This window comes from Melitaea cinxia, chromosome 2, assembly GCF_905220565.1.
Source record: "Melitaea cinxia chromosome 2, ilMelCinx1.1, whole genome shotgun sequence".
Taxonomy (NCBI): domain Eukaryota; kingdom Metazoa; phylum Arthropoda; class Insecta; order Lepidoptera; family Nymphalidae; genus Melitaea; species Melitaea cinxia.
In genome coordinates, this window is record NC_059395.1 from 5259991 (window position 1) to 5404169 (window position 144179).

The following is a 144179-nucleotide window of genomic DNA, read 5'->3' on the forward strand; positions in this document are numbered from 1 at the left end:
AACAAACTGTACCTTCCATTCCTTGAAGTGTTTGATCCATATATCTCTGCCAAACATTTGGTGCAATTTTCACTCCGAACATTAGTCTTTTCACCTTGTATGTACCCTTGCATGTACTTATAGCTTGCATTTCTGCTGTCTCTTCATTAGTCTTCATATGCAAATAAGCTTGATTAATATCCAGTGTGCAAAAATATTTTCCTCCACTTAACTTTGAAAATATTTCTTCAACACGAGGTATAGGGTAGTTGTCATTTTCCAGATTTTTATTTAATGTAGCGCGATAGTCAGCACATAAGCGCATTTTTCCATTTTGCTTCAAGACAGGAACAATTGGTGTTCCCCACTGTGAGTATGTAACTTTCTCTAATATTCCTTCCTTTTCTAATCTGTCTATTTCTGCTTCCACTTGATCCTTCAAAGCGAATGGTACTGGACGTGGTTTTAAAAAGACTGGAACTGCACCTTCTTTCAATTTAAATACTGCTTGATAATCTTTAATTTCTCCTATTTCTTCAGAAAATAGTTCTTTGTATTCTTGTATAATTTTTTTCAATTTCTCAGTAAACTCTTTTTCTGTAATATCATTTTCTTCTTTTTGTAGTGAATTTATGTCAAATTGTAAGTTTAATTTCCTAATCCATTCTCTTCCCAATACAGGATCCACTTTTCTATCAATAACAAAAATTCTTCCTATGACTTCTGTATTTTTATATTTGATGTTTACATTACAGGTTCCCCGTGGGTAAAGTATTTCTCCTGTGTAAGTTTTTAATTTAATTGGTGTATTTTCTAATTTAAGATTACTGAAATTTTCTTTATAATATTCTACAGAGCATGTAGTGACTGCTGCACCTGTATCTAGTTCTAGTGTATGTAATTTCCCGTTCAGTTGTAATGTAATATTAAATTTATCATTTTGTATGTGATTTTTGTAAAATATTTTATGTATTTCATAAATTTCATTAGTATCTTCTATGTACTGTTCATTTACTAGCTCTAGTTGTTTTTGTTCTCTTAAGCAAACTGATTGTATGTGTCCTTTTGTTTTGCATTTCTTACAAAATAATTTATCTTTTAATCTACACTGAGTCGCTGAATGGTTTTCTTTTCCACAACGATAACACTTTATTTTCTTTCCTTTTTTAATATTTGTATTGTATGTATGACTTTTATATGTATTTATATTTTGTTTGGATGTATTAAAATTCTTAGTTTTCTTTGATATTTTGTTTATATTTGGTTGAATATCCGTACACATTTCTTTTGTTTCTACTTTGGAAGTCTCAATCGCCATTGCAATCCTAATTAAATCATCAAATTTTGTAGAAGAAGATTCTTGTAATAATCTTTCTTTAATTTCAGAGTTACGTAGCCCTCGTATGAACTGTACTCGCAGATGAGTTTCAAAAGTACTATTTTTACAATTATTACATATAAAGTTACATTTTCCGCCTATTTCTTTTAATCCAGCTACGTAGTTAGCAATGCTTTCACACTCATGCTGTTGCCGTAGACAGAATTTGTGTTGTTGAGCAACTTCACCAGGTTCTGGGGCAATATGATTCCTTAGTAGTTCTACAAGGTCATCATAGCTTTTTGATTCTAGACACTCTGGCGCTGTGATGTTTTTCAGTACTTGGTAGTATTTAGGGCCAATACAATTGAGAAAAATTTGCACTTTAATTGTAGCACTTGTGACACCTTTCAAGGAAATATAATTTTGAAGTCTTTGTAAATAAGTCGAAAATGATTCATTGTTTTCATCATAAGGTTGTAATGTGATACCACTAACCGTTTTATCACTGGTTTGTAAGGCTTGTTGTAATTGTACTTGCTGTAATTGCATTCCTCGCATCGTTTCTATCATTTGGGACAAAACTTGCCCTAGTTGTTGTTCCATTTCGGCGTATTATGTACGTACGTATGTAAGAGGAAAAGGAATGTGTGAAGCGGGTTATCATCACAGGATTTGGAACCCTTGGAACAAGGAAAAGTGGGTGTATAGGAGCACGTGGTAATGTCCGCTGCCCGCGAGGTTACTTATATTCACTTTTTTTTTGTAATTATTAATCTTCGTCATCAATTTGTTATCCCATCCTCATCGCCAATTTGTTATGTATCTAGTATGTAAATAATAATGTAGAAATAATTTACTAATATTTTATTATAATTTGTAAGTAACAGGAATTGACACAATAAGAACAGAATCAACCGACATATTAATAATTATTATTTGACATATTAGCAAGTAGTAATTTCCGCTACCTTCTCGGAAAGTCGTACCGAGCATTGTTGTCTACTAACAGGTAGGAACAACCACTTAACCAGGGTCTGTGGAGTGTAGTTCAGGAGGTTCATAATACAAATTTTAATAACAAAATTAATTACTTTTACAGATCAAACGACTGCAAGATCAGTTAAGTAATGACAAAATATTTTTAAGCGGGATGGGTTTTTTCTCATTGGATCGACAAAAACTATTACAGGTGATTTGAAAGAAAATCATTACTTGGCAAGTGTGCATACGCATAAAGAGGAGATATTACGTTGCACTCGTATATTCGTCGCTATATGTCAATTATAATGAAATAACTTTTTCGGATTTTTCGCTGCTTGTTAAGTTTCTTAGATGCCCGACGTTTCAGATACTTTACAGCAACCATGGTCACGGGAGGAGCGATAAAATTCGAAAACGTTGTTTCATTATAATGAATGTAATTCGCTTAAATATTAGAAAGCTATATGCCAATCTTAAATATTATATTAAAATAACTATAATTTTTATACATTGCCCGCATATAAACATACTTAGCAAATATTATGATCACAATAACAATACAGTAGCATAATATTATTAATTACAATAGTACACTTATTAGTATAAATCTGAAATACCATAACAAAATATTCTTTTTATTTTCAGGTCGCTGCTATGATTGTAAAATACGAGTTAATTTTATTGCAATACGATTCATAACGTTCCCTACACTTCCTCGTCCTCTGCCTAAAGGTTGTTTAGAAGGGATCGCTGTATCGGCGATAAGGCCGCCTTTTGCAACTTGGTGATGATTTGTGCAACTGATGCAATTCAAGTGTTGCAAATTATAAATAATAGAGTCACTATTTAATATTGATATTCTAAAGTGTAAAATATCTTAGTAAATGCATATATGTGTGTTGAAGATAAATAGCAATAAAACTTTTTTTTGGTAACGTGTTTTGTTTCAAACGTAAAAAATGAGTTTACGAATATCGAAAGATTGTAAAGAATATTTCACTCTTTAAATTGACTAATTATTATTCAAATAATATTAACGAATTTCTACCTAATAATTCCATTTAACAAGCAATTGTTCTACTTTTTTATATATAATTTAATAATATAGTTTAAGATAAATTTCTACAAATATTCATATTGTCACGATTTCGAGCAATAATTGAGTTTGACAATACTAGAATTCTTAGATTTAGAATTTAGACAATAAATTCAGATTTTGGTATCACTAGAACATACTAACGCTCTTAAGGTAGCGATGTCTAGGTTTGTTTATTTAAATTATTCAAATTATATCACATTTTAGACTATTAATATTTGAATAAAACTTTTCATAGGCTTTTCGAGTAATACAAATTATACACCCACTCGTGAAGTGATCAATTCAAGCACAGCAAGAAAAAAAAAGCTCAAAATCCAGTGTCGAGCGACCAAGGAAGTACCACTCTCTCTTATTCTTACAAAATATCATAGCGACATAATTCTAGTCTCAGATAGTGTCGTGTTCCTATAATGACTGGTGTACCTACTGTATCCAAAATATTAATTTTTGCTACCTATTGCCAATTAAATAACCTTTAAAAACCAACGATTATCCAAAATTATCTCAGTTGTATTTTTTATACGTAGCAGAAGATCCTGCCTTTGACAAACACAATCTTCTACTTGTTATTTTAGCATACCCAAAAAAATTGTAAATCAATTGTAATTTCCGTAGATCATTACTTCTCAATATAAAAATATCTTTATATGAATCAGTGTATTATATGTATACACAAGTTTTATAAAATCCCAAAAATAATTAGTTAATTTTAAAAGCACAATTATGTGTTATTTACATACATAAATATAACATGTTCAATAAATAAAATTCTTTATTTTATATTTAAACAGGACAATCCTCTCTAGAGGTGCTGGGATGGTGCACACCTAACTGCTAGGCAAGCCTCAATAAATTTTGATAAATTTAAGTTTTTAAACTAGCATAGTTTTTAAAAAATATTTTAACTAAAATTTAATTTTAAATTTATATTAAATATAATGATAATGATTTAAAATAATAGTATTTATTCATAAACAATAAATATTATGTAACATAATCTAGATATCTCATAAGATTAGTGTAATACTACGAGTACTACTGGGTCCTTTAATTATAATAAATAATAACGAATAATTTCACATTAATATAGTATAAAAAAATAATGTAAAATTTAATTATTTTAAAATATCTTAAAATGTAATTATTTTAAAGTTTGTAATTGTACTAATACTAATAATAGATTATAAGAGACATTTCGTCACTATTATAATACTTATTAAAGATAATTATTATTATTAAACAAATCTAATTAGAATAATAATAAAGAATTTTATTAAGTAATGGGAATATTAGATAGAACATTCACATTACGTAGAACAACCACAAATATAATTATATTTGTCCATTTTCGAGTAGTTATCTACGTGTTCGTACTCGAAGACTGTCATTTGTTTTCGGCGAGTATCCAAAAGTGGCTTTGGGTCGTCAATTGTCTGAATATTAATTAGAAGGCTGAAAACCATATCTCAAGGTCTCCAGAGATTGAAGTGTCTCGGAGAAGCACTTAAATTTTTTTAAATAATTTTTCATAGAAGACGCAAAGAGTTCAGTCTAACGTTGGATAATTATGAATATTTTAATTATTCATCACTTTTAATCTGTAAAAAACATATAACATCTTTAAGAACGTGCTTAGTTATTTAGTACTATAACTATATATATTTATGAAGCTGTGTCTTCTAGTTTGATATATTGATTTGTTAATGTTAAGTGTTTGGAGTCAGTGATCGTTTAAATTTATATCTAATGGGTTATTACTTGAAAGAAATCCATAATACACTTCATATTGACCAATTCATACAACCAAACTACAAAACTATAGAGATTTCGTAATATACGTAACAAAATGTTTAGTGCGAGTAACTTTCGTTGAACTATGAAAGTTGTTAGAAAAAATGGATGAATTTTCCTTTTCGATAAACTTGATTTAAGTAGAGATAAATTTGACCCTCGTGCTAGAACCAGTTAGTTATGGAAAAGTCAAATTGAATAATTCTCGTACGAACTTCGAAGGTCTACGGTTGTACGAAAAATTGATCGTAACTTATAACTCAAAAAAGCAGCCTTATTTTATCTGTTAACATTTTTTTTTTTTAATCTTACTTTACGTATCGCGTTTTATTTACAGCTGTTTGTTTATCTATATTGAACCACAACTATAAAATTAAAATGGGTTTGCATTCACATTTTTATGATATCGTTTATCCAACCCTGGTTTTCATTCGTACTCATACCCTGTAGGTTTTACTTGGGTAATAGAAACTAATATTTCTGACACTCGATTATATTTTATTTTAGGTTGATTCAAAAACGTTATTCTCTCTAAAAAGTCTTAGATTACCGAAACTTCTTATTTTGTTACCAGCTGCCCCTATCTTATCGCCTACGCATAGGATCTACGTTATTATATTATTGTGTAAGACACGATGATTGGATTCATAAATGTTGTGTATGTTTTAAATTTGGTTAAAATATATGGCTAGTCTCGGGCTAGACAATCGGGCGTCGATTTATTGGGTTTTGGGGGAGGGAGGGAAGGAGTTACCCTCTGGTACCACTCCCACCATACGAATCCCTATGGTTATGGAGATATAGAGATATCCATAGTTAAAGTTTTGAGATTAGAAGAAGAATTTAGAGCTATTACAATACCTTCGAGCTCCGCGTTTGACTCCACCTTAGCTTCCGGCGCTGCAGGAAGTGCACTCATGCTGCATTTCGCAACTTTCACACGTTATTTTCGAACAGGAGTACGTAAAAACGATCTCGACTGCAAGATCAACAAAGGATACAACTGAAGTTTAACGACAGACAGATAGTGACTTGGATTTTTGTTCAAAAACAATTTAAGCACAAATACATCATTGCAACGACATAATATTCTAATGTAGGGTAAGGTTGCTCAAGTCGTACTCCCTAAGGAAATAATGTTGTAGTATTTAATGCATTTCAAATAAAACAAAATCTTTTGCATGAACATAATCTTCATTTAGTTACCTTTTAATCAATATTCATAGAAATTTAAAAGTCACTTAGCAACATAGATATTTTAACGATTTTCACAAATGTACCTTCGGTACGATTAAGGCACCTAGTCACCTAATTCGTACCACCTATAGCCTAAATCGTACTTAGAATAAGTCTTTAGTTAAGACATTATAAACGATATAGAAAAATACTTAAGTAATAACATTCCTTGGTTTCTATTTCATTTTTGTGGGGACTGGAAGTTAATTCCATTGCTGGTTTAGTAACTTTATTAATTTTTTTAATTAATGTTGTTATGCAAGGAACAGGAGATAATATGTATAAGTGAGTTAGCCCGCTATTCTCTTTTCTCTGTTAAAATGATGGGGTAATTGAAATTTTTCGGCAAGCTCGAACGCAAGTTTTCTAAATTCAGTCGTAGTTAACCCGAAAAAACAAGACTCCAAATTTATTAAATGCTGTGCCAACATCTCCTCCATATCTGATGACATATCATTAGGTCTTCCAAATTTTGTTGTCTTATTCAATACTTTCAAATGTCTCCGTAATGTAGGTTTTGGTATATTATGTCTTCTACAAGCTTCATTAAATCCGATTTCACTATTCCGATGCTTCTCTAAAGTTTCGTTCATATCTTCCCGCTTTCAACTATTATAAAGGTTAAAAAAATTAAGTAAATTAAACACACAATTTTCTGAATGCCTAAGTCGTACGGGTATGAGTAAAGAATTCTGCACAGGTACGACTTATGCAGTGAGGTATTCTAAGTTTCAAAACAAAATTATTGTTATAACCTAAAAAAATCTACTGTTTACTAAACGAATGCCAAATTATCATTAAAAATAGACGTAAACAAAAAAATAAGTTGAAAATTACATTCCTTTTATAAAAAACTTACGAATGAGCTGAAAATTTAATTAAAAACTGTTGAAAAAACTTACTTTTTGATTATTTTTGCTCCGCAACACGGCCGACCGTCCGATTGTTTTCACGTACTTGCTTGGCTATTTAGTTCAGATCTACCTCATCACATGACAATTTTTATACGCGACAGCTGGGATATCACCGAGGTACGACTTAGGCGGTAGTACGACTTGAGCAACCTTACCCTATTTTATTCGATATAGGTCTTTGCTTATAGAAAACTCCAACTAAAATAGAAAAAAAATGTTTTAATGTAAAAATAGTACCAATCGTGTACCAATCGTATACTACTGAAAATTTTATAAAAAAAAATACTTGAAGAGCGATCACTCCTTTATTTCATTCTTTTGTGTTTCATGTCCTATTGCGTTAGTTTGAGCAATTTCTTGAATATTACAAATATTTTCCTGTATTTATTTCAAATCATAGTCTTTTAAAAGTCTTTGTAATATATGCAAGGCAAACTTTTAATAATTTATTCATTCTTAAAGAAAGAGCACTTCATGCTATTTATAATCGCTCGAAACTCTTACGAAGAAATTTTTATAAAGGTATTAAGGTCAGAATAGTTTTACTAATTAATGACTTTTTCGTTTATCTATACACTTTGAAACATAAATTATTTTCTATTGTTTAGGCTAATTTCAATTTGCTGTGTGGTTACGGCATTAAAGAATTTAGCCACCACCTCTCTTCCCGTGGGTGTCGTAAGAGGCGACTTAGGGATAGCACAATTCCACTAACACCTTGGAACTTAAAAAAGCCGACCGAAGGCGGGGTAACCATCCAACTACTGGCTTTGAAATACACATGCCGAAGACGGACAGTAGCGTCTTCGATACGACAAAGCCAGCCCTGCAGTCACCAGCCCTGCAGTCACCAGCCCAGCGTGGTAACTATGGGCAACACACATGAGATCACGCCATTTTTGACTCAAACTTGTGGAGGCCTGTCCAATAGTGGACTGCGATTGGCTGTTATTGATTAATTGTGACGCGAATTTCACTTTAATGAAACAACTTTTTTGGATTTTGTCGCACTTTATTTGGTTTTTTTACATGCCCAACGCTTCGGATATACAGCAATCAGTCACGAGAAGACTGAGGTTTGAGACGTCCTAATGTTACAAAGTTTTTTGAAACCACTCTATATAAATCAATAAATGCCACAGATTAAAGACTCAATCAGCAGTTTTTGCGTAGAGAGAACTAAATAAATATTGATATAGGGTAGTTTCGAATAACTTTGAAACATAGTTATTAATTTATCAAGTAACCTCACAAGGAAAAAACATACATAAGTACATTAGCAGTAAATATGTTAAAGATAAAATGAGTAGCAATGTCAAAAATTGATTATTTACATCATGAGATAATTGAATTCTTATTTTATGGTTCCTTTCCAAACCTTTTCTTGTGGATAGGTTAAGTACGGATAAGCCCAAAAACATTTTTAATAATGATGGCAGGGGTTAACGGCTTCATTAAATATTACTGGTATTTTCTTTAATAAAAATGTCGACAAAGGGAAAAACGTAAAGGTATTGGGAACCTAATACTATATATCTGCCCTTTTATGTATTTATTATGTCATCAAAATTGCACTATTTTTTGTTGGTTAATAAAGAAACTAAATAAGAACTGTAAATTTATCGATGATACTATTCGCTATAATAAGGCATCATAAGTGGCTCCTTTGACGCCGCGTTGGCGCAACGGTCACAGCTATGGATTGCACCCGTTGCGCTGGCGGTTGCGGGTTCGATCTCCGCACATGACAAACATTTGTATTGGCCATACAGGTATTTGCCGTGGTCTGGGTGTTTGTGCAGTCTTTTTGTGTGGATCTTCCCACCGTGCCTCGGAGAGCACGTTAAGCCGTCGGTCCCGGTTGTTATCATGTACACCTGATAGCGATCGTTACTCATAGTAGGGAATATATCCGCCAACCCGCATTGGAGAACCATGGTGGATTAAGCTCTGATCCTTCTCCTACATAGGGAAAGAGGCCTATGCCCAGTAGTATATTACAGGTTGAAGCGAAATGACTCTTTTGACTTTAAAATTAAATTTGAAATTGCATGTATAATTTTCATAGTCAAAATCATAATCAGAAATAGCGGAAATATGATATACTGGATACTGGCCACTTTTTACTCAAAATTCGATAAGTAAATTTTTATTATTATTTAAATTACAAAACTAGAGAGCTAACGAGGTAATTATAAAATGAAACACAGTTATTTGAAAATAATTTTTATTCTACGATTCTATTCTTCAAATATACTAAAAATATCATAATATTAATTGCACATCTTTTCTTGTGACATCTATTAATCAAAATCTATTTCTAGTCGATAAATTATTTATTTACACACATTTTTTACAAGGAATTATCAATTGTAAATAAAACAGATACGACGTATTTTAGCGTCTAAAAAGTATTATAATACATAGTTTACTTTGTATAAACTAAAATAAATAAATTTTTAAATAATTAATTATATAATAAAATAGCTGTGTGGCTACCTACGGTAGTAAATAATATAGCCACCCCCTCTCTTCCCGTGGGTGTCGTAAGAGGCGACTAAGGGATAACTTAGTTCCACTACTACCTTGGAACTCAAAAAGCCAACCGATGGTGGGATAACCATCCAAGTGCTGGCTTTTGAAGAAAAAAGTTTAATTTCTCATTACATTATCTGTGGGTAAACAGCAACAACATTTTTAATCAACTTCTTGTGAGAGAAGAATATACAAACTTCTTTAATTATTAATAAAAAACTTAAATTATAATGATGGACTCCTTGTCTTATAGCGCCATCTCTTGTTTACTATTACATTCGAATGGAAATGAATGGAATCTACTACTTACTAACAATAGTCGTAAAAATTCTTCATATTAATACTTAAAACAAACATCCAAAAAAACAAAGTCTTTGGTTCACGATTTTTGGCAACAAATATGGCACAGTCGAAATTTATGGCAAATATAAGACAGTTTTAAGCTTTCAAGAGTGGAAAGTAACTTGGCATAAAATTTAAGGTACTACATCTTAACTTGTTACGAAGGTACGTATTATAAAATGTTGGTACTCATGATTTGAGAATATAAAAGTGACATTGAGAGTTTAGAAGTTTTTACAAACAATTTTATAGTACTTAATCATAATAATACCAATGGTTCATCCTTACAAAATATTTACAGTAATATTCTTACATCGTTGTATAAACTAATAAAAATTGTTTTACCTACAAAACTTATAATAAAGTATAATAAAATATTTTTAATTACTAAAATTATTTAAAAACGGCATTCTATTGTTTTTTTTTTTTCGCAGAGCTAATATTTAAAAAAAAAAAACTATTTTTTTTAATAAATATAATAAAATGTTTTCTATAAAATAAAAATAAAAGTGTTTTGTTCGACAAATGTGTAGTTTTTAAATTATCTTTCAGTATCTACAAGTGTACACTCAGGTTTCGATAAATTAATAAATAAGCTAATAACAGTTGATTAAAAAATGGAAATTTTGATTTATGAAATAGTTTGTTCATAAATTTTAAGTTTTAAATCTATTTATAACAATAAATATCTCCGAGTACTTGTAGCTATAATACAGTACACAAGTAATACCGTGATACAATTTCACATACAACCAATCGCCCATATTAAAATTCTAATAATGATTTCATCTCAATTGTATAATCGTTTTTCATAAATTTTTTCTTCATTTACATAGTAATTCAAGTTGAATTCTTATAATAATTAAAATTACCAATGATACGTAAAGATTATAATCAGTTAATTGTGTAGATAATATAATTTAGCAAATAATATTTTGAATCTACTGAAACTATTAACTTCTTAATTTAAAGAGTAAGTTCAAGTACAATATTCGTTTTTTATATTTTTATGTCAACAAATAGTACGTAATACACATACGTATTAAAAAATCATTCCCAAAACAGTTTCCAATGACTATTTAACATATAATTATATACGAGACGTGGATGCGCCTTTCAAAACCAAGCAAAACTCGAATAAAAAATAGGGAGGGTGAAATTATTTCAATTACCGATTAGCATTAAAAACAATAACAATAAAAAACAATTGTATAAATGAATAATAAAATTTTATTATTAACTAAAATTTAATTTTAAAATGATCTAGTTATTATTTATTTTCGAATTATTGTAAAATGTGTACTATATTTATATAGTACATATTATATAACGACGATAACGTAAATATACATATTATACTTACTGCTCAGCTTTCAAATCAATATGAAATATAATTAATTGATCACTATCAGTTTTACTACAAACATGGACTTATTACAATTTTAAACATATTTGTCAAGATTAAAAATGCAAGGTAAGTACTTCATTAATTCGTTTTCTTAAGCACCAGAGGGTAATGAAATTAATTAGAAAGTTTACGATAAGTTAAGAACGATATATAATGGCAATTAAACAAGAAAGCTCTGAGTACATGAATACTATTATTTAGAAAATGGAAATAATGAGACTCCGTGTCGATACGCTTGTGAATGTTAATTCAAAAAAAAAAAAAAAACAAAGCATATTGGTCAAGAAGGTGGGACCAATTTATCACATGCGTCTCACACTTACCTCAGAGAGTCCATACTTTATCTTACAAATATTTAAAAAACCTTCCAAGGCTTACAAAATCAACTTCTTTACTATAAGTAACTTTTTACTATCTGTATTATTCGTTATTTCACGTCAAATCAGTGTTGAAAAGTTTGCATTAATGTCTGATTATAATCCAGTTGCAAGTTCTGTACAGTTGAAAGTACTTACGTTGCTAGAAACAATACATTTTCTGTTCCATGTCTAAAAACATCTAAAACTAATGAATGTTAGTGATTGTCATTTTTTTGTATTAGAAAATTAGATTTATTTTTACTGGCAACATACTGAAACAATATTCTTTTCCAGTAAATATTTTTGATGTAAATTACAAATAATTCTTATTTCAAAGTATGTTCATTATCTATATTCAAAGTACATATCTAAATTGAAATAATAAAATCAAATTAAATCTATAAATATAATAAAATGGTAGGAAAGTCAAAACTGTACATTGAATATTTTTTTAAAAGAATACTTGGGGTGTGATCTACAATCGATACCGAAGCCAAAAATATAGTTTTTAGAATTTTTGTCTGTCTGTTTTTCTGTCGTCTGTATTTCCGGGATAAACTCAAAAATTACTACATGGATTTACTTCAAATTTGGCACAAATATTATTAAGAAGTCGGGTCAACATATAGGATACATATTATCACGCTATCACCTACAGGGAACGAGCAGTGAACCTTTATTTCTTCAACACATTCTGTAACAACGTGTAATCTAACGACAAATAATTGAATGTTGTTGTTATTATGTTAATAACCATGCTATAAGCTAGCTTCACACTATAAATAAAGACATTCTGTAGTATATTTAGTATCAACATTGCACCTGTGCGAAGCCAGGGCGGGTCGCTAATATATAATAAAATGGTAGAAAAGTCAAAACTGTACATTGAATATTTTTTTTAAAGAATACTTGGGGTGTGATCTACAATCGATACGGAAGCCAAAAATATAGTTTTAAGAATTTTCGTCTATTTGTCTGTTTGTCTGTATGTATGTCCGGGATAAACTTAATAAGTACTGCATGGATTTACTTCAAATTTGGCACGAATATTATTAAGAAATCGGGTTAACGTTTAGGCTACATATTATCACGCTATCACCTACGGGGAACGAGCAGTGAACCTTTATTTCTTCAACGCATTCTGTAACAACGAGTAATCTAACGACGCATATTTGAATGTTGTTGTTATTATGTTGATAACCATGCTATAAGCTAACTTAACACTATAAAAATCGCGCAATATATGTAACTTAGGCCGTTTTTTTAGGCCGATAAACATAATTAAATGAATATAAGTAGTATCAAGACAATTTTAAAGCAGCGCCATCTATGAGATTTCAAAAACATCATCATCAATCCCTTTTTGGATATAAATAATTTAAATTTGATCATGTTGCGAGGTTATTAGTTGTTTTTAAAAGTAATAGATGGAGTTGTGCATTTTCTTCTTAAAAATTGTATCGTTAATTCGTTTCAGAGATGAGTAAGACAATTAAAAAAAATTTGTTTATATAAATTTTAAGCTGCTTCATCTATGTCTTTGAGAAGTTCTATAACTATGTATTTTTATCCTATTCTGTATTCCTTATTTATTATTTTCTCCATCTGCTTCAGTCACAACTTATGGACTTAATTCAGCAGAATCAACATAAAGTCATTTATTCAAATCAGGCTGAAAATAAGCACTTTTTGAAGGGCAATTTTAAAAACGACAGTCAGTCACAAAGACCCTCTGCTACTGCACTTTTGTAAATATGAAATGTAAAAAAGAAACGGGTAAATGAATGTTATTTTAAAAACTATAATCGTAGGTATTTTTGGTGCTGTATAGCGTTCACGCAGACAACGTCGCGGGCAGCAGTTAGCGGGCAGCTAGTTTAAAATAAAATAATCTACCTTAGATCTATATAAAAAGAGATTTTATTGGAACCCTGAATCGAAGATAATTGTAATACTAAGTACTAACTATTATAATACTCCACGGTTAAATATCTTAAGAACTTTAATTACACATAGCTCATTTTACAACTGACATAATTAAATCTAGAGCAATTAACATTCAGACGAGGAACTTAAAACTATGAATGATAATCTGTACACTAAAAAATACTAATACACATCTAATATCGAACTTTAAAATCACTTAACTGTGTCTCTACAAGTACTGTTTCAGTAGTCTCCTGTGTCGGTGTAGTTGTCGGCATTGCTGACGGTCGCAACGATATCGCTAGCGGTAAAGCCGATCGTGCGCAGAGTTGGGACGCGCCTCGCGTTGATCCGACAGATATATAGCGAGTACAACGACCTCGTCTGAAAAAAAGAAGCCAAATGTAATAAAAGATATTAATTAAGTGTACACATATTTATTAAATCTACAAATCCACAAAATTGAATATTAACTTGAGTCGAATCCTGGGTCAACGATGAATACAAAGTTTTATAATTAATCAAAATTATTTTGTCTGCTTAATACCCGTAGTTACGATGGGATAAAAACACGTTTATTGTCGACTGACTAATTAAATTACAATTCCAAATTTAATTTGCAGCTACATTATAGAAGCAATAAAATTTTTAAATAAATTTAGCTCCACAACAAGTTTCTAAGTTATGGTGAATATATAACTATTTTAGTGTAATAAGGCATTGTTGGTTAGTTCAAGTTTTGTCGATAATTTTACCGGTAAATATTAAGCTAGAAATAGCTTTTAATCATTGGTATTATTACTTAAACTAACGCAAATATTAATTATTCATTTTAAGTAATTTTAGGCTGTAACTGTACGCTTTTAGAGAAACTGTTTATATATATATATATATATATATATATATATATATATATATATATTTTATATAAGCTATCTATGGACAAGTGGGAGGTACCCCCTACTTTGTTCACGACTACGAATTCAAATCTTCAACTTTTTCTCAAGAAAACCGCATTGAATTGCATGATAAAAAGTATGCATGTTCTTAGTTCGATGTATGGAATTAAATACTCTTAGGAACTTTTATATAAATTCATTCAGAAATTTTGGGGTGATACACGGCCAAGGCACAGATTTAAGTTTTAGGTTGTAATCAAAATAATCAATATTTACATATAAATAGTCTGTGATAGAATTTTACATAGAAATAATTATTTTACATAACTTTCATTAAAACAATGTAATGTGAAAACAACTCCTCTCTCCCCGTGGGGGTCGTAAGAGGCGTATAAAGAATAACAGTTCCACTACTGAACTGCGATAGAGTGGAGTGAATGTGAAAACATCCAAACTGACGGTAAAATATAAGAAATAAAAATTGGATTATATATTTTTTTTCATAATATCATAGACATTTATCGATGTATATGATGTGAATGTCGGATAGTTGACTGTTATCTCACTATAAATGTTTCAGAGCAAGGTTTGCTATTTTTTTTTTTTTGGTATGAGATACATTTCCAATTACTTTGCGTGTATAATATCGCGCAAGGTACAAATTGTCTCCTAAATAAATTGCGTTAACAAACAAAAAAAAATCTCGTGGATTATTTAGGCTAAAAATTAAGGCCTCGAATTTTTTTTCTTAATTAATATGCATAAAATTTCCCTAAAGGCTTATACGAGTATATGAGAGTCAGAAAATTGTTGGTATTTTTAAACACAGAATTAAAATAATCTTTTAAATTATGATAAAAAAGTAATTTATAAGGGACCTTAATTATTTACAAATATGTAAATGTAATTATAATAATGTTCAGAATTGGTAAATTAGTTAATTTACAAATTCTGAACATTATTACGAATGCAGTAAGGTGAAGCTAATCACTAATGTTTTACTAGCTAGCGAAAGCAACTTTAGAACAGTAAAGAGTACGATTTCAGATAAAATTATACAAAATATATATTTTGAAATGTTTGGTATGACAAAATGTATATTAATTGACGATTTTTTTAAAGAGGTAGTGCGAATTTTTTGTTGATTCTTTTCTGCACACATCAACATAAACGCTTCAAAAATAAACGATAGGTTCCACCTCGTATTAGGTTGCCGAAAATACTTTATTTTATAAGCGTGAAAAGAATTACATTCGCGAATGATTTTGCGATTATATTAAACTACTAGCTGAGTCCCCGACTTCATCCGTGTGAAATTTGAAAGAAAGATATTGTTCAGCTCGTAGAGTTATAAAATAAATAAAATTCTAAAATAAAAGTAGCCTAAGTTACTCCTTATTACATCAGCTATCTGCCAGTGAAAGTCCCGTCCAAATCGGTCTAGCAGATCCAGGTTTTAGAGATTAGCCGGAACAAATAGACAGACAGACAGACAACAATGGCAAAAATGTTATTTTGATATATGTACCGCGTATACATCCATGCATTTAGTAAAAAGCGTTTATTTTTGATTCTTTCCTGCACAATCAATATGAAAATCTTGTGACTTAATTAGTGTGTGTTTGTTCTGGCTTTTCTCTGAAACGGCTAGACCAATTTTGACGGAGGAGTTTTGAATAAGGAGTAACTTAGGATACTTTTATTTTAGTAGTTTATATTTTTAACAACTCTGCGAACTGGACAATAATTATTTTGTTAAATACCACGCGATAGATTAACTAACGGTCCTTATTGAAATATTTAATATAGTTATATTTCAACAACTATCAATTACTTATATTATAGACCTTTTCCATAGCGTCGAAATCGCTTTATATATAACCTGCTCAGAATATTCTGCTTATGAAATTGGTGATTGAATTAATAACAGCTTCATTGGCCTCGAAATTGGATGCAATATTGCTACATGTAATATTGCGGATCGTAAATTTCTCACAGATTTGGTATTGAATTGGAACGTAATCTAACATGCAATTTCACTATCGATATCATTAGATGAGGTTACTTTGCTGCCGTTTAATTGAAACTACGTTTAATATTTACAACATCCAGAATATCCAAAGCAAGTCAATTAACGTTCGAAACCAGTATCTAGTTCTAGCTAAAGCCACGTAGGAATTTATTTGAACTTTTATGATAATCTGTCCCCAACATGATTTTTTTTATAACTAGGTCGGCAAACAAATTCTCATCTAAAGGCAAGCGATTACCGTAGCCTATAGACGCCTGCAACACCAGAAGTATCGCAAGTGCGTTGTTGACCTTACCCCGAGGCTCTTCAAGAACTCTGACTACCTTTCTCACCACAAAAACACTGCTTGGAAAAAATGTTATTTAGCTGTGGTCTTCTGTAAGGTCAAGGTACTTCCCCAGTTGGGATGCTTCAAATTTTAAGCAGGATATTTCCTGCTGTGCAACCCCAGTAAAGAACAGAAGCAGAATTGTGTCTACATATTACCAAACTTTTTGATTTTTCATAAAAAACAAAGACAATTAAAGACTAATATAGTCGTTGTTAAACTAACAAGATTCTTAAAAACAGATGCTTAATAAATTCGACGTTAGGGCACGCAGTTATTGTCTCAACCCAAAATGTTTTATTCATGAACTATCGTGAATACATTATCTACGAACAGAACAAAAGCGCAGTTGAAAGCAATCAAAATTTATCCTTTTGGCAAGATCTATTAATTGAAAATCTCTAAACGAACCCAACCATTACGGGTGAATCTTCAAATTGCACTATGCTATAAAACAATGGGTTATGAACGTAGAATATTTTTTTTAATTTTCTATTATATTATTCAATATTTCAAAAATTACCAAACATTTAAGAAATATTTGTCCTCTGAATTCTCATGACACCTCTTCACCGCTTGGTAAAAGAATTAAAATTTTGTTTAGTGATCAAACTGTAGCCTTGTTGATACATTTTGACTACATCACCTTAAAAAATGTTTTTTTTTTTTTAATATATAAAATAAAAAAGATTAAACAAATAGTAGATAATATATCCCTCTCTTCCCAAGGGTGTCGTAAGAAGCGACTAAGGGATAACACAGTTCCACTACCACCTTGGAATTTGGCTTTGAAATAGACAGGCTGAAGACGGGCAGCAGCGTCTTCGGTGCGACAAAGCCAGTACTGCGGTCACCAACCCGCCTGCCAGTGACTATGGGCAAAGCACATGAGTTCACGTTATTTTTGGCGTAAACTTGTGGAGGCCTATGTCCAGCAGTGGACTGTATAGGCTGTAATGTAATGATGAGATAGTATATACATAATTAAAAACAATTAAAGGATAAATAAAAGAAAAGCTAACGACAACGTTGACGCGTAATACATTTTATGCATTTATAATAATGAAAAAAAAAAATTGTATTGCCAAATACTAACAATTATTAAACATAAATAATCCTTTCTATTTTATTCTGTACTAAAAACTAGATGAGAAATCATCACAAAATGAATTTTGGGAGCTACAGTGAAATTCGAGGCTTTAGCAGCGCTCTGATATTTAAGTGATGTCCAATGTTTATTAAATTGCGCATGAAATTAACTTGCTTCTGCTTTGTACCACAAAGTCCGAACGTAATAATAACAGCCTTTAAAAAAAAATAAAATTAACAATTCGTTTTTTCATCTACCCTCATATATGAAACTGCAGGGTCCATTCGATGTTGGTTATTTTTTTTTACAAAAGGAACAAAACTGTTTGAAATAAATAATTACGTTATCGCATTAGCAAATGCATCAATAGGTATTAAATTTTACATACATTTCTTTAAGATATAAATTATAGTTAAGCATTTTTTAATGAATAATATTTTAAATTTGCACGAGACATGAAAAAAGTTAGATTTATATAAACATTTTGTTTTACGACTGTCTTGCAAATTTGACATTGACATTGTAAATATTATTCCAAATTCATCATTTTATAATTACAAGACTACCAGATATTTTAAGGCTATACAGAAAACAATCACAGAATAAATATAATTTGTAACACTTATTTTTAATCACAGAATAAAAAATAAGAGTTACAGATTCATATATTGATACATTTAATGAATTTGAATAAATGTAATAATTAATTCTTTAAAGACTATTTTTATTTACTTACCATAAAAAATATCAGTAGTAGTATACATTAGTTTCTACTATTCATTGAATACATAATCTATCGACATTCAGGCAAAAACATCTTTGCAAAATTAAAAAAAAAAGTAATAATAAAACAACAAAAAAAATACTTTACATGTAATCAGAGTATCTGTTCTCAATTAAACCAAGTGACATTTATTTAATCAAATGACCACGACTTAATCCACTGAGATTGTAACTTGTAACAACTAACGGCAAAAGTAAAGTTTGGTAACTAAACGTCTAGCCGCTAATATTCCTTTGAGATTCGCTTAGGTTCTAGTCAACGATGAGACTAACTTTTGATTTTCAGTAAACAATCTAATTAGTCTGACTATTTTGTAAAATATTTTGTGAATTGAATTAGACTAAATTTGTAACTAAATTATAATTTACCAACAACGCACACGTGCATAAAGTTTTTAGACAGGGTAGACAGTCAAAAAAAATATGCCACATATATTCAGCAACCAACTGATACTTATCAAACAAATCAGTTACTGGATAGACATAGTGGCCTCATAAGGCCGGCACTCTGATAATTTCGTTTGTGTCAAAAAAAATGTATTTATGCAAAACAAAAATATAATTTATTCATCATTCATTATCATTCCAGCCTAATACAGTCCACTGCTGGACATAGGCCTCCACAAGCTCGTGCCAAAAATGGATTTGTGTTTACATCGCATTTGTACGTTTTCCGTCATCATGGATATGTTAAAAATTCGAGTGATTATGGAGTATGAGTTTTGTCGTGGTATCAAAGCGGCAGAAGCGGCACGCAACATCAACGACGTTTACGGTACGAACACTACTAACGATCGTACCACCCGTTATTGGTCGGCCGGAAATGTTGGTCCACAAAGACGAATTAAAGGTGATTGTGGAGGCTAATGATTCTCAAACTACAGCTGAATTAGCAGCAGCTTTCGAAGTTAGCACTTAAACAATATTGGTCCATTTGCGTCAAATTGGCACGGTAAAGAAGCTCGATAAATGGGTGCCTCACGAATTGAATGCACGCCAGCGCAAAATACGCGTCGAGACGTGCCTTGCACTTCTCAACATACACACAAACGATGACGTATTGAATCGCATTTTTACTTGTGACGAAAAATGGATTATATTCGACAATCGCAAGCGCTCAGCTAGTTGGTTAGATCCATTAGATTGAGATTTGGATAAGTTTTTGACGGGAAAAAAATTCACTACCCGAGAGACAGTACAAAATGCCTTTGAAGAGTTTGTTGCCTCCTGTCCAGCAGAGTTTTTCAAGAAAGGCATCAATAAGTTACCACTACATTGGCAAAAATGCATTGATTCCATGGGTAATTTACTTTGAATAATAAAAATAAAAAATATAGAGAAAAAAAGTGCGTTAACTTATTTCATCGAAAACGGCAATTTCATAGGTAAAGATTTTTTAAATAATAAAAATCATATAATACATTTTTATATATTTGCAATTTCACTAATTTAAGCATTCATTAAATGTAAGTTTTTATTGCAATCATAAAAACACTTTTCAGGCCTGTAAATTTGAAACGACGTTATTGTAAATACTATAATTAGACGTTCCCTAAATCTAGCAAAGAGAAAATTTAAGACAAATTGAACGATGTATCTTCCAAACAAAATTAGACAAAACAAAAAGGTCGTGTACTTAAAACTCTTGAATACCGTGGAAATTGTAATGAACGCTTACATTAACGTCCCTTTATATTTAATTTAGCTTTGTTTGCAATTTTCATAAAGTAAGCCTTATGGAAGTTAAAGGAGAAGTAAACTTTTTTTGTCACACATTTTCCAAGGGTTAAGTAAAGAGTATTTTTCAAACTTTCAAGGTATTAAAACAATTAATTAAGCTTAGTAACATCTCACACATTAATATGTAAATGTAATGAATGTCATATTAAATCATATGAGTATGTGTGAAATCGAACATAGGTACAACATAGTATGTATGAATTAAAGTTACTGCAATTACTTACAGTACCAACAAATATTTTTAGTGGTGTGCGCAACTAATTTGAAGTAAGTTCTAAGCGGTGTGTATGAGTATCATATTTTTATTATTATTTATAACATACCTGCTACAATGGCATCTAAGAAGTCTCAAGAAGGCAGCTCTGAAGGTTCTGTTGAAAACCGTGTAAATGATTGGGTTGATAGTAGAAGACACGTAACCTAACCAAAGACAAACGTCCACCACGTGCTCTGAAATATAGAAAGGTTATTAGTATTCCAAACAACACGTCATGGTTATGGGTTTGGTAATATTTCCTCAATAAAAGGTTATCGAAATAAAAATAATTTTCCGAAAGCCTTGGTTTTTAAGATTAGCTCATTCATAGTCATAGTCCATAGTGTTGTCATATGTGACTTGTTATTTGCCGAAAGTAGAGGCACAGAATCTTTGCTTTATTTATTTATTTTATTTATTGATTAAAGATTATTTGCGTCTGTTGTTATGTTCTTCAATGTGTTTGTTTCGATCATTCTATTTTTTGAGGTAATTAATATCTTTCTTACATGAAGAAGGTCTTTTAAATCGTAGTACTTGATTGCAAGAACGATCTTCTCAACCGACTTCCAAAAAAGGAGGAGGTTCTCAATGTGACTGTAACTTTTAATGTATGTTACCTCATACCTTTTTACTGCTACTTTTCGAATCATGAACGCATATTTACTTGACTATTTTTTCGTCTACCAACGTTGTATTAATTTTCAATGTACATGAGGTCGGTTTTTTCACACAAACAATTATATCGTCTATTAGAAGCAAGCCGAAAGAGAGTTGTTTGTCTACCAACTTATTTACCTTCAGTTTTTGAAAAAAAAAAAACATCAAAACAGACTACCTTTGTCGATAAATTTCTACATTTAAAAATTTATGAACTAACAAGCACATCGAAATGTTTTTTTTTTTTTTTTATATTTTATAATCATTTTAAATTAAATCAAACATAGATAAAGGTTTTTTTTTAAAAACAGATCAAAGATTCAAATTTATTTTAAGTATAACTAATATAAAATACCTGGTGTAGTATCTGGGTGACCGAGTTTTTTAGTAAATTAGCTCGGTATTCTTAGTAAATCGTGTTTTTTGGAAATCATATTTAAATACGAATTACATATTTATAAAATATTAATGATATTTTAAGATTTTGCCGACATAATAATAAAAAATATGAACTGGTTATTTAAATAAAAAATCATGAATGCAATTAGAAAAAAAAAGAAAAAAATCGACCTGGACATGGTGATTTGAACCGTGGTCTTCTCGGTCAATCTCGACCGGCCGATTCCCCACCGAGCTATTAAAACTTTATTAGTCATTGCGCAATTAACCTTCGTATTCTAACGATATTGTAGCCATTTTTTCATTGCCTAAAAACAGGGATAAAACGAAATTTTCTAAAAATTAATCGATTTATCGCCCCCGAAATCCCGTGCATACAAAATTTCATGAAAATCGTTGGAGCCGTTTCCGAGATTCAAATTATATATATAAGAATTGCTCGTTTAATAGTATTAGATACATTTACGTACAAAAAAAAATTATAGTTCTAAGAAGTAAGACGTTTGAGCAGTCCATTTTTTATAACTCGACGTTCGTTCGAGTATTTATTCTCAATAACTCAACACTTCAGAACTGGATTTTAATTGTACTTGTCGACACAAATTCACAAGTACATCATTAGTTATCTGTTGAATATTTTTCATCTTAAGTAAGAGGAAGAAAAAAAGTACTATTGAAATGAATTAATCAGTCTGTAACGTCCCATAAACAGACAAAGCCGCGATTATACATGAAAAACCTCGGATCTTAATCCAAAAAGTTTATATTTTTGTGTAATTGATTTTAGCTATTTTCATAGTGTTTATGTGTTACGGTCTGTTCATTCATTCACTTTAACCATCGCAGTCCACTGCTGGACATAGGCCTCTACAAGTTCACGCCAAAAATGGCGTGAACTCATTTGTGTTGCCCATAGTCATCACGCTGGGCAGGTGGGTTGGTGACCGCACAGCTGGCTTTGTCGCACCGAAGACGCTGCTGCCCGTCTTCGGCCTGTGTATTTCAAAACCAGCAGTAGGACGGTTATCCCACCATCGGTCGTCGTTTTAAGTTGGGAAGAGAGGGGGTGGCTATATTCTTTGGTGCCACAGCCACACAGCACGTACTTACTATGGTACTATTTATAAATGCCTTTTTCAAATAAGCTGAGCTACTAACGGTTCAGAATAGATATCATTCAAAACTTCTCTAAAATCAATTCAATATCAATAAATGGGCCTACGGAATCTTGCTATTTGTTACTATTTCAATTTTTCTTTCACATTCGTACAAATTAATTTAATAAGTACTACAATCTAAAATATAAAATTTAACAAGTTCATAATTTATTTTATCTTTTTTATTTGTTAAAATTGAAAATCCGGTTTGTGCTTCTTAGATTTTTTTTTGCAATTAAAAAAGAACAAAAGTGTAGTTTTTAGTCCTTTATTCTAAATATTTACACACTAAGTCAGCAAAGTGTAAACGCACCTTAAGTTGCTGGTAAAAGTCTCGGAAGATTTCGGCTGGAAGCCATTAAAACTTGTAAAATAACATTCGAATTAACATTACGGATAGCAGAATGAATTGAACGATCTCCCAACACAATTAGGCAACTTTGATTTGTATTTTGAACAGATATTCATCTTGCATTACAATATCTTTTGGAACTAAAAGATTTCTTTTATTTCTTTTATTTTTATGAAACGGAAGTTAGCATATGTTGTTTGTAGTCGTTATACTCTGAAACCACAGAAACTATTGCAAAGAATATAATTTCTTACTATACAATTATTCATATAAATATAAAAAATATTGTCAACGCTTTGGCGCAGCGATCGTAGCACTGGCTGATCCGATGGCAGTCGCGAGTTCGATCCTCGCTCACGACAAATATTTGTATAGGCCACATAGATGTTTGTCGTGGTCTGGGCGTTTATGCTTGTATTGTTTGTGTTTCCGGAGTGTAAAGCGTTCGTTTATTTATTTATTTATTTATTCATAAACGCTCGTGTATGACACAGCGGAAGGTAAACTCTAAATGGATGTTGATGACAACTGTCATAAGAAAAGAAATTGCTTTTTTCGGGCACCTGCAACGAATATACCTTTATGAAATTTTAGTTTCCAATTTCCTCGAATATTGAATATCCGGAAAAGGAAACTACGACGACAGTGAAGAAATTGGTTCTACAATTTTAAGGAATAAAACATAAATGAAAAATTACAAGAATGCTACAAAATCTTTGTTTTCTTCACCTAAGCACTAACCTTCAATTTGAAGATGCACCAATTGAAGGCAATAATATTTAATCTCAAAAATACTCAGAAATGGGAGACGATGCAACGTCTATTACATCGTCCATATTACATTGTTGTATCTTTAGTGACCGTAGTATAGATGCATATAAAATATGTTTTTATGAAGTGTTCTTTTTTTGTCTTACTGGATACATTGTTAGAAACTATTCCTTCTTCTTAGAAATTAACTTTAAAAATCATAGATAATAACGTTTCAACCTGTAATATCCCACTACTGGGTATTGGCCTCTTACCCCATATAGGTGAAGGATCAGAGCTTAATCCACCACAATGCTCCAATACATGTTGGTGGATATATTCCCTACTATGAGTAACGATGGCTATAAGGTGTACATGATAACAACCGGAACCGACGGATTAACGTGCTCTCCGAGGCACGGTGGGGAGACCCACAAAGACTGCACAAACACCCAGACTATGGCAAACATCTGTGTGGCTAGTACAAATGCTTGCCATGTGCGGGAATCGAAACCGCAACTGCCAGCGTAACAGCCTTAAACCAGTGCTGTGACCATTGCGCCAACACGTCGTCTGGTAATAAGTCATAGTAATTTTTTATTGTCAAAATAAATTTTGATATTTATTCTACACTTACCTCTTCGTTTTTTATCTTACATATTTATGCTATAGTATATTATAATATATTTGGTTTTGAACATTCATATCGATGCTTCTCCTTTTGCCTTGATGATATCAAATATTCATTATTTGTTTTTACATTTTTTTAATAATTTCATCACTCTTATCAAACCTTAATATAGTACATTAATTTGTAAAATTTGATTTAATAACATACCTGGTACGGTACATTCTGGACACGAGGCAAATAATATGTTGAGTAGAAAAAACGGCGCCCAACACAAGACGAACGTGAAAAATACTAATCCTAGTACTTTTGTCGCTTTCTGCTCGTTGGCAACAGCATTTGCAGACAACGATCTGTCCTTTTTGCGGTTAGCTAAGAATCTGTCAAAGGAATAACTTAAATTTATTCGTGTTAAAACCTTGCTCTTGTTCTTGTCGAAATGTCGATTTTTCTATTTGTACTTCCATATGGTTATATCACGACATAGTTGTTTAAACAGTGGCCTTCAGTATTAGTCTTTGTGTTTCGTTATCGATAAATTAATCAATTTGTCGATAACGAGTTCAATATCTAACTAATAGATCCTAAACAATAACAAAATTCAATATATTATGAGTTTAAATGAAATATAACGTGTACATAACATGAACATAACGTTTATAATTTGATCTAAATACTCATTGTTTTTCTGCTGTGCTGTGTCCTATTTAATCCAAATTTTTCATCTTATTTAAAAGAAAAATTTGTATATCTCAGCGGAACTTCAGAATTAAAATCATCCCGAAAACTTATGCTAAAGTTACCCTACATAAGTCCAAGTATTTTGGTCAGTCTTTTATTATTCAGGCTTTTAAATTATATAAATAGTGAGATAAGAAAACTTTGTGGTCTGAAAGAAGATGTAGTGACAAAAATTGAGAAATGTATGCTCAGATGGTTTGGCCATGTCAACAGAATGAGTGAAGAACGATTGACGAAAAAATATAGGTAAGATATACGAAAAAGTATAAGGCGAGTGTGAATGGAAGGGTTGGAAGGGGTAGACCTAGGCGGACGTTTCGAGACCAAATAAAGGACGTCTTGAAAAAAGACCAAGTCGAGAGTATCTTAAATAAAGTGAACGAAGCGAAACAAATATGTAAGGATCGTAACAAGTGGAAAGAAGTGGTCTCTTCCTACCCCTACGGGAAAGAGGCGTGACTATATGTAAATTTGGAATAATCTACCATTACCTATAAGGGAGGCTAAATCGTCGTTGGCATTTAAAAAACGTGTTAAGGATCACTATATTAAGATGGAAATTATTTAAATTGTGTTGTGTTATATAGTATATAGTATGTATATATGGGTTGTCTGGATGAAATGGCTAATTAGCCATAAGTCCGCCCATTGTACTTCACTGTCTGTAACTATCTTTATGCTTTGTTTGTAATATATTTGTGGTGTACAATAAAGTATAAAATAAACCTATAGTGCAATTTCTTTTGTTTGTTTTTCCTTTTTGTTTATATGTATATTTGTGTTTTTATTATTTCACTTAAACTCTATCTTCAATTTCCATTTATTGATTACATACTATAGTTAGTTACCTACCCAATTTCGATAGTAAGTTTCCTCTTTATGTGTGGGTTGTCTTGAAAAAATGGATAATTAGCCATAAGTCTGCCCATTGTAATTCACAGTCTGTAACTAACTTTAAGCTTTGTTTGTAATGTATTTGTTGTGTACAGTAAAAAATAATAATAAATCCAAACAAGCAACAACGAAACAGGGGAGGAAAAACATAAATATAAACACAGCTTGGGTCACGCGCATTAAAATCAAGATGTAATCTTAAGTAACATTTTTACCGGAGGGGATAACAAATTATAAAAAAAAATGTTATTTTCATTGATATGAAAAATTACCGTCCGTATCTAAATAACTTTTATTTTTTGTTAACTGCCACTCGCATTAAAACATTTTTACCGCAGTAGATATACTTTTAGATGCCATACAAAGTATATTTACAGCTACTTTTGTAGAGACAGCATGAAAAGGAAAGACACTTAGAACTTACAATAATAATAATAATTGTTGAGTTTTCAACTTAGCATAATCAATGCACGACATTCCAGATACTTTTTTTAAATCTTATTTATTGTGTTTTACACAAGTTTTAATAATTTTGCTTATAATATTCGTAGGCTTTTGATTTTAAAATGCGTATACGCTGCATCAATTAAGCTCAGTCCCAAGATCATCACCAATGATAAAACGATGAGTTGAAAGGAAAAACTTCCAGTTCGAATTTTCTTGACTATAAAACCTAAAACAGATGAGGGAATAATTTGAACAGATGCGGCTAAATAAGACTCATTAGTTAAAAGTATAAAATCGGTGTTTCTAAATTATAAAAATTATTACAAATTTGTTTAGATCTTTATAAATGGTCTGAAACCTGAAAAATTGGGCAAAACTTTATTCATGCTACATTTAAAGGCTTCGTCAGTAAAAGAATTATTTTACTAATTTGTATATTACGAGACAAAATATTATCTATCTATATAATAAAAATGAATGTAGCTAAGCCCCTAACTAGAGAATGGCTTGACCAATTCGGCTAATTTTTTTTTTATGTTCCTTGAAGCCCATGGAAGGTTTTAATACTTAAAAAAAAATTTAAAATTATTTTAACTAATAACTTTTGATAGAACGAAGTCTGTCCATGCAGCTAGTTTTAAAATAAAGCTTTATAACGGCATTACTTAGTCAAAAAGGAAACAAGCGAAACACCCGTTTTTATTTACAAAATAGAAGCGGAATAGTAGCCAAAAAGTTAATATTATGACGTTTGGATTTTGGGATGCGATGATTTCTTTTTTTTCCTAATGAAACTGTCAATAACCTATATTGATTGAAATGGGTCGCGAAGAATAGTTTTTTATAACTTCTTGTTTATTCTTTTCATGAATACGAATACAGGCTTAAGGGTAAAGGTAATCTCTATTTTGATCTTATGAAACTTGAATGATTGTTACATTTAAAAGGAATTCGTTAGTTTTATAATATTAGCTCCTGTTAACCTCGATAATGGAAATAAGATGCGTTTAGAACTGCACAAGTAAATTTTAGCTGCAACAGTCTAACTTTTCTGGTTCCCGCTATTTTACTGAGCGGGCTTAAAAATACCTTTAAGAATTTTAAGTAAAGGAAATCAAGAACCCTAAAGATTACTAGTAGTATAAGTAAAAATGACTACTTACCTCAAAGATAGTGCATTTGGTGCTGCCAATGTCAATTTCAACGGTATTAGTCTGGCTCGTCTGGTTTCTGCTGCTATACTCGGTGGTGTCTGCGTAGCAACGTCCCGACCTCTCCGCATCGACCCCGACCCCGTGCCATTACCGCAACCATTTATGTAACTCAGCTGAGGTTGTGAGACGCTCATGCCTATTTTATTTCTTTGTGTCCTGATAATGATAAAATTTATGTTTAATATTTATAAATACTTTAGAAATATTGCTTTTATTTAATTTACATTCTATGTACTTCTAATTCATACTCATATATTTAAGTTTTCTTCTTCTCGTTATACTGGAAAGACGTTAGATAATTATATCTTAAAATGATCATTATTATCAATATTATCAAATCATTATTACCAAAATGATCATTATTGTTATGTAAAGAGGTTGTGCTTTATTTTAATTTATTGGAATATCATCAATAATTTTCTTTTAACCTTTAACCCTGTATAGGTCGCGCACCAATAAGTTACGCGTCTAGTCGCGTGGATTTCATACGTAATCCATTTTCAAATTGAAAAAAAAAATATTGAAACATAATATTTTTCTTAGTTATATAAAAATATAATCACTACATCTTTATAAACTAATTATTATCAACACAACCCAATCACAACGTCTGTTTAACAAATAATGGATGTCCATTATTATTATCATTATTAATTACCATTATTGTTATCAAGTATTATCTCTAAATCGACAAAATATCACATATTGGCTCTAATTTAGATCTTATGATCTAGTGACTTTCTATAATTCTCTGTTCAAGGGTATTGTTTTGGCCATATCGTCAAGACATTGTAACGACGTCCTGAGACCACTAACCAACTTTGTGATGTCCCGCTCATCAGACCCAGACTAAGATTTAGATTTATGGTTCCAAATAGATAATCTCCTTATTATGGCTGGACTCAGCTTAAAAAGTTCGTTTTTATGATTGAATTCAAGCAGTTATTCATTTTTATTCTAAAATTATTGAGAGATATAGATTGTTTCTATTGGTATATTGTTTTTATTTGTATGTTTGTATAAATATAGTGTGTATGTGTTTACATATGTGTTTATATGTTTATGTAGATACATACGTTAAATGTATTGTAATTAATTTAATTATACGTGCTAAACTTGCGTTGTTGATTGCGCACTACTACCGACATATTTTTCTTATACTACTTTTATTAAAGGTTGCCTGGAAGAGATCGCTTTAAGCGATAAGGCCGCCTTTGCATACATTATTTGTTTTTGTATCAAATCGTTCTAAAATGTATCTTCTTTTTTGTGTATGCAATAAAGTTTAATAAATAAATAAATAAAATAAAATATTCTGTTATAATAATTTCATGATAGTATCAAATTATGACAGTTAAAAAATGTTCGAACTGTATGGAGTATGTTGCTCAAACATTCATTTTAAAGTATCTGAAACACACGACACTAATGCTAATGGTTTTTAAGCAATTGTCGATTTTGTATGGGCGGATTACATATGTAATCTACGCAACCGATGCAAGGTTAATGTAATTTATTAAGTTGCAAATGTACTGCAGTATTTTCTGTCCACGTGTAAATTTGCAACCTAAATATCATGATTAAAGTACACTTGAAATAAGAGGATGAAGCACAAAGTACGTCTAAATATATTTTACGTGCCCCCACAGGGGAACAAATTTAAAAATAAACTCCTCTTTTAGTGATTACAAACCTTAAATGAAATATAACATATTTTAAACTTTTTCTTTTTTAGTATTTCTTCACAGCTAATTTTTATAAATTAAGTAATTTTCAAAATTTACAGTCATTTTCTGTATAAGTACGATATGGTCCCGAAACAATCCTTATATAAACTGCTGTGATCCCTACGTCTATAAATATTTTAAAGTTTTTGATAGCTATTTTTCCATAAATTTCATAGAATCTTACCAATACATTCAACCAAAAAGACTTGATCTTAATAAGCTATGTACCGTGTGTTTGTTGTTACTCTCCAAGTTAGTTGCCTCGACTCGTTTGGTGATAGATCCGGGGAACTCCTGGCTCCTAATCTTCTGACACACTGCATTGATCCATTGTCGTAACCACCGCATTGCCTAGTTGAAGAAAATAAAGAATAAAAAATATATTTTAATTTATATTAGATTTGTTATATTTCTGAAACACGCGATTAATATTAATTTTTTATTTTTGACGTAAACTTTTTAAATGTTTATAAAATACTGAAATAATTGTATTTGCTTGCAAACGAAAAAAAAACCGACTTCAATTATATCGACAAGTAATACTACGTAGGTGTTTTTGACAACCGAAAATAAAAATCATCATATCAAAAATTTCGATCTAGCGGGTACATCGTTCCATAGCTTAATTGGCTAGAGCGCCGACACGGTCAGTCGGAGACGCGGGTTCGATCCCTGCTGGAGCGGTCAATTTTTGATATGATATTCAAAAATGTTTAGAATTCCTAATGTGTGGGTAACACAAAAATAAAATCGTACATACAACGTAGGTAGATGAAAAAGTAGTCAAGTAAATACGCGTTATCGAAGATTACTCAAACAGTTACAGACTACATAATAAACATCAGCTTTCGATTAAATTTAAAATCTTCAAAATCGGTCCACCCAGTCAAAAGTTCTGAAGTAACATACATTAAAAAAATACAGTTGAATTGAGAACCTCCTCCATTTTTGGGAGTCGGTTAAAAAATACTTGTTGAATTAAATTAGACTCTTACAGAGCTTAAGTAAATTATAATAAAAAAATAAACAACTTTAAAATTAAATTAATAAAATCTCAATGAAAAATTCAATTCATCTAAAATTACTGTCATGAACATGAAGAACTAAAACTAACACATCTGTTGATGTACTTTAAGACTTACTTATGGTAGTATTACTGTTTGACAATTTTAAAAAATATATTCTTAGAAAAAAAAACAAAAAAAATTCAAAATAAGAATAAAACAATAAGTTGTTTGTAATTTTTATGATACGTAACTTGATTATGATAAAAGAATACACTACATTTTATTAAACACAGAAATAGGGACACCCATTTCGGCGTGTCCTCTAATGTACTTGAAGTTGCCTCTGAAAATTTTGATACAATAGGCAATTATTGTTAAGCCGCGCCTTACAAATTAAATCTGAGTGATGTTGCGAAAACCTTGTTTACGTAAGAACAAAATATTTAGCATGGACATTCAAATGGCATTTCAATCTCTGAAAAGTATATATTTACGTTTTTATAATAGCCATTTTTGGTATCCAAGATACTCGTAACATTATAACTACCTTTATTTAAATGTAGATGAACTGAAGTAATAATCTCTAATGTTCCTCATAATAATCACAAGAAATGACTGTTTAACACTCTACGAGGTGTGTGGAAGGCACAAGCTAACAAGAGCTCTTAACAGGAGATCAGAAACACATTTTTTATATATAAAAAAGTAAAACTAATTGTTTACCTTTTCCTTTAAAGAGAATTATATCATATATCTATAAGAGTCTAAATGTAAAAATTATGTGGTGACATGGGACACCAGGTAGGAACGAAGTTCCTTCGGATAGTATAGAAGCAACACAATTTGAAAAAAAAAAATGTTGGATTTTATATATATATTCTAATTCAAATTTTTTTTTAAATATTCTTGATTGGTTTTTACCTAAGAACATAAAAGTATTTGGGAAATTTAGTATTTTAGAAAATAACAAATATCGTAAAATAAAATAAATCGAACAAAATAATAATAGTAATAATAATTCAAACTATTAGATGAAATAAAAAAAAAAAACAAAATTACATAAATAATTTAAAAAAAAAGTTTACTAGTAATATTTTAGTTTTATAAACGTCATATTTATACAGTCGTGTGACTGATATTACGCCTCTTCCTTTATATATTTTTCTTACGGTTTTAGTATCACATTTTTTTCAGTTCACTCGCCCAGCCAAATGACAAGCCTGCCGTAAGGAACTTCGTTCCAAAAACCCAATTTTCAAGAATCTATGTTCATTAACTTAACAGAAGTTATACCAAATTTCTGTTGGAATACCATATTACTTCTGTTGTCATTAGCGCGTTGTCTAGTCATTGCATGAGTTCGCAAACTTTTCCTTTGTGTTGCGAAGATAAAGACTTTGTATACATTCACTTGTCTGCTGTAACATAATATAACAATGTATTATAATGTACTATGTGATAAGCATTATCTGTAGTATAAAACTGTGAAATTTGTTGATGAGTCAATTTACTGTTGCTATCAAAAAATCTCAAGGTTTGTAAGACTTTTTACTAAAGAAGGTAATCTTTTTTAATACCTGGTTACCTTACTCACCACATGAACACAACGCTTCATGAGCAGTGTTATTGATCTGTTATCTTCTGTATTATCTCAACTTTACAAAGCACCTCAGTACTTCTCCAAACGGGCTGGTCCAGATATTGTGTAGGATATTACAGAGGCGGCTCATCCTAAAGAGCGCTGGTGCAGTGCACTCCTACTAAAATTACATAGGTAATCTTAAATCTGTATTTCTTTATAATACATACTATCCTTACATTACATTCTTTCTATTCTACTATGCCTATAAATTTAATATTTTAATTTATTATATTAACTACACCTACACGTAAATTTTACATCAAAATTGTAACGAGTGAAGCGTCAGTTGAAACGGACAAAAACTTAGTACAATTTCAAGTACTGTATACAATGACTGCGATAGAGAAACATCGAGACAGGCTGACGCGTGAAATAAAAGATTTCGTATGAGAAATTAGCCTAATATGACGACGTGCATTGACGGAATTAATTTTCTGTACAAATAAAATAAATGTTACCATTTAATTAGTTTTTAGTATATTTTTAGTTTTTTTTTTTTTTTTTATGATCCTCTACCAAAAAATGTCACGAGCCGCCTCCGGGATATTTCCTGTTGTACCAATGCTTAAAATGTGTTGCAATAAATCCTATTAATATTGATATTTTGAAAATTTATAAAAATCAAATTTTTTTAGCATTGTATAGATAGATGCTATATCAATAACTTTTGTAAAACTGGTACCGAAACTCAGTATTTTGCAACTTGAGAACCAGGTTTCCAGCTTTTCAGGAACCAGAATTTCAAGTAAAATATTATAGTAGTATTTAAAATTTTAACTGATAGCATAATTGTTATTGATGTGTTGACATATATTTGAAAACTTTTTAACAAAAAAATTAAACAAAATAATTGTGTTTGCTCGCTAACGAAAGAAACCGAAATCGATTACATCGACAAGAACAACAACGTAAGTAGACAAAAAATAGTCAAGTAAATAAGCGTTATCAAAGATTACTCAAAAAACAGTTATCACGATCAAATTTAAATGGAACCATAACAAAAACATCGGCTTTCAATTAAAATAAGAGTCATCAAAATTGGTATACCCAGTGAAAAGTTATGCGATATTATACAACGTAGGTCCACAAAAAAATAGTCAAGTAAATACGCATTATTACATATATATCAAAAAGTACTTGTTAAATCGCAATCAAATTGAAATCAGATCACACAACATGCATCGCATTTCGATTAAAATAAAAATCATCGGAATCGGTCCACCCAGTCAAAAGTTCTATAAATAAGTTCTATATATATATAAAGGTAACATATGTATAACACGACTGAAAACACTCAATGAAACATTTATTTCTCACTTCAAATCTATAATTATTCATTAACAATACACACTTTTAACTACATTCAATAAGTTATCACGCTAACCACTAATACGCCACATATCGAGCAGCACTACTAACCACTAATACGCCACTTATCGAGCAGCAATGCAAGCCGCACAATAATTAAACAATAACTGCTTCTTCACTTACAAATTATCATATTTATACGACAATAATTCCGCCAATACATGACAAAGATGGCGACTAATCAAACAGAAAATTAGTATTAACTATTCGGAAGATGGTGTCTTCATCTTTATGCACTTCCGGTACTTCAACAAATAATAATCAGAATAAGAACATTTAAATGATAAAAGCATTTATTGTTTAACTATCCAGCAAAACATATAAAGAAATAGTGACTGGCTAATCGTAAATTAATAGGTATTACGTAATCATTCGGTAGATGGCGTCACCATCTTTGTACTGTTCCGATATTAAGCGAATAAACAATAAGAGTAATAACGACACAAAATCCAATATTTTAATAATTGTCAGAATTACAAATTTAAATGCTAACACATACATAAAAAATACAATCGAATTGAGAACATTCTTCTTTTTTGGAAGTCGGTTAAAAATATACGAGTCGACTTAAAACCATCTCCGTTTTTTTTGTCGGTTCAAGCGCATTATTATGAGCTGCTATAAGTTGCATACATCGCACATACTTACATACATACAAGTTTCAAAATATTCGGCCACTGGCTTCGTGGGTTCTTTTTTATCTGTAGCGAACGTGGATTGATAAATTTAAATTTGTAAACAATAGCGAAAACAAAGGAATTTTAATACAATTTTTTTAAAGGTGTTACATTATCATTCTAGTACGCAAAAGGTATCTTGTAATAACTTTCAAAAACCAGCCAAATTTAAACTATTCTATTGTACAAGACCTTGAACGTTCTCGAAGCGCTAAGTCAAATAAAATTTGAAATTGTACGGTACTCCTAAAACCTACTTATGTATATTAGTATATAATATCGTCATATTTATACGATTCTAAAGATACGTCAGATAAATTTGTTCCCATACATTTTCAATACATTTATCTTCAGGTAAATATGTAAAAACTTATCGGCTGGGTCCGAGGCAAGTGCCAAATAAATTTTTCGATACTACGAAATAAAAGTTATTATTTATGAACAATTTTATTAATATATGAAGATATATTTTACATATATCAGTCTGTATGCCAAAATATTAAGATTAGCACAAGTGATTCCCTGGTTTTGTAACACTTAAATCCTTTTTCTAAGTCAATAAATAAAAAGCATATCTTGTTTTATAACGACTTGGCACAAAACAAACATAAATATTATTTGGACAAGTTGTGGTGACTGAACTAGCTTCGTCGCTTTTGTAAAATATTCTTTACAATCATATATATCATACCGCAAGGTAATGTGTTAAAAATGTTTTTTACATTTGTTTGAAACAGTCAATAAATAACAATTACATAAACAAATTGTTTTTTTTTTTTTTTTGAAATTTACTCCTAAAGGATTGATTTTCATATAAGGCCGGTATGAAAAAATATAAGGAGTAAAATCTTTTGAACGAATGACCTCGCTACGTTTCTCGTAACGCCATCTGTCGGGACTCAATAGGGTTCCGATAGATGGCGTTGTTTAATTCGTTTATTTACCATTTAATATGGTATTAATCTTTTTATTAGACTAGTACGCCTTTTTATTAGTGCCTATTTCGACAGTCGATCTGAAGTACTAAACTCCAGTCGTGTGTCGAAGCTGTGACACACACTATTTTTAACCGACTTCCAAAAAAGGAGGAGGTTCTCAATTCGACTGTATTTTTTTTTTTATGTATGTTACATCAGAACTTTCGACTGGGTGGAGCGATTTCGACAAATTTTCTTTTAATCGAAAGGTGGTGTGTGCCAATTGGTCCCATTTAAATTTATTTGAGATCTAACAACTACTTTTCGAGCTATATCTAATAATGCGTTTTTACTTGACGCTTTTTTCGTCGACCTACGTTGTATTATACCACATAACTTTCTACTGGATGTACCGATTTTGATAATTCTTTTTTTGTTGGAAAGGAAATATCCCAAGTTTAGTACCGTGATAGGGAAACCAGGCTCTGATGATGGAATCCCAGAGAAATCGAGGGAACTTCTTGAAAATCCGCAATAACTTTTTACTGGGTGTACCGATTTTAATAATTTTTAATTTAATCGAAAGCTGATGTTTGTCATGTGGTCACATATAAATTTTATTGAGATCTGATAACTACTTTTTGAGTAATCTTTGATAACGCGCAGTTACTTGACTATTTTTTCGTCGATCTACGTTGTACTACTCGTCGATGTAATTGAAGTCGGTTTTTTTTTCGTTTGCGAGCAAACACAATTATTTACAGTAGCATTCTATTTGTATTGTAATTAGTTATTTATTGACTGTGTTTCAAAGTTCAGAAACGGATTACTGTACATACAAACTTAACATTTAGTAAGAAAAATAAAAGGTACAAAAACAAGCAATTAGAAAAATAGTTATTTATTGTTATTATTTTTAACTTGTAACAACGTTTAGCGATCTTACGCGGTAAAGATCCTTCACGATTTTTCATGTAATTATAATGACAAAATAAATGTCAGTATAAATTGATTGATTTATTGATTTCATGGCTTTCAGTTTTGGAGCACGGTTGATTCCGCCAATGTCACGTAGGGAGGTGTGAGTATAAAAATCGCGAGAGAATTTCATTTCGATAATATTTTATTTGTTAGGGAAAAATAATATTTAATAAACTCTACTTACATTTACTAATTTACCTGCTATTTTATCCAGGTTAGATTTTTAACTTTATATCCATTTTATTTTGTGTATAGGCTATTTTCTATAAATCATATAATAACACACTAAAGCCTAACTTTATAAGGTCGTAAAAAGGAAAAGATAACTTCAAAAAGAATGAGAAGAAGGTAATCCTGACATTTAAATAACTAACTTTAAGCTTTAATATTCTTAGTCATATCATTTTGTTAGTGCTGTCACCACACTGTATGATTCCTTAGCATTGCTCTAACATATTACGCTTCAGCCTGTAATATCCCACTACTGGGTATAGGCCTCTTACCACGTGTAGGAAAAGGATCAGAGGCTTAATCTACCACACTGATCCAATGCAGGTTTGCGGATATATGCCCTACTATGAGTAACGATCGCTATTAGGTGTACATGACATCAACCGCGACCGACGGCTTAACGTGCTTTCCGAAGCACGATGGGGAGACCCACAAAAACTGCACAAACACCTAGACCACGGCTAATATCTTCATGATCAATACAAATGTTTATCATGTACGGGAATCGAACCCGCAGCCGCCAAGGCAACAGCCACAAACCAGTGCTGTGACCGTTGCGCCAACACGTCGTCTAACATATTCTAACATCTCATCGCTAATATTTACGATAGCGTTTTACTATTACAAGATAACACGGCAATTTAGCTGTGTAAACTTATAGCGCAGACCCTCAGTCTGACCGAGACTTAATTGATCCTTGTAACTGAACCAATTTCGACATTAGCGTCTGTCACTCTTATCTGAGGGTCATCTGAGTGAACTTGGATTTCCAGTAATCTCTTTAATTTCATTGAATCTTTCTAATCTAAGTGATATTTTTATTCGTTTGTTTCTTCAACATATTATACATATATGTAGGCAGGTCGTCAATATTCATGTTCAGAGGTACCTCGAAAAGAAATAAAGTACTTGTCTTGGCCACTTTGAAAAATTTGGAGCGACAAAAGTTGGACGGAATAATAAAATGACTTGAGATTTTGAGAAAAACAATTTTGAAAAAAATACGGTTTTTGACGATATTAGAATTTTTTAAAAATTTGGAGTGAACCTTAAATTTTTTTTTGACCTGTCATTTGGAGGGGACTCATAAAAAATTGTAAACTTACATATTTTGGTACGTGACACGAAAAAAATATTATATTTATTTAGTAATTACTTATTGTTATTTTTTTAAGAGAACTTTTAGTTAAACGTGAATTCTTATAACGGTTTTTAATTATACTAGACATTGAATGATATAAGAATCAATGTCAAAGTCAATGTCGACACATATAATCCAAGGTCACTCTGACGACGGAAAGCGTATCGTAAAAAATCCCACGTAACAATCCACATGAAACACGCTCACATAAACGATTATCGTTTTTTATTCACACTCAAAATCCTGAGTACAATATTACGTAACGGTCTCATTCAGGATGATTACGGCTTGTTACATGTCTCTAATACATTCTGGCCGTAGTCCAAAACGACTTAATCGGACAACTTGAATAATTTCTCGCATTAATCACGAAACATTGGCAAAGTTCGGTATTGTTATATATTATTTTCCGATTGTCGATAAGAGTGATAGCCAAGTTCAAGGCCGGGTCTTTTAGAACATTTTCATTCATACTTTTATTGGATAACACTATGCAAATATTCGATTGAACTCACTTTTATTATAGTACATATATATATATATATATATATACATATGTATATAGTAGCTTAAGATCAACGCCAAATAACTCTGCTCTCCGGATGTGTTATGTTTCTGTAGTGAGTAAGGTAGCCAGAGTTCCTGGGGAGGATCGGGGATAAGGTCGGCAACGCATTTGCGATGCCTCTGGTGTTGCAAGTTTCTATATACTAAGGCAATCTCTAACCATTAAATAAACCGTTGTTTACCGACTCGTTAACCGGAAATAATCGTACTGGTTGAGTGGCAGGCAGTTATTTATTTATTGTTTATTGTCATTTTAAAAATGAAACTAAATTCCTATAGTTATTTTTTTTATTTCATTAACATATATTACTTATTAAATAATTATTTTATAAATCGCCGTCGATTGATCACGACAACGATTTAGCCTTTAACATACCACTGCTGGGCCTCTATCTCCACGTAGGAGATTTTTATGAATAACTAAAAATATATAACTTTAAATAATATATACACATACGAGTATATGTTATATATAATAAGATTATCAATTGTGTCGCCATCTTAAATATTTATATTACTTCGTGATGACCAACATCGTCGCTCTGTATTTTATGAACATTATTAATCTCGTGAGGATCAACGGGTTTTTCTTAACATGAAGTTTAGCTTCATTTGAAAGAAAATGATATAAAGATTGCATGAATAATAATATAAGTCGTTTTTAAACATAAGCGAAAGTATTGTTAAAGGCACTCAAATGTGTCATGAATTGGACAGTTTAATGATTTGGAATACGTCCCTTCTAGAAATAAGTTCAATGTTGCTAACTAAAATTGTATACGAATCACCATATCTAAAGTACAGCAAGAATATCTATACTAAAATAATATAGCTCTCTGCTTACACAACTTTACGATATTCACGCACCCATTCGACCAGTAAGAATAAAACATCTACCTGCCCCATGGATTACACCCGAAATTAAAAAATTGCAGGAAAAAAAAGTTCGTGCTAAGTCGCGGTACAGACTGAATAACAGTGAGGCTAATAGAGAGGTATACGTAAAGGCTCGGAATCACTGTAATAGGGTGTGTAGAGATGCACATCGTCGCCATATCCACAAATCTGTCATCGAAGAAGAAGATTCCAGCAAAGTCTGGAATTTTCTTAAATCACTTGGAATTGGCAAAGCGCGTCTAGATAACAGTTCTCAAAATCTTAATCTTGACGAGTTAAATCTCCACTTCTCTTCGTCTGTTGCCATAGATAGTGCAACTAAAGCCCATACAAGAAATCAACTTTCAGCTTTGTCAGTTCCTGATTCTCCCATTTTCTTTCTTGATCAGCTTTCTGAATGTGATGTTAAGAAGAATATTTTAGCAATAACTTCAAATTCCGTTGGTTCTGATAGCATTAGTCGGAAAATGATCCTTCCTCTCCTTGATATACTAACACCGATAATTACATCCATTTTTAATACTTCCATCTCTACCTGCACTTTCCCATCAATGTGGAAAGATGCTGAAATTGTACCTCTCCCAAAAAAAGCTAATCCGTCGTCCTTATCCGAATATCGTCCTATTTCCATCCTCCCTTTTCTGTCCAAAGCACTCGAACGGCTTGTGCATCAACAGCTCAGCAGTTTCCTTTTAAAACACCGTCTGTTGAATCCTATGCAATCCGGTTTTCGCCCAGGTCACAGTACGACTACTGCGCTTGTAAAAATAACGGATGATATACGATCAAATATGGAAAACCAACAGGTCACGGTATTAACGTTACTCGATTTTAGTAACGCCTTTAATACCGTGGACTTTGATATACTATGTGATATTTTACGTTCTCTTAACATATCTCCTGAGGTTGCTGATTGGTTTCTTAGTTACTTGCAGGGTCGCCGGCAGCGAGTTAAATTGAATGACTCATACTCCAATTGGTCAATGGTCAATACCGGTGTCCCGCAAGGTGGCGTGCTCTCCCCTCTTTTGTTTTCAATATTTATAAATTCTATCTGTAATGTAATATCTTCTTTCTACCACCTCTATGCAGATGATCTCCAGATATACTCTCACTCCACTGTTCATAACTTATCTCAGTGTGTATCACGTATAAACAATGACCTTTTAGCCATTGGTAAATGGAGTAAAGCCTATGGCCTAAATATTAATCCAAATAAAACGAAAGCTATTATTATAGGAAGCTCCAGACTGCTCAGCCGCATTGATAAATCTGAGCTATCTCCTGTTACATTTAATGGATTCACCATTCCATATAGCGAAAGCGTGAGAAATTTAGGTGTTATCTTTGACCAAAATCTCTCTTGGGGTCCTCAAATATGTGAAATTAGTCGCAGACTGTTCGCTTCGGTTGGGTCTCTCCGCAGATTGCGTAATCTTCTGCCCATTCCTACTAAAATTGCTCTTGCACATAGTCTCTTATTACCAATTCTTGATTATGCTGATACTTGCTATCTTGACATTACAGAGGAGCAGCTTAATAAGCTTGAGCGCATTCAGAATGTATGTATAAGATTTATCTTTGGACTACGCAAATATGACCATATTTCGGAATTTCGCAAAAAACTCAAGTGGCTCCCAATTCGCCTTCGCAGGAATACTCATATTCTTACCCTACTTTACTCCATTTTATTTAATCCCTTTACCCCTTCCTATCTGAAAGAACGTTTCAAATTCCTTGGTGATTCTCACGAACGCTGTCTTCGTTCTGACAGTAATTTTCTTCTTGAAATTCCTTCTCACTCCTCTTCCTTTTATGACAAATCTTTTACAGTTCAAGCCTCTCGCTTATGGAATACCTTGCCCTTGAATATCAGACGTGTACAAACACCTGCACTTTTTAAAAAGACTGTTTGGAAGCATTTTCTTCAAACTCAACAATAAACAAGTAATTCATAATTATAATGTATACATATATGTATTTACATGTATGTCTGCATGTACGTGGGTATATATGTATATATGTCAGTATGTATGTATGTATTTATGTATGTATGTATGTAGGTATGTATGTATGTATGTATATGTTTAATTATTTGAATATTTATAACAAATTTGTTGTAACTTGTACACCTATGCTGACGCTAGACCATTTCCTTTGCCCTAAGGTTGCCTGGAAGAGATCGCTTTTTAGCGATAAGGCCGCCCTTTGTACCTAATGAATATATTGTCAATATTTTCTTTCTTTCTTTGATATGTATTATTTCTGTTTTTGGTGTACAATAAAGTGTATTATTATTATTATAGCTGAAAAGTTTCTTTGTTTGTCAAAACACACAAATGTCAGATAGTACTGGTTCAAATTGATTTTGACGTGACAACGTCTTATAAATTGGTTTGCCGGGTGACACTTCAAGAAACTGCGTTACGCTCCGCTCACGTTATGCGCTCACAATGAGAGCGAGTGAGAGGCACGCGTCCCTTCCACTCGGGCATGGTTAGCCCGCCTAAGAGCGAGAGAGACAGACATAAAAAGTGAAAGGCACGCGTCCCTTCCACTCGAGCACAGTTAGCAAGTCGTTGTCACGTAAAACTTTCGCCCGTATACCGACTTTACAGGCAACCAATTTTTTTTTTTTGTTTTAGATAGCCCATTTATCTGGGAAGACTATAGACAATTTTTTCCCGAAATTAAATCGGGTCAAACCGTGGGGTACAGCGAGTACTTATGTAATGATGAAAACCAAATTACCTCTCACTTCTGCACTTAGTCCAAATGCTAACCAGACACTTGTGAGATAAGATGTCTCCTTTCTCAAAACTATTATAATGGATCCATCCATCATAATCAATTCCCTAAAAAAATATCTAAGAGAAAATATAGTAAAAATATTTTAGCATTATTAAAAATAGTTTCAATATGTGTTCCCATTTCTTCGCAGAGCAATAAACAACATTTTTTGATGTTACAAGTTTTATGCGTAAACTTAATAAAAAGTTTTGTCCGGAAAAGTTACAAAAGCTTACTCGATTGCTACTCGACTACCGCTTATATAGAAAGGAAAAAACTAGAGGCAGTACATTATTTCATACATATTGTATACAATTACAAAAGACTTTTAAAACAGTGTGCTTTAGACCACACGACAGAAGTAAAACTTCATTAGCTCCATCAAACTTATATCTCCCTCTCAACTTCCGTTCGCTTCGCCCGATCACACTTTTCGTAACGCTCTCGTTGTGCGCTCACCAACTTACTCCCAGCGCCAAGCGTGCGTAAAGAAGTTGTACTACAAGAACCGCTTGGTATAAGAGCGTGTGCCGTGTCGGCGCTTACACAGCAGCTGGGTTCAAAACTGGTCGGGATTAATATTTGTATTTAGACAAATATTTCTTTCCGGTTTCGATGTCTGTCCTTGTGGGTATCCAAGCCGTGCCTCGAAGAGCACGTTAAACAGTCGATCCCGGTTGTTATCATAAATATTCTATAGCGATCGTTGCTCACAAAAGGGAATGTATCTACCAACCCACAATAGAGCAGCGTGGGGGAGCAGGGTGGGAAGCTAAAACCCTTCTGCCACACGGAGAAAGAGGCCTATGCCACTGCTAGCAGTGGAATATCACAGGTTAAATCGATTGACACAAAAAAAAAAACAATCAAATAGGAACAGTAGTTTAGAGACGAGATAGATTTTTAAAGAAACTTAAACTACTACTTCTATTCATGTATTTCTCTCCCTCTTAATGCCTTTCGCTTGTATCCACTCTGTATATTCTTGGTCACGACGGATGTAAACACTCAAATGTATTTACTGCTTGACATAAATTTATATCCGGATTCATTGTGCTCTACAACTTCACTTGTGTTTCTGACGTTCTGTTATGTACGTTTTAGGTAAAGAAGTCGGACTCAGGAAAAGAAGTCGTTTCTTTATAGCAATGACTATCTTAATATATATAAATCTCGTGTCACAATGTTTGTCCGCGATGAACTCTTAAACTACTTAACCGATTTTAATCAAATTTGCACACCGTGTGCAGTTTGATCCAACTTGAAAGATAGGCTGTGTTTTGTTTTGATATATGTAATTATTATATTTAAGAAAAAAAATAAGGCGATACGAAGTTTGCCAGGTCAGCTAGTTTTAATATATAACAAGATACTGGCATTTTCGGTTATTAGCTTTTATCGCGGTTTATTAGGTTTTTTACATGCCCGACGTTTCGGATACTTTATAATAAATATAAATATAAATATTTACAACATATATAAATATAAATATTTACAACACGTTCATCTGTTCCTAAAGTAAGCAACTTAATGCTTGTTTTATAGGTAACAGCCGGCTGGTATAGCTACATATTTTTTTTTGGATAAATATACATATAAATAATACATATATAAATAAATATTTATATTACACCCAGCCTAGGGGTGCGAATCGAACCCACAACCACCGGAGCAGAAAGCAGGGTCACTACAAACTGCGCCAACGGGCTAGTCAAACAGTCAACTAGTCTTTACAGCAACAATGGTCACGGGAGTCCTCCCTCCGATCCGGGTTCGTTATAATGAGTGAAATTCGCGTAAACGTTAGAAAACAAAACATATTATATCCAAAATCGGAGCGAGAATTAAACTTTAAATTGTATACACCTGAAGATAAAAACAGGATCAGTGCAAACTGCGCCAACGAGCTATTTAATATTGGAGTAAATCCTAACGAGGATCCTCATTAGAGTCATCGTCTGGGTCTAGGTATTGTTGAGTGTGATGCGTTTATTTTTGATTCAGATCTCTTTCAGAATCATTTACAATAGCTTTCTAGGCTTGCGTATACATTAAAACCAAATTATGTATTAAATTTAAGCATATAACATCAGCTAAGTGAACCACTGACACGACAAATAGGTACATAAATTCTGTATTACTATAGAAATATTCTATAGTATGAACTCAACATTTTGTGCTCGAGTAAAAGGCTATTAGTAGAATACTCAAAGAGCGTGGCTCCAGTTATAGATGCTTGTGGTTGGTTATATAGTGTAGCTTTGTAGTACAAATGACGACATTTAGATTATGCATACTGTTTTAAATAATGTTAGTGTTTCGGGATTCTTTTTTTTTAATATGTACGATTTTATTTTTGTGTTTACCCACACATTAGGGATTCTAAACATTTTTTGAATATCATATCAAAAATTGACCACTCCAGCGGGATTCGAACCCGCGTATCCGACTGACCGTGTCGGCGCTCTAGCCAATTAAGCTATGGAACGATGTACCCGCCAGAGCGAAATTCTAGATATGATGATTTTTATTTTCGGTTTAAGCGAAACGTGGCGCCGTCTATAGTGAGTTCTTTTACAGAGACCCGTTCTTTTTTTTTGCTACTCTAGGTGATCGCGTAGAGAGCAATTTTCCATCTTATTTCTTTCATTAATTCGCAAATTATACTGAATACATTATAAGTATTTTAAAAGTTGGTTATAACAAATAGCAACAATAATATATATTTAACTAAGTATTAGAACGTTAGTGCTTTAGAAATTGTTATTTAAATTTATTACATGTATATTAATGTGTTTTATTTACTCCATATTTTTTTGAAATGCTAAAAAATTTGCTGCCTATATATATATATACCCTAGGTTTTCAAACAAACGTGCGATCTGATGGTAAGCCGTTACTGTACGGATACCTGAAATACCAAGAGCCTTAAAAGCGCATTTCCTACAATACTCCTATAGCGAACATAACCCCAAGATCTTTAGTAACTACATATTTTTGACGATGCGTTGGCACAGCGATCACAGCACTGGCTGTTGCGCTGACGGTTGCGGGTTCGATCCCCGCTTACTACATATATTTTTATTGCCCATATAGATGTTTGTCGTGATCTGGGCGTTTGTGCTTGTGTATTGTGTCTGTTTCCGGATCTCCGACACAGAAGTAAATCCTGGTGGGTACCGTTAAGTGTGAATCGTTTATTTATTTATTTTTACCTTTATACCTCAGAAATACGACTACTTGGGAAACTAATTTGGCTATGATCTTCCGTAAGTCGGGTTGCTATTATTTATCTTAATTAAATCGAATATCCTGTAATCTGTATTACTTCTGATAATAATTTTAGACTTCTCAAGGAATTACAACAATTTCTAAACTGAAATCGTAGCGTGAACCATTTTAATTATTTTATATAACTTGCAAATGTGAGATAACTCAGTAAATGTTTGATTCAAACTAAAGTCTGCGGATTAAAATTTAAACCATTACTAATACCGGGTTTAGAAAATCTGTAATTTTGCTTTAAATTCAACTCATGTTCAACCGTAGAGAAGATCTTAAAAAAACAGCATGTAAGTTTTTTTAATAATCTCTCACACGTATCCGCATATCCGCAGTGGAGCAAAGTGGTGAATAAGCTCTAAATCCTTTTACCTAACACGAGATCTTTTCTCAGCATTTAACACGAATGAGTTTTTTTTTTTTTTTTTGTTGAATTATTACGCTAATCTGCAAAATATAGATACGGTAAATTAACTAAATAAAACAAAAAGTTGGTATTTTCTAAGTTTTGTGAACAAATATAAATTTTTGCAAATAAATTAAACGTAATTCGTGTTTTTCTTAGTATGTTACAAATAAATATTATAAACTAGGAGAGCCCGCGGTTCCGATCTCGTAAATTTGAGAAAAATCTCACTAAAATATTATTTAGTCTATAGACTTTTTCAGGAAACGAACTATTCAACACAAAAATAATTTTCATTTAGTTTTTTTTTTTTTTTTTAGTAAAAACTAATTAAAATAAATTAACCGAATTTGTCGAGCCATTCTCGACTTATGCGCTTAGCAACATTCATTTTTTTATATAGATAAATCGCTTCAGCCTGTAATATCCCACTACTGGGCATAAGCCTCTTTCCCCATGTAGGAAAAGGATCAGAGCTTAATCCACCACGCTGCTCCAATGCGGGTTGGCGGATATATTCCCTACTATGAGTAACGATCGCTATCAGGTGTACATGATAACAACAGGAACCGATGGCTTAACGTGCTCTCCGAGGCACGGTGGGGAGACCCACAAGGACTGCACAAACATCCAGAACACGGCAAACACCTATATGGCCAATACAAATGTTTGTCATGTGCGAGGATCGAACCCGCAACCGCCAGCGCAACCGGTACAATCCATGGCTGTGACTGCTGCGCCAACGTGTCACTATGCGGGTATAGATAAATAAATATACTAAATTAAAAAATAAAGTTTTTACAGTTTAAATATGAGTAAAACGACAATGTGAGTAAATTCAAAGTCAAACTCAACACAAACGGAAAACATTACATGACATCTGTAACACAAAATTAAAATTTGCTTCTAATGACATGAAACATCATGACGCAGTGAAACATTTCATGTAATTACAAACGCAAACGAACATCTACTGGAACGTTGACCTTGACGAATTTTATTTAGTTTATATTTTTTAAATTAATAATTATATAAAAACTTATTTGTGATCTTTCAGCTTCACTATGAACACTTTTACTCAAATTCGTGATTGTAATTTCATAACTATATGCGACGTTGCAGACGCCATAGTCACAGGTGGTGGGGTAATAAAACGTTTGTAAGATGAGCATCTTAGAGTTATAATTTAGGCTGTAAGACCTACCCTTTTTTAGGTATATACCAATATTTATTTCACTTTGTCGCTCATAACTTTACATAATTCCATAACCATTTACTGCTCATACTGTGGGTTAGTTCATTACTTTTTGTTTTTACTCAATACTTATACAATAATACCTACGAATAACATTGTTTCTTATACAGGACTTACCGCAACTGGCGTTTCGAAACTCCCAAAAGAAAAGGTGCTATGGTAAAAGTCCACACACAACATATTTCAAGCTATCAGTAAATTTATTTAGAAATTATACCTTCTATGCGATCCTCCTGGTACAGGTGTAGCTGCCAATCTCGCTTGCCTCTTCAAAAGCTGCACAGTCAACGCGAATGATACAACCATCATCAGCATGGGGATGTAGAACGCGACCAACGAGCCGAACACCCAAAACAGTCTGTTGTTGATAACGCAGAGATCTGGCGTTGGCATTATATTCGTTTTGTTTATAATACCTGAAAAAAATATATTTTAAGGTAAAATAATAAAAAGCGCTTGAGCCGTAAAGCCTCCTTGAAGGTTATGTAATAATTAACACTAATATTTAACCAATATGACTATTAATTTGGAAATTTCCTGTTCAAAATATCGTGCGACCCGACTACCTAACCTAACCTCGATCTTACAGAAGATCACAGCTAAATAATACTGTTTTTAAGCACTGTTGTGTTCCTGTTGGTGAATAAGGTGACCAGAGCTCCTGGAGGGAATTGGGGATAGGGTCGGCAACGCGTCTGCGATGCTACTGGTTTTGCAGGTGTCTATAAGCTATGGTAATCGCTTACTATGAGGTGAGCCGTACGCTTGTTTGCCAACCCAGTTACATAAAAAAAAATGAAAGAAACTTCGTAGTTGTGTCATGATTTAAAATAGTATTTAGCGGTTTTGGATGTCTCAAATTGAAATGCAAATATGTATATTATGTAGGTGTTCGACGAAGAAAATTATTTTAATAGGGAAATTCGACTAATATTTGAAATTTCTTCGACAGTAAAAAATTCTCAATTTTCAATGTACAAAAAATTTTATTAGAATTTTAAGAAAAAGAATAGATATGTGAAATTTACATATATGTGAAATAGAGAGAGAAGATATTTTATTTATCTTCAAAAATATCCTCGGTACCAGTTACCTACAGAACTTTGAAAGTAACTCGTTTCCTTCAAGTCAAGAATCAAGTCAATAAAAAACCGTATAGACTCAAATAACTTTCATGGCAGCTGGGCTTCATATAAACTACACATTTTAAAATAATTTGTTTTCTTTATGAATTGAGACTTCATAATTCTCCACTTTCAAATTACAAAACGGGTATGACTTTTCAATTGAATTCACAAGAAAATGATTCGCAAATAATTTCAAAATCTAATCAGCCAAGCGACATTTTGAAGAACAGTACCCTCTTTCTATTCACCGATTTCAATATAGTGGACTTGATCCACGTCCCTTAACTTATCTGATCACGTTTGTCAAACTATTGAACACAAATTTAGGTTTACTATCTTGTTCGATTAAGATAACAATTCCTTGTCTTTGCTCTTTTGTTATTTTATCGACTTGACCAATCTATATATTTTTTAAGAAAATTGCGTGGACGGAGGAGTACGGAATTTCGCACACTTATAGTTTATATAGAGAAGGCGTGCAGAATGCTAATATTTTAAATTAATTATACATAAAAAATACATTAAATCAATAAAAAGAAAACATTACACACACCACCATGTATTTGAAACACACACGCATATATACTCTTTTGTTTATTATTATAGAAGTATAGTCTTTGCTAATAGAACCTTATTTACGATTGAATTTCGACCACTGGGCGACCACGATTTATTATTGGTTACTTGTATTTATATTTATATCTATCAAAGTATTTTGTACCGTAGCTTTCGAAAGATTAAAGTATTGGTGAAATCGGTTAAATAAAAATTATAGTATTTTATTTAACTGTAGTATTAATTATAGTGTTTCATTTATTTATGCATGATGATGACGCGTTGGCGCAGCGGTCAGCGGTCACTGGCTGTTGCGCTGGCGGTCGCGGGTTCGATTCCCGATCACGACAGACATTTGTATCGACCATATAGATGTTGGTCGTGGTATGGGCGTTGTGCTTGTGTATTGTGTGTGTTTCCGGACCCCCGACACAGGAGAAAATCCTACTGGGGCCGTTGAATGTGAAGTATTTATTTGTTTATTTATTTATTTATTTAATATTTTAATTTAATTATTAAAATAAATACATGATGTTTTTTGTAATGAGCGTTTCTTAATTGTATCAATTATGTGTCTTTTAACAAATAACGTTGTTATGTTATTCTTTTAATTTTATAATTTCAATAAATACTTAATTTTTATTCCTGACAGTCATTACATATTACAGGCTGAAGCATAATTAATAATCCTTTAAAAAATCATACGCAAAATATGACAAATTAATTTATATAATGATGCGAAGTAATAGCATCTAACCCTAAGTTATTTTCCTGTTAACATTTCAACTTATTAGCGTCGCATGTTTTCATAATACATTTAAATATATTTTTCGTTTTCCTTAAGAAATATATTTGACATTTTGCCCCCCTATGAAATTACTAACGAGGAATATACTTTTGAATTCATTCACAAACTAAATATGTCCTTATGGTTATAGTTTTAAACATAAATATCCCATGTACAGTTAGACAAGATCTCGTTGAAAATATTACATTTATTTCAATAGTTGTAAATATTCTTCGCAAATTTTCGTTGCAGAAATCCTTGGACTTTGAATACTTACTGAATAAACTGAATATTGTAAACGAAGCGAATTTTCCTTAGTATAATGTTAGGGATCTCGACATTTTAAAATTTTAAAATGTTGGTACTATATTTAATATCAGAAAGTCCTTAAGAACTTTTGAAACGAAATTTTTACACTGAATTTTGATATGAAATTTTTAAATATATTTCACTTGAATAAGACCGTTAACTTATAAGAATTAGTAATTTGTAAGTAAAATTACTAAGAAAAGAGGGTTTTGATTTTAGGGTTTAGATACTTTTGGTGCATTTACAAGATGTTTTAGTTCAATGAGGTCTTATTTCATGAAAGCCTTATTATTAAAACTTTTTTTTTTATTAGTACATTAGGATATTAAAAATATGTTATTTATTCGACAAAATTAAAGCTTTTGCTGGTTATGTTTGACTTCAAAGAAATTTAAACGGAAATATATATAATTTGCACATTACCAATCAACATTTTTTTACTATACTTGGCTTATTGATAACATATTCATACATTTCTAACAAAATCTTAATTGTAAAGTCTTTCCTAATACAGAACGACTCTTATCTTATTTCTCGTCTCGTATATATATTTCTCGTGTCACAATGTTAGTTAAAATACTCCTCCGAAACGGCTAGACCGATTTTTATAAAATTTTGTGTGCATATCGGGTAGGTCTGAGAATCGGCCAAATTCTATATTTCATACCCTTGAGTTATAAGAGGGGGGGGGGGTTATTTTGCCACATATGCTATTAACCCCTTTAATCCAATAGGATTAAAGGAGTTAATAGCATATATGGCAAAACAACGTTTGCGGGGTCGGCTAGTACTAATATAATACAGTAAAAGTCAAGATTAATCTAATGAGTCATCAAACTGTTTAAAAAACCCCGAAATGCACAGTAGAAAAGTTACGTATTGTAATAAACCTCAATTTACTTTACAAATATTGAAACAGGTGATAGCAGAAGAGTCATCTAATTAAGATATAATCCCCGAAAAGGATCAGCAACCCTTTCAGTCTATTGATCACTTTATTATAATCAACCAAAGCTGGTGAATAGGAAAATAAAACATAGAAGGCTTTTAAGAGATCAATATCGTTTGCATACATTTAATAAAATCCTGTGTAGTTAAAATTTTGATAAGCAATCTGATTGATGAAAATCTAGGGTCAAGAATTTTTTTGGGTAAAGATCTCAGATACACTTTCGAAGAAAATCGTTACGGAAAGGCCCTAATTTATGGTGCAAGATAACATGGATCCTATTATGGGCTGAGCGAAGCTCATCCTCCCAGGTACTGTGAAGTGTGATGTTATACTGATAAAAATCATAACGTCAAGTTCTAGGAAATTTATGTGTACGTAATCCGTTAACTCTTTGTACTATTATTGTATTAAACTAATTTCAGTGATGCCAAGGACGCTTTCGTAGTGCACAGAGAAGTAGAAATTTGAATTTCGCAAGGATACGCGTCGTTTGCAGACTTAAACTAATTGTTTATTTTAGTAGGACAATGTTTCATAAAAATTGTAGTTCTTATTTAAAGGCATAGTGATGAGGTATAAAAATCCTAATATGAATTCTTAGGTATAAAAAATCAGCTAATTTGGTAAACAGTCTGTATAAAAAAATATAAGATTGATTAATTTGATTTCCTTATTTATTCCATACACAATTTATATACACACATATAAATAAATAAATAAATAAATATTTACACAATACACACACGGTCGTCTGTTCCTAAAGTAAGCAACTTAATGCTTGTGTTATAGGTAACAGCCGACTGGTATATAGCTACATTTTTTTTTTCGATAAACATACTTATAAATAATACATATATAAATATATAAATAAATATTTATATTACACCCAGACTCGGGGTGGGATCGAACCCACAACCCTCGGAGCAGAAAGCAGGGTCACTACAAACTGCGCCAACGGGCTAGTCGATGAATGATGATATGAATACATATACAAAATAGGTATTTTGTCAACAAATAAATAGAATTTTTAAAAATCTATTTCAATATATCCTTCGTCTCTTTTAGTTTATAAATAAAGACAGTTTTATATAGCTTATATCCTGATACCTGATCCAAAATAATTTTTAACCGACTTCCAAAAAAGGAGGAGGTTCTCAATTCGACTGTATTTTTTTTTTTTTTTTTTTTTTTTTTATGTATGTTACATCAGAACTTTTGACTGGGTGGAGCGATTTCGACAAATTTTCTTTTAATCGAAAGGTGGTGTGTGCCAATTGGTCCCATTTAAATTTATTTGAGATCTAACAATAACTTTTCGAGTTATATCTAATAATGCGTTTTTACTTGACGCTTTTTTCGTCGACCTACGTTGTATTATACCGCATAACTTTCTACTGAATGTACCGATTTTGATAATTCTTTTTTTGTTAGAAAGGGGATATCCCTAGTTTAGTACCATGATAAGGAAACCAGGATCTGATGATGGGATCCTAGAGAAATCGAGGGAACTTCTTGAAAATCCGCAATAACTTTCTATTAGGTGTACTGATTTTAATGATTTTTAATTTAATCGAAAGCCGATGTTTATCATGTGGTCACATTTAAATTTCATTGAGATCTGATAACTACTTTTTGAGTAATCTTTGATAATGCGTTTTTACTTGACTATTTTTTCGTCGATCTACGTTGTATTACTCGTCGATGTAATTGAAGTCGGTTTTTTTTTCGTTTGCGAGCAAACACAATTATTCCACGAAATGTCCTCAATTCATATACTTAACCTCCTTAAATAAACATGGTAATAAATATCAAATACACATTTAAAAAAATAAACAGACTTAGAGTAGCATTCGTTTTAAAGATAAAACTTTTTCGTTAAATATCCACTTAGACTACATCGACTCAAATTAATTTGTTAAAATATTAAGTCATCAGTCGATCAATCAAGATCGATTATTTATTCAAGGGCCATGGAAGTTGAGATTCAAAACCAATCCATTAAGAATTTCAGAGTTGAATAACTTTTAACAAATCTTTTCCTTTGAAATTATCGCTTCATTTTGATCGTTACTTGATTTTTTGTTCCTTATATTTGATTTTATTTCTATAAATAAGTATGATTATCTTTCATAGTAATTAGTTGATAGAATTAGTCTTTCTTTTAATTACCCGTCTACGCGAAGCCCAAAGGAGGGTATAATTTTAGCAGTCTATGTATGTATGTCCATCTTTTCCCTCATATCTCCCAAAATACTTGTCATATTGAGACAAAACAGGTATCATTAGAAGCGTCTTACTTGTCCCTCTAAAGGGCATAAAGTGACTTACTATTATTTTTTTTGTCGTAGTAGAGTTTTAGTTTTTAGATTTCTTTTTTTTCTTTCTTTATGTTATTTTAAGTTCTTCACTTGGAAATTCGAAAATCAAAAGTTTTTATCTTTGATATTAAGTACAAATTTTAAAATATTATCTCTTAAAAGAAATTTCGCAATTTTTGAGCTACCTATCGACGCGACCTTTAAAACTTTTTCTCTAAAGAAGCTTTTTATGAAAATCAAGGTCTATCTTCTTTCAAAATGACAAAAGAGTTAGAGAAGAGAGTACAATCGGCTCAGAAGTGCGTACGTAAAAGAATAAGAAACATCCATCCGTCCTCATAAAATTTTCCATTATAATATTTAAAGGCTATCCTAGTGATATTATGATTGACTTCACTTCAGCCTATCGCAGTCAACTGCTGGACATAGGCCTTCACAAGTTCGCGCAAAAACTAGCGTAAACTCACGTATGTTGCCCATAATGCCATGCTGCGCAGGCAAGTTGGTGACCGCAGGGCTGGCTTTGTCGCGCCAAAGACGATACTTCTCTTTGGCCTGTGTATTTCAAAGCCAGCAAATGGATGGTTATCCCGCCATCGGTCTACTTCATAAGTTCTAAAGTGGTAGTGGAACTGCGTTATTCCTTTATCACCTCTTACGACACCAATATTGTGATTAATGACATATATTTTTTTTATTATTAAGATAAATAACGCCACATTATTTTGACATTATTCCTATATGTAATGAGTAACCGAGCTCAGGTGTTCATCCCTGGAGCAGGCTTTCGATCTCATTTGGTAAAATAACGACTTGTTAATCCATAACATATTCACATGAAATATAAATGAACATAAAAGCCTCGAATTTATACACCAGAAATTTTGTACGATATCAAATTTTTGTATCAGTAAAACTGATTCACAAAGCATAATCAGTATAATATATCATCTTCAACTTAAAAAAGACTGTGTGGTGTCGTGGGATACCAAAAATAAACAAAGATCCTTATTATAAAATATTAATTTCAAGTTCTATTCGAAGTATAAAGAAAATAATTATTAGTGTATACATTTTTTATCGATAAAAAACAAAACAAAAACTACTTTAAAAATTATCTAATACCTTTATTTTATTTACAATGATTTATAAAAATATATAATAATTGTCGAATGATGTAATAATAATAGCAAACTGCAATAATAATAAAAATAATCACGTAGACTATACATTAGACACTGTATAGCTATCACACATAGACTATATATAAAATCTTACGCTTTTTTTTTTTGTTTGGACGTTTTTTACCGGCTATGGTACCCCCTCGGCAACGTCCCATAAGGAACTTCGTTTCAAAATAAACAAATTTTATTATATTGCGTATTGAAGTTAATAGCATAAAATATTTTCATTCTCATTTGTTATTAATTATGGTTTACAACCAAGCCTAAGAATTAGAACAACATTTTATCTTGTGTTTCATTTCAATTTATAACAACTGACAGTTTTAGACCCTTTACTATTTATGGTAACCGCTCCAACCCAATAAGTCATACCTTTCTCGATTAAACAGACAGTTTATTGAAAAATAACTTTTCTAAATAAACAAATAATAACATAAAACATTTACACTTTATTATAAAGATTGGCCCACTGACGCAGGTGGCAGCGACCATGCTTTCAGCTCCAGGAATGGATGATCAAAAAAATTTCACCTTAAGGTTGGGTGTAATATTCATTATCCATCACTGACTGTTTTGTAATAAAATCACATGATTTTATAAAAAAAATAATTTACTTACATTTATCTTAGGAACAGACGAGTGTGTGTATACTTTAAATATAATTATGTATTTATTTCTGCTATTTTATTATATGAAAAAAAATATATATTAGATTCGTCATAAAATTTAATTAATATTAAGAAGTTTAAAAAGTTAACATAAAATGTATTTTTCTCTTGAAATAAATACTACACTGCGATATGTGTTATGACACAAAGTTCACTTCAAGTCTTGAGAGAACGACGGGTGAGAGTTTAATGAGGCCACGAAGTAATTACATTGTAAAATTGCTTAGGACAAATTTATAGTACATTACACGCTCCAGTAACTTGAATTTAAAAAGTTGTAGCTTAAAATCGCTTTAAAAGATTTTATATAAGTTACAAATTCAGTTTTTTTGAGAAATATAATTAAGAAATTTAAATTATAAAAAATAATTAAAATTTTAATTAGTAAAATGACGATGCAGAGTTGCTTTGAAGCCTATTTGAATAAGAACATTTTTAATTTTGAATATTTTGTTAATCTGAGAATATAGACTAGGTATATCAATCACGTGTTAAAGGGTTAACTTTTAAACACAAAGTTTTATGTATAGAATATAAATAATAGAAATATAATTAAGAAATTTAAATTATAAAAAATAATCAAAATTTTAATTAGTAAAATAACGATTCAAAGTTGCTTTCAAGCCTATTTGAATAAAAACATTTTTTATTTTGAATATTTTGTTAATCTGAGAATATAGACTAGGTATTTCAATCACGTGTTAAAGGGTTAACTTTTAAACACAAAGTTTTATGTATAAGTCTATAAGATCGACATCATCATATATCGTTCTTAAATTGTATTTCTAAAGCGTAACGTAAAAATTGTGTTGCCATTTGAAAATTAACTGGTGTATTTTTTATAACACACTGTAATGTAAGAGTTAATCAGTAAAGAAAAAAAAGAATTAATCAGTTAAGAAGAATTTACTGACTACAAAAATATTCTTATTCACAAATGTTTGTAATATGTATCATTCACTGAACAAAACAACACAAAGAACTTGTATAAAAATAAAAAGCTACACATTTCAAAATAAATCCTGAGACACGTACATGTGCCGATTCTCAATCGAGTAGCGTGATGGATTACGCACCGAATCCATCTATTTAATATGAGGCTAGTGATGTGATACACGTCTATCAATGCAATATCGATAGCAAGTCCATAGTTCAGGAACTCGATAGACATGACTCGAAGACATTAAGGCGACAGTAATGTCTAGTATTTTTTCTTTTGCGTCTGAGATCACTGAAAAGAATGTGGATTTTTTACTGTACTATAATACAAAAAATAAAATAATAATCCCATATCTTCTAAGTGTTTTTATTTACTCTTACAACATCAGACTTTAAGTAATAATTATATGAGTTTTACGATACAAAAATCACAATATAATATCTACATAGAAAAGGTATAAATCATTACTAAAAATTGAAAAGACTTTGTTGTAGTATCAAAAATAATACTTAATAATATATCTAACTTAAATACTTAATAATCCTTGTAATTATAGAAGATTTTCACAAAGAACTCTTAAAATAATCAAATTACTCCGCGCTATTATACTTCTTTAACGCCAAGTGAGTAAAAGAAATTACGTTTCGCAATTTTCCTTCCTTATCGAGACAACCAGTACTCGGAAACGTTAACGTCGAGTGCTCTTAGCACTAAATCAAAAGGAAATAATGAATAAAGATTTACGAGTGAAATCGCTCATAAAAGAGGGTCCGAATTCGATTCCAGATTAGTAAACTGTAACAATATAAAATCTACACGGTTGAAGGGGTTTGCTTTGTTTGATTTTCCAATACGATAAACATTATTTTTATACACAAAGAAACGCATATTATTCAAAGATTGATATATAATAGGTTTACAAGCGATGACTTACAGAGAATAATTTACCACGCAAGAATTATTTAAATACTATTCCCAATATGAGGAATATTTATAAATAATAATATTATATGAATATATTTTTATATAAATATACAATAATTTAACTGAGGTAAGGCACAGTAGAAAATATCCTGCTCAAAATCATGAGCAGTTTGACTGGGGAAGTACCTCGGCCTTACAGAAGATCACAGCTAAATAATACTGCTTTCAAGCAGAATCTTGTTCCTATGGTGGTCGTGTCGGAGGGAAGGTTGGCAACGCGCTTGTGTTGCTTCTGGTATTGCAGGCGTTCGTAGGCTACGGTAATCACTTACCATCAAGTGAGCCGCATGCTTATTTTAGTAATTAGGTAATCTACCTACTACCGTTAGGTGATGACTACAACAAAAGAGCTTTTACAAGACCATTAGTGGATTTAAGCGGTGGATATATCTGTTGAAGATTATACAGCCCTAGATTTATTATTGTTTGATTTACACGCATGTTCAATATTCAAGGTTGTGAACGAAATAAGAATTCAATACTTGTATATTTTTATTATTCTTTACAGTTTTACTCAGACTTAATTAGTATTAATACCTTAAATGTAAATAAATATAAATGTCGAAACTAAAAACTTTCTGCTAAAAAAAAACAAATAAAACTCCACTTATATTCACAATATAGTTAATATAATGATTTATCGATAAATTATCGATATAACCAAGCGACATTACTAAATGTGTTTTAAAACTCACATTGCTCAGACTCAAAATGGATTTAAAAAATTGTTATTGATAGATGTTTGAAATATATTCACAATATTTCGCCCAGAAGGGATACAATTTTTCGTATAAGTTATAATTAATAATTGCGATTGGCTAAAATTTGGATATCTCTTGGTATTGTATATGTGCTATAGTACTATAGTACATAGTGCGTACTATATATAGTACATATACAATAAAGTTATTAAAAAATCTACTATCCATCTGTTTCCATTATGAGTGAGAATCGAACTCGCAATTCACTGGTTTTTAGACGCCCATACGTCGACGCACCACTACAACAGAGCGACTATTCACGCATACGGAATACCATCGATATTTCCATATAAAAAGTCACGGAAAAAGATTGTATTAAATAATTTTAATACAATAGACGCACCAATAATAGGACGATTACATTAAGAAACAATTGAATTAGGAATTGATCAAAGCGATACCCTCATTTAAATAGTAAAGGAATTAATTCTTTGATGTAGAAATTGAGTTGATTTGTTACCGATTGTCATGAACAATTCGTTCCGGTTATTTATAATTTCTTTCATCTCCTAAATCACAACTGGAAAAACAGATCTTCGGATGAAAGATTCGATAATTCAATTCAATGAATTTCTTTGAAATTAATCTCTTTTTTCAATACATAAACATACAATAGCGGAAGTCTTGATAAATATTTGAGATACAAAAATAGTTCAATATATTTCGCGCGTCACATACCAACTCGCCTAACTTTAAATCAAATTTTATGACTGCTACGTACATACGAGTAACTCTACGCGGTTTTTTTTATATCACTAGGTCGGCAAACAAGCGTACGGCTCACCTGATGGTAAGCGATTACCGTATCTTATAGACGGCTGTAACACCTGAATCATCGCAAGCGCGTTGCCAATCCCCTCCAGGAGCTCAGGTCACCTTACTCATCATCAGGCACACAACACTGCTTGAAAACAATGCTATTTAGCTGTGATATTCTGTGAGGTCGAGGTACTACTACCCCAGTCGGGCTGCTCCATATTTTGAAATTTCTCGCTGTACTGTAATTAATTACATTTATAACTAGGTTCATAGAAATTGCCAACACGAATTGTGTTATTTTGACAAAATTAAAAGCCATTAAACCAAATGAATAGAAAGAGTTCACAGTGTGAATGTAGTTCGCATAAATAAAAAACTAAAAAAAAACGAGTGTGCTTTAGACTACACGGCTGAAGTAAAACTTGCGAAATGTAACTCTCTCTCTTTCTATCTTCACTAATTTATATCTCCCTCTCAACTTCCGTTCAAATCGGTCGATCACATTTTTCGTAAAGCTCTCGTCACGCATTCACCATTCCCCGAGTCAAGCGTGTGTTAGAAGTGGTGTATAGATATATATATAAAAATAATTAAAGCACAATTAATTACAAACAAGATATATTTATTACATTAATCATGTTATTTAAATTTACAATAATTATTATTCATTAACTTATTTCACATATTACGACAAAATAATGAAATCTTTTATTTATTTTCAATTTTCAATTAAATATAAATTTTTAACAATATAATAACAAAATACTTATCTGAAGTAAAAAGTGGGTACTCAGAGTCAGGTAGAACCGACAGGGGGCAGAGTGACGTCCTCTCTTCAAGTCTCGTAGGTAAGTGTCTCCGCATTCGTATTTTCGTCCTTTAAACTGAATATTAAACAACCCCACTCTGCCCCACCTCTGACTACCGGATGTGACACTTTATATTAACAACACTTTTTTACAAAAAGAACAATCGAAAACTATATAAAAATATTTCTATAATATGTCTTAATATTTATTATAATTATTAATATATATATTTAAATTATTTTACACTTATTCTTCATTTTTAATTAATTAGGTATATTGCATCTCACACGGCCATTCTGAAAATTACTTCGCTCTCGAAGTAATCTATTCGTCGTCTGATGAATCTTCACCTATAGCTGAAAATAAAAGAAAACTCAATTGAGCCTGTCGTGATCAATTCCTCCATGTGCTGGTCTTGGAGTCTAAACTTATCACCAGGTCAATTACTCCAGCAACTTTAACACATTTCAATAAATCTTAGGTTGGACTGTCGTGATCCGTCCCACCACGTGCTGCCTCGTGGTGTCTAGACTTCACACCAGGCCACCTTTGCAGCACCCATCATTACCTCTCAGGTTGGGCTGTCGTGATCCGTCCCACCACGTGCTGCCTCGTGGTGTCTAGACTTCACACCAGGCCACCTTTGCAGCACCCATGATATCGCACAACATCTTACATTATCACCACATCTCACACGGTCATAGTTATAACAATTTCATCATTGCCTAGCTATACATACATTATATGGTTATTATATAATATGGTTAGTATATGGTTAAGTGTATATAAAATAAAATAAACTTGTATATATATATATACCTTGTTCCACAATTCTATTCTCATCTGTCCATTCACCATCCCATTTTCGCAATTTTTCCTTAGCAACTGTAGTGTTGTGCAATCTTCCCTGTCCACGTAATGTATATCTGTCTTTATCAAGTATTTTTATAATTTCATAGGGCCCTTTAAATTTGGGGCTGAGCTTACTATGGCGGCGATGATCTTGACAAACATAAACAATGTCACCTAATGTATAATTCATGTTGTTCCGTCTTGTATTATCGAAACGTAACTTGTATTTGTGTGCTGCAGACTTCATTTTATTATATGCCAAAATTCTATCAGCCCTAATGTCGGCTATCTGCTCCATACTAGAAGTACCCGGTTCTTCTATATCAGTTAGTCGAGCCTGTATGCTGGGGATATTAACATCACGACCTATCAATAGCCTTAAAGGCGAGAAACCTGTAGTCTTTTGTACCGTGCTATTAAGTGTCTGTTGAACCTTATACAAGGAGTTCGGCCATTCTGCCTCAGTGTTGCAAATAGTTGTCAACATATTTATAATTGTAGCAATGTACCGCTCGACTTGGCCATTACCACGTGGGGTACCCGTTGATATCATATGGTGGTCTATATTCCATTCGCGAAATAGCTCTGTTAAATTCGTATTCGAGAAATTAGTGGCCCGATCTGTGATAACTTTAGATGGAATCCCAAACATTGTTAAAGCATCGCGTAATACCATAAGTACCTCTTCGCCAGACATTGTTTTAAGAGGTTTAAGGATACAATATTTTGTAAAAGCATCAATTATAACTAAAATGTGCTTATAACCTTCATTGGATTGGGTGAAAGGACCTGTACAGTCTAAATGGATTGTATGAAAAGGAATTGGAACCTTATCTATTGGATGTAAGAGACCTTGATATGGACCACTGTGAAACTTTCCTTTGATGCAGACTAAACAATGCGATATATATTTTTTGATAAATCTGTTAATACCGGGAAACCAAAAAGATTCCCTTACCTTTTGTAACGTTTTTTCTAGCCCAACATGACAATTTTCATCATGGTACAAACGCAGGATACTGAGCCGGCTGCCTTTTGGGACATACGCTTTAAGTTTCTTATCTAAAGGACACTTGTAATATAATAAATTATTTTTAAATACATATTGATCGTTACCAATGTCACCACTCTGTACTCTCTGTATTAATGATAATGTTTCAGAGTCTTTTTGTTGTGCAATTTCTAACCAAGATGACTGGTCGGTTATTATATTTATTATATTATGTGAAGTCTCTAAGTGACTTGGTTTTGAAACATTGAATTCAATTGGATTTCTACTCAAGTAATCGACATGTCCAACATAAATGCCCTTTTTGTAGATAACCTCAAAATCAAAATCTTGCATAAATGTCCACCACCTTGCGACTCTAGGTGATAAGTCCTTTTTATACATTGTCGATTTAATTGCATTACAATCGGTAATTAATTTAAAGCGTAGACCCAAGAGATAAACACGAAAATTTTTTAATGAGTTATATACCGCGAGTGTCTCTAATTCATAAGATGTATATTTGGACTCCGGCTCAGTAGTACGGCGACTGAAATATGCGACAACCTTATTATTTGTACCATGTTTCTGAATGAGCATTCCACCATAACCAATTGAACTGGCATCGGTGTGCAACTCTGTGGGTAGTAAGGGATCAAAAATGGATAATATGGGTTCTGATATTAACTTGTCTATGATATAGTTACGTGCCGCATTTTGGTCACTCCCCCATTCCCAACTTTGTCCGTTTTTAGTGAGTTTAGTTATACAGGCAGTTTTGGAAGCAAATTCTGGTATAAATTTTCTGAAATAACTAGCAAGACCCATAAATTGTCTGACCTGCTTCACGTTTTTAGGAATAGGAGAATTGATCAAAGCTTTAACTTTTGTTTCACTGGGTCGCACACCGTCAGCCGAAATATTCCAGCCTAAATATTCTATGGATGTTACGAAAAATCGACATTTCTGTAAATTGATAGTGAAACCGGCTTTTACAAGTGCTGCTAAACATAAATCTAGGTATTGAATTCCCTGTTCAATAGTTTCACAGGGTATAAGCAAATCATCAATGTAAACTCTAATAAACTTCAGATCTTTTACTGCTTTTGATATTGCGCGTTGGAATACAGAAGGTCCGTTACATATACCGAAAGGCATTTTAATATATTCATAGTGGCCATCAGGGGTTACAAAAGCTGTATACTTAATGCTATCAGGGGAAACTGGGATCTGATGGAAACCGTTTTTCATATCTATGGATATAAAAAATTTTGCCTTGCCCAGCCGGTCAATCTCATCTTGAATTAAAGGCAACGGGTACCTCTCTTTTTCAGTAATAGAATTTAAAGCTCTGTAATCCACGCACATTCGGTCACCACCGTCACGCTTCTTTACTAATAATACAGGACTAGCGTAGGAAGAATCGCTTTCTCGAATGATGCCGGTTCGCAAAAGGTCATTAACTATATTTTTCACCTTTTCACGTTCTACTACAGCTAAACGATATGGGCGATAATTTATATTTTTATCTGATTTAAGTTTTATTTCTAATTTACCAGTATTGACATTGCCAATAAAGCTTTCAGTAGGTAACACGTTATTGTATCTATCAAAAACATCCATAATTTTTGCTTGTAAGTCATTATCTAAACTTTTAATTTGTTCTAATAATATATCTTTCTGATTTTTGTCTATTTTACATTCAGTGAAGCAATTTAAATTTTTACGTATTAATTTAGTGCCAGATATATCAGTAATAATGGTAATGTCAGCGTATTTGACAACGTCTTGACCTATAATACAATCATAAGCAAATTTATCATCGTCTATTACATGTAAGTCTAATTCAATGCAAACATCATCAAAGCGAACCGGTACCGTAATTTTTCCGAAAGTATTCAAGTGACCCGAACCGATACCATCCAATCTTACAGAGCAAGGTGAAACGTGACAGCCTAACCGAAATGCAATGGATTCCTTAATTATTGAACAGTTAGCACCAGTATCAATCAAAGCATTAACAGGGATATTACTAATCAGAACTTTGGTTAAATGAAGGTCAGATTGAGTCATACAATTAATAGGCTTAGTAATTTGTTTTTCACGATCATTTCTCTGTTTCAACCAACATTTTTCAATGCTGTGACCTTCTTTCTTACAGAATGTACACCTGTTTTTATTATTGACAAGTGAAAGTTCTTTTGGTCTGGGTGTAGCCTCATTACCAGAGGAATTTCTAGCAGGTGATAGTTTCTTTGGGCATTGAGATTGAATGTGACCCCTTTGTCCACAAAAATAACAATTTTTCTGAGTAAAATAATCTGAAGTGTGGGTAAAACGAGATCTTTTGGCAACACTTGCAGAACGGGAAGAATTTTGATCATCAATAGTTTCATTTTTATCAAAAAAGCGTTTTCGTGGGTTTTTAACATAACTAGAAAAGAGGGTAATTAACTCATTAGTTGAAGACACTGAATTATTAAAAGAGGCCATACGAATATTGACATCGCGAACCCCCCCACACACAAGCTCAATGAGCTGTTCCTCAGTAAAAGGTACTCTAGTTTTCTTGAGAAGCAAAATTTTTTCCCTGGTATATTCGGCGTAAGTTTCTGCAGATTCTGAATTATACATAACGGCTTTTGTTAAATTTTCTGTCAAGTTTTTCTTAATCGGAAATAAATCTATTAAATTTTGTCTAAATGTCTCCCAATCACGAGATTCAGGTTCCCATGTTTCAAACCAAGTAAAAGCAGATCCCCTAAGGGCCTTACCAGCCTTGGCCACCATTTGTAAACTGCTCCAGTTGAATTCTGCACCAAGATCTTCAATGTTCTTACACCAACTCTCAGCTCCATTATGCATCTTTTCAGGATGAAATACAGGCAGCATCACATCATCCTGACGATGATTCGACGCAATTGCCATCTTGATAGTCTCTAATAAATTTTTCATAACCTCCGCGTCCATGGTTCACACTAAAATAAAAAGTGGGTAGGTTAGAAAATTAAGTAAAGCAAGTGGGCGATCCCACTTCTGATGTTAGAAGTGGTGTATAGATATATATATAAAAATAATTAAAGCACAATTAATTACAAACAAGATATATTTATTACATTAATCATGTTATTTAAATTTACAATAATTATTATTCATTAACTTATTTCACATATTACGACAAAATAATGAAATCTTTTATTTATTTTCAATTTTCAATTAAATATAAATTTTTAACAATATAATAACAAAATACTTATCTGAAGTAAAAAGTGGGTACTCAGAGTCAGGTAGAACCGACAGGGGGCAGAGTGACGTCCTCTCTTCAAGTCTCGTAGGTAAGTGTCTCCGCATTCGTATTTTCGTCCTTTAAACTGAATATTAAACAACCCCACTCTGCCCCACCTCTGACTACCGGATGTGACACTTTATATTAACAACACTTTTTTACAAAAAGAACAATCGAAAACTATATAAAAATATTTCTATAATATGTCTTAATATTTATTATAATTATTAATATATATATTTAAATTATTTTACACTTATTCTTCATTTTTAATTAATTAGGTATATTGCATCTCACACGTGCGTAAAGAAATTTTACTTCAATCCCGTCTTTTGTAACGTACGTATTGACAAATCTTGCGTCACTTAAATTTATAGGTACTAGTAATAAATCTTCTTCATTCTACGTGACATTGGCGAAATTATCTGTCCTATCTTGGCACTAGTAAAATTTTTATTTTGAAATATTAATTAATTAGTTACACTATCTACTAATAATACTATGTCGAAGTAATAATGTAATAACTGTCACTTTGTAAGTGCCCACGCGTGTGATCATTTCGCACCCTTAATAAAACAAAGATGTAACTCAAAAATCGCAATTTGTGGGAATTGGCGTTTGAAGTTTAGCACTTTTTCCGCATTGTGTTTGATTAAAAATTACCAATTATTTGTAATGCTTTTAATGACTTTTATTATTGATATCAGTAGTTTAAAGTACAGAGATTAATAGAATAATAGAAAAACAACTGTGTTAAAATCTATAATAGCTGTAAAATGGAGATGAAAAAAATGTTCCGACTTAAATCTCTTAATGCCAAAAATTACTTAATAATTTAGGTAGTATTTCAAAGAAAATCTCTTTAGTATTAAAACATAACAAAAGGTTTTAAAAATAAATCACAATGTTTCGTTTTATGATTATTTAATTGTAATTATGATGTTGTATGTACTAATGCATCATTTTTTTATAAAACGAAAACTGAAATTTATCACCTTTTTTTTAAATTAAACAAATTTTTATTAATCATCCGATATTTATATATCTCTTTATGGCTACAAATATTGTTTTTTAAACAAAACAAAAACTATACACTATTATAAGAATTAGGTACAATTAGTCTCTAGTACTGTGTGGCTACGGGTACTGTGTGGCTACGGGTACTGTGTGGCTACGGGTACTGTGTGGCTACGGTACCAAAGAATATAGCCACCCCCTCTCTTCCCGTGGGTGTCGTAAGAGGCGACTAAGGGATAACACAGTTCCACTACCACCTTGGAACTTAAAAAGCCGACCGGTAGCGGGATAACCACCCAACTGCTGGCTTTGAAATACACAGGCCGAAGACGGGCAGCAGCGTCTTCGGTGCGACAAAGCCAGTACTGCGGTCACCAACCCGCCTGCCCAGCGTGGTGACTATGGGCAAAACACATGAGTTCACGCTATTTTTGGTGTAAACTTGTGGAGGCCTATGTCCAGCAGTGGACTGTATAGGCTGTAATGATGATGATGAGTCTCTAGTAAATATCTCCTAAAATCACAAATAATTACTAACCACAAATAATCTAATATATAAAATTCTCGTGTCGCGGTGTTTGTAGTTAAACTCCTCCGAAACGGCTAGACCGATGCACACGAAATTTTGTGTGCATATCGGGTAGGTCTGAGAATCGAACAACATCTATTTTTCATACCCCTAAGTTATCATATATGGCAAAACAACGTTTGCGGGGTCAGCTAGTAAATAGTATAAAAATCAGCAGTCTCTTCTTTCTTATATTGTCTATCATCTTGTTTTTGCTCATTGTTTGAATTATCATATGATACACATATATCACACTGACCTTTTTTTGGTTGGTGAAACCCTAAGTTAAATACCGTCGGAATGAATATTTTCTGCACATTTGAATCGTCTCGCCATAAGACTCGACGAATTCCAACCACCAGAGCAGGTTGGGTTTCGAAATGACTACAACACCGTAGACCACATCCATACTATTCGACAGATTATTCAAAAGACAGAGACATATAATCAGCCGCTGTGTATGGAATTTGTGGACTGCGAGAAAGCCTTCAACTGTGTCGAGACCTGGGCTGTCCTGGACTCTCTGCAGAGATGTCATATCGACTGGCGATATATCGTGGTACTGAGATGTATGTACGACGCAACGACGATGACCGTTCATGTCCAGGACCAGAGAACAAGACCTATTTCCCTGTGGCGTGGGGTAAGACAGCAAGATGTAATATCACCGAAACTGTTTACCACTGCGCTGGAGGATATCTTTAAGACCTTGAACAAGGCATCAATGTCAACGGTGAATACATCTCACCTTCATTTCGCCGACGATATCGTCATCTTTGCGGACACGTTAGATGAGTTAGGCCAAATGCTAGCCGGTCTAAACGAGTCCTCCCGACGTGTCGTTCTCTGTATGAACTTGGACAAAACGAAAGTTATGTCTAACAACCAAGTCATACCGAGTATCGGTCGATGGTACCCTTCTCTAAGTTGTTTTGGATTATATTTACTTAGGCCATACTATCCAACTAGGCCGCAACAACTTTGAGAAGGAGGCGATAGAATTCGGTGGGGCTGGGCGGCATTTGGCAGGCTTCGTCGAGTCTTCACTTCGAAGATTCCGCAATGCTTGAAGACAAAAATCTTCGAGCAATACGTCCTGCCTGTGTTAACATTACCGAGCCGAGACATGGACACTGACGAAGGGACTGGTCCACAAATATAAAGTCCCTCAACGTGCAATGGAACTGGCCATGCTTGGGGTTTCCCTCAAAGATAGGATTAGAAACGAGACTACCGCGAGAGAACGAAAGTAACCGATATAGCCCACAGAATTAGCAAGTTGAAGTGGCAGTGGGCTGGTCATCTGTGGCGCAGGACCGGTGGCTGTTGGAGCAGACGCATCCTGGAGAAGAGATCGCGTCTTGGCAAACACAGTGTGTGACGTCCTCTGGCCCGTTGGACCGACGATCTACCTAAGATTGCCGGTGTAAGCTGGATGAGGATTGCGGAAAACCGGGATGTCTAGCGCGAACTTGGGGAGGCCTATGTCCAGCCGTGCATTGCAATAGGCTGAACTGACTGACAAATATTTGGTTTATTATTGCAGTCAGAGTCAGAAGAACTTTGATTTTCAAACATAAAATTTCTTCTGTTGACAGGCTTATTAAACAACGTATTAAAATCTACAGTGCATCGTCGTCACTCAGGTCGACGTCACTTAGATCTGTGTATTATACTGGAGAAATATTGTAACTGGCCACACTATTGTAATTTCGTCGCTCTCTCAGCTGAATTTGCTCATATTTTGCTCAGTATTTTGTGGTTAATTGGTGTAAGACGTCTTTTCTTCACAATCCGTTGTAAAGTTTTGTGGCGCAGGGTTTTGGGTAGGCATTGAACTATTGGAGCTTGAAAAACTGGATGAAGATGAGCTAGAAGAGCTTGACGATGATGAGCTAGATGAATCGGAACTAGATTAAGATGATCTTGAAGACGAACCAGAGGACTGTAAATGGCTAGTATTATTTAGGTGGCATTTTTCTCGTCAACTCATAAGTGACAGTAAAATATTGAGTCGGTGTCATCATTTTTGTCAGCTCTGCAGTTACATTTTTGGCCTCTGGAGATATATGTATTTTGTTGATTTTCCTCTTCAACCTGCATAACTTCTTTAGTCTAATATAACAATAATTGATAACACTGTAGTATATTTTAAGGATGAATAATAATCATAATTATTTAATGTCAAAATAGCAGCATTGTTGAATGACAATGATCTATTCAGTCGTATTGCCATAAAAGAGTAACAATCATCCATCCATACGTCATCCTCATAAACTTTCACATTTATTACAGTAATCAGATGAAAAAAAATTATAACTTATTACACTATTATTATATTACTTAAAAAGCCGACCGGTGGCGGGATAACCATCCAACTGCTGGCTTTGAAATACACAGGCCGAAGACGGGCAGCAGCGTCTTCGGAACGACAAAGCCAGCCCTGCGGTCACCAACCCGCCTGCCCAGCGTGGTGACTATGGGCAAAACACATAAGTTCACGCTATTTTTGGCGAAAGCTTATGGAGGCCTATGTCCAGCAGTGGACTGTATAGGTTGTAATGATACACTATTATGTTTATCTTATAACTTTTACGCTCGATACGCTGAAACTTAACAAAAATTGTGAGCTCTAAGACGACTCAGTTTTCAAAACCTATACAAATAAGCACAACAGTTACAAGTTATTCTTAACTTTTACACGAAAAGGGAATTAATGTTGAAAGTTTTTACTTATCTTTCGTCATTCTAAATAATAAAAAGAAGTAAACAAAAGTGACTTTTATAAATAGCCTTATTTATTACAATAAAGTGATACTTAACCAATTACTCCAACAACTAAGGCATATATTTCAATATAAAACTGAAGTGTTAGGCGTTAACTTTGTAAAATTTGTCAGTTTTTAAAACAAAACCGAAGTAAATCCAAATGTTACACATCATTATCAAATGTGTTTTCTGAGAGAATGAAGTATAACAAAAATCATCTTTTTATTTTAAATCCCTTTTAATCTAATATCGAATTATTTGATATTACTCAAAACGGCAGCACTTTAATCTCCGATCACTGCCGGTGCATCTCTGAATCACGCCACTTTATAAGAACTGACTTGTCAGTTCCAGTTCATAGAAAAGAGAGCAACAGTCGCGTATCTCTCTGTATCTTATAGTTAAAACGCCGGAGTCGAAGTCTACCTATTCTTTATGCGACGAAGACGGGTTTTCTTGTAAAATCTCCAAATCCACAAATTTTGAGTTACATCTTTGTTTTATTAAAGGTGCGATTTGTTATATTGTTACAAAATTACGTCCGTTAACAATGACGACACGACAACTACATAAGACGATTTTGTCACAACTAGTCCTAAAAAAAACTATATAAAAACTAGTAGACTTACAAAATTTTTGGTAATTTTTGGTAAAAAAATAAAACAAAAAATTACTATATAGATCCGATCAATCAGTTTCTTAGGATAAACATTGTGAGGTATGTGATGAAAGATTAAAGCTATACATTTAGATAAATGATGCAATGTTATTGTACAAATATTTACGATAATCATGCATATAGTTTTTATACAAAACTAACTACCCGGACAGACTTTTTTCTGTCAAAAGTTAATAAATTTTTATTTATAGATTTTTTTTTGTCATAAAAACCTTCCGTGGGCCTTAAGGAACATACAAAAAAAATTAGCTGAATTGGTTGAGCCATTCTCGAGTTTTGCGCTTAGCAACATTCATTTTTATTTATATAATAAGATAGATATCGCAAGAATATCTGAAAAATACACTCCGTTTTATGTGTCTATTAAATGCCTGTAAATGGTGAATCTTATTGTCTTGAATACAAAACTGAACAGTTTGTGCCCATAACCATGTCAACCTTAAGCGGAAATAAATTACTTTTTGAAAGTGCGCTGCGAGTGCTGGCTGTCACCTACAAGCCAAAGTTACAAGAGTAAAATGACTGGCACCCATGATCGAATTTTGTTGCATATGCTTATTAGTTACCATTAATGATCACCTCATCCACTATTATTTTTAAATGGGCTAGGATTAGTTGCATTTTTTATTGAAATTTGAAGATTTTTCTGAATGTATATATCTGGGGTTATAAGTTATAACTCAAACTTTTGGTATTTGACCAATAATTTCACGTACAGATTTCAGTAATAAATAGGCCAAGGAGAATCGATTTCTTCGTGAAGCCTTATTGAATAAATGCTTTGTGGACTTTCAGCATAATATTTATTGAATTCTAAATTCAAACTTGCACACACTTTTAGACCCACCTCGCTTGTATCATTAACTGCAATGTAGATATAGAAAGAAATCACTTACCTAGTACTGTGATAGAGCTTGAAACGAACATGCTCAAGAGCCACACCAGCGCGATCTTTATTACAACCAGCCGCTTTGTAGAGTGATGACGACTCTTCAAAGGGTTCCGGATGCCGAGATACCTGAATAAACAAAATAATGTCAAATTTTAAATCTAGATCAGCTATGGGAAGTGACGAAATCTCGTACATTGTTGGTTCAAATGTTTTTTTAAGATTAGTGAAAGATGAAATAACACGCCTTTTTATCTTTCGTATCCTTAATACTATACGTCCTGTCATCGCTTCTACGGTAACAATTATTTTTTACAAATTTTAACTAGAAACTAACTTTGAATGCAGGTATAGTGAAAATACTGCCTTCATTTTACAAAAAGAGGAATCTGATGAGATGCCAGTTTTATGTATGACCATACATAAAACACGTTGGAACTTTTCCACATCACCGTGGCGCAGTGTTATCGTGGTGTTGTAAATTATGATGGTGCAAGAATTTTACAATGGCGTGTAAAAAGATTCTGCGGCGACGCTGTGATATCGAAAAAATATCGGGGATGCACTAGTAATACATTTCATAGTAAAATTTGTTTTACTTTTTTTTGTTTTTCAACATGCTTCCAATAAGAGATTTCTACATTCAAAATAACTTAGGTAATGCATTTTGACATTGTATATTAATGGTAACGAATTAAATAAATTAAACTTACAACGCGTCACGAGTGAACACTTATTGGATCGCCTTTGAATTGTAGTTTGACAGCAATAATTGTCTTATGTTTGCTATTCTATAATGATAGTCTTGTTTTTGTTTTTATAACCTTGCAAGACTGGTAAACAGCTAATTTTACTAAAAACATAAATTTGTTCTAATAAAATGTGTAATATTATATTATTATATACGTAAGTTTTTACGCCAAACAGCATTGGAGCAGCGTGGTGGATTAAGCTCTGATCCTTCTCCTACATGGGGAAAGAGGCCTATGCCCAGTAGTGGAATATTACAGGCTGAAGCGTAGGTTTTATTTTAAATTTGAATTGAATTCCGATTAGCGCCCGCGGGTATATGTTGTTTGAATTATGATTGTGTCCAACAAAGATTATTATTATTATGTAAGTGAAGTATTTCGAATTATTATTATAAAGAACATATGATGTATGTGTTCCAAAAGGACGTATGACGCTAAATACATTATTTGTGAAATATATAACAAGCAACACCAGTGTACATACACTAATTAACTATTCATCTTAAGCCGTGATAAAGCACGCCCTTAAAAAAACACAGCTAAGCGCGCGTGAGCAACATGCTTCAAAGGAATATGACACGAAAAAACTGCATATAGTATTTAGACAACTGCATTAGTATTACTACAAAGAAAAAAAAATTGGTACACGGATGGGCGCGCGGTTAGCAATATGCCGCCTTTTCGACCCTGTTGCACACTTCCAGGCATACTTGCAGTGGAACTGAGTAGCACATTGTCATCAAGGAGAGAAACATTTACGAAGGTACTGAGAATCTGGCAACTGCACAATGAGATTAACATTTAAAAAAAATATTTTTTTTTAATTAATCAAAACCTTATTATATTAAATAGTCAACATGTCAAAACGTCGACTAATTTTCTCAAACTTTACATGACAGCCTTTTAATTGACTTTGACAAACGATCTTACAAAGAAAAACGACAACTTTCTAATTAGTTCGTATTTTTACAAATCTAAGATGTTTAGATAGTGAATAAAGCATTTCAGATACCGATATTTGAAAAAAACTAGCTCAAATTTGTTATACTGTCATGGAAATGACATTATTATGCAACTAAGACTTCAAGTGTCTGCTTTTTCATTATATACAAATCCTACACGAGATCAGAATAGTTGTCAAATTTTTAAAATTTCAAAACTTCAAAAATGTAATGGCATTACTAATCTACATCTTTTTACAAAACCTTTTTCTTTTAATATTTTTTTTTGTGGTTTTTTCCTTAAGTAGAGGTGTATTGCAATATGTATTATTTTGCCCGTGTTATTATAATTTTATATGTATATTTTTTTAATGATAATATTATCATTAGCATGTTGATAAAAGGCTAATAAAAACTTTTTTCTTTTTTTATTAATAATTGACTAAATTAAACAAGAACAAGAAAATACGGTAAAATAATATAAACGTAAAAATAACTCCAGCGGTTATAAACTTACCAAATGTCAGCCGTATTCCCAACAATAAGCGAAGACTAAGGTGATTGAGGTAAAATTTTCTCTAACTTTTGCAAAGATATATTAAAAATACATAGCACATTATTTGACTTTTGTCTGACTTAGCATTAGACTCAAGAGTAACCACATCAGTTTGATAAATTACTGATTAATGATTACAGAAGGCTAAGGTGACCCGACCCTACTGTCTGCTCCGGAATGCTGAATTCAATTTCTACCATGAGTCTTCGTTTCAGCCACTGGAAATAGGTTGCCTACCTCAGGCATAGACGACTGTATGTATAAAAACAATTAACTACTTGACTAATTCATCATTACAAAGTGTAACTAATATATTAAAGCCAGTAGGACTTTGAATCGTACAACTCAGGCAATAATAGTGATTTTGGCATACATTGAAACTACATGATCTACTTACATGACAATGATTAACTCTGATTTGATGACTGTATATTTCTAAAGAATAAAGTATACTAAAAAATTTAAGCATTTTAAATGAGATTAAACACTTCCAAATATTATACTAGGAATCAATTATCTACCAATTGAATTTCTTTTGTTTTAACCACGTTAGTACAATAATATAATATTTACTTCGAATTACAATGAATGTTTATAATATAAGACACACGCCGAAAGTTATCCTAAACGGTTATAAACATACATCAGGGAATTGGGAGTAATTAATTTTACGCTTTACTTTTGAAGCATATTCTCAGCTCAAGAATAAGAATTCAGTAAGAATTGAATTTTTTTTTTGTTTTTTTTTTTTTTTATAAAAGATTTAAAATTGAAATTTAAGTTCGAAATGCTGCCAGTATAAAAAAAAATATTTTCACCGTCCTCATAACTCCCGTAACGATAGATTCGACCGTTGTCGAAAGATGGAGCGAAACATTGCTTTAGCTGAATGACCTTACCCTGGATGGAGAGAATCATACTCCACCATTTTTAGTTGTCTCCTCTCTATCTTGAGAGAAAAACATTTGTATAGTGGCATTTTTTGAGTTGCTGGAGTTTATGTGAAGTTAATAAGGTAAGTTTCATATTTTATTTCGAGTTGATTGAGTTTTGCTGAAATTTGATTGATAAACAAAACTGTATATTTTGATTTGCAGGGGTTTTGTTAATATTGTGTCACATTTTGTTTAAATATATATCCAGTTAATCTAGTTGACGTGACAGAAAATAAGAATTCCAACTTACAATAGTTTACTTGAATGAATCTTTTAATTTGTTTTTTTCGCCCGCTCAATAAAATAATAACTTGTTCATCAAATAGTATTTTATAATCTCAAATTTAAAGTAGACTTTTTATTCGCTTATAATTTTCGTAACTCATTAAGGAATGATAATTAGGATTTTTGACTTGCTTGAGTTTACTTGATTTTTTAAATGATAAGGTTTATGATGGTAATTTATGATAGGAAATTGAAAAACCGGGAAAAGCAAGTTATGTTGGATCTCGTCAATGCAGAAAACCAGATTCTGAAGTCTGAAGAAGTGAAATAACTGCTGAGGAGTTAGTCAGTTTCATCGCCGCAGTTTCTCGATGAGCAGTCAACTAATAGTGATGAACGACGACGAGTTTCTAAACGAAAATATACTTACAGTATCGCCCGTCCACAGCGGCGAAGGAAGCGATTTTGACGACTCGGACGCAGATCCAAACTACAAAAATCTTTTTTACCGAAACGAAAAATAATTTTCTCCTCTTTGCGTAAGTCTCCTACTACGCTCCCATTACGTCGACCTCGCTCTCTGTCATCATCCTCTACCAGTTCGAGGCCATCAAGCAGCTCAAACAGCAGCTCCAGCAGCAGTTCAATCATCAGCTCAAGCAGCAATAATAATACTGTTAATAATAATACCGAAAAACATTTAGCACGAGAAATAGTAAAGGGTAAGAAAAAACTGCGGTAACCAGAAACATAGAAAGCTAACGTAGTCAAAGCTCTTAAAAATTCTGGTAAGGCATATAAGTCCCGGGGTAAGCTAAATAAAGACATTACACATAGACAGGCTCGCAAAATGCGAGCACTTTGCGGAGAAAAATGTAGTTTTAAATGCAGTACAAAGCTCAACACAACTATTCGTCAAAAGCTTATTTAACTCGCGCGTTCGCGTCTTTAAGGACTTCTTTAAGGCAACTCTTGACTTGGGAGATTAAGCAATTAAACCAGCATTAGTTAAAAAGACGGAAACTGGTTTCGTACAGGGGGAAAAAAAGAGGGAAACATAAAAACCATCCTACGTTAGACCCTGCAGTTTAAAGAGAGTGTTGTGCAATTCATCAATTCTATTCCTCGTATTTAATTACTGCGACCGTTGCGCCAACACGGCGTCATATTGATCGGTAAGTTTAAAACCCTGAGAGGTAACCACCATTTCTAAAATACACACAAAAATAGTCAACCATAAGCAGTAGTGTAGGGTTCAAGATAGGTTTCAAATAGAACCTAAACTACTTCCTACGTAGTAATGTACCAAATGCAAAGTCATTTAATGCCTCTCGCTTGTATCCAGCGTGAATAAACAATTTAAATATCACACAAATTCTTCAACTAAAATGAAACCAATGAAGACGCTGATTGAAGTAATTTTACTAATCTCCAATTAAAATTGTTCAACAATCTTAACGTTCGAAACTACGGATTAAATTAGCAACGCTTTGTTCCCTAATATTCTCTAAACGAACTTCGTACAAAAATTCACGGGCCCGCAAAATCCGTTATAACATGTAATAAAAATGCTTTATCATCGCATACATTTCAGAATAAATTTCGAATATTATTATAACACTTTAGAAATAATTTTGATGTAAAAATGATTTATTATCGAATATTATATTTGAAATTGTAATTGCGATTGTATGTAAAGCTATGTTGATCTATATATATCATTTTATATATCTACTATGACTATGATCATTCTATAAAACTCATACTATAAAAGGAAAAACCAATATATGTAAAGTATATTAGGATTTTCAATCCAAATTAATTAATTGAATATTACACATTTTATTACACATGGAATATATCAAGGGTAGATGAGTATATCGTTACGAATGAAGAAAACAGCTAGGAAACATAATATTACCCGATCCATAAATATTTGTTCTACGATAACATGTACTAACAGTAATCTGATTCGTGACCGCGCACATCTTTGTTGCTATGTTGACGGAATTGAATCACATCGATTTATTCTAGGAGAAATATTTTTTTTTCCTTAAAGTTGTACCCAAAGTTTATGATTCCTTTTTACTTTTTTTAAACATTATTTAAAGTAAAAAGGAGGTTTTATTGCATTTTTTATCAAGGTTTCATTTGTACTTTTCATAGTATGTGAAGTCACTTATTGTTTGTTTTTTAATCTTATCTATAAAATTCTCGTGTTATAATGTTAGTTACAATACTCCTCCGCAACAGCTGGACCGATTTTTATGAATTTTTGTGTGCATATCGGGTAGGTCTGAGAATCTGAGGTCTGAGAGGGTTATTAACATATATTCCAAAACAACGTTTGCGGGGTCAGTTAGTAATACTAGTAGCTAGTATAATTTTTACTTATATCATTGCCTCTGGTATAACAATAAAAAATATGAAATTCGAATGTTCGAATAAAGTACGTGATCCAATAAGATACCGAAATTATCTTTACGTATGGTAAGTATGTAGTACAAATTCAATATTTTAATAGTCTTAAGTGTTGTTCTCTGTGCGAAATTTAGTTTTTTGTTTTAAGTTTTCGCCAGTTCAGTTTTGAAAAAGTTACAGTCTGAAGTTATTGCTCAGAAGCTTCGTCAACGTGTACCTCTTTCACCTTTTTACAGGACACCATCGAAAACGGAGTCAGCAAATATTACCACTCTTTATAAAAGTTACTTGTCCACGTCTCTAACGATAAGGTATAGAACCATCCAAGGTCCATTTTTCCTACCATATACGATGAGGACACCGCTCGAGAGAGGGTTAAATAGAGATTCTTCAAGTGTTTGCTATTTGGTAGAAATTATTTACTCCATTAAAAAAACGTTTTTAATTCTTAATTAATTTCTAGTAATTACTCTTTTTTTTGTGTCTTTATGGTGGGGTAATAATCATATATCATTACCATAGACACATGGGCAGAAATTAGGTGACCGCGTGTTAGCAAACGCAGTGTGGGACGCATTCAATCAAAATCAAAAACAGCTTTATTCAAATAGGTCCCAAGAGCACTTTCGAATCAACATTTTACAAATTAAAACTTTGAAAATAAATTATTATTTTTGTTAAAGTAAAGGTACCACCGATTCGGAATTTAGATTCTGCATAGAAGAACCGGCAAGAAACTCCGCAGTTACTCTTTTGAAAAATAATTTATTTATTTGTACAAAAATCCACAGCTACATTTTATGTTTCTTAAAGCAATACAGATCATCCAAACAAAAGCCAATTTCGAATTTTACATTATTTAAGTTACACAGTTAAGGTAGACAAAGTTGAGTTGAGGTAGTAAAACAAAGTTACAATAAAAATTAAAAATATCTAAAATGTAAAGTATCCATGGTCAATAATGCGTAGATGTGTATGTGTAATTTTGTGAGTGTGTATGCCTGTGTATTTGTATGTAAGTGGGTGTGGGTATGGATAAGTGAGTATCTAGATTATTCATATGTGCTATAATATATAAACTGTGTTTTGGTACAAAATTAGTAATATGTTGCATAAAATAAAGCGTCACTAAGTCCACACATCTTTACTAACTATATAATCCTACACCGAATAATAAGCTTTATCTATTATTATTTTTTTGATAAAAACTTTTAACTCCGACCCGCTGGACCGACGATCTACTTAAGATTATCGGTGTATACTGGATGATGATTGCGGAAAACCGGGATGTCCTTTGCAAACTTGGCGAGGCCTATGTCCAACAGTGGACTGCAACAGGCTGAACTGACTGCCTGGACTAACTGAGGCATAAATTATTTAAAAAAATTCATATCTAATGCAATACAGTAATGTAATAACTAAAACAAAAAAAAAACTGTTTATGACAATAGTTGGATGTTTGTAATTGTATATTTTTTTTATTCATACGTTTATTTTTCCATGCCGTACTTTGATATTTCTCTAATTGTTAAGTTTAGTCTCTTTTCTTTAGTCTTAAAGTTTAGTATAGAAAAAAATATCCCTTTACATTTGACATCAATTTTATAACGGTAATACTTTTCTGTGAATCTACTCGCGTTACTAACCCAAAAGAAATTTAAAATCTTCATCACGCTAAAACGTACATTAATTTTGACAAAGGAAAAATTTTTTTTCAACAGCACTTAAGGTGAAGTATTACAAAACCGGAAATACATTCTCTTATGTACAGGGCACTTTTAAAAAACGGGCTTCGTCAAAAGCATTAGGGGATCGGAATTTAGATTAAAATCAGAAATTTTTTGGTAAAAATCCTGCGGAATATATCCCACGTATTCAACACAATTTGACCTACCCTTAAGAACATTCCATAGCAGATAAAAAAAATAATGGTTTTCTCTCAAAAAAAAATTATATCAAAAGTCGAAATCATTTACGTATTGTGTAGGCACGTCACGTCATATGAACTTTATATAATGTATTTCGTGATTAATAATATTTATCAAAGAGTTTTCAAAGATTGTTTATTAAAAAACAACTTAAAATCCGTGTCCAAAATTAAGGCAATATTTCGAAAAAATAATCACCAATATGTACCAAAATTGATCTACATAAGAGTCATCAGGTCATTGTGATTTAGTGACGATAGTATAGTTAAAATTCTATTCTATTCTTCTGGCAGTCTTTGTATTGATCGTCAAAAATTATGGAAATAGAAGCTGGAAAATTATATGAACTTGGTCAATTAATGTTACCGATAGAAACAATATTATCCAAAAATTAATCGATCATTATGGAAAAAAATTGAAACACAAATTTTAATCTTATATTAAACACGACCGTATAATAATGAAAAGTTTTTAGACCATTAAACATAACACTAAGAGAAGAGGAACAATAACCTTAATATTTAAAGAATTTGCCGAGTATCTAAAGGACTAAACAATGAGATTTATCTAAAGCAAAAGAGTTTGCTTGCCGATGTTAATGATAATTGTATTTAGGTTGGAGTGTTATATGTTATGGTGCAAACCATAACGGCGAAGCAGTTTGAATTGTTAACAGTTGATAATAAAACATGCACTGATTAGTATGTTTATTATACCCGTGCGAATAATTCGCACTAAATAAGTATAATAATTATCACTTTGCAAAATTACAAAAAAGTATTTATTTATACGTGAGTTCATTTAAAATTGTACATTATTTCAAAAATATTTCAAAAATATATCAAATAGAATTATATGGCGGCCTACGGCCTTTTGTTATACTGGAATGAAACTTACAAGTTCAGACTAGGCTGTATGGATAAATAGTCCTTTGCCTTCCCCTATTGGGGATAAACTTTAAAACAACAATCAAATAGAATTAACACAATGTACAATACAAAACACAAATTCACCTCATTAAAGGTAATAATTTAACGTATTATTATGTATTATAATGTATCGGATTATATCCATTAATATCATAACTAGCGTACTTGTTAGCGTACTTGGTGATACAGGAAAGTAGACTGTCATAAACTATCGACGCTTTATCGATACTCTGTCCTCGATAAATAACAACATTCAATAAAACATAAACAACACTGCAGGATAGTTTACAGTATTATAGAAATAATATCGATATTACAAGGATTATATCAATAGTTATGATCCGATTACTTATTATTATTAATAATACAATATGATGTTATATAAACTATCGACTTATCTATTAATAATCAGTAGTAGTTGCTGATAAAGCTATCTGCCTCATATCGGTATCGGATATATAAAAAATTGTTATATAATTAGCTTACTTTCTCCCCATTAAACACGATTTAGCTGTTAGTTATTTCTATTAACAAACTGTGGATGCCGAAATTGTAGTTCATTAGTTGAGGTGAAAGAGTAAGAGTCTATTTTACCTTCGGGTAATAAAGCTTATGTGCCTTATGTGCAAGATAAGATTTCTCGAGGTCCGGAAAAACTGACCAGAAATATAAATACGAATACTATTTCGAGCTTATAAAGTTTATTTCCAAGATACGGGCGAGATGAAATTTACAAATATTCGATGAAACAGACCATTATGTCATAAGATTTTGAACAAAATATTCCTGCTGTGCCATAACAATTTCCCTCTTGATCTTTGTTACATAAAGAGATACAATAATATTTATTTAAAAAGTAACGATTTTAACTGATTTTAAACACTAAAAATACATACTGTCTGTATTTTTATATCTTATATCAAAACATACGTAAATGTAAAAACGTAAGAATTCGACATACAAACATTTCTAACTAAAAATACAAATAAAACATTAACATTTATTTACTTTAAATCAACGTTGAAATACAACCGTAGATTTATTTATAATAAACATTCTTAGTAACTAATTTTATTTTATAACTACGGAAATATATAAAACGAATTTTATAAACAAACAAAATGGGTATGTACGATACAAAAAAATCAGAAAATCTGTAGACCTAATTTCACCATCACTATGATTCGTTATAAATTTTCAACCATTTACTGATACCGAAACAAAATCATTTAAAGGCTATTTGAAATTCACACGATAAATTTTAACAAATGTGACCTAGGGGCAAATAATTCTAAAAATCTTGTATTTAAAAAAAAATGTGGTAGGTTGAGAAGTATCCATAACTACGGACTGTTCTATACATATATTATAAATTGTCACTTTTATTTTGATCTAACCAATCAAAAAACCAACTTTAGTGAACCAGTGTCTGACATATATCACCCTCTGTTTTCTCGTATTCATAAATGGCACTGGTTATCAAAAAGTCTCCACACAGTAATATTTGAAATAACCGGCTTAATTTCAGATAACAATATTACCTACATTATGTCTTGGACTGATTTTTGATTTGTCTCAAGTAGAAATTAAAATTAATAAGTAAGTAAAATGCATACGAACCTGCCGATACTGATGAAGCACATGTGCATGATACTAGCGGAGCATGCAAGCACGTCACAAGTCACATACACGTTGCACCAGACTACGCCCAAAGGCCAATAACCTACAACAAAAATTGGATTCTTACAACCTTGATATAAGAAACATAATTGGATAAACACGGTTAACTTTTTATTAACACTATATTAGTTTAGCTTTAAAACAGAGAAGTAAAAAAATATTCAACAGAATATCAAAATAAATTTCTTCTTCTGTAAAAATGTTTGTAAAAATAATCACTTTTTAAATGACTCAAAAATAATTGAAAAACAACAAAATAGTCAAATATATACTTACGTGTTATTAAGTATAAAAGTAGGTACTAGTCAATCTATATCTAGAAGCATCGTAAGCGCGTTCCTAACCCTATATCCCCAATTCCCCCCAGGAAATCTGGTCACATTACTCACCAACAGGAACACAACACTGCTTAAAAACAGTATTATTTAGTATTATTTATTTATTTTTATTATTTGGAACGGAAAATTTCTTGCTGTGCCCTACCTCAGTTAGTTATTTTATGTAAATTTAATTTTTTGATTATTTTATAAAAATTATATAGTCATAAAAAGAACTAAATAAATACTCGCTAAGCAATAAATCTCAAAACAGTAACTCTAAGCTGTCAGATTTCGAAGAGAAACTGGGCAAACAAATCATCTTTACTATTTCCTAGAATATGTTCCTAGCAATTTACTATGTATTCCCAACGTAAGTAAAGCAGATTAATGTCTCGATCAGGGGTGACAAACTCAATTTTGCAGAGGGCCATATATTAAATTTAGAATGTGTAGTATTCAAATAAAAAAAAATGCAGAGTGCGCATTTCAAAAGCTCCGTAGAAGAATTGGGTGATGTCACAATTCTTCTTTCTGTGACACCGGGCCGTACTGATACAGCCCGCGGACCATATCTTTGGCATCCCTGCCGGCCTAGCATGCATACAACGAGATATCTCTTGAGGAGAGAGAAAGATAATGTCTACATCGAGTATTTTCTCGATTACCCTAACATGCGCACTACGAGAGACAAAATTCTCTTCCGAAGACTTCGCCTTGTCGAGTAGAGAAACATTATCAACCATAATCACAACTGAATATCATTCTTATTTCTTATGTCGTAAAGTTGAATTTACAAGGTTATTGACCAATTTCAAACGAGTGACACATGTTTTATTTAAAAATGTTCTCGGCCTTTTGGCTAAGATAAAAAGTGAATATCTAATTTAAAAAACTCTAATATGGAAAATAAAACGGCGTAAGTAAATGAATTTAATTATATATGTAAAACAATATGCTCGTGTTGTGCTTTATATCTTGTCGCACATTAGATAATTGTAATTCTATCACGCATTGTTTGTTTGTTTTTTTTTTTTTAATTTTTAAAATTTTTTGAATTTTTGATTTTTTTTTTGATTATTGATTTTACTTTTATTCTATTTAATTTTATTTTTAGTTATTGATTTTTTAAATATAATTTTGTTTTGTTTTTTATTCTGAATGTTGTCTTGTCTTGTTGTACTAACCCAATATGGACTTATACTTTGGTCTAAAATAAAGTATTATTATTATTATTATTATTTAGAATAAGAAGCAACAGGGCGCAAATACGTTTTTTGTGTCATTATATGGCACACTTCACTCGACTTTTCGCATTTCCCGCTCTTCGTATACCGAAATTATATAATTATAATAGGGAAACGCCATGGTATACAAAAAATAGGCACCCGGTTTTATTTATTTTTTATTTATCGTCTTTCTCGTCGATAATATTGAAGACGAGAAGTTTCTCTTCCTAAAACGACAAAATTCGACAAAATTACGATGTCATGTTAGCTTCCGTAGAGATAAATATCACAGATCACTAAAATTTAATGATTATCTCTTCTTGACGTAACGAGAAGAGTATCGCGTGCACGCATGTTAGCTACTGTAGACATAGAGAGATAATACGAGAAAAGGGGTCGACAAAATTTTGTCGTGGCGTGCATGCTAGGCCTGCTGGTCTATAACAACTGTTTCTATTGTATGGATTTCCTCGAAAAACTAAAAAACGTCTCATTATTGTTTTCGTATTGAATAGGTACTCTCATAATTTTTTTACAATTTTGGACTATTAAATTAAAAATAAAGTATTCAAAATAAGCCAACATTTATTACATTTTAAATAAATTGTATCATTACTTTTGGCAAATATTACATAATGCTTTGTCAAATTAGAGTATAAAATATTACTAAAGTAATGGAAGTGCTGGCGTCTGTTGCGCGTTTAATGCAAAATTATGATAAATTGCATTGAAACATTTTATTCATGTATGCAAAATTAGTTACAGGAAAATTCTAAGTAGGTAAAATGAACAATTGCAGTTTTTAGCTGCAAATTATAATAAAGCTCTCACCTAAAAATCCTGGAATAGCTCCCATCGGCATGACGAACAAACTGACCAGCAAATCAGCGATCGCCAATGATAGCAGGAAATAGTTGGTCACATTCTGTAGTCTCTTATCCAAACACACTGCTAGACACACTAAAATATTGCCAACGCCACCGGCCACTATAAACAATATCACAAACAAGAAACTCCATTCATAACTCGCACCACTTCCTACAATTTCTTCTGTACCATTATCAAAATCCCATCTACATTGATAGTTTTCGTACACTACACTTTTATCACTACCATTAAAAGCGTCAATGTAAAACGTCCGATTCGAAACGTCGTCGTAACAGAACAGCGTGCTCCAACCGCATGCACCCAAATCTGGTATCCTCAACCATAAATTTTTCAACGCACTCTCGAATAAAACTGTCATCATGTTCAGCTTGAATCGAGTGCTACATGTAGTATCGTTGCTATTCGTATCCAGAGTATTATTTGAACATTGAAAACAACTGTAAGAAGTTTCATTTTCAATGTCTAAATTCAATTCACAATTGAAGTCTATAGAATTTCCGTAGCTAATACACTCAAGGCCCGACGAAACGGATTCGTTTACACAGCTCTTGCCAGAAATCAATTGGCATTTCAAATCATCTAGCGTCGGATCCAGATAAGTGAAATTCCTCATAGCCGGTAGGTTTATTTCATTTGTTGCTTTATTAGGTCACTCTTTCTTGAAACATCATACTGTTTTGCGTGCTCTTCTTAAATTTATTTTCACTTATCTGAAACAAGAAAAGTAATGGCATTAGTTGTTAAAATGATTACCTCTAAGTTTAAAAAAAGACAGCAAAATAGAGTAAATTCTATTAAAGACGTCCTTTTTAAAAAAATTATCTACCTTTCTGTGCGTAATACAAAGACTTAAGCCAAATAAACAAAACAAAGAGAGTTTCAGAACGTTTTTATCAGCTGTAATTAGTTTTCCTCTTTGTCGCTACAAGTGGAAAGGGATTTAACTAGGTTTTCTTCAGCATTCCGCTTGCTCACTGGTCGTATAATCGAAAATGTTAGACTTGAGCTCAACTTCGCATATTAATGTGGTATAATGCGCAAGATTTGGTCGAACGTTCGTCGAAGTTCGTTAACGTTTGGTTTATGCTAATTTATAGAACTTAGCTTGGTGATTATTGCAAATTTCTGGAAGGTAGCATCGTAAGTACGAAGGTAAAGTTGAAGTTATTTATTTTAAAATCAAAATAGTCTTGTGTTTTTAGTATTATTATGAACAAATTATCTTGAAAATTACGTAACAGAAATTAAAAACTTTGCTCAGGCAATCTGAAGGTATCTTTGTTTTCTAAAATCCAAGAAAACATATACCTTTAAAATTTTTTTAAAATAAATATGAGCCGTCTGCAAGACTAATCAATAAGTAAGTTAATCAGTCCAAGATACTAACTACTGTTCACGTTTATTTTTAAAATTGACATTCTCCTAGAAAATCTATGTCGTGGAAAAACTAAAAATAAAATTAAATACTTATAATTATTATAAAACTTTCAAATATAATGTCGAAAAATCTGATACTATGTAACATTTGTTCAGTAAAATATAAAAAGTAGTTACACTGCTTTCTGATTAGAAACCGTGTATTCAATTCTCACCCGGTACCTAATTATTCAGAAATAAGTACAAGCTTTTCTCAATTCACTAAGACAACCTACTTCTTACTTGAAAAAGACAAAACAAGTAAAATTAATGCAATGCGTATATTCTTAAACAAGTATGGCTTATAAAAAATATAGTAAGTATACGCCATTCCAGTTCCACTGCGTGTGCAACGGATGGCAGATGAATTAATACGGAGATGACATGCTCCGGTTGTGTATATTGAAATGAGGACATCAAATATTTCAATATATAACTACGTACTGCATTGTGCCCTCAAAATATACCATTGGTATCTACATAAATAAGATGATGGAGTCCTGCTATCGTGCACATCGCCAACAATAGTGGGTATATTAATTGATATATTTATATTTTACTATAGCTTGCTCAAAATTTCGTTTCATGGAAATTATCCTGTATGCCACACCATTTCAACAGAGCATTTTTCGGAAATTTCAAAAATCATCATCATCATTATGATTCAACAGATCATTTTTCGGAAATTTCAATAATAAGATTAGGAAATTTCCTTACTTGAATATTGAAATGGTAACTCTTCTCTTCTCTCTTCGCTCTTAAATAAATATAAACATTGAACACAAACCATTACAAAGTAAACTGATCTTTATCGGTATAATTTGAACGACCAAAAAAAATTCAGTGAAAATTTAAACGCCACGTGAGCTACAGTTAAACTTTATTAAAATCGATTGTCGATAATTTATTCACTTGAATTCAGCACTGCAGACTCAGAGTTATTTGGTAGTACTGTAATGGACTCCGATTTAGAGACCTTTGAATAAGTAGTCCCATCTATATTGATAGATTACTTTTTTATATTAGTATACTAGCTGACCCAGCCACACTTTGCTGTGGCTCAGTAATTATAATTTATTAAAATACTAGCTGACCCGGCGAACTTCGTATCGCCTAACAGTCGATTCTTTAATTTTATTAATTTTTTTTTTTGAATTTTTCTCTCCGTAAGAACCATCCTCGTACTTCAAGGAATATTTTAAAAAAAGAATTAGCGAAATCGGTCCAACCGTTCTCGAGTTTTGTGCTTAGCAACACATTCAGCGACTCATTTTTATATTATAGATACGTAAATTCTATATTCAAACGCGCCATCTATAATCTAGAAATAGAAATACGGCGCCATCTACCGGATACCTGTGCAACTTAGATGCCAAATCGTCATCTATTAGAATATTATAGAACTAACCGATAAATACGCACAAAATTCGTATAATAAACATTTAATTTGCAATAACAAATATCAATAATTGAGATAAAAACTACCCTATCTCCCAAGGTGGACCAAATTTCAGATGCTCACAATCTGATTAAAATTTGTTCAGTAGTTTCGGAGTTTATCGCTAACATACATCGTCACAAGAAGAAAAAAAAAATATATATATTTATATATATAATGTATATATATATATATATATGTATGTGGTATGTTAAGATAGTTAATTTAAATTTTAAAATTTATTTTGTATCTGTACATTTCTTTACTAGAGGATTAGTTTTTGTAAGAGTGGTAACACAGAGGAGCTGTCACTTAATGTAATTCGAGGTTAGACGTAATGATTGTTGTTCCGAAAATTAATTAAAGAAATATCACTTAAAACGTTTACTTCACTATAATCCCACAACTATTGGGGGCTCGTCCGGGATGTGATCGTCTATCGTTTTAAAAGTGATCAACGACGAAGATTACGAGATAATATCGAAAAATCGAAAGGTAAATCTAACTTATACCTACCGACATGCGACACACCGATATTGCGTCATGATATTTTTATTATGAAAGACGATTATGAATATTTGTTATGAAGATTTATACCGATGTTTGAAGATTTAAGAAGACGTATTGAAGCTATAATTAAAATTTTATTACATTAAGAAGAACGAAGAGAAGAATTAAAGAAGAAAAAATAAAATTAAATAAATAGTGAAATTTTGATTACTAGCTTATTAAAGACGAAAAATGCCACCGAAAAAAGATAAAGAAGACGAAGAACATTCTAGATCATCTGGATCGAAGATATCCTTCAGTGATTTAGAAAAATCTATGATAACGTTTACCGGTGATGATACATATCCAATTTCGAGCTGGATACAGGAATTTGAAGACACGGCTGATGTAATGGAATGGTCTAAGATTGAGAAGCTTGTTTATGGAAAAAGATTACTTGGTGGAACTGCACGACTATTTTTACGATCACTAGGCAGTGTGAAGGATTGGGAAACTCTAAAGAAATATCTTTTAGACGAGTTTAGTCCCAAGTTAAATAGCGCTATAGTCCATAAGAAACTAGCCTCACGAAAAATGAAAAACGAAGAAACATTCCAACAATATTTTCTGCATATGAGGGAATTAGCTTTACATGCCAGTGTAGAAGATGATGCTTTAATAGAATATGTGATTGATGGCATTCGTGATTCTGAAACAAATAAGGCTATATTGTACGGCGCCAGAGACATAAAGGAGTTCCGTGCTAAGCTTGATTCCTATAGTAATTTAAGAAAAAGAATTGATAGTAAGAATAGTGCCCGACAGAATAATTCTGTGACTGCAAGTTCGTCAGCTGCCGTTATAGGACGTAAATCAATGACTAAAAGGTGTTTCAATTGCGGCGACACAGATCACCTTGCACCAGCTTGTACGAAAGGAGTTAAATGTTTTCGCTGCAATGAATATGGCCACAAAGGTACCGAATGCCTAGGAAAACCGAAGAAAACTCTAAACATCCACAATGATAAAGAAGAAAAGACTCCTTTTAAGAAGATTAAGATCAATGGGATTGAGATGACGGCATTAATTGACACCGGAAGTGACGTAAACCTAATAAAGACTTCTCAATTAAAAATATTTGAAGATGATAAGCCGAAATACGAGAATAATCTTAAAATATGTCTGACTGGAATTGGAAAAAAGGAAATAAATACGGAGGGATATTTCACAGCAAAATTACAAATAGATGATTGTTTTATTGACACAGTTCTCCATGTAGTAGAAGACGAAACCATACCTGTCAACTTAATTCTTGGCAATCCAATATTGCACGATCTCAATATTAATTTTACATCTGATGGAATTACCGTAGAAAAGATAACACATCTTACACTGCTAACCGAAGAGAACAATCTACACGACGACTTGAACATAGGAGACACGGTGTTTTCTGAAAATATAAAAAAGATTATTAAAGAATACAAAATTAATGAAGCTAAGAAAGAAAGTAATGTTGAAATGAAGATAGTACTTACCGATGAAACCCCAATTTACCAACAACCACGCCGATTATCACCTCTGGAAAAAGAAATTGTTGACAAACAGATAGAAGAATGGACAGAGCAGAAAATTATTAAACCCAGTAACTCCGATTTTGCAAGTCCGGTTGTTTTAGCTAAAAAGAAGAATGGTCAATATCGATTGTGTATTGATTACAGGAAACTGAACAAGAAGATAATAAAGGAAAGATTCCCGTTACCATTGATAGAAGACCAGTTAGACCGTTTAAAGGATGCAAAACTATTTACTTCACTCGACTTACGAAACGGATTCCTGCAGGTGAACGTCCACAAAGATAGTCAGAAGTACACCTCCTTCGTGACCCCTCAAGGACAGTACCAGTTTACAAAGATGCCATTCGGACTCTGCACAGCACCATCCGTATTCCAAAGATTTATTAACAACATCTTTCAAGACTTTATTTCTAAAGGTGTTGTTCTCGCTTATCTCGACGACTTAATTATACCCTCGAAGACTGAAGAAGAAGGACTTTTAAAATTAAAGGAAGTACTAAAGAGAGCTGAAGAATTTGGATTGGAGTTCAATTGGATAAAATGTCACTTTATGAAGAAGGAGATACAATATTTAGGATATATCATCAGTAATAAGAAAGTCAAGCCATCAAAGGAGAAAGTCAACGCTGTTTCAAAATTTAAAGTACCTAAAGATATTAAATCATTGCAATCATTTCTTGGTCTCACCGGCTACTTTAGGAAATTTATAAAAAACTACTCTTTAATAGCCAGGCCACTTACCGATTTACTTAAGAAGAATGTGGAATTTTGCTTTGATGAAAACTGTGAGAAGGCCTTTATAGAGCTCAAAGACATATTATGTAGTTCACCAGTCCTATCCATCTATAATCCTACTTATGAGACGGAACTACACACAGACGCGAGTGCGAAAGGCTTTGGAGCTGTACTCCTACAAAGAGATCCAGAGGATAACCAGATGCATCCAGTACACTTTATGAGTAAAAAGACTTCACCTACAGAAGAAAAGTATCATAGTTACTACTTAGAAATTTTAGCAATAGCGGAAGCTATAAAGAAATTCCGGGTCTACCTACTTGGTATACCGTTTAAGATCGTGACGGACTGTACCGCATTAACTATGACGCTACAGAAGAAGGACCTTCCTCCACGAGTTGCTCGTTGGGCCTTACTACTAGAAGAGTACGACTATATGATTGAACATAGGCCAGGTTCAAGATTAAAACACGCAGATGCTTTGAGCAGACATCCTGTTTGCTTTATACTAACTGAAACTACTCTTCGTATTAAGAAAGCACAAGAAGAAGACGCCCAGATTGACCTTTTAAAAAGAATCCTGGAAAAAGAACCCTTTAAAGACTACATTATCGAAAATGGAATACTTATCAAAGAGAAAGATGGAAGAAAACTAATTGTAGTACCGAAGAAGATGCAATACGACGTTATAAAGAAGAATCACGAGACGGGACATTTTTCTATTGAAAAGACTGAAGAATTAATTAATCGAGAATACTTTATTGAAGATCTTAAAAGAAAAATCAGAAAAGTAATAGATAACTGTATAGAATGCATATTGATTTCACATAAAAGAGGAAAGAAAGAGGGACTCTTACATCCATTAGACAAAGGTGATGTACCATTGTCTACGTATCATATAGATCATCTTGGTCCACTTACTTCAACAAATAAGAATTACAAGTACATTTTAACGATTGTTGACGGTTTTACCAAGTTTACGTGGATTTATCCAGTCAAAACATTAACAACCGAAGAGACTTTGAGCAAACTAACATTACAGCAACAAACATTTGGAGCACCACACAGAATCATATCCGATAGAAATGCTGCGTTCACGTCGAATGAATTCAAAAAATACTGTGAGGAAGAGAATATTGTTCATTATACTATCACTACTGGTCAACCTCGAGGAAATGGACAAGTAGAACGTATTCATCAGATTATTATTGAAGTTCTAAGCAAACTCAGTATAGCCGATCCTACCAAATGGTATCGTAATGTCGCAGCTGTTCAACGTGCCATAAATGGTACTTTTCAAAGAAGTATTGGAATGACGCCATTTGAATTGCTCATTGGAGTAAAGATGAAAGACAAAAATGATGAGATACTAAAGTTAATTGAGGAAGAGAGCATTGCAAGTTATAGTGAGAAAAGATCTGAACTTAGACGGAAGGCAAAAGAATCTATACAAAAAATACAAGATGAGAACAGAAGAAGCTACAATAAAAACAGAAAAGAGGCTAATCAATATGACATTGGTGATTTAGTTGCCATTAAGAGAACCCAGTTCACACAGGGAAGCAAGTTATACCCTAAATTTTTGGGGCCTTATGAAGTGGTCCAGAAAAAACGGAATGACCGGTATGAAGTGAGGAAAGTTGGTCATGGTGAAGGTCCGATTAATACCACCAGCTCCGCTGATTTGATGAAGCGATGGATGGGTCAAGATTCCGACACATCTGGGTCAGATGAATAAGCAGGATGACCGTGTGGTATGTTAAGATAGTTAATTTAAATTTTAAAATTTATTTTGTATCTGTACATTTCTTTACTAGAGGATTAGTTTTTGTAAGAGTGGTAACACAGAGGAGCTGTCACTTAATGTAATTCGAGGTTAGACGTAATGATTGTTGTTCCGAAAATTAATTAAAGAAATATCACTTAAAACGTTTACTTCACTATAATCCCACATGTATATATATATATATATATATATATGATGTGACACAAACTAATAAATATATAAAAAAATTGCACAGAATTTTTCATTCATTCAATCCTTCTCATCGTAGATACCTGATAGCAATAATGATTGCTATCAGGACCCGTAGTAGGAAAATACAATATACAATACAATTACAAAAGTAATTAGTCATGCTCAGTCGTTGTATAGTTCCAACTCTTACTATTCCTACAAATATTATAAATGTGAATGTTGGTTTGTTTGTTACGCTTTCACGAAAAATTTGCTTAACCAATCGTCATGAAACTTTATACATATATTCTTGGATATATTAGAAGTAACATAGGTAACTTTTTATGTTAAAAAAATTCAATGCGAGCGAAGCCTCGTATAAAAGCTAGTGTATGATAAAATTTTCCACAATATGTTAATATATAAAGGGTTCAAATGTTTGTATTCAAACAAGCACCATTTCGCACGACCTAAATTTCGGTGTAAGTGCCATCGATGACATAGTGCCCCGGCGTCCTGTTCGTGCCCAAGCAATAATTTATTCTCCAGTAGATTGAACTAGACATCGTCCGAGACGTAGAACTATTTGCAGAATATACACGTACCTACACGAAATATGGTATGAACAAACATCTTCAAATGTACTGGTGTTATAGGGATAATAAAATATATATATTTAATATTATTCTTCTATGCATAATACATTTCTTTTAAGAAGAATTAAGCTTAAATCACTTTGTTAACGGACTTCCAAAAAAGGAGGGGCTTCTCAATTCAAATGTAGTTTTTTATATATGTTATCCCAGAACTTTTACTAATTCAAATAGGGTAGACCAATTTCGATGATTTTTGTTTCAATCCGTGCTGCGTGCCATGTGGTTCCACTTAAATACAATTGCGATCTAACAAGTACTTTTTGACTTATATATAATAATGCGTATTTACTTGACTATTTTTTCGTCGACCGACGTTGTATTATTCCGCATAACTTTTCATTGAACATATTTATTTTAATAATTATACTTGTCTTTTACTTCGATTTAAATTTTACTGAGATCTAATCATTACTTTTTGAATAATCGTTAATATCGCGTATTTAGTTTACTATTTTTTCTCCGGTGTAATTAAAGTCGGTTTTTTTTTATTTGCGAGCATACACAATTATATTAAAGCAGAATAGTGGTCACATGTCAAAGTTTTTTTTCGTTTTTTTTTCACTTTAAAACAATAAAGGAACAAAATATAATTTAGTAAAAACAAATATCAATTGTAAGTAATAGATATCGAAAATAATTTTATATTTATAATTTGGAAATACAAAAATCTTATTTTATATTATTTTATTTTAACTATTATTATTTTTAATTTTGTATTATTTTAATGTAAACTATTATTTATTTTATTTTTTATATGAAAAATCATACGTCCTTCAGGCTTTGGAAATGTCCACTTTTGGTTTCTTTGATTATATCTAAATAGAATTCTCATTTTTTAAGGCCATAAGACACAATTTCACGTACAAATCTTGTATAAATAGATATATTTTTATATAAGAAAATAACGTTAAAGCGAAAGTGGCTTGTAAAGTTATTCTGTGGCTCACGGCAACCGAATAAAATAGGAAGAATCTTGCCATTGTTACTGCAGTGTACTAAAATTTTAGCAATACCTAGAAAATTCTTAAATAGGTCAATGCAGAATTGACCTTAAATATATTAAGCGTATTGTACAAATAAGCATTCTTGGTAAGCACCACTACAACTACACACAGCAAGTTTTGAAGCATAAAGTATTTGCTAATCAGCAACCTATTACAAATTGATGTCACAAGGTAAATAATTAGAATCGAGATAAAGCAATTGATCACGTGATGTCTGCACGATTATTGCAAAATTTTAATTTTATATAGGAGACCTAAGGAGTACTTTTATATTACAAACAATAATAACAATTCCTTCAAACATAAACAGCTATATATTAAGACAAATATCTCAATGAAATCTAAAAACTATTTTCTTAAAGTTTTACTCTCATAAAGCAGTTTTGAAAAGCGAAAAAGTAGGTGTTACGTCATGATTCATATTCCCATTTTGTAAAAAGAGGTCTTTAGAAACTCTAAGTATCAACTAAACAACAAGTCGTAGCAATTTCAAAGGAAGTAAAACTTATTCAAGGCGAAAATGTTACTAAGTGTGATTGGACGTTGAATTACTTAACTGCTTTTATATACATATATAATTTAATACGTTTTTTTTATTTTTTGTTTACACAACTTCTTTATATCAATTGTCATATTTTATCTCTATTTTTTTTTGTATTTCGAATAACTGAGACCGAAATTAAAAAAAAACTTGTTTTCTTTTTTCAAAAATTAGCACTTACAAAGTGTATTTATTTACTCTACTTAAAAGATTTTTCCACAAACGAAGTTATTATTAGTCTTCTTATTATAAATAAATACATAATTATATACACAGCAACGTTTTTTTACAGATTTTATGTGAACGTAAACGGACTAACTCAGTTGAATCGAATGCGTCAGACGTACTCTTTTACTGATTTAATGTAAACGCATCATTATTCTAAGAATGTATCGCCATCATTTTATTCCATCCTTCCCCTCAGTTCTTCTGAAACACTTCTCAAAACTAATGACGTCTATTTAAGAGAAGAATTGGATGCTTGCATCATTTTTACTTAAATAAAAAACCAATATGGTTCTATATGAGTTGCATAGACGACGCATTGGCGCAGCGATAAAAGCTTTGACTGTTGCGCTGAAGATTGTTGGCTTCGATCTTCACTTATTGTACATTTGCTCTTGTACGTTTCCGGACTGGTACAGGATTAAATCATAATAATTGTTTAGTGTAAGGCTTTTATTTATTGATGTATATATAATTATGTATTTACACGTAAAAATACAGTATCGATACTTTATATTATTTATTTGTTGTGATTTGTCTAATATACTCGTAGTTACAACTTTCTTTTATATGAAACATATTTTTTCTGTATCACCTATACAGTGCTTACATATCATTCTAGGTAATAACATTTTAATCTTTAAATCGTGAAAAATGTACGAACTATTTTGATTTTGCTGTTCTTTTATTTTGCTCTTTCTCTTTTTTATGGCTGAATTCTTTTACCGGTTACAATTTTTGGTGGTGTAATACTGACAATGTAATATTTTATCGCCTTACCTACAAAATGAGTGAGAACTAAAAATAGTGCTTCTCAATTCTAGTTAAGACCTATGTCTAAGTACGTTTCACTTTGTAGGCCACTCTTATCGAGTATCATATTTTTCGTTACTACAAAATAGTGATAATTCGTTCCCCCGGATACTGCTAAAGCCCTAATGTAAACGTTAATCCGCCTTTCCTTTACACGTGGATTGCTGTTTCTAACAAGTTCGACTTTTACGACCATTACCTTGGTTCACTCACCGATTTCCATCTAAATACAGTATGATAATCTTATTTTTCGGTACCGTGTAACGAATGCGTGTATCGTTTAGATTTTGGCAGACGCCCAATAGATTGTAATAAAAAACCGCGTTGCTGCTTTATGTACTACACACAGTTTCACTTCAGCTTTGAAAGGGAACGAGTCAACTTCTTGCCGGCTTAGTACTGAGCTGCACTTTAGTTTTTATAACACCGTGTCATGTAGAACACTTTGAATATAGCAATTTAAATTTTAATTTACCTGTATAAATAAAAATGATAATGAAATATTTGTACGCGAATAACTTTCGAACGACTGCAATCAATTTGCAATTTTTGTTTGTATTTGTTATATTATGTATTGTCAAGGCTTGTGTTAAAAAAAAAAACCATATATTAACGAAAAAAATATTTCGGTACAAAGTTCACAGCTAGCATATAATATTAAATTCTGCAAAATAGTGATTACGAATTAGTGACGGAAAGAATTCAACAATGCTAAGAATTTTAAGTTTTATTTTATTTTTCCGCTATAAAGGCGGCGTCGCGTTTTATTGTTTCGCCACATTATATTTTCAGCCTTGACAAGAGCTCAATATTGACGATATTACTTCTACGATGCATCTACACAATAAAGATTTAAGCTATCGTAGACATATCTCTAAAGGAATTTACGAAGAATTCCTAACGTTCTTTTAAATTTTAGATTGAGTGTCTCTCTGTCGTAATCTTATCCCTTTCGCAGTAGGTATAACAATATATTTATACTTTTAGCATATAGGTATATTTAAAGTGTATTTTTTATATGTACACAGTCTCTGACCGTCCATATTTTTGACAGGATAAGTAAAAACCAACATGTTATATATTAAAATCTTCTCCGAAACACGCTGCAGCTTTCTTGTGGTATTATTCCAATCGGTTCATTGGTTTTCGTAGTATAACTGAACAAAAAAATCGGCCTTTCATTTATTATTATAGATAGATTATTATGTTAGACTAGCTATACCCGTCCGAATAATTCGCACTAAATAAGTATATTAATTAGCACTTTAAAAAATTACAAAAAAGTATTTATACGTGAGTTGATTTAAAATTGAACAAAAAAAATACCGACTGTCAATCGTGTTGACAACTGAATCATGATGACTCACGCAACCGGGAAGCGAAAAGGAAAGTTAGAGTGCGCTGTGCCAGTAGCTTTACGCATATCCATAGACCCTAAGGATGGCGTTCTAAAACTAATAAATCCTTTTTCAACTAAATGAAGACAATAAATAACAACAAATATATAGAGCAGACATATAAAGGACTAAAGCCTCTGTGTACAAAATAATCTAAATATCAATAAAAACTCTAATCGATTTATAGCAATATAAAAAGGGCCGAATTTAATTATCATAATAAATTATATCTTTTACAAAAACAAACACACAATCACATACGTTTTTACAACCACAAAAAAATATGTCAAAACGTGTAACTATGTCGTTCTAAAAGGCCTTAAGGCTGACAGTAGTGTAATATATAACCCTGAAAGACCAATACTTGAAACAGTTAATCTTGAACATTTTAAGGAAATTATTGATGTTGAGAAATAAGTAACTCCTGAGTAATAATTCGTGCTAGGTTTAAATGTATTATATGGCATAGTAAGCGGTCTCTGTCTACCATAGTCTATCTTAGTAGTGCTACCATTAAAATTTCTTATTTGGGTCAATTTACTAATTATGGTAGAAGTTCAGAACCTAAGTCGATCTTCACCGAGCTGATAATAAAATTAAACATAATTTATAATAAATTTAGAATATTAAATCATATATTAAAAATGGGTCGCCTAAAAAAATCCTGGACTGACTATTTATAATATTTAAAAAAATTTCGCTTGATAGTATAAAACGTATATTATTTACCTGGACGAACTACTGGGTTGCCAGGTTTGTAGAAGATAACTGGCATCGATATACCTGTTTATAACATATACACCTGTTTAAACATTTTTAATGTATTATCTAATTATACTAAATTTAGTATAAAGTATGTTTCACCCTATTACCAGCTCGGTAAAGATCGACTGAGGTTCGGATCTTAGACCGAGCGAGAGGTAAATTATCTTTCGCTTTAACCTCACTAAAGATGAAATACATAGAAGGTCATTAACATTGTGTGGTTAAAATTTAGTTTCGTTGAAATATCTTTTTAATTATTTAATATAATATTCAAAACATCTTAATAAATACTATTTTTTCCTATTAACTCTTTTGTTATTTAAGCTTTTGTTACAATTACAAAGTAAGAAATTTTCATCGAAATTTAATTTAAGTTCTTAAAATAAATTTTTGTACAATAATGACCTCACCAAAATAATAAATAAAAATGAATAGGTGTATTAATTTTTGTTATAATATAATGAAACATACAATAACTCTTTAACATGACACTTCCAGTTGCGCATATTACTGTTAACTTGTGTATATATTTTTTAATAGTACCCTACATATTGTTAATTTCTTGTCTCAACTATGAATTGTTTATATATTGTATTGCGATGTACCCAACATATACATTTTTGTTTAATTTTAGTATTTGTAATTACTCATTTAAGTGAATTGTATTTTTTTGAGACATAAATGCTCTTTAACCTTATGAAACTTATACCAGATGATAACATTATCAAAAAATAGATACACTCCGTCTTTTTGCCTCCTTTGGGGCTCTTTAATTTTACATGTTTTACAGGTTTTTTTAATTAAAAAAAGCTTCAATTAATATCCTCCATACTCTGTTATATTACACACAAATATACATGTATAATAAAAGTCCGTTTATTGTACTACATTATATCAAAACTTTGTTTAATAATGTATTTTTAGTGCACGTTAAAGTCTAAATAAATAAATAACTATTTATTACAATACATAACATTACACAGACGATAAAATTAATTGATATAACACTATACATAAAAATAACAACAAAAAAGGTCATCAAAATAACTCATACTATTCCAAAACAACAATAATAATGTTGCACAAACGTTTCTATATGAAAAATGGTCAGACGGCGAACGCAATAAATAATTTTGTACGTTCAGTATGCGGCATGTTGTTGTTATATCTGAACAAAACTTAATAAAGCCTTACGGGGCCTTCTTGAAAGTATCAAATTTATTGGAATCTGTACTTGGCAAATTTATTATGTTTTCGAAAGCAATTTAAAGTAATTACGGTTCGTAAGAAAAGGACTATATTGAATATTTAGTATCCTAATTATACTAATACTATAATATGTATTCTAATTTTATATTTAAGTATTCATGCTTGATTAAAAATGTCTAAGTCTGTTGATACAATTTTTTTGTCTTTAACGGGTCTTTAGTGAAATTTTACAAGGATTTAAAGTCAGGTCTGCAGTAACATCAAAGCAAATAAATTGATATGAGTTACGGTGTTATGAACAAAAGTGTAGCCTAAGTTATGGAAGCTTTGTATCTCTGTAATTATTATATTAATTTTAATTCAATGACATTCATAATACCTGTCTCAATAATTCTCGCTCAAATTCAGATAAAAATTCCAGAACTTTGCTCCAGAACTTATGGTTACAACCTCGTGTGAATATTTACATTTTAAATTTCAACAGAATCGTCAAAAAACATCATGGACAGATATGAAAATGGTTTTATAAATATTTATTTCCGCTAAACCGTTATTAAAGAAAATAAAATAGTAAAAAACTCTTCATAATACCAGAATGACACAAAAGTTTAATCAATCATCATAATTCCGAGCTTCCGTCGCTAGTATTCAACCGACGCCAGCGCTGCAAAAAAGACATAAAAGACCTTTAAGAAACCTATTAAATGCTAACATCGCTGAAATATGAACCTATTATCAACCTTTTTCAAAGCCTAAGCCATTAAATCGTACTAGCCGAATTCCTTAGTTATATCTAATACTTTTTACGGAAACTATTTTACTATGTTTAAGTACTAAAAGTTTAGTAATGTTTATTACTTGAACAGTAATTTTCCCACAAAATTTGGGTCAGTATAAAATCCATTCGTTCTTTTATCCTTATAAACTTTCAAGCAACTTTGGCGATTTCCATACTGTATATTATTATTTATATGTGTGAGTATAAAATAACATTTACATAAGAATATATCATTTATTACCTTATTATCCCTCAAAATAAAAGACGAGTGTGCTTTGGACCCACGCCTGAAGTAAAACTTCTTTATCTCCATCTAACTTATATCTCCCTCTCAACTTCCGTTCGCCTCGCCCGATCACAATTTTCGTAATACTCTCGGCACGCCTTCACCAGCTTACTCCCCAAGACAAGCGTACGTGAAATATACTTCAAAAATAAGCAAGTGTACTCAATTGTCGCCACTTGGCTACGTGGTAGAAATTTCGGACCCACTCAACAAAATCAAAACACCCACATGCCCGCAACAAACATCTGCATGGCTAATAGAAATTACCCTTATAATCTGGTATGTACCATGACAGTTAACACAACAGCCAGATGCAGTACCCACTGCATCAAAATCGTAAAGTATAACCTCTAGGGATACATTACATACAAAAGACATATAAAGCAAGATGATATAAATTATAAAATGAAAATTGAAAGTTTCACTTAATTTTGACTAGCACGTTGGCGCAGTTTGTGATGCTTTCTGTTCCGCGGGTTGCTTTATATTTGTATTTATATATGTATTATTTCTATGTTTATTTATATTTAAAAAATATTTACCTTTAACAGACAGCTGTTACCTATAACACAAGCATTAAGTTGCTTACCATTGGAACTGACGACCGTGTGTGTATATTAAAAGATATTATATATTTAATTTTCTCGGAATCTAATCTAATTTTTTTCCACATCAATACACTTTAAAGCTTTTGTACGAGTAAGTCCGGAATTAAAACGGTGCTCTTGTAATCAACGTTCTGCAATGCAACACTCTAATCCAATGTCTTACAATGTATTTACTGGCGAAATCGAAATTCCGAAAGAACTAAATCATTGCTTTTCCACAAAACGACTCGAGCAGTTTCACTCGTTTTTATTTATTTTTAATTTAATTTAAATTTATACGATTACACAATGTTATTATCTCAATAATTCTTTTAAAGATAAAATTAACAAACAACATGAAAATAAACTGATTACATAGCTTTTCTTATTTAGGTATTACATAAAAATAACAAAGAAAATATACATCCAGCTCAGGTTCACACTCTTTCTCACAAAACAAGTATAATAAAAAATCTCCTGCTAAACTACTCAAATTTAAAGATGTTGTTTTTAAAGACATTGTTTAATCTTTGGAAGCGTAGTGTAAAAATGTACTCAAAAGAAATATTATAAAGATTCATATATTTCTGTAAATGGGATTGAACAATGCATAACGATGTTTAAAAAATACAACATATAATGGACGATTTTATAATGACTTGTTCTCAGGAAGGGCAGGCTCTAAAGTAGGAAGTAATATATCTGGCTACAGAGGAAAGGAAGGCTTTTGTTCTGTCTCACAAAAGTGTCTATACATTGTATTCGATGACCTGAAAACGTCAAAAGGTGAAATATTTACCACTTAGTTGATAACGTTAGAAAACATTAATTTGTGCCGGTTGCCGTTTTTGCCATATTAAATTTTTAATGGCTTTAGTAACATGTAATGAGTAGAGATTATTTAGCCACTATCAAGGAAGACTTGATGGAAATCCTCGAATTAGCATAATTAAAACAATGCCAACAAGTAATCCAATGGATATAACACTTGCTGTATCATGTAGTCAGTAACTGAGGGTTTCCCATGATGCGTTCGTTATCTGTACACTTAGAAAGATAGATTTTGTAAAAGGGCATATTTGACGCCGCCGAGCTCGAACGATTTCGACGTGACAGCTATAAAACCAACGTTTTCTCAAATTTTATGTGTCTCTCTCTCCGCTCACTACCATTTCACATTTACAGTAATTGAACGATATTGCTTACTTTGCTTTTGTGAATTTCCTGATTTCTAAAGACACAAATGGATAAACCCTACTTAACTCCTTTCATCTGTTGTTGTTTTACAGAGTCTGATAAAATTCTTACTCATAATAAATAAGAAGATTTTATAAAAGAAGAGCGTACAGTTGCTTACTTGAAAATAATTAAGTTCAGGTCACAATTACTAGGAATCGATTTAAGATTTTTTTACGACTATATATAGTTATGTAAAAAATAAAGATAAAAACAAGCGTAAGCGTACCTGATGGTGGTTACCATAACCTATAGACGCCTGCAACACCAGAAGCATTGCAAGCACATTGCCGACCTTTTTTTTTTTCTTTTTGACATAGAAGGAACTCCTTATTTGCCCGTGGCCCGGGGATGTAGACTTTTTTGTCTAAAATCTGCTCGGGCACCGCAAAGTTATCTTAACCCGAGGACTCAGAACATATCCAATGAATTCTATTCATACAAGCTCTTGTGAACGTTTTGTTCTCAGAAAATGTAAATATTGAACTTGAAAAAATATGCGTCGCTCGCGTTGGTGCTCGACTCAATGTAGGTTAGACCACTTTGCATTATATCAAAGGAAATGAGGTATTCATCAGTGAAATGATATCAAGAACTCTACACTGACTGATATGTTTTAAAAATAGATCATTGTAGTTACTGAAAACAGAGATATAATGCTGTAAATATACTTTTATATATTCTAAAGCTTTGTTGTTTGTCTGTTACATAACCAAAACAATTCCGTTTTTGTTTTCATATTTTACTAACCCGGCATTCTGTATTAATACGATATTTTTTGCATTTGCCATTAAAACTTTTGTTTTTTGTAATTCTATACTACTAACAATATCATTTAGTCATTTAAACTTCATACTACATACATTTATATAATAAGGCTGATATTTCAATAAATAATTTAAATTCACATTTTGCAAAAAATATAATGGACATATACTTATTTAAGGTAAAAATGGTTTCGAAAAAAAAAATAGTGTACAAAAGACTGCCTTATCGGAAACTTATGTTCTTTATTAAAATGAAACAAATTAATCGGATTTTATCGCGGTTTCGAATACTTTACAGCAACCATGGTTACGAAAGGACTCAGTGAATAATAATGTTCTTTGTCATGCAAGCTTTGTGCAGACATAAGATTGAGACGGAAACAAAGTGTACTGTCAAGATCAAAGCTTCTTCTCTTGGTAAAATATTAGACGCCATGCCACTCCACTCAAGCGTGGCTCGATAGATATACGAACATAGTCTGTAGATACATTTGTAGCTCAGAACTCAACGACATACATGCGAATAACCTGAAAATGTTGTTATTAAACATAGAACGAAATATGTTTTTTTATCGATTTAAAAAAAATAGGTTCTTAATTCAAATTTATATTTTTTTTTTTCTTTTGGGTGGTTTACCTCATAACTTTCTACTAAGTGTACCAATTTTGATGATTCTTTTTCAATTCAAAAGCCGTAGTTGTAATCCTCATACTTTATCCATTGGTCCTTTTTTCTAATGTAATTAAAGCGTACCTATTATTCATACTTTGAACCAACTTTTAATAAAAATTAAATTCGTGAATTTGATTAATTTAATTTGATACATACTATGCTATTTTTATCGGCCGATGTTCTCCTTTTATGTAGTGGCAGTTATGATGTAGATTCACACAATTTTGCCGGCACTAAAATTTGATCAATAAGAGATCTAAATAAATTTTTGAGAACATCTTCAATGACAAAATTGAACTATGTTAACATTATTTTTATAAGCAATACATCTATATATAAATACACATAATACAATTTAGTAGTCAAGTTTTTCATTACTAAAAGAATATTCAGATATTATCATATAGAACGTAAACTAAAATACAATTGTATATTTAGAAGCTTACAAATTACAATACAAATATAAACATTTCAAAATATTTACATTACTCACTATTACATTAATCACCCCATCTAATCATCATTGTTACATTAAAATCGATATAATTGTCGATAACTAACCTAAAATGTACATTATTTTATCGATTTATTAATTCTACCTCAATTCTAAAGTCGTATTATATCAACACTCCACATAATGGTGATATCTGACGTACATTTCACTCGTAGAAATATAAATATACTACCCTATACCTCGTATTAAATACGTTAAAATATAAGCTATTGCTATTTTACTGTCGACGGTTTATCTATGTTAGAATTGTATTGATATCGTATATTTTGAATATAATTATTTATGAGGATTTGACCTTTTGATAAAATGTGTCTTGAACAAGGCTGACGAATGGAAAGGGTACATCTACCCTTTTCCGCTGGCATAAAAATATGGTGTTTGAAATCTAAACGTAGGCAGTAACTGACAATAAGACATATAAAACAAAAAAAAAAACGTGTGAAAATGTTACAAGTTCACTTTCAATTTCGTTTGCACAATGATCTTTTTGTTGTCTATACTATAATAGACTTTCTGACTCAGTACTTTTAGTAAATCGTGTTTTTTTTTGGAAATCATATTTAAATACAATTGTAAAATACAATAAATATAATAATATAAATAAATAAATACAATAATATAAATAAAAATATGTATTGATATAATATGAATAATATTTTTTTCTGATAATAATAATAAAATATAAATTCTTAAATATAAAAAATCAAAAATAAAAAATTATAAAAAATAATAATGCTAAAATATGAATATTTGTTATCTATTTTACCGACATAATAATAAAAAATATGAACTGGTTATTTTTAAATAAAACTAACGAGTGCAATTTAAAAAAAAAATAGTTGATCTGGAAATTTGAGAATTTGAACCGTGGTATTTTCGGTCGATCGCGACCGGTCAATTTCCCACCTGAGCTATTACAACTTTATTGACATTTGCGAAATTTACCTTAGTATTCTAACGATATTGTTGTCATGTTTCCATTGCCTAAAACAGGGATAAAATGACATTTTCAAAAAATGAATCCTAGCTAGATTTATTTACCTCCCTCGAAATCCCTTGTATACTTAATTTCATTAAAATTGTTGGAGCCATTTCCGAGACTATACAAGAATTGCTAGTTTCATAGTATAAGATAACATTTCGAAGAATCAGCCTATAACATCCCATAGCTGGGCAAAAGCCTCTTACTCCGTGTAGGGGAAGGAGCAAAGCTTAATACACCACGCTGCTCCACTGCGGGTTGGCGGAACCGGGACCCGTATAAAAAAGGATCACGAATAAAAAGATATAACATTTAACACATTATACATAACGTAATCACTTACACATGCACCGATTATATACTACGCACATGTGTATTTACTACTATAGTATAGAAAATCAATTGAAGTGAAACAGTGAAGGTCGTCTAGTCAACTAATAAAGTCAAGATTGGGTTACCAGTTGAGATCGCCATATTTATTCTTAGAAGATAATCGGATACAATTTCAAGTAAAGATAAACATTTCGTCAGATACCCATTACTGCTAATCTGTATGTGTAACCGGACGATTTTGGCAAAACTATTTTTATGCTTTTGTTTTCCTTACCGTGAACCCATATTAAACTATAAACTAGAAGAAAGAAAAAGAAATATAAATAAATTGACGGTAATGCTATTATATATTACACTCCTAATAAGTAGAAACGGGAAATAAATAAATAAAATAGTTTATTGAAGTGTAAACTTCTTTTGGCGTACCGCACACACATTTGTTCGTAGGTAGTAAGTTAGGCTGATCCGTTACGCTCTAAGGTGAAAGGCTCGATCGGGTGAACTCGGAACCGCCGAGTGTACCCGAGCGAGAAAGATACAGTCAGCTGCTCTTCACTGTTGTGTATCTGTTTTTAGTATATTCAATTATTACATATTAATTGTCACCATTAATTTAGTAATTATTATTATATTATAAGTTGATTGCGATTGCCAATAACGTTATCACTTCAGCCGTGCGGTCCTAAGCAGACACTATTTTTTAACCGACTCCAAAAAAGGAGGAGGTTACTCAATTCGACCGAATATATATTTTATGTATGTTCGGGATAACTTCGTCGTTTATGAACTGATTTTTAACCGACTTCAAAAAAAGGAGGAGGTTACTCAATTCGACCGTATATATATATATATTTTTTTTTTTATGTATGTTCGGGGATAACTTCTTCGTTTATGAACCGATTTTGATAATTCTTTTTTTGTTGGAAAGGAGATATTCATAGTTTGGTACCATGATACGGAAACCAGGATCTGATGATGGGATCCCAGAGAAATCGAGGGAAACTTTCAAAAATCGTAAGGGTGACTAGTAATTTTAATCATGTTTTCATTAAGCACTATAAAGCACTACTATTTAATAAAGGTCTGGAGTCGATCTGATGATGGAGAAGAAAGATAGTCGAGGGAACTCTTCAATAATTTATAGCAATTACCTGCTGTTTGAATTAATTCGTTTCTGTTGATGAGGACTTTGCACCTGTATGAGTTATAAGTGCCATTACAGTCTGATGATGGAGACAAAAGTTAGTCGAGGGAACTCTTTAACGATTTATAGCAAGTACCGGCTGTTTGAACTTAATTCGTTTCTATTGATGAGAACTTTGCATATATATGAGTTAAAAGTGCCATTTCAGTCTGATGATGGAGACGAAAGATAGTCGAGGGTACTCTTCAACGACTTATAGCAATTACCTGCTGTTTGAACTTAATTCGTTTCTATTGATGAGAACTTTGCACCTATATGAGTTACAAGTGCCATTAAAGTCTGATGATGGAGATGAAAGATAGTCGAGGGAACTTTTCAACGACTTATAGCAATTACCTGCTGTGTGATCATCTGTGTCGCAGGACCAGGTTTGATGATGGAGCCCATAAACACTCGAGGGAATTTCTCAACAATTTACAGCAGTTACCTTTTGCTGTTTGACGACCGCTTTGATATAATGGTGCATGTGCCGTGTCGGCGGCGCCTAAACACCGACGGTCGCGGGTTCTATTCCCGCTCGGAGTGGATATTTATGTTTATACAAATATTTATTTTCGGTCTAGTTGTTAATCTTTGTGGATCTCTCAACCTAACCTCGGAGAACACGCTAGGCTGTCAGTCCCGGTTGTTATTACGTACACCTGATAGTGAATTTTACTCATAGTATGTCGACGCGTTAGCGCAGCGGTCACAGCACCGGCTGTTGCACTGGCGTTAGTGGGTTCAATCCCCGCGCACGACAGACATTTGTATTGGCCCTATAGACGTCTGTCATGATCTGGGTGTTTGTGCTTGTGTATTGTGTATGTTTCCGAACCCCCGACATAACAGAAAAAGCATCCTTGTTAGGTCTACCCATCACTAAAAATTGTAAAATAAAATAATTTTTAACAAAAAAAAAACCGACTTCAAAAAGGAAACTAAAAAGTGAAAAATAAATTTACTTAGTACAAAGTAATTCGTATTTTGATTTAGTTAATCAGAAATGATTAAATAAATATTTTATAATTTTGAAGTTGGTGCCAAGTAAATACTACAACAACCTGGCTACAATAACAAATACAAACAACACACACACACAACAAACAAGTACAAAAAATATTATTAGATATGTCAAAACAATAACAGAATAATAACAGTATTCAAACTAATAGTCAATGAAACAAATTATGAAAGAAAACTGAATACAACTTACGAGTAGATACTAGAGTAGTTATTGTTTTACTTGGCACCGACTTCAAAATTATAAAATATTTATTTAATCATTTCTGATTAACTAAATCAAAATACGAATTACTTTGTACTAAGTAAATTTATTTTTCACTTTTTAGTTTCCTTTTTGAAGTCGGTTTTTTTTTTTGTTAAAAATTATTTTTGATAATTCTGTTTTGTTGGAAAGGAGATAGCCCTGGTGTGGTATCATGATAAAGAAACCAGGATCTGATGATGGGATCTCAGAGAAATCGAGGGAAACTCCCGAAAATCCGCATAACTTTTTACTGGGTGTACCGATTTTAATAATTTTTAATTTAATCGAAAGACGATGTTTATCATGTGGCTACAATTAAATTTCATCGAGATCTGATTAGGTACATCTTTTGGAGTAATCTTTAATAATGCGTATTTACTTGACTATTTTTTCGTCTGTCTACGTTGTATTACTTGTCGATATAATTGAAGTCGGTTTTTTTTCAATTGCCTGTAAACAAAATTATTATTTATAAATAAAATCAATACGATTCGTGCGATTGTTTAAACGTTTTAATTGAAAAATTATTTTTGTGATGGATAGTTTATTTCCCGGGGAATGCTATAGGCTATATAACAACGCGAGTGAAACCGCGGGGCACAGCTAGTAAGTAAATAACGTAGCTGTAAATTGATAAGAGAACTGGGATGACTCAATAAATCAAAAAAACCTAAAAAAGACCCTTAAATTCAACAAGCTCCTTTCTGGTGGGTTGTCTGGAAGAGATCACTATCTAGTGATAAGACCGCCCGTTGCATGCGACGTAATTATTATTTTTTTTTCCCCTTTAAGCTTTATACTTATGTAATTGTTATATGTTACTGTTTGCCATAAAGTTATTTATTATTATTATTATTATTAAAGTGTATTTTTCCCTAATGTTACAAATTGAAACCTAAATCTCTTTCAAATTACAGAACAAAAAATAAATCGTTAGAAAACTTCTGAGGAATTTTGGAATGTGTCTGTACATCCGAAATCGAGCACTTTGATAAAATTCACTCAAATCGTATCATCAATCCCTGATAGCATAAGATATATCACGGAGAACTGAGAAGGAAACATTTGTGGAAAGTTAAGAGACTCTTAGAAAATGCCATAGGATATTCTTCATTAATTCTAAGTATTTTGTATATTATATAGACGACCGCTCTGGTGTAATGGTGCTTGTGCCGTATCGGTGGCGCCTAAACACCGAAAGTGGCGGGTTCGATTCCCGCTTGGAGTGGATATTTGTGTTTATACAAACATTTATTTCCGGTCTGGTTGTTAGTTCTTGTGAGTTTCCACACCATGCCTCGGAGAGCAAGTCGAGCCGTCGGTTCCAGTCGATATCATGTACACCTGTATGTAATGTATGTATTTATGTATGTATGTATGTATGTATATGTTTAATTATTTGAATATTTATAATAAATTTGTTGTAACTTGTACACCTATGCTGACGCTAGACCATTTCCTTTGCCCTAAGGTTGCCTGGAAGAGATCGCTATTTAGCGATAAGGCCGCCCTTTGTACCTAATGAATATATTGTTAATATTTTTCTTTCTTTGCTATATATCATTTCTGTTTTTGGTGTACAATAAAGTGTATTATTATTTTTATTATTATTACACCTGATAGCGATCGATATATTAGGAAATATATCCGCCAACTCGCATTGGAACACCGTGGTGGATTAAGCTCTAATCCTTCTACTACATGGGGGCAGAGGCCTATGCACAGTAGTGGGATGTTACAGACTGAAGCGGTGTTGTATATTACTCACATATAGACTTGTTTTTGCAAATGAAAATTCCTCATTACAATCACATCATTCTAATAAAATTGTTGAGTCATAAAAATCGTCTAACCAATGTTTGTCATTTCATTTGCAATAGGAAACAGAAATCCATTTTAATATATAAACAAATGGCTACAAAATGACACAATAGTAGTGAACTCGAACATCATCCACTTGTTACGAATGCAATAAATCTTTAACGCACTGTTCCTGACAAATTTAATTTACTGTACAGTCAATCCGACGTCAAAACGTTTAGTTTATTGAAAGCCTGTGTGACTAAAACGAGATGAAATTGAACTGCGTTCACCTAATATATTAAAAATGTACTTTTTAAAATTGTCGTGTTACACGAATAGCGTCACCAACTAACGTTACATATTTTCTTTATTTTTTGGCATCGTCTCCTCGATTCCCTTTTTTTATTTACTAAATTACAAAATAAACAAATTCGTAAAATGAATGTGACATCTAAAATTAAGATATTATGTCATTCAGAACATACGGGCTAATTGTTTGGAACTGTCGCAATCAAAATATGAAAATATCTGGCAGTTCAAGGTGTGATATTTTAAGGTCGACGAAAATATAGTCGCTTAAATCATTAGAGAAATTTTTAAAGACAAACGAGAGAACAGCTGGTTGAATGACAGTCGGTTTCTTATTATTTATGACAGTTACAAAACGAATTTGACGAGTAACTCTTACATAATACGGTTGTAAATAATAATTTTAGGCGCTACTGTTTTTTTATACTACCCAACTACAGAGTACTGACGGGGCTATTTTTGTACTGCCAACATGGTGAATATATATCGCTTTTTTTTCGTAAAATTTTATCTATACTAATAAAAATAAATCACTGAAATGATATACACGTGCAACTTTCGAATGATTACAGGAAATAATCCTTTTTTTTTTTTCGTTATTGTCACACTTTCTATAGGTATAAAAAGAAAAAAATATGTTATTTTAGGAAAAAAATAGCGTCATGAAATTCGTAGGTTAAACTAGTATAAAGTTACAATGACCCGTCCATTCAAATGGCAGGCACACAATAAAATGTTTACAAAATACATGCAATAATATGTCTATATACTTAAATCACAGACAGTGGTATGTCATATACACAAATTAAAAGAAATAATAGTGAAAATTTATAAAATAAAAGGAACAATATTTTGAAATACATTTTAACGTAGTACCTAATAAGAATCTAACGAACATACATCGCGTACGTATGTTGATTAAGCGCAATAAACATGTATTTACCCTATACAGGGAAGAGGAAATTCTAATGAATATTAACACCTACTCGCACAGTCAATCCAAAGGAGTTTATGACGGACACAGAATTTTAATAACCTTTTGAGAACAGTCATATTTTAAATTTCGAAATAGGTTTTGGAAAAAATTAAAACAGATTAAAACTGGCAAATTAATTTTATTTATTTCATTTTATTTTATTCGGGTAGCAAATAATTTGTTACAATCTCATTCAAAATACAAATATAAGAAAAACATAAATCAATTAAGATTCCACATAAAATGAAAACAAATATTTGACAACTTACAACAAATATAAAAAAGAACGAATTTAAAAAAAAAAAACAGTAAAACCTTCTATGGTCTGTGGTAAAGCCAGTATTCTCGATTTTGACGACTAGCATTTTCGACTACATTGTATTACTTATCAATGTCAATTGAAGTCGTTTGCGAGCAAACAATAACTTTTCGCCACGCATAAGTACAAAAAATCGGTCTTATTTTGAAATGAAATCTCATATTATTGACACCGTCTCATAATTTTCCAAAGCCGCGCTCTCAGGTATCCCAAATTACGCCTGAGGAAACGTTGGCCTTATTAAGCGATATTACACCTATTACGTCACGGTAGACATCATCGTGACAGTTATTCCAACGCCTGATATATTCATATCGCTAGACTGAACCTTATTCAAGATGACACATGTATGATATGAACTATCAAACTAATGACATCATTACATACTATAAAATAATTTTTAACAAAAAAAAACCGACTTCAAACAGGAAACTAAAAAGTGAAAAATAAATTTACTTAGTACAAAGTAATTCGTATTTTGATTTAGTTAATCAGAAATGATTAAATAAATATTTTATAATTTTGAAGTTGGTGCCAAGTAAATACAATACAAATACAACCTGGCTACAATAACAAATACGAACAACACACACACAACAAACAAGTACAAAAAATATTATTAGATATATCAAAACAATAACAGAATAATAACAGTATTCAACCTAATAATCAATGAAACAAATTATGAAAGAAAACTGAGTACAACTTACGAGTAGATACTAGAGTAGTTATTGTTTTACTTGGCACCGACTTCAAAATTATCCTGTATCCTAATTTCCTGTTTGAATTCGGTTTTTTTTGTTAAAAATTATTTTATTTTACAATTTTTAGTGATGGGTAGACCTAACAAGGATGCTTTTTCTCTTGTGTCGAGGGACCGCAAACATACACAATACACAAGCACAAACACCCAGGCAATGACAAACATCTATATGGCCAATACAAATATCTGTCGTGCGCGGAGACTGAACCCACTAACGCCAGCGCAACAGCCGGTGCTGTGACCGCTGCCCTAACGCGTCGATATACTATGAGTAAATTTCCCTATCAGGTGTACGTAATAATAACCGGGACTGAAAGCCTAGCGTGTTCTCTGAGGCTAGGTTGGGAGAACCACAAGGATTAACAACTAGACCGAAAATAAATATTTGTATAAACATAAATATCCACTCCGAGCGGGAATAGAACCTGCGACCGTCGGTGTTTAGGCGCCGCCGACACGGCACATGCACCATTATATCAAAGCGGTCGTCAAGCAGCAAAAAGTAACTGCTGTAAATTGTTGAGAAATTCCCTCGAGTGTTTATGGGCTCCATCATCAAACCTGGTCCTGCGACACAGATGATCACACAGCAGGTAATTGCTATAAATCGTTGAAAAGTTCCCTCGACTATCTTTCGTCTCCATCATCAGACTGTAATGGCACTTGTAACTCATATAGGTGCAAAGTTCTCATCAATAGAAACGAATTAAGTTCAAACAGCAGGTAATTGCTATAAGTCGTTGAAGAGTTCCCTCGACTATCTTTCGTCTCCATCATCAGACTGAAATGGCACTTATAACTCATACAGGTGCAAAGTTCTCATCAATAGAAACGAATTAAGTTCAAACAGCAGATAATTGCTATAAATCGTTAAAGAGTTCCCTCGACTATCTTTTGTCTCCATCATCAGACTGTAATGGCACTTATAACTCATAAAGGTGCAAAGTTCTCATCAATAGAAACGAATTAAGTTCAAAAACGAGGTAATTGCTATAAATTGTTGAGGAGTTCCCTCTACTATCGTTCTTCTCCATCATCAGATCGACTCCAGACCTTTATTAAATAGTAGTGCTTTATAGTACTTAATGAAAGCATGATTAAATTTACTAGTCACCCTTACGATTTTTGAAAGTTTCCCTCGATTTCTCTGGGATCCCATCATCAGATCCTGGTTTCCTTGTCATGGTACCAAACTATGGATATCTCCTTTCCAAAAAAAAGAATTATCAAAATCGGTTTATAAACGAAGAAGTTATCCCCGAACATACATTAAAAAAAATATATATATATACGGTCGAATTGAGTAACCTCCTCCTTTTTTTGAAGTCGGTTAAAAACAAAGTCGCTTCCCGCTGAAAGTCGCTTCCCGCTGTCTGTATACTTATATCTTTAAAACTACACAACGAATTTTGATGCGGTTTTCCTTAGTAAATAGAGCAATTCTAGGTGAAGGTCTATATGTATAATACATGCATAATATAGTAGAGGAGCACTGATAGTTTTGGAACCGTGCAAAGCCGGAGCGGGTCGCTAGTTATTAAATAAATATTATATCGGTATTTACAACACTTTACATGAGCAATATTTTATAAAACATACATTCCACCAATATCTCTACTGATTCTGATAATTCTTTTGCATTCAAAAGCTGATACTTGTCACGTGTTTCCATTCAAATTCGAGGGAAATCTGACAAATAGTTTTAAGCTATATCTAGTAATGTGTACTTCTTTGACTTCAACTATAATGATTCTAATCTCATTTTAATACTTCTGCATGTAAGTTTGTTTTTTTTTTTCTTGTAAAAATAGACCTTAAAAATACTAAATTAGAATACTTGTACAAATAAGAAAACTCTTCGTTTATATAACATTAGTTCATATTTAATTGCATCTTAGAGTCAAGTGAAGACCTCTCATACAATATTCTGTAATACAATAAAGGACAATTTCAATAGAACAATATCACAGTAGTGCACTGTCGCTTTGTGTAGACTTCGCGCTTAAGAGGCACAGAGCATTCCAAACCAACTGTGTGCTCACTTACCTCAAAAAGATAAATGAAGTATTATAAATAATAATTATAAGAGTTTGTTTCTATTATTATTCTAGATTTCGAATCTGCTTAAGGTTTAATATTTCTGGGATAAGTATCATTATAACTAAGGATATACGACAGAGATATACTTTGTTTGGTACATCGATGTTATAATTAAATTAATTATTCACATCACATATGTTGATACTGCCCGGATTAATTGCACGTATTTAAAAAGTTCTTTCGCCGTGAAAGCTACTTTATACTGGAGAGACATAAGCTATAAAACAGCACGGTATGATCCAAAGAAGCTCATAGAAGTACTCATAGAAGATAAACGGCTTTCAATTATACCAAAAAATTCATGATTTTACAAATGTACCTAACATATGATGAAGAACACGCTAAAGAGATAAGATCGGTTCGGTCGAGATTACAAAGTTCATTAAATTTTAAAGATAGAATTCATTAGGTAGTTTAGTTAATAGCCCTTCACATTGAACAACACAAACATTGAAGAAAACTCACAATTATATTTCGTTCTATTTTTAGAATAAAAAATGGCTGTTTTCCAAATTTTCGAATATCCCATGATAATAAAACAAAACAAAAGATTGACAAAAAAATCTGAAAGAAACATAAATAATTCTTGAAGAAAAATAAAATAGTGCGTCATTACGACTACTGCGTGCGTTGTACTTCAAAATTGACGATAGTTATTTTAGTTAGGGCGACAGAATTGATTTATTTAAAACTAGCTGACCAGACGAACTCCGTAACGCCATTTCTTTTATATAACGACTTTTTTCTTTGTACAAATCTTGCCCTGAAAGTTACGAAAACATATATACACAATAACAAAATTAGCAAAGTAACTTTTAACTTTTATTTTCCAATTTGTAAAGCTAAAACAAATGTTAACAACACAAAGCATTTTATACAATTCTTGTTTTTATTTTACCATCCACAATAAAATGAAATTTCATTTTTAAATTTAAAAAGTTACTGCAAAGCGAACGCTCCACACATTTGATTAAACAATATTATAATTTTGTTTATTTTTTTAACCACCACAATGCCGTTTAACGGGTTACTAAAAAAATTGTAACTCACTTATTACTTCCTAAAAGCCTTTTAAACCGATCCACAAATATTTATTCATTTATATTTATTAGAAAGACATATAACGTTTATATACATCTCTACAAATAAATAAAATTGGAGTGTCTGTTTGTAATATTAAAATAACCGCTTTTTATTTTTATTTTATTTATTCAGAAAACCAAGAGCTTCTTATATACTATTCTTATCATAAAGCATATAACAAATAATATAGCCAATAACAGGTTTCCCTCAAGTTAACAAATCGGTATTATGGAGATATCGTTGACAAAAAAGAAAACAACAGTCACAATCAGTACATTCTGATACACAAAATGCTTATAAGAGAATTTTGATGTTGAGATACAGTTAACTAACACTTAACAATACATTTTTACTAAATGCATATGGATGTTACACGGTACATATACCAAACTAACAATTTTTTGCAATTTTTGTCTGTCTGTCTGTCGGTATGTCTGTCGGTCTGTCTGTTTGTCTGTCTGTTTGCTCCGGCTAATCTCTGAAACGGCCGGGCCAATTTTGACGGGGCTTTCACTGGCAAATAACTGATGTAATAAGGAGTAACTTAGGCTACTTTTATCTTAGAAATTTATTTTACAACTCTGCGGACTGAACAATAACTTTTTTGTTAGATTTCACGTGGACAAAGTCGCGGGCACAGCTAGTTAAAAATAAAAAGAGACACATACATATATACTAATTAGTCTCCACATAAAAATGGAACCAATTGTGTCTTAAAATATAAAAATAGATGGAACTTAAGACGAGAGAAGAAAGAAGAGAAGAATTTAAGATTAAAGACAGGGGCAACTAACCTTAATAGTTGTAGCAACAAGAAAACCCTTTTGGGAGACAATCTCTAAATATTTAAGACAATTTAGGGATATTATTTCGAAGTGGGTCACACTGCAATAGCTGTACCATTATAACAAAGGAGGAGTTAATTCTTACGACGCTTTTAAGCTTTCAGGAAAAAGGAAAATTATTTTTGAGTAAAATTCCTTATCATGTATGAAATGATTATGTGTGAAATGTAAATAAAAATAGATGCAAAGCATAACAAAATAAAATGTTATATAATAACTTGACACCTTTTAAAAACGATATTTTTTTATGCATAGACATTTTTATGCCATATCGGTAAAAGAATGAATAATTATGTGTGCTAGCAAAAAAAACCGACTTCAATTACATTGACAAGTAATAAAACGTAAGTAGACGAAAAAAATTAACAAGTACACCAGTCGTCACTACGATTTTCGAGGGTTCCACTCGATTTCTCTGGGAGTACATCACCAGATCTTGGTTTCCTTATCACAGTACCACTCTTGAAATATCTCCTTTCCAACAAAACAAGAATTATCAAAATCGGTTCATAAACGTCGAAGTTATCCCCGAAAAAGTCGTCAAAAAAGTCGATATATATATGTATAAACGATCGAATTGAGTAACCTCCCCCTTTTTTTGAAGTCAGTTAAAAACTAATACGATATCGTATACAGCAACTGTGACATATTTTTATAAAATTGGATATACACGAAATGGTGATTGCGTTGGCGCAACGGTCACAGCACTGGTTTGTCTGCTTTGGCTGTTGCGCTGGCGTTTGCAGGTTCGATCCCCGCACATGACAAACGTTTGTAGTGGCCGTACAGATCGACATCGAGTTCGACTGGGTGTTTGCGTAGTCCTTGTCGGTCTCCCCACCGTGCCCCGTAGAGCACGTTAAGCTCTCGGTCCCGATTGTCATGATAAATACCTGATAGCGATCGTTACTCATCGTAGGGAATATATCCGCCAACCCGCATTGGAGTAGCGTGGTCGATCAAGCTCTAATCCTTCTCCTACATGAGGAAAGAGGTCTATGCCCAGCAGTGGGATATTACAGGCTTAAGCGCGAAACGGGGAAAAGTAAAACTTGTGTCGTGATAAAATATGCACCAAAAATTCACCACGAACGAACGAAATGTTGAGATAACAAAATATTGTTATTCTTTTAAGAAACTAATTAGTATTCGATGCGCAGTCAACACTTTCTAGTCAAATAAATAGCATTAATTATTTAGAATTAACATTTAGATTATTAAATTAATCTAAAAATTACTCAAAAAATTGCTTAGCTTAAAAATCCAGCTAATCGTGAGTCGGATTCAGTACAATGTACAATATTTCAAAACACTTTTGTAGTAGACGCTAGTGATAGTAGTTAAGTAACAAATGTTTTAAGATCTATATATTCTAAAAAAATTATGACCAGGACTTCGTTCGTAACAATTAGGTACACGAAACCTTGAGTCATTCCGATTTGGTTTGTATCTAAAAAATGTTAGAAAAAGTCAACATATTAAATCGTACGATTTTATTTTACAGAAACCCATTACTATTCAAAGTTTTATATTACAATGAAAATGGAAAGAAAATTCTAAACAATACCACAAACAATGTTTAGAATTTTTTAATGTGTGGGTAACACAAAAATAAAATCGTACAAATTAAAAATAGCATGGTGTCGTCTCCTGTCAAAGATTTTATTATTTAGTCGATAATTGTGTTTACTCGCAAACGAATAAAAACCGACTTCAGTTACATCGACAAGTAATACAACACAGGTAAACGAAAAAATAGTCGCAATTTTAAAGACAATTTAAAAGGTACTCTTAAAATCTCAATTAAATATAAATGAGACCAAATGACAAGCACCAGCGTTCAATTAAAAAAAAGAATCATCAATTTAAAAAAAAATGATACACACAGTAAAAAGTTATTAGTCAAAAATTACTTGTCAGATCTCGATTAAATTAAAAAAAAAATCGAAATCGTTCCGTACAGTAGAAAGGTGAGGTGACACACAAAGGATAAAAAGAATGACTAAAAAGTATAAAATTTCCAAACAATTTAAACCTGATACATTTATATTAAATAATAACTTACCAATTATATATACATATATTAGAGTAAATTATTACAGAAATAATTGTGTTTGCTAGCAAACGAAAAAAAAACCGACTTCAATTACATCGACGAGTAATACAACGTAGATCGACGCAAAAATAGTCAAGTAACTACGCGTTATCAAAGATTACTCAAAAAGTAGTTATCAGATCTCAATAAAATTTATATGTGACCACATGACAAACATCAGCTATCGATTAAATTAAAAATTATCAAAATCGGTACACCCAGTAAAAAGTTATTGCGGGTTTTCAAGAAGTTCCCTCGATTTCTCTGGGATCCCATCATCAGATAATGGTTTCCTTATCATGGTACTAAATTTGGGATATCTCCTTTCCAAAAAAAAAAGAATTATCAAAATCGGTACATCCAGTAGAAAGCTATGCGGTATAATACAACGTAGGTCGACGAAAAAAGCGTCAAGTAAAAACGCATTATTAGATATAGCTCGAAAAGTAGTTGTTAGATCTCAAATAAATTTAAATGGGACCAATTGGCACACACCACCTTTCGATTAAAAGAAAATTTGTCGAAATCGGTCCACACGATCAAAAGTTCTGATGTAACATACATAAAAAAAAAAAAAAAAAATACAGTCGAATTGAGAACCTCCTCCTTTTTTGGAAGTCGGTTAAAAAATAAAGTAAAAACTACTTACGTAAAAAATAAAAGGTGAAAAGTTAATAAACATTGACCTCTATTCATATTCCAATCGAATGATTTATGATTATAATTTACATACGTACGGTCCACGCAAATATTTTAGAAGAGTGCTAGAAATCAACTTGAACAATTGCATTGCACTCAAAAATCGAGTATTAATACCGTATAAAGAACTTAAACAGGATTAGGAATTTATACTATTTAAAATATATATTTATTGTCAATATTTATTTTATGTCAATATAGCATATCCAAATTTTATAAATATTTTCAGTGGTTTGGAAAATATGAGGTAATAAAAAAATATTACATGCATGATATAAGATATGTGCAAATGACATTATCTTTCTTGGCAGTCGGATAAAAAAGGATCATTGAAATCGGTACACCCAATTAAGAGTTGAATGGAGAACCTGCTCTTTTTTTAAATCGGTTAATAAATCACAAATTCAACGTTCTGAAAAATGCTTTCACTTACACTTTAAAAAAACAATACACATAAAAAATTACGCAGCAGCCTCTTAGCCTCTCCGCGACATAATGGAAACTATAAATTAATTTGGCTGAAAATTTTGGCGAGTTCACTCAACTGATCATTTGTTCTAAGTGGGTACTTTACTACTTTTCGCTTACGAACAATATCCACCTCTCTTTTTAACTTTATTCTTTTACGTTTAATGTTTTGTTGTGTTATTTTTTGGGTGTTTAAAATGTTGGGACACGTTGTGATGGAGTATTTTATGTAAGTTATAGTTAAATCTTATAAATATATTATTATGTAAGTTGTAGTTAAATCTTATATATATTTTAAATGAGGTAGGACAGCAGGAATTTCCTGCTCAAAATATGGAGCAGCCCGACTGGGGTAGTACCTCGACCTTACAGAAGATCACAGCAAAATAATACTGTTTTCAAGCAGTATTGTGTTCCTGTTGGTGAATAAGGTGACCAGAGCTCCTGGGGGGATTGGGGATTGGGTCGGCAACGCGCTTGCAATGCTTCTGGTGTTGCAGGTGTCTATAAGCTACGGTAATCGCTTACCATCAGGTGAGCCGTACGCTTGTTTGCCGACCTAGTGACATAAAAAAAATAAAAAAAATAAAATCACGTATCCCGGTGTTTGTAGTCGCACTTCGAAACTGCTCGACCGATTTTTATGTTTTTTTTTTTTATCCATCTCAAAAACCAAAAAACTATAATGTTTATTGTTTACAGGAAGAATGAGAGACGATATGTTAGGGATTATAAATGTGGGAAGCTGAACCCCATAAAATTTAATCTAATACTAAATTTATTGCGGAATATTATATAAGGCAGAAGTACTGACAAATGTCATCAATGTTTGCAAAAACAAGAATTTTGCAAGTTACCTACATAGTACAAACACATGACATACATCGCTGAGTTTGCGGTAACCCATACAGATGTGACAAAAAAACATCTATAAATTGATAGACATCATCTAAGGTTCTGACACACAATCTATTTTGTCATCATTTAAGTAATGGACAACACGTAGACGAAACATAAGTCAGAAACGTTCCTCCAATAAATATCAAATTGTGTGAAAGCAGATTCATATGAACGTAATCCATAGGTCACCTAAAGCGTTCCAATATTCCAAAGCGGCTATCAAATCGAGCTACTAGTACTAACAGTACCAGTTCTAGCTTGCTTGAACTTGTTATTTTTATTGACTAGCTGAAAAATGAGGCGATTTTTTCGAAGACTAGAACGGAACACAAAAATTACAATACTCAGCTCCTGTTCCACTATTTGCAAATAAAGCTTTCTGACGTATAATATTGTACGTTTATCCTTCAAACTTTATTTTATCACTTGTGAATCTAAAAGTAGTAATAACTTATGGTAAACTAGTAAGAAACTTAACATAATTTAAAAAATAAAGGTGTACACATATTGGTATAGTTCACAGAATACTGACAAATTAAACTGTATAGTTACTTGCCCAAAATCAGCAAAATACGACAGTATATTTATTTAATTGACAATATATTTATTTAATGGTTTGTAGTTTATTATTTACACTTTTTTATAAAAAGGATTTTAATGTAAAGAAACAGACAACATACAACTATTACATATTTATTATAATTAAATAAATAACTAAATCTCCCGTACAACGTATTACTAATTAATAAGAAATATTTTTCTATACGAGGAATCTGGAATAGGAAAAATCAACTAATCGTAAATAGAGGTCTTAAGCAATATTTAATACTCCCCGTATTACCGCTTATTGGCAGCAGATTGCAAAGACACTAAAGCCAAATAGCAGTATTGATCTGCCTATCCAAGTATAATCGTCACAAGAATTGAGCCCTTCGTCATGTTCTGTCAGAAACACATAATTACAAGAGTCTTAATGAGACAAAAGAAATATAATAACAATAGTGGCAAAAATATTTTATAAATCCATATTACTCATGCTTTACTAAAAATAAATTTTTAGTAATATAGGTCAAAATTAAATAAAAATACTTTAATTAGTCTAACTTAGATAAACATAGAATTTGACTTGAAAAGTCTAACATGATATTGCAGTGATTGAAAAACTAGATCCTAAGACTGGGTGCTGAAAAATCCTTCATTTTCTTCTTACCTTATAAAAAGATGATACTAAAAATACATTAATGATCTTGTCTGTCTTTCTACTTTTAGTCAGGACAATATTTGAGTTTTTCACGTCTTTTGCGACATCTATGTTTCATGGATTTACAATTTCAATTTATCAAAGTAACATAGAAACTTACATTTTTCGGATAAGTAAAGTGAATATTTTAATAGATAACTAATATTTTTGTGAAAAAGTGATAACGCAATACTTTTCTTTTTTTTTTAACCGACTTCAAAAAAGGAGGAGGTTACTCAATACGACCGTATATATATATATATATATATATATATATATACTTTTGGAGTAATCTTTGATAATACGTATTTACTTGACTATTTTTTCGTCTAAGTTGTATTACTTGTCGATATAATTGAAGTCGGTTTTTCTTCGTTTATCTGCAAACACAATTATTAAATCAAAAATTACTAACCCAGGTTTATAAAGCACTTGCCCTTATGTAACAATACAAGGAATACCTATCAACCTGGTAAATAGACAAATACAATAGGACAATATACCTCACTGTTTAAAACAGTTTCAGCAATAATTTTAAATTTCAAGAGAATCGAATTTTGAAGACAATTTTTCATTGGTGTAGAGACAATTTAACGATTTTATGGAGTAAAAGGTATATTAAAGATACGTAGTAAGTAATAACGAGTAATTCTGACTCAGATATATCCTCTACCTTAGTACTTGATTGTGATCAATCAGACTGGACACTTTCTTTGCCAAGCTGGGTCGTGTACATAACATGTAATCCATTTGAAGGTTTCCAGAATATTAAAATCGTTTGTACTCTTTTTGGGTCGCACACACACACAAGTATATCGATATAAATTGGTAAAAGAATCTGCTGAAAATGTTATAAACTCTTAATCCATTAGAGCCGCAAGTGTTATCATTCATGATAGACTGAACGCGACGTTACGTGTTGCATTTAGAATGGACCAGCTCAGTAACAAGTCCAACGTAATAACTTTTATTGTTGGAAGCGCAATTCAGCGTCAGACTTAACGCTCGTACAATGGAATTGAATATAAAAGACTTGTTACAAAAATAATTAAAGTAATAGCAAAGATTTAGAAATGTTTTAGTATTTAAAACATTCTCTTTAATTGTTTTATGTTAAAAATTTAGTATAGATTGGTAAGTACCCACATTTTTTTTTACGAGTATATCACTAGGTCGGTAAACAAGCGTACGGCTTACCTGATGCTATGAGATTACCGTAGCTTATAGACGCCTGCAACACGAGAAGCATCGCAAGCGCGTTGCTAACCCAATCCCCAATCCCTTCCAGGAGCTCTGGTCACCTTACTCACCAACAGGAACACAATACTGGTTGAAAACAGTATTATTTAGCTGTGGTCTTCTGTAAGGTCGAGGTACTTCCCCAGTCGGGCTGCTCCATATTTTGAGCAGGAAATTCCTACTGTGCCCTACCTCAGTTACAAAATGGCAATATGTGAGCAATCCTTTAACTTACTATTATTAATTATCTAAAGTCGCAGAAACATGTACAAGGCAGACGTATGAACGAACAAACAATAGAGATTTAGTTCCTGTCGGCATCCTTTAACTGCGTAAGCCTTAACAGGATAATTAAATTTGACTACGTCTAAGACAGCAAGGGGTGTAGAAGACGTTGATTGAAGCCGACAGTAACGGATCAAAGGCTTATATTCTAAACAAAAACATCACTCAATTCCCAAGTGCCTTTGTCCAAAATTCATCTCGTACTACTGTGATAGTAAATAACAGTTATGATATATTAATGATAATGTTCCATTAACACTGACAGTTGCATTTTCGATTCCTTTTGTTTATGGCTTAGCCATCTTTCATCACCGTATACTGTATCTTTTCAAAAATTTCATTCTAGAACGACTCGACAGTTTGCATTATTATGGAGCACATGTACCTTTCGTTGTTAAGAAAATTTAAAATGGCTTTGATGATGTGATGTATCACGGCTAAAGGATAATAGGTGTGATATACTGGTTACACTGCATGTGGAGATTCTGGAACAAAAACCTTGATAAGTTTAAATTGTAAAAGTTAGTTAAAAGTAAGTTGTAAAATTTTAGTAAAAGTTAAGTTGTAAAAATAAAATTATATAATGGTTTTAGTTTGCTATCTTGACTTTTTTTACGTTTTTTGTTTTTTTTTTTGTAACATTTGTTTGGTGTGTATATTATAAAGTGATGACCTTATTGCGAAATAAATGTTTTCATTTCATTTCATACCCTTTATTAATTCTAAAGGTCAAAGTATATAATATCTCAAAGTACGAGTATATAATATGTTCTGTACGTTCAAAGGCCGTATCAATCGTATCGTTTCAAGGCCGTATGTGGGCTATATGTAAATAGTTGATTTATTAACTGACAAAGGATCTGTGAATATATTTTATGAGAGCATCTTCAACTTTACAAAAAAAGTAATTTACAAAACCGGACACCAGTGAATGAATGTATAAAATTTATTTCAGAATATAGTTATCTTGCGTAAATATAAATTCCAAAAGCGATGATTGATCTAAATACAAATCCTCGAAAATAAGATTTAAATATCACGTTCTCTAATATATTTAAGCTTCAAATAAAAGTTTGTATCTTTTGATATCTTTGATGCTGTATCTTTTGATTGCGTTGGCTTAGAAGTTTGATTTTTTTCACAGCTCCAAGGGACAGTAAACCTGACTATTTGGTATGAATTTTCAGGTTGATAGGGGAAAGGGCTTTGACAGACAGACGGACAACAGAGTGTGTATAAGGGTATACTGTATAAGGATTCCGTTTTTCCTTTGACGTACGGAATTCTAAAAATGATTTGCGTTTTGTAAGAAATCCTAACGTAATAATTTTGAGTTACTTGTTATCCTATAACTGTATAAAAAAAAGCTGAGTCAACAAAATCCACGTTTGCAGTTTGTTTCACTTTAACTAATTGATTTCCGTCTAAACCTAAAGTATTGCCATTTTAACGCACTAAATGAACGCAGAAGCTAGTATTTATCTTAAGATTTATCCGTCCGCTTTTTTTTTAATTTATACTTGTTAGACGTATTTATGCAGAAACGATACTAAAAGTAGGGCAAATAAGAATGAGACATAAATGTATTTCAAATAGCTCCTTATATTTGAGACCCTCAGTTAAAAACGTTAGAAAACTGTTCTAAATAAATATTTTCAGGTAAAAAGGGAAAGGTAAGACACTTCTTTTGTATTCATGCGATCACTACAGTGAATAAGTCTACGCAGCGATCTTATACAAAATCTATTTTAGTGCTTAAGTCTTCTGAATAGACTCTGCTCATTGATTTTATGGCACAATAGCTACCCGTTTCCCAATCAAAGTGAGAATATACGGGATTTCCTTTGGAATTAACGATAATCGGAAGAAGGTATCAACCAAATGGAGTTTTGCTTTCCGTTTCATCAAAGTATCGATATCAATTTATTTTTGGTTAGAGTGTATGTTCTAGTAGATGCTACCATTTGTCAGAGACCATGTTACTAGTTGTTATCAAAAGCACCTGATAGTGATCATTACTAACGAAATAAAAAAAATTTTTAAGCCGCAGTAGAAGTAAATTATGAATGTAACCAACAGATATGAAGATCTCTCCCGACTTGAGGATGTTTATTTCCGTTCAGAATATGACAACAAAATGATGTTATCAGAAATCACGCTATCACGTTTCTGTTTTTTGTTCGATCTTTAAAAAATAATTCGAATAAACTAGTAAAACGGTCTTGATTTAAGCAAGTTTTCGAACCACTGATTCACTAACGAATTAATTGAAATATTCGACCACGTTAGAATTTCTAAAGGATTTAAAACGGTTTTCGGTTAATTCAAGCATTATTTAATGCATTATTGCTTGTAAAGTTTTATAGTTATTTAGATTTGAATTTTATTGAATTATTCAACAAAATCCTGCCTACGTCCCTACTAAATTCCTACTAAACTTTACCACATTTATATCAGTGAAGCGTTTTAAAGTTATCTATCTGCGCTCATAATAAAATAGTACAGCACAAAACTATGTTTCTTTTAGTTATTGAAGCTTAGTCCTTAATAATCGATTTTCATTCCCCCGGTATGAAAAAGACATGGAGAGTAAAATCTACTAAACGAATGACCTCGTTACGTTTCTGGTAACGCCATCGACGACGACGTTTTCTAAAAGATGGCGTTCCGATAGATGGCGTTATTTGATTCGTTTATTTACCTACTAACTTACCAACTTACGTTGTATTACTTGTCTATGTAATTGAAGTCGGTTTTTTTTTTCGTTTGCGAGCAAACATAATTAATATGTGCCTATTTAAGCAGTGGATCTGAAGGAGTAAACTCCAATCGTGCGTTGGAGCTGACAAACACACATTTTTGTTTCATTGATTTTTTCAAAGCTTTAATATCTACTATTTTGGAAACTTGCTTTACTACTTATTACGTGATAACATTTAGGCTATAAAATATCAAACTAGATTTCATAATAGAAAAACAAACCTACGAGCTTCGTGCATCGTCAAATCGCCTTTTAATCTCAAGACAAGTTATCGATTATTTGAACTATCTGGTAACGAACAGAGTTAAGGGATAAAAGTTAGTGTTCAGGGATGCCACTCAAAAAATAGCAATTGTTTATCCTATGAATACAAAGTATGTGGAAAAAGTCTGTATATAATAAAAAAAGTAGGTAGACGCTCAATGTGTCCTAGGTCTTAGTCTGGGAAAGTGTTTCGAAGACAATTTACATTTTGTTTTTCAAAAGCCTCAAAATTAAGGTTCAATTGATTTATACTTAAACCCATCTCCGTTTTTCGTATTGAGAAACTTGATAATCCTATAAGATGGACTTCTTTGGAAAATATATAAAATAAAAGCATTATTAAAACTTAAAAAAAAACTTACTATCGTATTATGTCTTCACTGGTCTTCATTTAGCATAATTTAGTGATACATAGATTTGAACCCAGTAGCTGTAGTAAATTTGAATCAGCTCAGAATATATTTATTTTTTACGTAATGTTTCGCACTCCATTTCGTTCGGATTATTGTCATAAATTCAAAATTTTATTTAAATATGAAAACATGTTTCAACTATTCGTATATTTTAGCGTAGTGTCGTCAATACGTCAATCAATTAGGAAGTTGACAGACTACATACATTTATAAAACTCGTGAACATGAATGATAAAATAATGTCAAAAATTTCAAAAAAGTATAAACAATGCCATAAATAGGTATTTCGTCTAAGCTGAGGTTTGTTTTTTCCTTTATGATATTTATATATTTATCAAACACGTTCGTCTGTTCTGACGGCCGCTATGATGTATGATGTGCATGTGCCGTGTCGGGCGCGTAAACACCGATGGTCGCGGGTTCGATTCCCGCTCGGAGTGGATATTTGTGTTTATACAGATATTTATTTCCGATTTAGTTCTTAGTGCCTGTGCGTCTCCCCGCCCTGCCCTGGAGAGAACGTTAGGCTGTCAGTCCCGGTTGTTATCATGTACACCTGATAGTGATCGTTACTCATAGTAGGGAATATATCCGCCAACCCACATTGGAGCAGCGTGGTTTTTTTTTATGTCACTAGGTCGGCAAACAAGCGTACGGCTCACCTGATGGTAAGCGATTACCGTAGCTTATAGACGCCTGCAACACCAGAAGCATCGCAAGCGCGTTGCCGACCCTATACCCAATCCCCCCCAGGAGCTCTGGTCACCTTACTCACCAACAGGAACACAATACTGCTTGAAAACAGTATTATTTAGCTGTGGTCTTCTGTAAGGTCGAGGTACTACACCAGTCGGGCTGCTCCATATTTTGAGCAGGAAATTCCTGCTGTGCCCTACCTCAGTGGTGGATTAAGCTCTAATCCTTCTCCTACATGGGGAAAGAGGTGTATGTCCAGAAACGGCACAAGGCTGAAGCGTTCACCTGTTATTAGGTTAGGTAGAGATTTTACCAGCAGTATTGTTCGAAAAGCCTGATATGATCGTTAAACTTATATATAACATATTGCGTCTAAAATTTTTACAAATTATCTACTTATTACACTACATATATATATATACGGTTGAATTAAGTAACCTCCTCCATTTTTGAAGTCGGCTTAAAATAGTTCCTTTTATAGATACAATAGCTTTAGAAAAAGGTAATCTGAAATAAAACTTTTTGAAAGTCCCGTTTTCTAGAGAATAATATATTTCTTTTTTGATTCCGCAGTCCTCTTTAGCGTTTTTATTTTACCCATTTATGTTTTTGAAGCTATACTTCTTTTAGCACGTTAGGGAAAAATGATGAAAATAAATTTTTACGATGCGCGCGCACACTATCAAAAAAAACCGACACCAAGAAGTTAGCAACGTGAAGCTAGTTAGCCAATAAAGTATAACTTCTTACGTGCGTACATAAGTACACACACACACACACACACACACACACACTTTTTTACATTAAATATTCCTAACATACAACATAAATATTTATTCAAAATAACCTTAGCATGTTATTTTTTTCAATCATATAAATATAACCATACACATTAACACGAAATGGTATTGTAATTAAATATCATATTTTAATCTCAAATATGAATCTTGTAAGGGATTGTAATTACGATTCAAATGTGAGTTGAAAGTATTTCATTACAGTATCACAGACGCTTCAAAATTCGAATATTCATTAAATCCTTAAATTTCGTCAATTAACATCGTTCGCACAAATGCTACGGGGGATAAAATTAAGACGTTATTTTAACTCAGTCCTCGAGAACGTAAGGTACGCCTTCTACCACATTTAATTACAAGAGCCCTTGAAGCGAGTAATTTATATTCGTGTAGGTTGCGAGAGCTACAATGTGTAATATCATATCAAGTTAGATTGCATGCTGGGTATGACATTATCTGACTACCGATTCGCGTATTTCTCGAATAAAGCAACACACGCTATACTCAGTTCTATGTAAAATATATTATTTTATATAATTTCTTAACTTGTTTTGTGTTCGCGTAGAATTTATAATATATTTTTCAATTATCACAACACAACTTCTATTCTTCTCCTTCTTCTTTAGATTAATGGCTTTCAATAGTACCAATGGAAAATACACAACTTCTATTCTTCTATTAGAAGTAATGGAAGATTAAGCTTTTCAGAACGCAACTGTTAAAATAATTACATTTCGTGTCTGTAATTACATCTACGAAAGTTCTAAATTTTTGCATCTTTTGTGGTGTTTCGATTCAACTCTACACACGAATATCGGTAAGGATTTTTTTTTAAAGAATTCGAAATAGAAAGCTTTACATACCCCTGTACCTATACTTTTACTTTTTCATACGCCTTCTTGCTGATTTCATAGAAAATTTTTATTTTTTTAAAGGGCGAACATCAGAAAAAGTTCCATATTTCTGAAGCTCTTCCAGAGCTTCTGGGGATTCTCTGGTTGACAACGCACTTAAGCTACTCCTGGGGTTGCTAGCATCCTTAGTCTATGGTAATCGCTTATAACTAGACAGTCTATAAGCTTCATTGACACCATAGTAGTATTAAAAAAGTAAATAATTATGTACAAATTAAATGTACTGCAAATGTGTTACATGATCTGAGGTTTCTTCGATTATGGAAAAAAGCAACCATTTCGTATTAGCGGGTGCACATAGTTGTTCTTCATTAGCATTTAGATTTCTTCATGATATCATTCTCTACTTATTGTTAGTAAAACTAAGCGTATTGTAATATTCATCTTATTTCAAACGCTTGTTGCCTCAAGTGCTAACCAATTTTTTCACGTGTTTCAACCGCAGAATCATCCCAGCTTTGCACTCTCTATTTATAGATATGGTAATAATACAGTATAAGCCATATAGTGTGGGATGAGAATAATACTAATCGTTATTATAATACAGATTTCACTTGCGTTTATTTTGCATAATCGTAAATTATATGTTAATCTTTCTTTACAAGCTGTATGGGCGTTGTGATTTATATTAAATGTACCAGATATGTCTATTAACTTTTCAGTAATCAGGCGAACTTGCTAAAGCATTTATTTTTTCGTGAATGTATTGATTTTGTTTCATTTATTTTAAACAAAAACCTTAATTTTAGAATAACTAACACAAAAAAATCCAATCCAAGTCTCTCGGAAGACATCTCAATAAGATAATCTCCAGAAAATTTGAAAAAATTTTGAAGGGTTTTTTACAATCGACATTGAAACCAAGACTGTATTATTTTATTTTGGTTTATCTGTCAATATCACGACAATAAACGCACTGAACTTACTGAATGAATTTGAATTCAACCTGATGTAATAGAAATTCAGTACAGTTCTCTTCAGAGAGGAGATAAAAACGAAAATGTAAAATTGCAAAGGAAGTCGCGAGTGCAGTATATATTTATTAAGAATATAAAAGAATTTGCTAACGCTTTTCAGCTATGATATCAATTACCGTATCGACACCATTGATAAATCCATTAAAATACTATCTAGTAATTGATGTCACCGCTGTGTAGGTGGCTCGGCGTTATCCCATAAGCCAAGCAAAGTACGTCACATTATACCGAAAATCTTTCATCAACGACACAATTAAATATTCAAGGTATCCCCGTCGCCGTAATGTGTGTACGCGCATAACTTTCTGATAAATGCACCAAATTGGATTAATTCTTTTTTTTTCGGAATGTTCGATGTTGTCTGGACAAAGTTTGTATAAAGAATTTTTAGAAAACAATATATTCTATATAAACAAACTATCTTTGTAAGTATGTATGTCTATTTATTGAGTTGCTTCCTATTATTTTTTATTAAATTATACTCTACACCTACACCGTCAATATATCATCTCCTTAGCCCTAAGGTTGCCTGGAAGAGATTGCTCTTAAGCAATAAGGCCGCCTTTTGTACATATTTTTTTTTTCTACAAATTATTGCTAATGTTGCTTGCTTATTTTATTTGTTTGGTGTACAATAAAGTATTAAATAAATAAATAAAATAAATATTCTTTACGAAAATAATACGGCGTTGAGGAGTTCGCCGGGTTATCTAGCTTTTGGAATTTACACGTTAAGAATTGATTTTCATATAAGGCCAAGGTATAAAAAATGTGAGGAGTAAAATCTACTGAAACAATGACCTCGTTACGTTTTTCGTAACGCCCTATCCGGAACTAATAGTGTTCCGATTGATGGCGTAACGACGTTTTCTAATAACGCCATCTTAGATAGATAGATGGCGTTATTTGATTCGTTTAATTACCATTTGATATCGTATTTATCTTTTTCTTAGACTCGTAAGCCTTTTTATGCCTACTTAAACAGTCGATCTGAAAGAGTAAACTCCAGTCGTGCGTTGGAACTGACACACACACTTTTTTTTATAGTGATTGTGTAAACATAAATTTATGTGAATAAATACAATTGCGTGAAAACGTAGCAACCAAAACAAAACTCACATTAATAAATAAAAAATACTGTACAAAGCAAGTAGGAACTGGAGAATTCGATTCCGAGATTCGGTATCCCGGAATTTGTCGCTTTTCAATCTCGACAATTTCGGTATTCAATTTGATCAATCTCGGGATTTTCGGGATTCAAAAAATCAAAGAACTTTTTTTTTTATATTGTAACTAAATACAAAGTAGTCCAGGAGATAAAGATTAGATGCGATATTATTTCTTAGATTTTTTTTTTCATATAGAATATATAAAGTTTAATGTTCATGTCTTATTTAAGTCGTAATAACTTTATGCGGTATCTAAGCAGTGTAGGGACAACTATACAGCCACATTAATAACTTAGCAGATATGTACATTATATGGTAAGCTTTACAAATTATCTTTATAACTAATATTTACTCCGTGCCTAGGTTTTACATGTTTATATTAACATTTTACTATCCATAATTTTGTCAACAATTTTTTTTTTGTTTTACCCAAAGCTACCAGGGGAATAAGACTTATGCCCGGCAGTGGGATGTTATAGACTCAATCAACCAATCAATCAATCAAACAAAAGCGCAGACAAAATACAATTATACGATTTGAAGATATTTGTGCTTGACAAATTGAAGAAAACAATTTTTTCAATCAATTACAATTGGTAACGTACATATGTAATTTAATCTTAAAATTATTTCGCGTACCTTAATTTCTGCTCAGTTATTTCCCTTCAGGAGATAAGCGTACGTCTGCTTGTAATGACTATATTGTTTAATATCCCACTCGTAAAATCTCCGAAGAAATAAATTATCTTTTATCTTTCACACGAATTACAACATTAATTTATTACCTCATAACAATACTCTGTTACATGTATACATACGTCTGCTTATGTGCGTGTATATTTTGAACAAAAATTACTATACATTTTTAAAAGAAATAATCATTCATACACCATTTAACAGAAGACATGATTGAGGCTGATAGTACTATTAATTTATGCCAATAAAATGTAATGGTAGGCATGTGTAATGTCACGTACTCGATGTGTAACAAATTTTTCGTCGCATACAGTAATAAAAATTTAATGTGATAAATTCATAGTCACATACATAAAGTGCTAAATTAATTATCTTTACCTTACGCAGCGGTCGGATATAAAGAAATAAATCGAATTATATAATCAAGTAGCGCCTAAATGAAGATCATAAAATTGTTTCATTGCATCGTTTCTCTTGCTCTGTTCGTATTAAGTACAGCTACTTTCAATTCTTATCGTCTTAACGTCATACGGCAACAGTGTTGTCATCATTTCAAATTTAATTACGAAATCATAAAATTTAGCAATTTTTAGTTGTTAACAGTTTGGCAGTTGCGGGTTCGATCCACGCACATGACAAACATTTATATTTACCATACAGATGTTTGCTGTGGGTCTGGCTGTTTGTCCAGTTCTTGTGGGTCTCCCCACCGTGCCTCGAAGAGCACGTTAAGCCGTCGGTCCCAGTTGTCATCATGTACGCCTGATAGCGATAGTTACTCATGGAAATGAATAAATCCATAAATCAGCATTGGAGCAGCATGTTGGATTAAGCTCTGATCCTTCTTCTACATGGGGAAAAAGGCCTATGCCCAGCAGTGGCATATTACAGGCTGAGGCGAAAAAAATTAAGTAGTTAGTAGTTAGATCTTCTGCCTCTACTAACTCATTGAGTAAAACAGTGGTGAACTTACGTTACTAAACCATTTGGACAGGTCAATTCAGAGCTAAAATTCGCGAGCTTAAATGAGGACTTCATGAAGGATGTTTCAAGTGTATTGCAATTAAGATATTATGTACTCAATTAATTTTTTATTTAATATAAATTATCGAAAGGTCACCCAACCTAAGTGTTTGTAGTCTAGAAATAATTTTCTGCTATACTCTTCGACATGAAATAAGGTATGCTAAAACTTCTGCAAAAGGATTTCCAAAGATGACTAATACTTTCCTTTTATAACTAACCGCGGATTGAATGATTTCCCTGCCTAGAGTAATTAAGATTTTAGTTGCTAAAAGTTTACCCGCTTTCAATTTAAACATTTTATTTGTTTATTTATTTAATACTAGCTGACCCGGTGAACTTCGTATCGCCTAACACAAACTTTATCGTATGGTATTAAAGTTCAAATTGACTTTTAAGTATTATCACAAATCTTTTGTATGGGAGTATAGAAAAGTGTTGTTTTTAGACTTTTTCAGGAAATATTTTTTTTTTTTGAATTTTTCTCTCCGTAAGAACCATCCTCGTACTTCAAGGAATATTTTAAAAAAAGAATTAGCGAAATCGGTCCAACCGTTCTCGAGTTTTGCGCTTAGCAACACATCCAGCGACTCATTTTTATATTATAGATTTTTCTTTCAAAGTGCTGTATTATTTGCTATGAATATAAGTAAAATATATAAATTATTACCTTTTCTGTTTTACATACATATAGTCTCTTCCTACATATTTTCCATAATATAGGAAACAATTATTTGTTAAGTACAAACATTCGCTCCGCGGATATATAATCTTCATTCATTTGCAAAGGTTTTCTTATGTTGTAAAATAAATATCGATACATATTTTCTGCTGTGTAACGTTATAAAGAGAACGGATGGATGGATGTTTGATATTCTTTCACGCAAAATTACTGAATTGATTGTTATGAAACTTAGGACATAGATAGCTGAATATTTAAAATAACACAGACTACTTTTCCTGACATTTTCACGGAACTGGAAATTACGCGTGCGAAACCACGCATAGCTAGTTATTATGATATACTTAAGAATTATTTTGAACTCTGACTTTATCGTTTCGAATAATTATCGTAATCACTTTCTATTTGATTTTTCTCAACAGATAACTCAAGAGGATATTGAATAAACCCAATTTCAATTATTACAATCTGTGGTGGTTATGAGCCTCAAGACTATAATCGACCCAAATACAATTATTAGAGATGGTTTGTGAATTCCCGAATGTATAATATCTATCACTAGAACATATGGCATACGGTTAATGAAACTGCTTCGATTACACATAACATGAGTAAGATGATAGACGCTGAAATCTCATTATCAATTGTCATATTAAACTAACCTAATGGACTCGATATGCAAAAGGTACTACTTTAAAAAGTTTTAAAATCATAACCAAACTTCTTTCTTCTACTTTTGCAGCGTCTTTTTACAAATTTAAGTTACATTCGTTTTTAATAAGTTAACCGGTAAGAAGGCGCCCATGAAAATTTTGTTCACCAAAAAGTTGGTATCGATAATTTTTTCTCTGTACCTTCCTAAATTTTTCTCTTCTTTATAATGCGCATACCAAGGTGCTACTCATTTCCTCTGCAGGAAGTGTTTATGTGACAGGATCGAAGGAAACGGCATTTCGCTCGCGTGCGCCTATCCATTTGATTTGAATTAAGGAAAACTATTACCGATTCGGAATGGAAATTCAGTAGAAAAGAAACGGCAAAAAACTTCACAGTTACTCTTTTTGAAAAAAAATGTCTATAATCTTTATTTTATATGTTATAATTTGTGAATTTGAATCACATGTTATACATGCAATAGAAATATAACTTAAAAACAATGCTTTCAGAAGTAAATACGATACGATTATATGCGATTGCATACTCCAGTAAATGAATCCTAAATCCTCAATACAAGCGGAAAAGAAAACGTATCTGGAGATTACTCAAGCAACGCCACTCTTACTCTTTGTTTGTCTGTATTCTTATTACATTTACAGAAAAGAAAAGATAACGGAAACAATGCACATTTCGTGAATATTTTTAAAATAAGGACAATGGAAATCAACTCTTGCCATCTTTTTGTCAAGTTTTATGAGTAAAATATGAGTAGAACATAACTTGTACTTGACCTTTTGATGTTAAAATAATGTGAAAAAACTTCGGCGTGTACAGCGGTCATGGCACTAGCTATGATGCTGGCGGTCGTAGATTCGGTCTCCGTTCATAAGAAAGATTTGTAAGTGTGGCTTTATAAAAGTATCTTTTTTTATTTTATTTATTTATTTATTGGTTTACCAGCAGTTATTACACTAAAACATTCATTAAATTTCAGATTTTTATGTGTTGTTTTATCAATTAAGCAAGTTTTCTTTATTTACCAAGCCGTTCTTTTGAATGCAACAAAAATCGTCCAAATAAAGTTAATCATAGTTTTGTGGAGTACCATCAAAATTAGAAGTCTTAAAATACTTATCAAATATTTATATTTATATAAAATATCTATACATATAATAAAATGCTAGGAAAGTAAAAACTGTACATTGAATATTTTTTTAAAAGAATACTTGGGGTGTAATCTACATTCTATACCGAAGCCAAAAATATAGTTTTTAGAATTTTTGTCTGTCTGTTTGTTTGTTTGTCTGTATGTTTGTCCGAGATAAACTCAAAAAGTACCACATGGATTTACTTCAAATTTGGCACGAATATTATTAAGAAGTCGGGTCAACATATAGGCTACATATTATCATGAACACCTACCGCGAACGAGCAGCGAACCTTTATTTCTTCAATGCATACTGTAACTGACACTTCACATTATAAAAATTCCGCAATATAAGTAACTAAGCCGATAAACATAATTATATGAATATAATTAGACAAGACAATTTTAAAGCAGCGCCATCTATGAGATTTTTCTGTAGATATGAAATTTAAAGAAGAAACGGGTAAATGAATGTTATTTTAAAATGTATAATCGTAAGTATTTTTGGTGCTGTATAGCGTTCACGCAAACGACGTCGCAGGCAGCAGCTAGTTAATAATAATAATAAAAACATATAAATACCTATACAGTCAGGCACGCGCCTCACTTGATTCTGTCAAATATCAACATATTAAACATCTGAAAAGTAAATTTTACTTTTTTAAATAATATAATATAAATATTGTTTATAACCATTTTCATGACTATTCATAATTCATGAACATGAAAGTAGACTTCGTAAATTATGTTAATTATTGCATAAATTTTCCAAATCATAGAACTAAGCTTAAACATTAACGAAAATTGCGTTGTATAATCTCTACTATACTGCGTCGTAATTTCTTCCTATAGTATTTTCTTCTTCAGTCAGCCCTAATATTAAAATGATACATTAAATTCATCTGTACGAATGTGTAACTGAACTTTTCCAAAGGCCACACATTTGTTGCACAGCAAAAACTTGTTGAACCTATTTCCACTAATCTGTTACTTATTAGGTACTTGATAAATCCAGATGTATGCATTTAATTGAGATAGGGTACTGCAGAAACTAGATTGCTTAATATTTAAAGCAGTCCAACTGGGGAAGTAGCGCAACCGTACATAAGATCACAGCCAACAACACTGCTAAGAAAGTAGTCTCCTGTTCCTGTGGTGAATGAAGCAGGCAGAGCTCGTCGCAAGTAGTGCATAGTCTATAACCACTTACGGTTCAGGTATACGGACAAAAAAGTTCGTTTACAGATTATATCCCTCGATCTTTATGTTTAATTACAAGCTATTTAAAAAATAAATAAAAAGAAAAGTTATTGGTGAAACCATTTGAGCCTGAACAAGCGCTTGTAAAAATTATTGACATATAAAAGTTTGTTTATAGTAAATTTATTTTATCTTCTATACACGTAGTAAATGATGACGAGGGTTGAGTCGTATCGTGAAATAAGTATAAAATTTACTCTTGTAGCTTGTATGGGTCTAATATCAGCTTTGTCTGCATCTATATCGTAAACACCCCGCTTTTTATTTAACCAACTTTGAAAAAATGACTATATTGCAATAAAACCCAAGCACCTTGCAAGTGATCTGGCGTTGAATGTCGAGCTGGCCTGACCTCTAACGCCCGGCTGCAACGGCGTTAGGATCGGGTCAGACTTACTTGATTTGGAGGTGAGACGCTCCTGGACCCTGTGTCCCCATTCTGCAGACGGTAGACTGGTCCGATAAAGCGTCCATTAAGTGGTGTGACCCCACACGTCGGAAAGGGTCGTCTTATAGGTACCGCCCCTCTTGGTGCCGGGGCCTGGATGTTCTTATTAGGACCAACCAACGGGGCAAGGTAGTGCATGATAGCGCGATCCCGTCTCGTCTCACTCAGATGGAGCTTTGCTCACACTTGATGATTTTTAGCAAATAAGAATCTGGCATAGCTTATCCGGTGCTCCCACGCCGGAAGGTATCCATGAGAATTTTACCCACGTAAAAAAAGTGTTGTATCCCTGTGGTGAGTAAGGTGGCAAAACCGGGCCTGCACATTGTTGACAGCTGTGTTATGGTAACACGTTTGCCAGCAAGCGAGCGGCAAGACGTAATCGCTTAACATCTAATCGTACGCTTAGTTGCCACTCTAGTGATATAAAATAATCTAGATTTATCTATAAAGGTACTTATGTTATACCTCCAGCGCCGTAGTTCGTAAAATGTCTAGTCACAAAGATTTATCACCGAGAATTCTATAGTACTTACGAGTAAGACACATTAATTGCCAACCGTCTTTAGGAAGACCTATATAATTCGGATCGTAAAGACCTAGGAAATATATTCATAGCGAAGTGAATACTTTTGAAAGATAACATCATTTTTAATTTTTTGGAGTAAAACTTCTTTACGCAAGCTTGACTTGGGCTTGAGCTGGTGAATGTGTGACGAGAGCGTTATGAAAAGTGTGATCAAGTGAGGCAAACCGGGCAAAAGAGTGAGGTGCTGGCTTACATTTTTTTTCTCTCTTTCTCTCATAGCCAGTTACGTTTCGTATATCTATGACACAGTGCAGGCCTATTGTGCAGAAGTTTAACTTCAGTCGTATGGTCTAAAGCACACACGTTTTATTTTATTTTATTTTATTGAAATACATAAAGAGTTCCAGACTAAAAACTGATACAATAAATAGTAAATGTGACAAAAAATATAGTGAATATGTAAGTATATAATTACCTATCTATTGTGTTATGTATTTGTATATATATATATCTGTGTGTGTGTGTGTATGTGTGTATAGTATGTATATGTATGTACGATATGAATGTGTGTATGTATTTATACTTGTAAGTTTGTAATATATTACAGTTATTTAACTATTTTCTTTACGTTGTTATTTCTTGCACTGTGTCTCCCGCTATATGATACTTATCTCATGACCATTGGTTGACTGGAAGAGATATCTTCTAGGGATAAGTCCACCTTTGCCATTAACTATACGTGTAATTTTCTTTTCTTTTAAATTCTTTATTTTAAGTGTAATAAAGTATATAATAAAATAACGATGCAAAGGTAGATTCTAAAGACTGCTTGAATTAAAAAAATCCAATTTTATGTTTAAAAGAAATGCACACTAAAATCATTAAATACATATTATAAACAAACAATTGGAAATATTTATGTTTAGAATGCCACTTCGGGTGTCTTGCAAGTCGGTTGAGCCACTCTGTCGTCCATTTCGATCTTACAAATTTGTATGATGTATAATAAGTATGGGGGATCGGTTGATGTACACAGCACGTCTCTAACTTAATATAAAATAACAATTGCCCATAGGCTAAATTAGTAGTTTTTATTAGTCTTGGTGTTTATCACATAATTTAGTGTGTAAGAAATTTTGTTATGTATACAACTATACATAATATGAAAAGCATGTTGTGTATACCTGTAATTGATTGTCCAATTAGCGCAGATAAATTAAGTATTAAACTGTAGATGTAAGTAACATTGTAACGATCGTTGGTGTACTAAATAATAAACAAATAAATAAACACCTCAGATTCAACGGAAGAAATAAGTTGTATATTTGTAAACTTTACATATAAGATGTACTTTCTATTATTCAAATCATACAAGATTTTATTCACGCCTTTCTTTATAATTAACTAGCGACCCCTTCGGCTTCGCGCGGGTAAAATGCTGATAGTAAATATAAAATAAATATTTGCAATGTAAGCGCAGTTTATTTACGATATCACATTAGAAACCTCTAAAACTGTCAGTGTTCCTCTACTATGTTTTGCATGTGTTATACCGCATCAAAATCCGTTTCGTGGGTTTAAAGATCCAAGCATACAGACAGCGGGAAGTGACTTTGTTTTATACTATGTAATGATACCAATATTTATATTAAAAATGTAATTAAAAACCGTAATAGCGGCGACACGAAAAAACCAATCACGATGAGACGTTGGATAAACAGAACGAAATAACATTCGCTATAATTGAAACCCCGTTTTTTAGTAAAAATAAACAGAAATTCATTTAAGGGTTCCATTAAAAAGTGATAACGCAATACTTTTCTTTTTTTTTTTAAGCCTCACACTTAACGTCCAGTAGGAGTTCCTCCTGTGTCGGGGGTCCGGAAAGACACACATGACACAAGCACAAACGCCCAGACCCGACAACGTCTATACGGCATACATATAATTGTTATGTTTAAGTTCTATATGGTACTAGCTAATACCCGCGGCTTCGCTCGCATTAATTTTTTTTTAAATATAAAGTATCATATGTTACTTTTAATACCTCCAAGAGTATGTGTGCAAAGTTTCATGATGATCAGTTAAGTAGTTTTCGTGTGAAAGCGTAACAAACAAACTTAAATTCACATTCATTATATTAGTAGGGATTATACGTAGCGTCTTCGGTGCGACAAAGCCAGAAGTACTGCGGTCACCAACCCGCCTGCCCAGCGTGGTGACTATGGGCAAAACACATGAGTTTACGTTATTTTTGGCGTAAACTTGTGGAGGCCTATGTCCAGCAGTGGACTGTATAGGCTGTAATGATGGATACTATACGTATGCGAGCATTTAAATGGTGATTTCCTGTATGCATTGTTACATTTTACGCCAGTTTTTCTCGTTTTTCTAATAAAATAAAATAAAATAGTCCTACAAAACATGCAGTTCTAATCAATGCGTTATTAGTATATCGCTATTTCTATTAGAAGATGACATTAAGAATGCAAGCAGAAATTTACTTACTAAATCAAGAAAAGGTTTTCTGAAATTACTATTAATAGTTAGTACCAAAAAAATATTTATGATTTTAGAATCCTTTGAATTGTTCACGGTCGTTCTAAATGTTAAAATATTTAATATAAATATTCGCTTATTGAATTGAAATAACTTATAATTGAACTAGAACTATTACTAACTTACTTTCGACAGTTATAAAAGTTAAACAAAAATGATAGACGACGTAAAAAGATGCCAATCAAAATGTCAATTGTTCTTTATTTACTACAAGCTGCCCGATGAACTTCGCCTCAATATTTTCTGGAATACATCGACTTTTTTAACATTTTCGTTCGTGTTATCTTGACCTGACAATAACGAAGAGAAAAAGCAGTCGTTCGGAACTTATGTACAATGTGTACATAAAAAAATTGTTGCGCGTAAATACATTTCAACGATTCACATCGATATATAATGATGAATGGTAGTCTATTCGCGTTATAGAAATACAAATACAAATATAATTTATTTTACAACCAGAAACAATAGATAGAACATAGAAATATGCAAGAAAAAACAAAAAAAAATTGTACAATAGGCGGTCTTATTGCTAAAGAGCGACCTCTTGGCCACACCTCTTGACCAATTAAAACGTAATAAATTAGAACAATCCGCTTAAATTTAAAAAAATAATTTAAAAAAATAATAGGATATCAAAAAAGGTTTTATCACAGTGTTCTTAGATTGAGGTGACTAAATATATTATAGTTTAAAAATATGTATTTAATATAAAACATTTATGAAACGCTTCAGTTACTAACTAAGCCAATAACTTTCAATTCGCCAGTACTTACAATATAAATACAAACGACTCTCACAAGGTACAAATTCTGAAGAGACACTTTAGAAATCCAAGACTCGTAATCAAAAGTCTTTATTCTATAAAAAGCTTACGTAATGTATTACTTGTGTAGAAGAAAACCTGTACTGACGACTACATTGTGAATATTTTTATTTTTTTTTTATGAGTATATTTAAAAAATTGTTCTTTTCTTACAGAATATATTTTTTTAACGTATAATATTTCTAAAAAGGAAATCTAAATATCGGTAAATCAAAAAATATGTTCGTCGCACATCGTATATACGACTGAGTTTTGTAATGAGTGCTGAGTATCTCTCGATAAGAAAAATTATGAAACCTAGCCAAGACTTTAAAGGCCTTTTTTTATCGTCGGGAAAATCCATCATGGATACCCTCCGGCGCGGATATTATTTATGTCAGACTCCTACTGACTATAAAATAACCACGTGTGAGCAATCGTCCGCCTGGGTGAGGCTTGATGAAGTCGCGCTAGCATTTGCCATCTCGCCCCGGTGGTAGGCCCGCACGAAACCTCCGGGCCCCGGCACAATGGTGGGGGTGGCCTCGCTCACAACAAGATACTTTATAGGCCTTAGTCTACATTGAACATTATTGAATTTATTTCGTACATAATCCGCTACATTTCTCTAATTTTCTGGTCAAAATAACCTTCTCTAAACAGTATTTGTAACAATAATTTAATATATAATTTTTTTTATCACTTTATTCAGCTGTATACTTTGTCAGCTGAAAAGTAAGAATTTACAACTTATCCGCAAATAATATGTATAAAAAAACTTTTTTTTATTAAATTCATATGTTTTAGAAAGATAAAGAGAAAGTACAATATATATAAAAGTATAATATATAATATTATATACAATATATATAATATATAATATACAATCAGACGCTCCAATTTTATTTGTATAGATTAATGAAAATGAATATAGAGAGACGTAGAGCTGTACAGCCTTGTCTACCAACTAATCTTGAAACGTGCAAGAAAAAATCTTAGGTAGAATGTAGAAAAGAACGTAAAGATTATAAAACTACATTACATTTTGAGCAAGACCACAGCATATTACTGAATACAAATAAAATATAAACATACATTGTGTAGCCTTTTTTGTGATGCTACAGATTTTTTAAAATCTTTTTTCATATACTGTACATTGAAATACTTTATACCCAAAAGTTGAGCCTCGTCTAATGGAACGCTACGTGCGTACAAAGAAATAAAATACAGTTTTGAAAACGAAAAGGTTTATTTCGTTTGTTATAGAATAAAATATTCAGATATTTTAACGTTCAAAAGGAACTCAGAATCGTAAACTTTATGTAATGTACTATGCTTATATAAATATTTGTGATAGAGAGAGTAAGCTATATTTATTTTTGTACGTATTTTTTTACAGATAGTCAGTCAGTTCAACCTATTGCAGTCCACTGCTGGACATAGGCCTCCCAAAGTTCGCGCCAGACATCCCGGTTTTCCAGTCAAATCCTCATTCAATCTTTTTTAGAGCATTTGAATTAATTCATCTACTTCAAGTGGTAGCATGACGCTATACAGCCCACATTACTTCTAAATGATTTCTTAATAGAATAATCAAAACTCTTCTATAAGATTTAAGGTTTAGAGAAAATAAAGAAATAAACAAAGTAAGGAGCAGATGACCTCTGTGCCGGAGTGTCCGGGAACTTTTACAATAGAAACTCAATCACAAAGCCCTCAACAAGATGTAGGCCTTATATAAACATTTGTCAAAAGTGGAGATTAAAACTCACGTACAATAAAGGATCCACTGTGAACACTGTACCAATCTGTCCGTAAACGTCTTGATGACATTAGTAAGAGATACATTATTTTCATTACACACGCTGAGAAATTTCCTTAAGACTTAGAACAGATCTTAGGAATCCAGCTCAAAGGACCAACAAAACCGTTTTTCTACAAAAAGAACAAAGGTGTTAATTAGAAACGTCCCAAACGTAAAACTAAATTTCAAAAAAATATGACATGATGAAATAAAATGATAAGATTTAATGATAGACCGTTATTTTTATTAAAATTCCACATCCATTTTATAAATGTAATTTAGCCGGAAAAAGGCAAGGCCTTATTCTTAAGCGCTTAAAGTAATTTTCGTCATTGCCATTCCAATTTATTGAAAATGTGTTACAGATCCTACGTGCATATACTATTAAACTTAAAACATTAAAAAAAATATTTTGTTAGATTAAAAGAAATGGTTAATAACGTGTTTTTTTATATTCGTTGGTAATACTTATTCCATTCAGTCATCTGTATACAACCAAATCATTGATGTCGATCAGTAAATGATTGTTCATTCCTATAGGTACAGTATTGTAAAATTTTTAATTTTTTTTTTCTTTTCACACAATAAATTTGATAGTAAAGACGTATTTTCATTTTCCTTTGCGATCTATTGAGTCCAATAAATTATAAGATTGTTAACGCTGTTGTGTATTTACAAACGATTTGAAATAAATAATTATGTTTGACTAGGATTTATGTAAAACCTGTTTATATTATCGTACATACTGACGACGTCTGTCGTCTCGGCCGAGCACCATACCATAACACGGACAGGTGTTGTGGATATACCCTGTGGCAGTCGAGTATTACCTGGTGTGCAGTGTAGAGGTCAACATTACAAATACAAATGTAAAAACGTCCTGCTAATTTTTATAAAATGGTGGCTTCTGTCAGCCATTTTGAATTTAGAATAACGTCAAATCCTAAAACTAATGCAGCACGTTTATTTTATTATTGAAGAATCAGAATTTATCTTAAATAAAGTCTATAAATTTCTTTTTAACCTTGAATTTCTTTCATATGTTTGTATATACCCATTACATTCAATACCAATAGTTGCTTTGATGTGAAATTCAGTAATAAAATATGATGTCAATAAAAACAGTTTTACATTTATGTACTGAACGTCAGTGAAGTGAGCAGAAAGTTATTATTCGTGTATTATATTAGACTAATAACTTCACATTGCTTCAATAAACTATCTAAGGAATGGTTTAATATTTTCGTGTTGTTATAAATATACAACTCGCGTGGTTTTTGTCTGGACTAAAAAGGATCATGTTCTAGTATCGGCTGTAGGTATATATTTACTTTTGTGTCTTAACCAATATTTTTGTTAAAATTTCTCAAAAGAACTTATAACAAAGTCACCAAATTCATATAAAGAGAACTCAGGAAAACTACAAAAGATACACGTATTTTGAATTTTATTTATTATGCAATAAGATTGCCTTTTGAGTTATTTATGTCGCTTAGCATGACACTTTTTGTTTCAAATCGATACCACATAGATGGTCCCTTAAAAGGGGCCAAGTATAACAACTCACGTCAACACTTCGTATATAATTACTTTTGTAATTCCTTTAATACTTTAATTAAGTAACTAAAACCAAGAGTACTATTAAATGCCCGTTACAAATTAACTATTCCTCTTCACGAAATATATATTTATATTTGAAATAGTGTTAAATCTGTATTATAAAAGCACCGGATGTATTTTGTCAACGACTCATTTCGTTTGACTACGTACTTTCAAATGCCCGCCGACAAACTCAACTTTATGACATTTCACAAAAGCTCGTGATATTTCAGCGTGGTCTGATAAATTAGCTTTTTATAACAAAATTTCGTCAATGAAAATGACGTATAACATATAATACATTACAAAAAACTATATTTACTTTTATGTATTTTTAGCAGTCTTTTTAACTATTAACAAATATTTTTATTTCAAAATTTACCGCAGAAATGTTTTGATTTTGGTCTTAAATTTAAATTAGATCGGATGAGATGATTTGAACTACGATCTGAGTGAAACACTCCTAATTACTACAAATTAATGATACCGGAATGACAATTTGTATTCATTAGACTTTAGAAGCCGACTTTTGACGCCGCGTTGACGCAACGGTCACAGCCATGCATTGTACCTGTTGCGCTGGCGGTTGCGGGTTCGATCCCCGCACATGACAGACATTTGTATTAGCCATACAGGTGTTTGCCTCTGATCCTTCTCCTACATGGGGTAAGAAGCCTATGTCCAGTAGTGGGATATTAAAATCTGTAACGTAAACTTTAGGAGGCGAAATCTCCATACAAAATTTTCAAAATGCCAATTCAACCTTTATAACAACAAACTTTGAAAAATACGTACTTTTGTCATTTCTAATCAAATCGAAATAAAAAGTTTTTTTTTGTCAACACATTATTTAAAAGCACTCTCGAACCTTTTAAATCTAATCAAAAATCTTTCCACCGAGTCCACCGAGCGAAATGTCTATGCTTTAAATATTTCTTTCGTTATTTCGTCCTCTATTGTATCCTTTTGAAGACTAAGATTTTAAGAAATATTTTCTTATTGAACAATAACATAAGTCATGTTCCTCAACAAATCTTACTAAAGTTATATTTAACAATCAAACCATAAGCGAAGCAGGTGCTTAAATTAATTTATAGCGTGAACATTTCCACAGCATATGCTATCAGAATCATTAAATTCACCACCAAATAGTTTGTTTACTACCCATTCGTAACAATATGGAATATTTATGAAGGTTGGCTATAGTTCAGCGAATCATATAATTGAATCACTATCGATTCTTACGTAATCTATTGTTGTAAGGGAACTTCAAATCTGCCATTACTTTACTCAACTTGGATATAATGTTATCGATCGCATCTTCTATCTTCTGTATTCATCTGCATAGGTTAGAAAGTTTATTGGATCTTACCATATTTTGGTTAAAATTTTCAACGTACTGCACTGCATCAGCTTTTAAATATTCAACTTTTATAATTACGATGATGCATTGGTGTTTTGGACGAAACAAATGAAACACGAACCTAAACGCCTTAATAAGTCTACGCTTCTTTCACTTATATATTATTATTATTGAACAAGAAATTTATTATATCGACTTAAGTTAATAATATCACTAGCTCTTATATGATATGATTTTTTTTACTTTCCCTTGGTTAAAATTAATACAATAACCAGAATTATTAATCAAATCCTCGCCCATCAAAACTAACGAAGAAATCGAGTGAAACCACGATATCATCTACTAAATGTCTAGTAAATTATATTTTTAATAAATAACAAAAAATCTGTTTAACATCTGATGTCGCTATTAAAATTTTTAATGTTTCTGATTAATTTATAGCTTTAAGAATAATGCCGCAAATATATATTTTAGATATTATACTTGGTTTTATATTTAAAACGAATATATGCG

At 32.1% G+C, this 144179-nt stretch overlaps 2 protein-coding genes across 2 annotated transcripts in view; one reads left to right on the forward strand and one right to left on the reverse strand.

Moving 5' to 3' along the window:
• The window catches only part of LOC123658879 (gustatory receptor for sugar taste 64a-like), a 13151-nt gene extending 10171 nt beyond the window's left edge, over positions 1 to 2980 (forward strand). The window contains exons 8-9 of the mRNA XM_045594171.1: positions 2400 to 2489; positions 2927 to 2980. Of these exons, the coding sequence (XP_045450127.1) occupies positions 2400 to 2489; positions 2927 to 2980 (144 nt within the window). The remainder of the gene's footprint in view (positions 1 to 2399; positions 2490 to 2926) is intronic.
• A 10887-nt stretch (positions 2981 to 13867) lies between these two features.
• LOC123658886 (5-hydroxytryptamine receptor 2C) lies at positions 13868 to 83764 on the reverse strand. The gene is made up of 9 exons (XM_045594179.1): positions 83095 to 83764; positions 80658 to 80760; positions 70358 to 70479; positions 47367 to 47565; positions 30217 to 30339; positions 28211 to 28417; positions 25176 to 25345; positions 21087 to 21213; positions 13868 to 14275 (listed from the first exon to the last, which is right to left on the reverse strand). Exons 1-9 carry the CDS (start codon positions 83762 to 83764, stop codon positions 14086 to 14088), a joined length of 1911 nt encoding a protein of 636 aa, XP_045450135.1. The 3' UTR covers positions 13868 to 14085.
• Between the last annotated feature and the right edge of the window lie 60415 nt (positions 83765 to 144179).

What these genes read in the sequence shown, in the direction of transcription:
- LOC123658886 (XM_045594179.1), bottom strand. Translation starts at nt 83,764, where the DNA reads ATGAGGAATTTCACTTATCTGGATCCGACGCTAGATGATTTGAAATGC. An exon ending in TGCTTCATCAGTATCGGCAG is followed by an intron (nt 70,480 to 80,657) that starts GTTCGTATGCAT and finishes TTGTTTATTCAG; the next exon opens with GTATCTCGGCATCCGGAACC. An exon ending in CTTAGATGCCATTGTAGCAG is followed by an intron (nt 14,276 to 21,086) that starts GTATGTTATAAA and finishes TCTTTTTTTCAG; the next exon opens with ACGAGGTCGTTGTACTCGCT.